The sequence below is a fragment of the Triticum aestivum genome, chromosome 6A (genome assembly GCF_018294505.1).
Source record: "Triticum aestivum cultivar Chinese Spring chromosome 6A, IWGSC CS RefSeq v2.1, whole genome shotgun sequence".
NCBI lineage: Eukaryota > Viridiplantae > Streptophyta > Magnoliopsida > Poales > Poaceae > Triticum > Triticum aestivum.
Window position 1 is genome coordinate 260,879,085 of NC_057809.1, and position 144,179 is coordinate 261,023,263.

Sequence of the window (144,179 nt, forward strand, 5' to 3'; positions counted from 1 at the left end):
GTTTCCAAACTGCCATGGGAACCCATCTTTCCTTCAGTACCGCTTTCCACCCTCAGTCGAGTGGTCAGGTGGAACGGGTCAATCAAATTCTCGAAGACATGCTCAGAGCTTGCGTTATCTCATTCGGTATGGATTGGGAGAAATGTCTTCCTTTCGCCGAGTTTGCTTATAACAATAGCTACCAATCCAGCCTCAAGCAAGCTCCTTTTGAGGTTCTCTATGGACGAAGATGTCGAACACCTTTGAACTGGTCAGAAACCGGTGAAAGACAATTCTTTGGACCGGATATGATCCAGGAGGCAGAAGAGCAAGTTCGCATCATTCGTGAGAATTTGAAAACAGCCCAATCTCGTCAAAAGAGTCAGTATGATCGTCATCATAAGGATATGACTTATGAGATTGGCGACCAAGCTTACCTTCGGGTTACTCCTTTAAAGGGTACCCATCGTTTCGGTATCAAGGGCAAGTTGGCTCCTCGTTACATTGGTCCTTTTCGCATTCTCGCTAAACGAGGAGAGGTTGCCTACCAATTGGAACTACCCCCACATCTTTCTCGAGTTCATGATGTCTTCCACGTCTCTCAACTCAGGCGTTGCTTCTCGGATCCTATCCGCGGAGTGGACCACGAAACGCTTGATCTCCAAGATAACCTCACATACCGAGAGTACCCGGTTCGCATTCTTGATCAAGCAGAGCGTGTTACTCGACGTCAGAACATCAAGTTTCTCAAAGTTCAGTGGTCTCATCATTCCGAGAGAGAGGCTACTTGGGAGCGAGAAGATCGTCTTCGACTGGAGTACCCCGCTTTCTTTCCGTCGACCCCTGAATCTCGAGACGAGATTCTTTCAAGTGGGGGCGAGTTGTCACATCCCTAGTCTGGTATGACCTAGGCTAGCTAGCCATTTGTGCATCATATTTAAATTTCATTTAAATTTGAAATGAGGATTGGAGGAACCCTCAGAATCATTTTTGAAAATGACCCAAATAAAAAAACTTCTCCAAAAGGGTCCAAGAAAATGCTCATGATGCCCTCTAAAAATATTGGACAGAGATAAAAATCAAAACAATATTTTTAGGAGTTCATGGACATTTTATTTTGGCTATTTGGATTAATTCGATAAATATTTGCATTGGAATATATTTCTATATATATGAAATATGGCCCAAAAATTATGCCATTTATAAAAGAGCTCTGGAATAGTATATCCAGCTCCTGTAAAAAATTGGCATAATAAAATTAAATGATTTAATATATTTATTAAATCAAAACAAATGTCAGAAAAATTAGAAAAACAGAAATAAAAGGAAGGAGGGACTTACCTGGGCCTCCCCTCCCCTGCGCAGCCCAGCAGCAGCAGGCCGGCCCAGCCAGGAGGCGGCCCAGCCCGCCTGGCCCCTCCCCTGTCGCCTTCCTCCTCTGCCAGGAGGACGGGCGTGTGCCCGACGCTCGCCGGCACGCGCGCGCGCCACCTCCCCCCCTGCTGGCAACCTCCTGCTTCCTTCTCTCGCCCTCGATGCCCCGGACGTCGCCACGCAGCTGCCCCGCACCGCTCTCACTCTCCCTCGCCCTCCTCCTCTCCCCCTGCTCTCTCTCTCTCTCACCCGAGAATCACCGCCGCCGCCGACGAGAACCACCACGGCCACAGCCACCCCCTCGCCCCTCGGTTGTGCCCACGAGCTCCGCAACGTCGTCCTCGACCCCCTCACCGAACCACGCCCCGCCGGAAGCCCTGCAGCGTCGACTTCGAGCTCTTCTTCAACCTTCGGCCGCCGGCGACCTCGTCTCCGATTCGCGCCATCCAGGTCGTCCCCAGGCCCACTGAGCTGTGCTTCAACCTCGCCGTGAGTTTCTTCCCGTTTCCCCTCTCTTCTCCCCCTCGTTTCCGCGCCGTAGCCCCGATCCCCACCATGGCCGAAGCCATCGCCGCCGCAGCCCCTCGCCGTCGTGGCCAGAGCCACCGCAGCCTGTGCCTGCACCTGCCACCGCGCTCAGTAGCCTCCCAGAGGTCCAACGCCCCCGCCCGCAGCTCCTGCCATGCCCCGCAGCCCGTTCCCGCTCAAAGCCGAACTCCGGCCGCCGCCCTGAGCTCTGCTCCGGCGAGCTCCGCCGCCCCCGCAGCCTCCCGCGTGTTCCACTGGATGCGCGTGAGCGCGGGCTTCGCTCCCGTGGTCTCCGCCGCCCGAATGGTCGCCGGAACGGCGATCCCGAGCCCCTCCGCCGTCTCGGGCCTCGCCGGCGGCTAAACGCCGGCGGGATTGACGGGTCAACCGCGCTAACCCCCCCCCCCTGAGGCTGACCAGTGGGCCCGACACCCCCCCTAACCACTTAATTAAATAAAATAACCCCTGTTAGCCCCTGTCACTGACGTGTGGGTCCCACACGTCAGGTTTGACCTGGACAGCCGCGTTGACCGCTGATGCAATGATGACGTCATGCTGACGCAATTATACATTTTCTGGAATTAAAATAATTCAGAAAATCCAGAAACTGATTTAAACTTCAAAAATTCATATCAATTCAACCGTAGCTCAGATTTAAATAATTTATATATGAAAAATTATCAGAAAAATGCAACCTTTCCATCTGTACTAGTTTCATGCATGACAAACCAACCTATACCTGCTGAATATGGGAAAACACATTATGGCATATATAAGAGACCTAATTTAGAAATGCATTTGAACCTTTGGTTCAAATGGACTTTAAGCTAATTGAACACTAGTTGCATTAGCTCAACAGCATCACATCTACATGCCATGTTCATGCATCATATTGTTGCATATGATTGTGTTTTGATTGCCGGCACTGTTCCTTCTCGATAGGTCCTGCTCCGGAGACGTTCCAGAGTACCTGTCGGTGAAGCAGTGCCTCCTCTGTTGTTTTACCAGGCAAGCAAACCCCCTTGTTCATTTCGATAAAACCCTACTCTCTCGCTCCTGCTCTCAGTTATTGCATTAGGACAACAACGATTCATCTGCTACTTTGTGCTGCGGTAGTTGAACCCATTCCTCTGCATGACCTGTCATTGCCACAGTAAATAGTTGAAACCCACTAGCATGTGTAGGAGTTGATTGAAGCCACTGATGTGTTCCTACCATGATATGCCTGCTATTGCTTAGAGTGTGTCAGGTCTGGTTCATTGGGAATGAATTGGAGTGTCACGATATGTTCTGATGCTGAGAGTGAAGTGTGTGAACATGATTTGGTAAAGGTAGCGGTGAGAGGCCATGTAGGAGTACATGGTGGGTTGTCTCGCTGGAACCGTCCTTAAGCACTGAGTTCTGTGTATGTTGTCCCATGACCCGATACTACCACACATTGGGTTCCGGTAACTCGACCCCTCTCGACTTATTAACCAACTTGGTCTCTGTCCAGGAGTCGCAACTAGTTTCTGGTGTTTGTAGGTAGTGCTATTTTTCTACCAAGTGGCACCCGGCAGGGTGGGCTTGGGACAGACTAGGCACACGTGGCCCGGTGTACCGAGTGGCACCCGGTTGGTGGGCTCGGGAACCCTGTACACATCGTTTGGGGCCGTAAGCGACACCCCGGCCGGATCTCCTTGCGGATGGAACCCGAATAGGCGATAAACCTGGACTAGAGTCTTGTGTGGTTAGTCAGGTCGTGGCCGACACCCTCGCCAGGCTTCCGCTTGAAGGTTGCCGAGATACATGACGTGTACATGGCGGTAAGTGGCGAGAGCGTGTGTGAAGAAGTACACCCCTGCAGGGTTAACATGATCTATTCGAATAGCCGGGTCCGCGGTTATGGACTTCTTGGATGCTTACATGGTACATAGACAACTTGAAGTGGATACTCTAAAATGCTCAAGACATGTGTGAGTGCTATGGATGGCCTTCTCGTAGGGAGACGGGGATGAATCCATAGTAGTGTATTGTGTGGTGATTAGTGGACTCGTGTACGTTGTTTCACCTCCAAAGTTTCTGGTAGTCGTAGAACAGGATAGCCACAGAGTCAAAGCTGGCTTGCTGCAACTAAACCCCACGTTACCCTCTTGATACAAGTGCATGTATGATAGGATCTGATGTAAGTCTTGCTGAGTACCTTTGTACTCATGTTGCTTTATTTATGTTTTTGCAGCGGAGACTTCGGTCTTACTAGTGTTCTCGTGGACTTCGACTAGTAGCTAGTACCTCAGCTACGATCTTGATCGGATGTTGTAGATAGTCAGGCTCTTCAGCCTTTTTCATTTATAGATGTCTGTACCCAGACATGTAATGCTTCCGCTTGTTGCTTGTATGCTCTGTATGACGGGTCTTGTGACCCCTGTTTGCAATAAATGCTATGATGGCTCTCCTGAGCCTTTATCTATATAATTGTTGAGTTATGCTGTGATGCCATGTTGTACAGCACATACCTGCATGTTATGCGTACGTGTAATGTGTGGTGCTATGTGTGGGATCTGACTATCTAGTTGTTTATCTTTAGTAGCCTCTCTTACCGGGAAATGTCTCCTAGTGTTACCGCTGAGCCATGGTAGCTTGCTACTGCTCTGGAACACTTAGGCTGGCCGGCATGTGTCCTTCTTCGTTCCTGTGTCTGTCCCTTCGGGGAAATGTCACGCTTTGAGTACCGGAGTCCTGTTAGCCCGCTACAGCCCGGTTTACCGGAGTCCTGCTAGCCCAGTGCTACAGCCCGGACCCACTTGCTGATGACCGACACGTTCAAAGCTGGGTCATGGATGCCTATCCCTGTAAGTCTGTGCCACTTTGGGTTTACGACTAGTCATGTCAGCCCGGGCTCCTTATCATATGGATGCTAGCGACACTATCATATACGTGAGCCAAAAGGCGCAAACGGTCCCGGGAAAAGGTAAGACGACACCCGTGGGGATACCGTGCGTGAGGCCGCAAAGTGATATGAGGTGTTACCGGCTAGGTCGATGTGACATCGAGTCGGGGTCCTGACATGGTGCAAACACGGGCATCTCATACAACAAAGCATCTCATCGCGGTCGTCGTCTCGGGGTTATACCTTCGAAGCGTGCGTTTTCGGAGCGGTTCGAGTTTCGTAGAGGAAGTAGTCGTTCACGGGTCGACGGTAGTGGTACATCTCGTAGACGTTCACGGGTCGTCGTGGGAAGTAGTCGTACACGACGTAGTGGAAGTCGTGCTACACGTTCGGAGAGGAACTTGACGCCCACGGGGTCGACGGTAGAGGTACTTGACGCATCATGTAGTCGAACTTGGCATATCTGAAGGGGTACTTGACGAAATCCACATCGAATGTAGTCGTTCGGGCTCCCGTAGATGAACTTGACGGGTCCCATGAGTAGTCGTACTCGGCGAATCCACGTAGTCGAACTTGGTGGTCTTGGCATTTCGGGTCTCGCAGTGTAGTCAAACTTGGTGGCCTTGACGAACCGAAGTGGTAGTAGGCGAGATACACGATCACGGTAGTCCCCGGAGATGGAGTTTCGTGTCCAAAACTTGACGGGTGCAGGAGATCTCAGGGAGGAAGGGGCTCGGTTCATGCAAAGGTTGCGGAGGGGCTGGCCATGGCGTCGGGCAGGGCTTCCCGAGGTGGGTGATGGAGGAGAGCATGGCGGAGAAAGCCCAGAACAGGACGGAGACGGCAGGTTCAAGGCGAAGGTCGCTGAATCCGGCGAGGAACTTGACTGGAGCGGCGGCCTTGCTGTGGTCGGGGACGCGCGGGCGAGGAGGAGAAGCAAGAGGGCGACGTCGGGTTTGGCGGCAGCGACCGGTGCTAGGGCTCCGGCGAGCTCCGGCCAAGACGATGGGGAGGAGCGGCGCGGGTGCCAGCGCGCACGGGCGCTCGTGCAGAGGGGGAAGGGGACTCCGGGCTCCTGTTGGAGCTCGTCGTCAGCGGCGATCGCAGGCCGACGCGGCGGGATCGAGAGGCACGGGAGGAGGCCTCCAGGCGTTGGGGACGAGGCAGAGGAGGAAGGGGCGTGAGGGAGGAGATCGAGGGGAGATGGGGATCGAGCGAGGAGATGTGGCGGCGCTGGGAGGAGGGCGAAGGGAGACGAGATCGAGAGGAGTGGGGATCGATCAGAGGGGGTTTGAGCGATGGGTTCTGGCGCCGCGAGGGGAGAAGGCGCTCGGGGAGATGGGGATCGGGAGAGGGTTCGATCGGGCTAGGGTTAGAGAGGGGGTTAGGTGGGCTGGGCCTTAGAGGCAAATGGGCCGGCCTGGCCTAATGGCATGCTGCTGCTAGAAGGTGCAGCTGGGCTGGGCTCTCTCCTCTCTCTCTTTAAATTAACAGGGAATTAGAAGAAAGGAAAGAAGACAAGAGAAGGTTGGAAGAAGAATTAGGGCATGTGGTTAATTTCTCCGGACTCACAAAAATGCGCCCGGTCAAAGAAAAGTAGGATTGGACATGATTGCAAGAATTAAATTCAAAGTCATTTGAATTTAATTGAAAAGGTTTGAACAAGGGATAGGAATTAGAAATGTCCAAAAAAATGTTGAGAATTTAGGTGGAGCTCCGGAAAATGACGAAAGGATATATGGCAAAGTTAGAGGCCAAGAATTGAAATAATAAAAGGCATTGGGATTTTTGCAAGTGTGTTATGGTGACTCCAAAGAATGGATTATTTTATAATAGCTCCACTAATATCGGGAGGATATATTATAAAGAGAAGTCATCCTTCCCTCGATTTAAATGGATCGAAGATCCATAAAATTTATTTAGTTGAGTAAGAAAAGAAAAGACATGATGGCATGATGACATGATGCAATGCACATGATGCAATGATGAATGCAACACGCAAGAAAAAGACAACGCAACAACATCGAATAACTGCATGGCACCTGGCACATCGGTCTCGGGGCGTTACAACACTCCACCACTACGAGAGGATCTCGTCCCGAGATCTAGAATGGCACCGGAGGGACAACGGAAGAGAAAGAGAGGAGAGGTAAAACTAAGTTGCTCCTTTGACGAACGAGTGAAACCAAAGAACCTTGCGAGGTTGAACTAATTCGAGAAAAGAATAGAACGAAGGAGAACAAAGTCGAAAACACTCCGTTAGAAACTAGGGACAAAGAGCATTGCGAAAACCTTGAGGTTGAAGGGAAGATATACATAGAAAACACTCCGATTAAGGAAGGGGATCAAGGAAGACCAAATTCGGGCAGCACTCCGGTAGAAAAGGGAGGAATTGAATAAGAACTTGATAAGGTGATATAACTTGAAAAGAAGGCACGACAATCCGGTTAAATGAATAAGCAAGAAAGGAACAAGGTCCTGACAAAAACAAAAGGAAAGGTTGAAGTAGCAACATCACTATGACTCCGGAACAAAAGAATAGAAGATGGATAATTGAAATAGGAGAATTGAGGAGAAAATGCCAACTTCTGCCACAAAAGAGCTTGAGAAGGCATCCTTTGGAAACGGGTCGAACGGAGTTGTTGGAAAACCAACAACGAAAAGGATAAGCTTGATATGGACTTATAGAAGACGTCTCAAAACTATGAGGTGACAACTTGCCACTCACGGAATAAATTTGATTGGTAAGAACAAGGAGACGAGAAACTTATTTCACCGGGAAGGATAGATGAATAACTTGTGTCATTTATAACCAACATAGATAGCAACAAGCCATAGGGAAGGCTTTAGGTGAAATATAACCCGAGATAACTCCAACGAAGAGGTTGATGGATTTAAAATATCTCATACTTAACAACATGTGAATCATGGAACATGAACTCAAATTATCAAGAATGACATAATACCACCTCCAAAATATGGTAGAAAGAATTGCACTCCAGATTACCATATGAAGAAAGCTTGAGCTCCTTAGGAAAGAATCTCGATGAAAACTTTGAGAAGGGAATTAAATCCTTGATGAACCATCATGTAGAACCTCCATGAAGAACTCCGGTAAACAAAAGGAATGAAAAGAAAGAGAAATTGAAAACACAAGGTGAATCCTTGCAATGATTTAGATGGATCTCCGTGATAATTAGAGCTTGGAACTCCGGGAAAAAGAGAAGATGAAACAAATGAAACCGAGAATTTTAAGGGCCTCCGGAATAAAGAATTAATCACTTGGATGAACAAGAATAAGAATTATGTTATGCTTATCCTTCACCAATTAAATTGATGACAATCAACGGATTTGGCATACTACTTATTCTCGTAGAAAGGATTAAAAGAGATATATCAAAACTTGAGAAGGTCTTCAACGAACCACCGGTAGAATTGAAATAACAAATACATAGATATGATACACGAAGGAAGAAAACTCTTGAACGAACCACAGGAAGAATTGAAAGGAACGAATAAAAGATAACGAATCACCGGAAGAATTTGGAAATGAACGAGGATGCTTGAGAGTATTTAGATACATGAGAGCGCAGAGATCACGAGCTGATTAGAGATCACTTGATGCACCGGTAAAATTGGAGAGTGATAACTGAAAGCTGAGAATGAATAATCCCGAAATAATGGCCTTCAGAGAATCAAACTGAAAAGACTCCTGAATTTGCACCGGATGGATAAAAAGAATATCTCACAATCGCAAATAATTATGAGAGGATGGCAACAAGCTAGAATCACGAATCTCTGAGAGAGCGGATAGATATGGAGGAAAAGTCTTCATCGGTCTTCAATATCTGAGAATGACGATGAGAAACACCACCAAGAATTATTGAGGCACACCGGAAGAATCAAAAGCGAAGAGGTTGAGCCAACTATGAAAAGAATTTGAAAGATCTTGGAGAAAAAGCATTTGACTGATGATAACTCATTCTTACGTCAAACTTGGAGAAAAATTTAAGAGTAACGCCGGGAAAATAAGAAGAGTCAGGTAAGATCCTGGAAAAAGACCTGTGGGTTAGGGCCCGCTCAAAAGAAACACCGTTGAACAATTTGAAGAGAGATAATGCACCGGTTGAAATAAAAGACTTGAATGAGAGAACATCCTCGAAAGATCTTGAACGAATGCATAGTGGAAACACGAATCTTCGAGATATCTTGAGCATTCCGGAACAATTGAATAGCGAGAAATGAATGAATATGAGGAGCATCGTCAAGAGAAGGTATTTGAAACGAGAAAAGGGGATATAATCGACAAATCTTGACTTGAATCCACCGGAGAAGAAAAGAAAGAAGAATGACGAACTTGAAGCTCCGTTAGAAACTTCATGAGAATCACCGGATAAGAACATTGAAGGAAAAGAATGGAGAGACTTCACAAGAATAAAAGGATACTTGATTAAGATATCTGAGTCCTTGAACAAAAAGGGGTGGGAGGGCGGGAAAACAAAAACAACTTGGGACGGATGAAACAAACACCATTGAGAGAACTGAGAGGTGATCTTGCGAATGTTGAAATGATCGGATCCACTTGAAGAGAAAGATGCTGGTTGAAAAGGATTGACATGACAATCTCGATTGTCGAGAAGGATTGGTATTCACATCGGAGTATGAGAACACCATTTCGGAAAGGTATGGAATCAACACTTGACATTGAAGCAACTCGAATACCACAACTCAAAACAAAAACAAAAGACTGGCTTGCAGAATAAGCCGGAACAAACATATGATAGAGATTTCGTCCGAAGTTTTCGTGGTGGGGCCTACACGGGCTCGAGTGTACAGCACCATCATGTACAAGGCAGTGCACATGACATACGAAGTGTCCCCGAGTCGGCATAGCCAAGGACTCTTTAAGACACAACGAGACCACTGTAAAAACGACCGTGGAAAGGCGGACCACTAGACGTCGAACCCCAATTTCATATCATACATCTGTCGAAAAGATATCCTAAGAGCTACTTGAATTCCCACCTATGAGACTCCCGAAATTTTCCGGTTATGCAATCAGGTGTTGGGGATACAGGGGAAGCATAATATCTCACCCAAACTAGCAAATCCTACATCCAGCTGTATCCATCCTTCAACACATAACCAAGAAAACTTCGGAAACCATCTACCTCAACCTTCGAAAATCATCCATTATACAAGTTATGGCAATACTCCCGTACTCACCTCAGTACTGGGTTATCGGGGTTATCTCACCAACAACTGCATAAAAGAGATTTTCGATGTCGGCGTACTAAACTCAGGCATTCCAGAACTGCAACGATAAAATTATGATGACAACACCTCAGAGCTCAACTCCCCGGGACACTTCCACAAAACCCCTGACAGAAGGCACCAAGACAATGTTCTCATCATAAAACCATCGGAACGATTCCAAGATACCCGCGTGATCCTAAAAATTTTTAGTGAAATTTGAGAAGAGAAAAGTCAAAACTCTACGTCAGGATGCCTTACCAGAGTGACGAAGGGACTGAGGAGTAAAAAGAATTAGTAAACTCTCCGATATATAATTCCTAAATGACTCAAAACATTTTTCTAAACACAACTCGGCCGCTAAAAACGATCAAGCAATGGGGCTCCTAAGGTCGGGGAAGGCTCTGATTACCAACTTGTAACGCCCTCGATGCGGCTATATCTCCCACGTGTCGAAGCACGACTTAGAGGCATAACCGCATTGAAAGCAATGTCGCAAGTGAGGTAATCTTCACACAACCCATGTAATACATAAGGGAAAGAGATACATAGTTGGCTTACAATCGCCACTTCACACAAATACATGAATAAAGCATTACATCATCCAGATACACTCAAGGTCCGACTACGGAACCAAAATAAAAGAAGAACCCCAATTGCGACAAAGGTCCCCGATCGACCCCAACTGGGCTCCACTACTGATCAACTAGAACGGAAACAACACAAAGGACAAGATCTTCATCGAGCTCCTCCTGAGCTTGGTTGCGTCATCTGCACGGACTCAACGGCACCTGCAAGCTGGTTTTGGAAGTATCTGTGAGCCACGGGGACTCAGCAATCTCGCACCCGCGAGATCAAGACTATTTAAGCTTATGGGTAAGGTAAAGGTATGAGGTGGAGCTGCAGCAAGCGACTAGCATATATGGTGGCTAACATACGCAAATGAGAGCGAGAAGAGAAGGCAAAGCACGGTCGATAAAGGTATGATCAAGAAGTGATCCTGGACTACCTACGTCAAGCATAACTCCAACATCCGTGTTCACTTCCCGGGCTCCGCCGGAAAGAGACCATCACGGTTACACACACGGTTGATGTATTTTAATTAAGGTCAACTTTGGGTTTTCTACAACCGGACGTTAACAAATTCCCATCTGCCCATAACCGCGGGCACGGCTTTCGAAAGTTCAAATCCCTGCAGGGTGTCCCAACTTAGCCCATGACAAGCTCTCACGGTCAACGAAGGAATAGACCTCCACCCGAGACGTTCCGATCAGACTCGGTATCCCGGTACAACAAGACATTTCGACAGGGTAAAACTAAACCAGCAACACCGCCCGAATGTGCCGACAAATCCCGATAGGAGCTGCACATATCTCTTTCTCAGGGCACACTCAGATTGTCTTAGGTGCGGGTAGGCCAACCCAGAGTTGCCCCTGGTGGCCACCGGCAGCTGACAGGTTGGACCAACACTCAGAGGAGCACTGGCCCGGGGGGGGGGGGGTAAAATAATGATGACCCTTGAGTCCGCGAAACCCAAGGGAAAAAGAGGCTAGGTGGCGAATGGTAAAACCAATGTTGGGCATTGCTGGAAGAGCTTTACTTAAGGCGAACTGTCAAGGGGTTCCCATTATAGCCCAACCGCGTAAGGGACGCAAAATCCGGGAACATAACACCGATATGACGGAAACTAGGGCGGCAAGAGTGGAACAAAACACCAGGCATAAGGCCGAGCCTTCCACCCTTTACCAGTATATAGATGCATTAATTAAGTAAGATATATTGTGATATCCCAACAAGTAAACAAATGTTCCAACAAGGAACAACATCTCCATGTTCCAACAAGGAACAAACTTCGATCTTCACCTGCAACTAACAACGCTATAAGAGGGGCTGAGCAAAGCGGTAACATAGCCAATCAACAGTTTGCTAGGACATTGGTGGGTTAGAGGCTGAACATGGCAATTTGGGTGGCTGACAAGCAAGTGGTAGGCATCGTAGCATTGGCATGGCAAAAGAGCGAGCAAACTAGCATAGCAAAGATAGTAGTGATTTCGAGGGTATGATCATCTTGCCTGAAATCCCGCAAGGAAGAAGAACGAGTCCATGAAGAAGACAAACGGACGTAGTCGAACGGGTCCTCACAAAAGCGACGTAACCGGAACCAACCCGAAGAAGCAAACACCGGAAAAGAATCACACAACATAGTAAACAACCAACACATCATCATGGCACGATGCACAAACAAATATGATGCATGTCCGGATTAAAGGGGCATGGCATGGCAAAATGCACAATCAATCCTACAAATTAAATGGAGCTCAATATGCATCGGGATGCATATTGACAAAACACCACATCGATTATTTAGTTCTCTCTCGGTTATGTACCCAACAATATTAAATGTTGATTAACATGGCAAGAGAGTGAAGCAAAGAAAACTACCTATCTAGGCAAGTTTAAATGAGGCCGGAAACAACAAACAACAATTCCGGAAAATCCCCATGTTATTTAGCAATCTAAAGCAAACAACAATTTTAAACATTTTAATTGTTGTTATCATGATGCGGATGACATATGCAAGTTTTATGCAATTTTTATGAAAATGTTGACATGAGCATGATAAGAAGCATTAGTCGCCATGGCGGAAGGGAAAAGGTGCCACGGCGGCGAAACAAAAATGGTGCCACGGCAACATATCCGAAAATGATGCCACGGCAACATATCAGTTCCGGTAGCTCACGGAGATACCGGTGCAAAAGGAGGCGTGCGGATGCGTGCATGGATGGTGGGGTGATCCCGGATTCCGGGTGTCCCACATAATGGTGGCATGGCTTACGGCGAACGTGCAAGGAACAATTCGGACATGGTGCAAACACGGGCATCTCATACAACAAAGCATCTCATCGCGGTCGTCGTCTCGGGGTTATACCTTCGAAGCGTGCGTTTTCGGAGCGGTTCGAGTTTCGTAGAGGAAGTAGTCGTTCACGGGTCGACGGTAGTGGTACATCTCGTAGACGTTCACGGGTCGTCGTGGGAAGTAGTCGTACACGACGTAGTGGAAGTCGTGCTACACGTTCGGAGAGGAACTTGACGCCCACGGGGTCGACGGTAGAGGTACTTGACGCATCATGTAGTCGAACTTGGCATATCTGAAGGGGTACTTGACGAAATCCACATCGAATGTAGTCGTTCGGGCTCCCGTAGATGAACTTGACGGGTCCCATGAGTAGTCGTACTCGGCGAATCCACGTAGTCGAACTTGGTGGTCTTGGCGTTTCGGGTCTCGCAGTGTAGTCAAACTTGGTGGCCTTGACGAACCGAAGTGGTAGTAGGCGAGATACACGATCACGGTAGTCCCCGGAGATGGAGTTTCGTGTCCAAAACTTGACGGGTGCAGGAGATCTCAGGGAGGAAGGGGCTCGGTTCATGCAAAGGTTGCGGAGGGGCTGGCCATGGCGTCGGGCAGGGCTTCCCGAGGTGGGTGATGGAGGAGAGCATGGCGGAGAAAGCCCAGAACAGGACGGAGACGGCAGGTTCAAGGCGAAGGTCGCTGAATCCGGCGAGGAACTTGACCGGAGCGGCGGCCTTGCTGTGGTCGGGGACGCGCGGGCAAGGAGGAGAAGCAAGAGGGCGACGTCAGGTTTGGTGGCGGCGACCGGTGCTAGGGCTCCGGCGAGCTCCGGCCAAAACGATGGGGAGGAGCGGCACGGGTGCCAGCGCGCACGGGCGCTCGTGCAGAGGGGGAAGGGGACTCCGGGCTCCTGTTGGAGCTCGTCGTCAGCGGCGATCGCAGGCCGACGCGGCGGGATCGAGAGGCACGGGAGGAGGCCTCCAGGCGTTGGGGACGAGGCAGAGGAGGAAGGGGCGTGAGGGAGGAGATCGAGGGGAGATGGGGATCGAGCGAGGAGATGTGGCGGCGCTGGGAGGAGGGCGAAGGGAGACGAGATCGAGAGGAGTGGGGATCGATCAGAGGGGGTTCGAGCGATGGGTTCTGGCGCCGCGAGGGGAGAAGGTGCTCGGGGAGATGGGGATCGGGAGAGGGTTCGATCGGGCTAGGGTTAGAGAGGGGGTTAGGTGGGCTGGGCCTTAGAGGCAAATGGGCCGGCCTGGCCTAATGGCATGCTGCTGCTAGAAGGTGCAGCTGGGCTGGGCTCTCTCCTCTCTCTCTTTAAATTAACAGGGAATTAGAAGAAAGGAAAGAAGGCAAGAGAAGGTTGGAAGAAGAATTAGGGCATGTGGTTAATTTCTCCGGACTCACAAAAATGCGCCCGGTCAAAGAAAAGTAGGATTGGACATGATTGCAAGAATTAAATTCAAAGTCATTTGAATTTAATTGAAAAGGTTTGAACAAGGGATAGGAATTAGAAATGTCCAAAAAAATGTTGAGAATTTAGGTGGAGCTCCGGAAAATGACGAAAGGATATATGGCAAAGTTAGAGGCCAAGAATTGAAATAATAAAAGGCATTGGGATTTTTGCAAGTGTGTTATGGTGACTCCAAAGAATGGATTGTTTTATAATAGCTCCACTAATATCGGGAGGATATATTATAAAGAGAAGTCATCCTTCCCTCGATTTAAATGGATCGAAGATCCATAAAATTTATTTAGTTGAGTAAGAAAAGAAAAGACATGATGGCATGATGACATGATGCAATGCACATGATGCAATGATGAATGCAACACGCAAGAAAAAGACAACGCAACAACATCGAATAACTGCATGGCACCTGGCACATCGGTCTCGGGGCGTTACACACTCACACCCACTTCCTTTTGCACCGGTATCTCCGTGAGCTTCCGGAACCGATATGGCGCCGTGGCATCATTTTTGGATTCATCACCATGGCACCCTTTCTTTCCACCACGGTGACAAAATGCCCCATATCTTATAACATGCCAACGTTATCATAAAATTGCTTAAAACTTGCAATGGCATCCGCATCATGATAACAACTTCAAGAATGTTTAATTGTTGTTGCACCAAATTGCTAAATGCATATGGGGATTTACCGGAATTGTTGTTTGTTATTATCGGCCTCATTTAAACTTGCCTAAATGTTTAGTTTACTTATGCTTCACCTCTTGCCATGTTAATCAACATTTAATATTGTTGGGTACATAAACGAGATCGAACTAAATAACTTGAATGTGGTGTTCCGTCAATATGCAACTCGTTGCATATTGAGCTCCACTTAATTTGTAGTATTGTTTGTGCACTTTGCCATGCCATGCCTCATTAAACCGGACATGCATCATACTTGGTTGTGCATCATGCCATGTTTATGTGATGGTTGTTTAGTATGTTGTTTGCTTCTTTCCGGGTTGCTTCTCTCGTTAGCGTCGGTTTCGTTCCAGAGTTGTGAGGATTCATTCGACTCCGTCCGTTTGTCTTCTTCACGGACTCGTTCTTCTTCATTGCGGGATCTCAGGCAAGATGACCATACCCTCGAAATCACTTCTATCTTTGCTTGCTAGTTGCTCGCTCTTTTTCTATGCCACGATACCTACCAATTGCTATATCATGCCTCCCATATTGCCATGTCAAGCATCTAACCCACCTTTCCTAGCAAACCGTTGTTTGGCTATGTTACCGCTTTGCTCAGCCCTCTTATAGCGTTGCTAGTTGCAGGTGAAGATGGAGTTTGTTCCTTGTCGGAACATGTTTATTGTTGGGATATCTTTATTATATCTTGTTTACTTTAATGCACCTATATACTTGGTAAAGGGTGGAAGGCTCGGCCTTGTGCCTGGTGTTTTGTTCCACTCTTGTCGCCCTAGTTTCCGTCATACCGGTGTTATGTTCCTTGATTTTGCGTTCCTTACGCGGTTGGGTTATAATGGGAACCCCTCGACAGTTCACCTTGAATAAAACTCCCCCAGCAAGGCCCAACCTTGGTTTTACCATTTGCCACCTAAGCCTTTTTCCCTTGGGTTCTGCAGACTCAAGGGTCATCTTTATTTTAACCCCCTGGGCCAGTGCTCCTTTGAGTGTTGGTCCAAACTAGAGCCCCTTGCAGCGCCACCTCGGCGAAACTTGAGGGTTGGTTTTAGTTGTACGGACTGCTCATCCGGTGTGCCCTGAGAACGAGATATGTGCAGCTCCTATTGGGATTTGTCGGCACATTCGGGCGGCTTTGCTGGTCTTGTTTTACCATTGTCGAAATAAACCGGGATTCCGAGTCTGGTCGGGTCTTCCTGGGAGAAGGAATATCCTTCGTTGACCGTGAGAGCTTGTGATGGGCTAAGTTGGGACACCCCTGCAGGGTTTTAAACTTTTGAAAGCCGTGCCCGCGGTTATGGGCAGATGGGAATTTGTTAATATCAGGTTGTAGAGAACTTGAAACTTAACTTAATTAAAATGAATCGACATCGTGTGTAGCCATGATGGTCTCTTTTCGGCGGAGTCCAGGAAGAGAACACGGTCTCGTGTTATGCTTGAACGTAAGTAGTTTCAGGATCACTTGTTGATCACTTCTAGTTCCCGACCATGCTTTCCTCCTCTTCTCGCTCTCATTTGTGTAAGTTAGCCACCATATATGCTAGTGCTTGGTGCAGATCCACTTCACTACCTTTTCCTACCCATAAGCTTAAATAGTCTTGATCGCGAGGGTGTGAGATTGTGAGTCCCCGTGACTCACATATACTTCCCAAACAGTTGCAGGTGCCGATGTTACCAGTGTAGGTGACGCAGATGAGCTCAAGCGGGAGCTTGATGAAGATCGTGTCCGTTGTGTTGTTTTGTTTTCCTTTCGATCAGTAGTGGAGCCCAGTTGGGGCGATCGGGGATCTAGCATTAGGGGTTGTCTTTCTTTATTTGGTTCCGTAGTCAGACCTTGATTGTATCTGGATGATGTAATGCTATATTTATGTATTGTGTGAAGTGGCGATTGTAAGCCAACTCTTTATCCCTTTCTTATTCAGTACATGGGATGTGTAAAGATTACCCCTCTTGCGACATGCCTACTATGCGGTTATGCCTCTAAGTCGTGCTCCGACACGTGGGAGATATAGCCGCATCGTGGGTGTAACAATGTGGGATCTAAAGTTGACACTCTTCCAAACCCACTTTCAATATTATTGCAAACACTATTATCAATCTCATATTCATCATGAGGCATAAATAAATTTTCAAGATCATAAGAAGAATCACCCCAATCATGATCATTGCAACAAATAGTAGACATAGCAAAACTAGCATCCCTAAGCTTAGGGTTTTTGCATATTATTAACACAATTGGCATTAAGAGAATTTATGATAACATCATTGCAATCATGCTTTTCATCGAAGGAACTATCAAGTATGGGTGCAATAGCAACGATCTCATGTTTAATATAAGGAACTATAGCAAACTCATCTTCATAAATATTGGCATCATGGCCACAAGAACAGCAAGCATCATGTTCATCAAGGGATATTTCAATCAAATCACCAGAATCATAATTATCTATAGATTCATGCATATCATGATTTTCTTCAGAAGGAACGATCATTCTTTCAATAAATTCTTTGACATAGACATTATGAGCATAATTTTCATAGCAATATTTAAGTATGTCAAAATTTTCAGATTCGTAGAGAGTAACGTCATACTTTTCAATCAAAGAAGCAACTTCATAAGCACCCTTAAAAGCAACAAATTCTTCAATTTGTTCGATATTGTAGTAACTATAAACACCCTTTGCATAAGAAGATAAGATATCATTATCATTAAACTCACATAGGTAGGGGAGGTGTTTTTTAGGGTTCTTAGAGCAACAAGTAAGATCAAAAATTTCACAAAGATTCCAAGCATAACATAGCAATCTGTTTATTTGATCCCATAAGAGTCTCCCTTTTTCAGACAAACGATGATGCACAAAATGAGCATGCTCATCTAAAGATTTCCCATCAACTAGGCTAGTTGGGGTTTCAGCACGAGCGCATAAGGATCGAAGATGATCCAAGTAGAACAATTTAAGTGGAACCATATCAATAGATTTTTAGCAAGCAAAGATGCAAGCAAATAGAAGGCACATGGAAACACAAACAAAGATACATACGGGAAGAAGGGAAAACGGAAAAGAGGCAAATAAAATGGCAAGGGTGAAGAGGGGGAGAGGAAAACAAGAGGCAAATGGCAAATAATGTAATGTGAAGGATAAGAGTTGTGATGGGTACTTGGTATGTCTTGACTTGGCGTAGATCTCCCCGGCAACAGCGCTAGAAATCCTTCTTGCTACCTCTTGAGCACTGCATTGGTTTTCCCTTGAAGAGGAAAGGGTGATCCAGAAGAGCAGCGTAAGTATTTCCCTCAGTTTTTGAGAACCAAGGTATCAATCCAGTAGGATACCACGCGCGAGTCACCTCGTACCTACATAAACAAATAAGAACCTCGCAAGCAACACGATAAAGGGGTTGTCAATCCCTTCATGGCCACTTGCAAGAGTGAGATCTGATAGAGATGATAATAATAAGATAAATATTTTTGGTATTTTTATGATATAGATTGAAACTAAATATTTCAAAATAAAATAGATTGGAAACTTGTATGATGGAGAATAGACTCAGGGGCCATAGGTTTCACTAGTGGCTTCTCTCAAGAAAGCATAAGTATTACGATGGGTAAACAAATTACTGTCGAGCAATTGATAGAAAACCGAATAACTATGAGAATATCTAGGCATGATCATGTATATAGGCATCACATCCATGACAAGTAGACCGAAACAATTCTGCATCTACTACTATTACTCCACACATCGACCGCTATCCAGCATGCATCTAGAGTATTAAGTTCATAAGAACAGAGTAACGCCTTAAGCAAGATGACATGATGTAGAGGGATAAACTCATGCAATATGATGTAAACCCCATCTTTTTATCCTCGATGGCAACAATACAATACGTGTCGGTTCCCTTTCTATCACTGGGATCGAGCACTGCAAGATTGAACCCAAAGCTATGCACTTTTGCCATTGCGAGAAAGATCAATCTAGTTGGCCAAACCAAACTGATAATTCGAAGAGACTTGCAAAGATAAACCAATCATACATAAAATAATTCAGACAAGATTCAAATATTGTTCATAGATAGACTTGATCATAAACCCACAATTCATCGGATCTCACAAACACACCGCAAAAGAAGATTACATCGAATAGATCTCCAAGAGAATCGAGGAGAACTTTGTATTGAGATCCAAAGAGAGAGAAGAAGCCATCTAGCTACTAGCTATGGACCCGAAGGTCTGAAGTAAACTGCTCACACATCATCGGAGGGGCCATGGAGTTAATGTAGAGGCCCTCCGTGATCAATGCCCCCTCCGGCGGAGCTCCGAAAAAGGCCCCAAGATGGGATCTCTTGGTACAGAAGGTTGCGGTGCTGGAAATAGGGTTTATGGTGCTCCTGGATGTTTGCGGAGTATATGGATATATATAGGAGGAAGAAGTAGGTCGGTGGAGCAACGAGGGGCCCACGAGGGTGGAGGACGTGCCTAGGGGGTGGGCGTGCCACCCTGCCTCGTGGCCTCCTCGATTGCTTCTTGACGTCCACTCCAAGTCTCCTGGATCATGTTTGTTCCAAAAATAACGCTCCTGGAGGTTTCATTCCGTTTGGACTCCATTTGATATTCCTTTTTGGTGAAACACTAAAATAGGCAAAAAAACAACAATTTAAGCTGGGCCTCCAGTTAAGAGGTTAGTCCCAAAAATAATATAAAAGTGTAAAAATAAGGCCATTAACATCCAAAATAGATAATATAATAGCATGGAGCAATCAAAAATTATATATATGTTGGAGACGTATCACCATGCATCATAGAGTGAACGTTCGGTTACTATTGGGGCCTTCTTTTATCCTTATGTTGACATAAAATTATTAATTCAAACCTTATGTTTATAACACAAATTTTTAGCAACCCTATAAATTCGTTATTTTCAATTTTTAATTCAAACACAACATATGACCCAAATGAAGTAATCCAAATAAAACATGATGGAACTATTGCCCATGAAATTCTCATAAGTGTTCCACGATGCCATCTCGGAGTTGCTTATGAGCTTGCTGGTTCTTGATCTTCCGATGCAATTTGAGAAATATAGGTGTTTCATTGTAGTCATTAGTGAGTCATATTTTTTTTTGTTTGGCCTCTACGAAGGGGTCATGGATATGGTTTGAGGTTTTGGATTGGGGGTGGGGGCGGGGTAAACACATCAAATAAGTCAACTTGCATGAATGTAAAGGAGTTCAGCTGACGGTGCAAACATAGATTGACGTGATGATGTTTTTTTTCATGGTTTGGATAGTGACACTAATGCTTAGGCCCTTCTAAATATTACACCTGATGGTTTTGAGGATAAATATTTGGGCTTATCTGTGCCTGAGTGAAGAATGAAGGCGGGTAAGTTTGAGTCGACCAAAGACAAAGCCCTTAAAAGGCTATCTGGCTAGATGGAAAGTATGCTTCTTGTGGAGTGAAGGAGTCTCAAACCAAATGAGTTATTCAGCCGCTCCCTGTCTTTGCTATGGGAACTACTTAAATTTCGATTTCGTTATGTGAGGAATTATCCCAGATTATCTGAATTTTTTGGTGCAGAGATCAAGAGAATAAGAGGAGAACTCATTAGCTTGCCTAGCTAAATTGACTACACCTAAAGGTGAAGGAGGTAAGGGTTTTTGTGATCATGGATTATTTAATAAGGCGTTTTTGGCTAAATAGGCTTGGCATTTGTAAGTGCATCTAGTGCCATGTAACACCCCGGATGTAACTTTCCCTATTTGTACTCCAACTCTTGTCGTTTCCGGCGTTAAGTTATATTTATTTCCTCGGGTTCGGGTTTTGTCTCCGTGTGTTGTTGTCGTTGCCATGCATCTCATATCATGTCATCATGTGCATTGCATTTGCATACGTGTTCGTCTCATGCATTCGAGCATCTTCCCCGTTGTCCATTTTGCATTCCAGCGCTTCGTACTCCTCCGGTGGTCATTTCTAGCTTTCTTTCGTGTGTGGGGATTAAACATTTCCGGATTGGACCGAGACTTGCCAAGCGGCCTTGGTTTACTACCGGTAGACCGCCTGTCAAGTTTCGTATCATTTGGACTTCGTTTGATACTCCAACGGTTAACCGAGGGACCGAAAAGGCCTCGTGTGTGTTGCAGCCCAACACCCCTCCAATTTGGCCCAAAACCCACCTAACTCCGCTCCATCATCTAGAACGTTCGATCACGATCGCGTGGCCGAAAACCGCACCTCATTTGGACTCTCCTAGCTCCACTTATGCCTATAAATAGACCCCCCCCCCCCGAATTTCGGATCTCTCCCTCTCCCCGAAACCCTAATTTCATCTCCGCGCGCCGGACACGTCCGCCCGGCGCCGGACACGTTCGGATCTCACCGCCGCCACCCAGCGCCCGCCATGTGTCCATCCCGCTGCCCGCCGCCGCGCGGCCCGGGGAGCCCGGAGCCGGCCCCCGCGGCCCATCTCCTCCATCGCCGCGCCCCGCCGCCATCTCCTTCGAGCTGCCGCTGCCTTCTCCAACTCCGGCACGCCCCGCCGCCGCTCGCCGCCTCCTCCGCCTCGCCCGCCGACGCCGGTCGCCGCTCGCCGCCTCCTCCGCCTCGCCCGTCGTCGCCGGCCACCGCGGCGACCCGAGCCGCCGCCGCCCCGGCCGCTGCCCCTCGACGCCTCCTTCCTCACCGGCCCGGCCTCTCCTCTCCACTCCGGCGATGAAGAGGATTCCGGCGAACTTCGGGTCAATAGTGCGTGAACAGTACCGGGCGCCAGATCCAGATCTAAAAAACCCTAGGGTTGACTTTCCCCCTCTCCCATCATTTTTTATGTAAACTTTGACCTATGATATCTTCGCATCCGTAACTCCGTTTTGGACATATAGTATATCAAAATGTTCGCCTTGGTGAATACATCATTTCATTCCATTGCATCATTTTCATTTGAGTTCATCTTGATGCCCGAAATGCTGTTAGAAGAGGCCTTCGTGAGTTAATTGTCAGATCAGCTAGTTCATCTTAGACTTTTGTCATTTTTGCCATGATTGTTGTGTGCATGATATGCCTGTGAGTCCTTCATATGTTTTGTTAAGGATTTTGTTATCTTTCCAGAGGTGCAACCCATGCATTTTTAGGATGTGTGTGGTGACTTTTGCAAGCTTGCAAAGTGAGGCACCCGGTAAATCTGTTTTCAGGGACTTAGTAGTTTTCATTAAGTCTGGGATTGTTTAGTTCATGATGCCGTATGTTCATGTTGTTTCCTAGTGATCCGTGCCTCTTTTGAGGATGATCAGTAAGGGAGTTTTGTTAATGTTGTAGTGCTCTATCCATCCATGTCTTTGTTTGCTTTTATGGAGCAACCTAGCTTGAGTCAATCGAGCTCTACTTTTGCTTCGTTGTGAATCTGGGCAGATTGTCAACTTGTTTGCGATTTTGCCGATGTTATTGTAGTTGATCCGTGCATGCTATGCCATTGTTCTTGCCATGTCTAGATTGTATTTTGTGCCTTCTCTATGGGTGTATGCTTGTCTTGCCATGACTTGCACCGTGGTGAGTGCATCGAGCTCGTAAACATGCCTTCGTGAGTTATGTTTCAGCATGTCCCAGTTTTCACTAAGTCTGAAAACTGATTATGTTTTTGCTATGTTCGTGTGCTTGTTAGTATATTTTGTGATCTCTTTTAGCTCAAGGTCACTAAGGGACTTTTGTTAAGATTATTGAGTAGCTCCATGCCATGTCTTTCTTTGTCATGTTCAGGTCCTGTAGCATGTTGTTTTGTTGCTCCGAAGAGGGCTATATGATCTGAAATTCCAGACAAGTGTTAATTTCACTAAGTCTGAGATCTGTTTTACCATTTGCGGTTTTGCCATGCTTGTTTGAACCTCCTAATGGATGAATTGGACGTAGCTCAGTGCTAGATTTTTGTTAAGCATCTTGTGTGCATACCTGTCATGTATTTTGTTGTCATGTTTGGATGTTGTAGCATGTTAATTTCGTTGCATTTAGATGCCTACTTGTTGTAAATCGCAGACCGGTGTCAATTTTGAATCGCTTGCCATTTCCAAACCGTAACTCCGATTCCGGCGTTCTTTATATCGTTTTCAAGCGATTTCATCCCATCTTTCCAGTGGCACACTTGGATTTCCATGTTGAGGCCAGGTTCATGCATTTTCTGTCATATCTTGCATTTTGCATCCCGCATCGCATCCCGCATAACACATCATCATTGCATCGTATCGCTTGATCCTTGCACGTGGTTGATTGTGTCCTTGTTGCTTGTTTGTCTTGTTTGGGTAGAGCCGAGAGACGAGTTCTCTACCAAGGAGCCCGTTGAGTTTGCTTTTGAGGATCCAGTCAACTCTGACAATTGTGCAGGCAAGATGAGCATACCCTCAAAATCACTACTATCTTTGCTATGCTAGTTTGCTCGCTCTTTTGCTATGCCATTTCTACGATGCCTACCACTTGCTTGCAAGCCTCCCAAATTGTCATGTCAAACCTCTAACCCACCTTTGTCCTAGCAAACCATTGATTTGCTATGTTACCGCTTTGCTCAGCCCCTCTTATAGCGTTGCTAGTTGCAGGTGAAGTTTGGAGGCCGTTCCTTGTTGGAACATCATTTATTTACTTGTTGGGATATCACTATATTGCTATGTTATCTTAATGCATCTATATACCTGGTAAAGGGTGGAAGGCTTGGCCTCTCGCCTAGTGTTTTGTTCCACTCTTGTCGCCCTAGTTTTCCGTCATATCGGTGTTATGTTCCCGGATTTTGCGTTCCTCACGTGGTTGGGTTATAATGGGAACCCCTTGATAGTTCGCCTTGATTAAAGCTTTTCCAGCAATGCCCAACCTTGGTTTTACCATTTTCCACCTAGCCTTTTCTTTCCCTTGGGTTCTGCAGACTCAAGGGTCATCTTATTTTAACCCCCCCGGGCCAGTGCTCCTCTGAGTGTTGGTCCACCTGTCAGCTGCCGGTGGCCACCAGGGGAAACTCTGGGCTGGCCTACCTGTACCTAAGACAATCTGAGTGTGCCCTGAGAAAGAGATATGTGTAGCTCCTATCGGGATTTGTCGGCACATTCGGGCGGTGTTGCTGGTCTTGCTTTAACCTGTCGAAGTGTCTTGAGTTACCGAGATACCGAGTCTGATCAGAATGTCTTGGGAGGAGGTCTATTCCTTCGTTGACCGTGAGAGCTTGTCATGGGCTAAGTTGGAACTCCCCTGCAGGGTTTTAACTTTCGAAAGTCGTGCCCGCGGTTATGGGCAGATGGGAATTTGTTAATGTCCGGTTGTAGATGTTGGGTAACGTAGTAATTTCAAAAAAAAATCCTACGCACATGCAAGATCATGGTGATGCATAGCAACGAGGGGGGAGTATGATCTATGTACCTCGTAGATCGCAACGGAAGCGTTGACACAACGTAGAGGAAGTAGTCGCACGTCTTCTTCCTGATCTGACCGATCCAAGCACCGTTACTCTGGCACCTCCGAGTTCTTAGCACACGTACAGCTCGATGACGATCCCGGACTCCGATCTAGCAAAGTGTCGGGGAAGAGTTCCGTCAGCACGACGGCGTGGTGACGATCTTGATGCACTACTGCTGCAGGGCTTCGCCTAAGCACCGCTACAATATTATCAACGACTATGGTGGCAGGGGGCGCCGCACACGGCTAAGGAATAGATCACGTGGATCAACTTGTGTTCATGGGGTGCCCCTTGCCTCAGTATATAAAGGATGGAGGAGGAGGAGGCCGGCCAAGGCTAGGTGCGGCCAGGATGTGGAGTCCTACTAGGACTCCAAGTCCTAGTAGGAGTCCACCAAGAGGGGAGGATGGGAGAAGGAAGTGGAGGAGAAGGAGAGGTGGTCGGCCCCCTTTTCCCTAGTCCAATTCGGACTAGAGGGGAGGGGGGGCGCAGCAGCCCCTTGGCCCTTTCTCCTCTTCCTACTAAAGCCCATCAAGGCCCATTGCTTCTCCCGTAACTACCCGGTACTCCGAAAAATACCCGAATCACTCGGAACCTTTCCGATGTTCGAATATAGTCATCCAATATATCAATCTTTATGTCTCGACCATTTCGAGACTCCTCGTCATGTCCCCGATCTCATCCAGGACTCCGAACTCCTTCGGTACATCAAAACTCATAAACTCATAATATAACTGTCATCGAAACCTTAAGCGTGCGGACCCTACGGGTTCGAGAACAATGTAGACATGACCGAGACACGTCTCCGGTCAATAACCAATAGCGAGACCTGGATGCCCATATTGGCTCCTACATATTCTACGAAGATCTTTATCGGTCAGACCGCATAACAACATACGTTGTTCCCTTTGTCATCGGTATGTTACTTTCCCGAGATTCGATCATCGGTATCTTAATACCTAGTTCAATCTCGTTACCGGCAAGTCTCTTTACTCGTTCCGTAATACATCATCTCACAACTAACTCATTAGTTGCAATGCTTGCAAGGCTTATATGATGTGCATTACCGAGAGGGCCCAGAGATACCTCTCCGACAATCGGAGTGACAAATCCTAATCTCGAAATACGCCAACCCAACATGTACCTTCAGAGACACCTGTAGAGCTCCTTTATAATCACCCAGTTACGTTGTGACGTTTGGTAGCACACAAAGTGTTCCTCCGGCAAACGGGAGTTGCATAATCTCATAGTCATAGGAACATGTATAAGTCATGAAGAAAGCAATAGCAACATACTAAACGATCGGGTGCTAAGCTAATGGAATGGGTCATGTCAATCACATCATTCTCCTAATGATGTGATCCCGTTAATCAAATAACAACTCTTTTGTTTATGGTCAGGAAACATAACCATCTTCGATTAACGAGCTAGTCAAGTAGAGGCATACTAGTGACACTTTGTTTGTCTATGTATTCACACAAGTATTATTTTTCCGGTTAATACAATTCTAGCATGAATAATAAACATTTATCATGATATAAGGAAATAAATAATAATTTTATTATTGCCTCTAGGGCATATTTCCTTCAGTCTCCCACTTGCACTAGAGTCAATAATCTAGTTCACATCGCCATGTGATTTAACAGCAATAGTTCACATCACCATGTGATTAACACCCATAGTTCACATCGATATGTGATCAACACCCAAAAGGGTTTACTAGAGTCAGTAATCTAGTTCACATCGCTATGTGATTAACACCCAAAGAGTACTAAGGTGTGATCATGTTTTGCTTGTGAGATAATTTTAGTCAACGGGTCTGCCACATTCAGATCCGTAAGTATTTTGCGAATTTCTATGTCAATAATGCTCTGCACAGAGCTACTCTAGCTTATTGCTCCCACTTTCAATATGTATCTAGATCGAGACTTAGAGTCATCCAGATCTGTGTCAAAACTTGCATCGACGTAACTTTTTACGACGAACCTTTTTTGTCACCTCCATAATTGAGAAATATTTCCTTATTCCTATTGTACTCCCTTGCTTAACACAGTGTAGGGTATACAATAGATCTGGTACACATCATGGCATACTTTATAGAACCTATGGCTGAGGCATAGGGAATGACTTTCATTCTATTTCTATCTTCTGCTGTGGTCGGGCTTTGAGTCTTACTCAATTTCACACCTTGCTACACAGGCAAGAACTCTTTCTTTGATTGTTCCATTTTGAACTACTTCAAAATCTTGTCAAGGTATGTACTCATTGAAAAACTTATCAAGCGTCTTGATCTATCTCTATAGATCTTGATGCTCAATATGTAAGCAGCTTTACCGAGGTCTTCCTTTGAAAAACTCCTTTAAAATATTCCTTTATGATTTCTAGAAAATTATACATTATTTCCGATCAACAATATGTTGTTCACATATACTTATCAGAAATGTTGTAGTGCTCCCACTCACTTTGTTGTAAATACAGGCTTCACCGCAAGTCTGTATAAAACTATATGCTTTGATCAACTTATCAAAGCGCATATTCCAACTTCGAGATTCTTGCACCAGTCCATAGATGGATCGCTGGAGCTTGCATATTTAGTTAACACATTTAGGATCGACAAAACCTTCCAGTTGCATCGTATACAACTCTTCTTTAGTAAATCCATTAAGGAATGCAGTTTTGTTTATCCATTTGCCAGATTTCATAAAATGTGGCAATTGCTAACATGATTCGGACAGACTTAAGCATAGATACGAGTGAGAAAATCTCATCATAGTCAACACCTTGAACTTGTCGAAAACCTTTTGCGACAATTCTAGCTTTGTAGATAGTAACACTACTATTAGCGTCCGTCTTCCTCTTGAAGATCCATTTATTTTCTATGGCTTGCCGATCATCGGGCAAATCCATCAAAGTCCATACTTTGTTCTCATACATGGATCATATCTCAGATTTCATGGCCTCAAACCATTTGCGGAATCTGGGCTCATCATCGCTTCCTCATAGTTCGCAAGTTTGTCATGGTCTAGTAACATGACTTCCAGAACAGGATTACCGTACCACTCTGGTGCGGATCCCACTTTGGTTTACCTACGAGATTTGGTAGTAACTTGATCTGAAGTTACATGATCATCATCATTAGCTTCCTCACTAATTGGTGTAGTAGTCACAGGAACAGATTTCTGTGATGAACTACTTTCCAATAAGGGAGCAGGTACAGTTAGCTCATCAAGTTCTACTTTCCTCCCACTCACTTCTTTCGAGAGAAACTCCTTCTCTAGAAAAACTTTGAATTTAGCAACAAAAGTCTTGCCTTCGGATTTGTGATAAAAGGTGTACCCAACAGTCTCCTTTGGGTATCCTATGAAGACATATTTCTCCGATTTGGGTTTGAGCTTATTAGGATGAAACTTTTCCATATAAGCATCACAACCCCAAACTTTAAGAAACGACAACTTTGGTTTCTTGCCAAACCACAGTTCAGATTGTGTCGTCTCAACGGACTTAGATGGTGCCATATTTAACGTGAATGCAACTGTCTCTAATGCATAACCCCAAAACGATAGTGGTAGATCGGTAAGAGACATCATAGATCGTACTATATCTAATAAAGTACTGTTATGACGTTCGGACACACCATTACACAATGGTGTTCCAGGTGGCGTGAGTAGTGAAACTATTTCACATTGTTTTAATTGAAGACCAAACTCGTAACTCAAATATTTTACCTCAGCGATCATATCGTAGAAACTTTTATTTTCTTGTCACGATGATTTTCCACTTCACTCTGAAATTCTTTGAACTTTTCAAATTTCAGACTTATGTTTCATCAAGTAGATATACCCATATCTGCTCAAATCATCTGTGAAGTTCAGAAAATAATGATACTTGCCGTGAGCCTTAACACTCATCGGACCGCATACATCAATATGTATCATTTCCAATAAGTCAGTTGCTCGCTCCGGAGAATGGAGTCTTAGTCATCTTGCCCATGAGGCATGGTTCGCAAGCATCAAGTGATTCATAATCAAGTGATTCTAAAATCCCATCAGCATGGAGTTTCTTCATGCGCTTTACACCAATATGACCTAAACAGCAGTGCTACAAACAAGTTGCACTATCATTATTAACTTTGCATCTTTTGGTTTCAATATTATGATTATGTGTATCACTATGATCGAGATCCAATGAACTATTTTCATTGGGTGTGTAACCATATAAGGTTTTATTCATGTAAACAGAACAACAATTTATTCTCTTACTTAAATGAATAACCGTATTACAATAAACATGATCAAATCATATTCATGATTAACGCAAACACCAAATAACACTTATTCAGGTTCAACACTAATCCCGAAAGTATAGGGAGTGTGCGATGATGATCATATCAATCTTGGAACCACTTCCAACACACATCGCCACTTGACCCTTAACTAGTCTCTGTTTATTCTGCAACTCCTGTTTCGAGTTACTAATCTTAGCAACTGAACTAGTATCAAATACTGAGGGGTTTCTATAAACACTAGTAAAGTACACATCAATAACATGTATATCAAATATACTTATGTTCACTTTGCCATCCTTCTTATCTGCCAATCACTTGGGGTAGTTCCGCTTCCAGTGACCAATCCCTTTGCAGTAGAAACACTTAGTCTCAGGCTTAGGACCATACTTGGGCTTCTTCACTTGAGCAGCAACTTGCTTGCTGTTCTTCTTGAAGTTCCCCTTCTTCCCTCTGCCCTTTTCTTGAAACTAGTGGTCTTGTCTACCATCAACACTTGACGTTTTTCTCGATTTCTACCTTCGTCAATTTCCGCATTACGAAGAGCTTGGGAATCGTTTCCATTATCCCTTGCATATCATAGTTCATCATGAAGTTCTACTAACTTGGTGATGGTGACCAGAGAATTCTGTCAATCACTATCTTATCTGGAAGATTAACTCCCACTTGATTCAAGAGATTGTAGTACTCAGACAATCTGGGCACATGCTCACTAGTTGAGCGATTCTCCTCCATCTTTTAGTTATAGAACTTGTTGGAGACTTCATATCTCTCAACTCGGGTATTTGCTTGAAATATTAACTTCAACTCCTGGAACGTCTCATATGCTCCATGACGTTCAAAACGTCTTTGAAGTCCCGATTCTAAGCCATTAAGCATGGTGCACTAAACTATCAAGTAGTCATCATATTGAGCTAGCCAAACGTTCATAACGTCTACATCTGCTCCTGCAATAGGTCCATCACCTAGCGGTGCATCAAGGACATAATTCTTCTATGCAGCAATGAGGATAAACCTCAGATCATAGATCCAATCCGCATCATTGCTACTAACATCTTTCAACACAATTTTCTCTAGGAACATATAAACATATGAAAGCAATAACGTGAGCTATTGATCTAACACATAATTTGCAAAATACTACCAGGACTAAGTTCATGATAAATTTAAGTTCAATTAATCATATTACTTAAGAACTCCCACTTAGATAGACATCCTCTAATCCTCTAAGTGATCACGTGATCCAAATCAACTAAACCATGTCCGATCATCACATGAGATGGAGTAGTTTCATTGGTGAACATCGCTATGTTGATCATATCTACTATATGATTCACACTCGACCTTTCGGTCTCCATGTTTCGAGGCCATATCTGCATATGCTAGGCTCGTCAAGTTTAACCCGAGTATTCTGCGTGTGCAAAACTGGCTTGCACCCGTTGTAGATGGACGTAGAGCTTATCACACCCGATCATCACGTGGTGTCTGGGCACGACGAACTTTGGCAACGGTGCATACTCAGGGAGAACACTTCTTGATAATTTAGTGAGAGATCATCTTATAATGCTACCGTCAATCAAAGCAAGATAAGATGCATAAAAGATAAACATCACATGCAATCAATATAAGTGATATGATATGGCCATCATCATCTTGTGCCTGTGATCTCCATCTCCGAAGCACCGTCATGATCACCATCGTCACCGGCGTGACACCTTGATCTCCATTGTAGCATCATTGTCGTCTCGCCAATCTTATGCTTCCACGACTATCGCTACCGCTTAGTGATAAAGTAAAGCATTACATCAAGATTGCATTGCATACAATAAAGTGAGAACCATATGGCTCCTGTCAGTTGCCGATAACTCGGTTACAAAACATGATCATCTCATACAATAAAATTTAGCATCATGCCTTGACCATATCACATCACAACATGCCCTGCAAAAACAAGTTAGACGTCCTCTACTTTGTTGTTGCAAGTTTTACCTGGCTGCTACGGGCTTAAGTAAGAACCAATCTCACCTACGCATCAAAACCACAACAATAGTTTGTCAATTTGACTCCGTTTTAACCTTCGCAAGGACCGGGCGTAGCCACACTCGGTTCAACTAAAGTTGGAGAGACTGTCGCCCGCAAGCCACCTATGTGCAAAGCACGTCGGGAGAACCGGTCTCGCGTAAGCGTACACGTAATGTCGGTCCGGGTCGTCTCGTCCAACAATACCGCCGAACCAAAGTATGACATGCTGGTAGGCAGTATGACTTATATCGCCCACAACTCACTTGTGTTCTACTCGTGCATATAACATCAAACCATAAAACCTAGGCTCGGATGCCACTGTTGGATAACATAGTAATTTCAAAAAAAATTCCTACGCACACGCAAGATCATGGTGATGCATAGCAACGAGGGGGGGAGTATGATCTACATACCTCGTAGATCGCAACGGAAGTGTTGACACAACGTAGAGGAAGTAGTCGTACGTCTTCTTCCCGATCTGACCGATCCAAGCACCGTTACTCCGGCACCTCCGAGTTCTTAGCACACGTACAGCTCGATGATGATCCCCGGACTCCGATCCAGCAAAGTGTCGGGGAAGAGTTCCGTCAGCACGACGGCGTGGTGACGATCTTGATGCACTACTGCTGCAGGGCTTCGCCTAAGCACCGCTACAATATTATCGAGGACTATGGTGGCAGGGGGCGCCGCACACGGCTAAGGAATAGATCACGTGGATCAACTTGTGTTCATGGGGTGCCCCTTGCCTCAGTATATAAAGGATGGAGGAGGAGGCCGGCCAAGGCTAGGTGCGGCCAGGATGTGGAGTCCTACTAGGACTCCAAGTCCTAGTAGGAGTCCACCAAGAGGGGAGGAAGGGAGAAGGAAGTGGAGGAGAAGGAGAGGTGGTCGGCCACCTTTTCCCTAGTCCAATTCGGACTAGAGGGGAGGGGGGCGCAGCAGCCCCTTGGCCCTTTCTCCTCTTCCTACTAAAGCCCATCAAGGCCCATTGCTTCTCCCGTAACTACCCGGTACTCCGAAAAATACCCGAATCACTCAGAACCTTTCCGATGTCCGAATATAGTCGTCCAATATATCAATCTTTACGTCTCGACCATTTCGAGACTCCTCGTCATGTCCCCGATCTCATCCGGGACTCCTAACTCCTTCGGTACATCAAAAGTCATAAACTCATAATATAACTGTCATCGAAACCTTAAGCGTGCGGACCCTACGGGTTCGAGAACAATGTAGACATGACCGAGACACGTCTCCGGTCAATAACCAATAGCGGGACCTGGATACCCATATTGGCTCCTACATATTCTACGAAGATCTTTATCGGTCAGACCACATAACAACATACGTTGTTCCCTTTGTCATCGGTATGTTACTTGCCCGAGATTCGATCGTCGGTATCTTAATACCTAGTTCAATCTCGTTACCGGCAAGTCTCTTTACTCGTTCCGTAATACATCATCTCACAACTAACTCATTAGTTGCAATGCTTGCAAGGCTTATGTGATGTGCATTACCGAGAGGGCCCAGAGATACCTCTCCGACAATCGGAGTGACAAATCCTAATCTCGAAATACGCCAACCCAACATGTACCTTCAGAGACACCTGTAGAGCTCCTTTATAATCACCCAGTTACGTTGTGATGTTTGGTAGCACACAAAGTGTTCCTCCGGCAAACGGGAGTTGCATAATCTCATAGTCATAGGAACATGTATAAGTCATGAAGAAAGCAATAGCAACATACTAAACGATCGGGTGCTAAGCTAATGGAATGGGTCATGTCAATCACATCATTCTCCTAATGATGTGATCCTGTTAATCAAATAACAACTCTTTTGTTTATGGTCAGGAAACATAACCATCTTCGATTAACGAGCTAGTCAAGTAGAGGCATACTAGTGACACTTTGTTTGTCTATGTATTCACACAAGTATTATGTTTCTGGTTAATACAATTCAAGCATGAATAATAAACATTTATCATGATATAAGGAAATAAATAATAATTTTATTATTGCCTCTAGGGCATATTTCCTTCAGTAGATAACTTGAACCTTAATTAAATTAAAATGAATCAACCGAGTGTGTTACCGTGATGGCCTCTTCTCGGCGGAGTCCGGGAAGTCGACACGGTGTTGGAGTAATGTTTGCGCAGGTTGCACTCTAGTTTCTCGCTCGTGCTTTTCTTCCTCTTCTCGCTCTCTTTTGTGAATAAGTTAGCCACCATACTTGTTAGTCGCTTGCTGCAGCTCCACTCATATTTTACCATGCCTTACCTATAAGCTCAAATAGTCTTGATCGCGAGGGTGCGAGATTGCTGAGTCCCTGTGGCTCACAGATTACTATTACACCAGATGCAGGGCCTGATGATTCCGCTCCAGGTGACGCGTATGAGCTCAAGTGGGAGTTCGACAAAGACTCTCAACGATACTATGTTTCCTTTCCCGATGATCAGTAGTGGTGCCCAGTTGGGGGTGATTGGGGCCGTGTCGCATGTTGGCTTCTCTTTTATTTTGGCGCCGTAGTTGGGCCATGAGTGTTTGGATGATGTAATGTTACTTATGTTCTTGATTGATGTGGCGAGTGTAAGCCAACTATGTTCTCCCCTTTATTATTCATATTACATGGGATGTTGTGAAGATTGCCTAACTTGCGACATATGCCTTCAATGCGATTATGTCTCTAAGTCATGCCTCGACACGTGGGAGCTATAGTCGCATCGAGGGTGTTACAAGTTGGTATCAGAGCCTTCCCCGACCTTAGGAGCCCCATTGCTTGATCGTTTTTAGCGGCCGAGTTGTGTCTAGAAAAATGTTTTGAGTCATTTAGGAACTATATATCGGAGAGTTTAGGAATTCTTTTTACTTCCTAGTCTCCTCATCGCTCTGGTAAGGCATCCTGATGTAGAGTTTTGACTCTTCTCTTCTCAAATTTCACTAAAAAAAAATTTAGGATCACGCGAGTATCTTGGAATCGTTCCGATGGCTTAGGATGAGAACATTGTCTTGGTGCCTCCTGTCAGGGGTTTAGTGGAAGTGTCCCGGGGAGTTGAGCTCTGAGGTGTTGTCATCATAATTTTATCGTTGCAATTATGTAATACTTGAGATATTTTCGCCGACATCGAAAATCTCTTTTATGCAGTTCGTTGGTGAGATAACCTCGACGCCACCCAGTACTGGGGCGGGAGTTCGGGAGTATCGCCATAACTTGTATAACGGATGCTTTTCGAAGGTTGAGGTAGATGGTTTCCGAAGGTTTCTTGGTTATGTGTTGAAGGATGGATACAGCTGGATGTAGGATTTGCTAGTTTAGTGAGATATTATGCTTCCCCTGTATCCCCAACACCTGATTGCATAACCGGAAAGGTTCGGGAGTTTCATAGGTGGGAATTCTAGTAGCTCTAGTTCTTCTTCCACGGATATTGGTTTGAGATTGGGATTTCTTACCGATTATTCGTTCTTGATCCATACCTTGTTGATTTATTTCTCTACCTTAATTCTACGTGGCTTCTCAATTTATGGATATGTGACCATTTCAAGAGGAATGCATTCGTTCATTTTGTTCGGATGTGAAGACTATATGTTGCAATTTTCATTCCGTTGGATTCAGCTTCAATATTTATCTGTCAATGTGCTAATGGTGGTCAACCTCTTCAGGATGGCTCCTCCAACGCGCACGACTCTGAATCCTAATCTGCCACCACCTCCACCTCCTCCGGAGGCATGGCAAGCTGTGATGGCCGCAACCAATGCAAACACATAGCTGATCATGCAAATTCTTCAAGAGCGCAATCAAGGCAGTCAAGGGAATCAAGGCAGCAATCAGAGTCACTTTGCTACACTCAACCAGTTCCTTGCTAACGGGCCAAAGACTTTTAGCAATTGTGTTGAGGCAACCGATGCTGACGATTGGCTTGTGGATCTGTGCAAGCATTTCGAGTGCAGTAACGTCAGGCCTGAGGACTTTGTTAAGTTCGCTTCCTTCCAACTCAAAGATCAAGCTGTAGAATGGTTCCAGCAGTACAAGGATTGCAGAGGTGGATGTGTTATCACTTGGGATGATTTCCGTCGAGATTTCCGAGCTCATCATATTCCGCAGAGCGTGGTTGAAAGTAAGCGTGAGGAATTCCGCAATCTGAAGCAAGGCTCTTTGTCTATCTATGACTACAACAAGTTGTTCCAGAAGCTCGCCCACTTTGCCAAGCAGGACGTCCCTGATGAGAAGAGCATGATATATCAGTTCAGGGGTGGTCTCAGAGAAGAAATTCAGCTCGCTCTTGTCCTTTTCGAGCCCTTGAGGTACGATGAGTTCTACAACATGGCACTGAAGCAAGAGGCTGCTCAGTTGAGGTGTGATGCTTCCAAGAAGCGAGTCAGAGATGTTACTCCTTCTTCCTCTACTCAAGTGGCCAAGCAGCAGAAGTTTTGGCTTCCTCCTCCTCCGTTCCGTCAGCCGTATCAGCAAAAGAGCAAAGGTGGTAGTGGTTCTTCCCACCCACCCAACCCTGGCTTTCAGAACAAGACTTCGTCTCAAGCTCCAAGATCGTGTGCTCCGTATCACCATCCACTTTCAGAGGTCACGTGCAACAAGTGCCAACAGAAGGGTCACTATGCCAACAAGTGTCTCAACCAAAGGCGTCTTCCTCCTCCTCCTCCTCCTGTCAGATCGGCAAGTAAAGTTGTGGTCAAGCATAACCCTAAGCATGCCAAGGTCAATTTGATGAATGCAGCTCAGGAAGAGGACTCGTCAGATGTGATCATGGGTAACCTTCCTGTTAATGATATTCCAGCTAAAGTTCTTTTTGACACGGGTGCATCGCATTGTTTCATCTCGAGACCGTTTTCATCTAAGCATGGTTTTCCTTTGCAAATATTGCCTAGTCCTTTAGCAGTTGTCTCTCCCGGTAAGCGCATGCAGGCTAACTCCATTGTTCCGGATGTTTCTATCACTTTGGGTGACTACAAGTTTCTATCTTCTCCAACGGTTCTCGGTGACTCGGATATTGATCTTATTCTCGGAATGGATTGGCTTTCTAAGCACAAGTCTCAGCTTGATTGTGCAGCCAGGCAGATTCAATTGACTCATTCGTCTGAGGATGTAATTGTCTTTGCCGCTCGGGATAATACCATCCATCTGTTTTCTCTCAATGAGAAGGGTGAATTGGATGCCATCTCTCAAATTCCAGTCGTTTGAGAATATCAAGACGTCTTTCCAGAAGAGCTTCCAGGAATGCCTCCGCACCGGCCAGTTGAATTCGTTATTGATCTTAAGCCTGGTACAGAACCTGTGTGCAAACGTCCTTACAAGCTCGGACCTGAAGAGTTGAAGGAGCTGCAGAAGCAACTCGATATGCAAGAGAAAACGGGTCTCATCCGGCCTAGTTCTTCTCCGTGGGGTTGTGGTGTTCTTTTTGTGAAGAAGAAGGATGGAACGGACCGACTTTGTGTTGATTACCGTCCAGTGAACAGGAAGACCATCAAGAACAAATACCCACTTCCCAACATCAATGAGCTGTTTGAACAACTCAAAGGTGCCCAAGTATTCTCCAAGCTTTATCTCCGTATGGGTTATCACCAGATTCGCATTCGTGAAGAAGATATTCCCAAGACAGCATTCAGAACAAGCTTTGGTTCATATGAATACACTGTCATGTCTTTTGGCCTTGCCAACGCTCCTCCGACGTTCTCTCGCATGATGAACTTCATCTTCAATGCCTACGCCAATGACTTCGTTTTGGTCTATCTCGACGACATTCTGGTTTTCTCGAAGAACAAGGAAGATCATGCCAAGCACTTGCGTTTGGTTCTCGATAAGCTCAGAGAACATCAGTTCTACGCCAAGTTCTCCAAGTGTGAATTTTGGCTTGATGAGGTTCTTTATCTTGGTCATATCATCTCTGCCAAGGGCATTGCCGTGAATCTTGAGAAGATGTCTGCAATTGTGAATTGGGAACCTCCTCAGAATGTGAAGCAACTCCGCAGTTTTTTCGGTCTCGCAAGCTATTGCCAGAGATTCGTTGAAAACTTTTCTAAGATTGCGAAGCCTCTCTCAAATCTTGTTCAAAAGCACGTCAAGTACGTTTGGTCTCCGGAGTGTGATATTGCTTTCAACACTTTGAAAGAGAAATTGATCACTGCTCCAGTTCTGACTCCGCCTGATGAATCCAAGTCGTACGAGGTCTTTTGTGATGCCTCTCTCCAAGGTCTTGGCGCAGTATTGATGCAAGAGAAGAAAGTTGTTGCTTATACATCTCGCCAGTTGAAGCCTAATGAGAAGAACTACCCCACTCATGATCTCGAGTTGGTGGCAGTTGTGCATGCTCTTTTGACTTGGAGACATCTTCTATTGGGAAGAAAAGTGGACATTTTCACTGATCACAAGAGTCTCAAGTACATCTTCACTCAGCCTAATCTCAACCTCAGGCAAACTCAATGGGATGAAATGATTCAAGAGTATAATCCGAGTATCGAGTATACTCCAGGCAAGGCCAATGTGATTGTTGACGCTTTAGCAGGAAGGCTTACTGCAACAGTCTGATTCTCAAGCCTTATCAACCCGAGCTTTGTGAAGTTTTCCGCAAACTTAATCTGCAAGTTGTTCCGCAAGGTTTCCTCGCCAACCTTCAAGTCTCTCCTACCTTGGAAGACCAGATTCGCCAAGCCCAGCTTCTTGATGCTATGGTGAAAAAGGTGAAGATTGGGATTGCCAAGAGTCAGTCCAAGTACAAGTGCTACCGCCTTGATGACAAGGACACTCTCTTCTTCGAGGATCGTATTGTTGTACCCAAAGGTGACCTCCGTAAAGTGATCATGAACGAGGCTCACAATTCTCTCCTCTCCATCCACCCTGGGAGCACGAAGATGTACCAGGACCTTAAGCAAGCTTATTGGTGGACTCGAATGAAGCGCGAGATCGCTCAATTCGTGAATGAATGTGATGTCTGCAGAAGAGTGAAGGCAGAACACCAAAGGCCAGCAGGTCTCCTCCAACCTCTTGCCATTCTAGAATGGAAGTTTGACCACATTGAAATGGACTTTGTGACTGGGTTTCCTAAGTCCAAGCGTGGCAATGATGCTATATTCGTTGTCATCGACAAACTCACCAAAGTGGCTCACTTTCTGCCTATCAAAGAGTCGATCACTGCAGCTCAATTGGCGGAACTCTATACCTCTCGCATTGTCTCTCTACACGGTATTCCTCAAGTGATCTCTTCAGATCGTGGCAGCATCTTTACCTCGAAGTTTTGGGATTCTTTTCAGAAGGCCATGGGCACCAACATCCGCTTCAGCACAACTTTCCATCCTCAAACAAGCGGTCAAGTCGAGCGTGTCAACCAGATTCTTGAAGATATGCTCAGGGCTTGTGTGATCTCCTTCGGCATGAAGTGGGAGGATTGTCTTCCTTATGCTGAATTCTCCTACAACAACAGTTTTCAAGCAAGTTCGGGCAAGGCCCCATTTGAAATTCTGTATGGCAGAAAGTGTCGTACCCCTCTCAACTGGTCTGAAACCGGTGAACGTCAGCTTTTGGGTAATGACTTAATCACAGAAGCAGAAGAAATGTGCAAAGTCATTCGAGATAACCTCAAAGCAGCCCAATCCCGCCAGAAGAGCTACTATGATAGTAAGCACCGTGATTTGGCTTTCGAGATCGGAGATCATGTTTACCTCCGTGTCTCTCCTATGAAAGGTACTCGTCGCTTCGGTATCAAAGGGAAGCTTGCCCCTAGATACGTGGGACCTTTCAAGATTGTCAGCAAGAGAGGCGACCTCGCCTATCAACTCGAGCTTCCTTCAAACTTTGCAAATGTTCATGACGTGTTCCATGTCTCTCAGCTCCGAAAGTGCTTCAAGACTCCTGACCACACCGTCAACTTCGAGGACATTGAGCTCCAAGAAGATCTCTCTTATCGTGAGCACCCAGTTGCTATTCTTGAAGAGACTGAACGCAAGACTCGCAACAAGTCAATCAAATTTCTCAAAGTCAAGTGGTCACACCATTCTGACTGTGAAGCTACCTGGGAATGTGACGATCACCTCCGTTCTGAGTACCCGGCGTTCTTTCAGTCCTAGATCTCGGGACGAGATCCTTTCGTAGTGGTGGAGTGTTGTAACACCCCGGATGTAACTTTCCCTATTTGTACTCCAACTCTTGCCGTTTCCGGCGTTAAGTTATATTTATTTCCTCGGGTTCGGGTTTTGTCTCCGTGTGTTGTTGTCATTGTCATGCATCTCATATCATGTCATCATGTGCATTGCATTTGCATACGTGTTCGTCTCATGCATTCGAGCATTTTCCCCGTTGTCCGTTTTGCATTCCGGCGCTTCGTTCTCCTCCGGTGGTCATTTCTAGCTTTCTTTTGTGTGTGGGGATTAAACATTTCCGGATTGGACCGAGACTTGCCAAGCGGCCTTGGTTTACTACCGGTAGACCGCCTGTCAAGTTTCGTATCATTTGGACTTCGTTTGATACTCCAACGGTTAACCGAGGGACCGAAAAGGCCTCGTGTGTGTTGCAGCCCAACACCCCTCCAATTTGGCCCAAAACCCACCTAACTCTGCTCCATCATCTAGAGCGTTCGATCACGATCGTGTGGCAGAAAACCGCACCTCATTTGCACTCTCCTAGCTCCACTTATGCCTATAAATAGACCCCCCCCCCCGAATTTCAGATCTCTCCCTCTCCCCGAAACCCTAATTTCATCTCCACGCGCCGGACACGTCCGCCAGGCGCCGGACACGTCTGGATCTCACCGCCGCCACCCAGCGCCCGCCACGTGTCCATCCGGCAGCCCGCCGCCGCGCGGCCCGGGGAGCCCGGAGCCGGCCCCCGCGGCCCATCTCCTCCATCGCCGCGCCCCGCCGCCATCTCCTCCGAGCCGCCGCCGCCTTCTCCAACTCCGGCGCGCCCCGCTGCCGCTCGCCGCCTCCTCCGCCTCGCCCGTCGTCGCCGGCCACCGCGGCGACCCGAGCCGCCGCCGCCCCGGCCGCTGCCCCTCGCCGCCTCCTTCCTCACCGGCTCGGCCTCTCCTCTCCACTCCGGCGATGAAGAGGATTCCGGCGAACTTCGGGTGAACAGTGCGTGAACAGTACCGGGCGCCAGATCCAGATCTAAAAAACCCTAGGGTTGACTTTCCCCCTCTCCCATCATTTTTTTATGCAAACTTTGACCTATGATATCTCCGCATTCGTAGCTCCATTTTGGACATATAGTATATCAAAATGTTCGTCTCGATGAGTAAATCATTTCATTCCATTGCATCATTTTCATTTGAGTTCATCTTGATGCCCCAAATGCTGTTAGAAGAGGCCTTCGTGAGTTAATTGTCAGATCAGCTAGTTCATCTTAGACTTCTGTCATTTTTGCCATGATTGTTGTGTGCATGATATGCCTGTGAGTCCTTCATATGTTTTGTTAAGGATTTTGTTATCTTTCCAGAGGTGCAACCCATGCATTTTTAGTATGTGTGTGGTGACTTGTGCAAGCTTGCAAAATGAGGCACCCGGTAAATCTGTTTTCAGGGACTTAGTAGTTTTCACTAAGTCTGGGATTGTTTAGTTCATGATGCCGTATGTTCATGTTGTTTACTAGTGATTCGTGCCTCTTTTGAGGATGATCATTAAGGGAGTTTTGTTAATGTTGTAGTGCTCTATCCATCCATGTCTTTGTTTTCTTTTATGGAGCAACCTAGCTTGAGTCAATCGAGCTCTACTTTTGCTTCGTTGTGAATCTGGGCAGATCGTCAACTTGTTTGCGATTTTGCCGATGTTATTGTAGTTGATCCGTGCATGCTATGCCATTGTTCTTGCCATGTCTAGATTTTATTTTTTGCCTTCTCTATGGGTATATGCTTGTCTTGCCATGACTTGCACCGTGGTGAGTGCATCGAGCTCGTAAACATGCCTTCATGAGTTATGCTTCAGCATGTCCCAGTTTTCACTAAGTCTGAAAACTGATTATGTTTTTGCTATGTTCGTGTGCTTGTTAGTATATTTTGTGATCCCTTTTGGCTCAAGGTCACTAAGGGACTTTTGTTAATCTTGTTGGGTAGCTCCATGCCATGTCTTTCTTTGTTATGTTCAGGTCCTATAGCATGTTGTTTTGTTGCTCCGAAGAGGGCTATATGATCTGAAATTCCAGACAAGTGTTAATTTCACTAAGTCTGAGATCTGTTTTACCATTTGCGGTTTTTGCCATGCTTGTTTGAACCTCCTAATGGATGAATTGGACGTAGCTCAGTGCTAGACTTTTGTTAAGCATCTTGTGTGCGTCCCTGCCATGTATTTCGTTGTCATATTTGGATGCTGTAGCATGTTCATTTCGTTGCATTTAGATGCCTACTTGCTGTAAATCGCAGACCGGTGTCAATTTTGAATCGCTTGCCATTTCCAAACCGTAACTCCGATTCCGGCGTTCTTTATATCGTTTTCAAGCGATTTCATCCCATCTTTCCAGTGGCACACTTGGATTTCCAAGTTGAGGCCAGGTTCATGCATTTCCTGTCATATCTTGCATTTTGCATCCCGCATCGCATCCCGCATAGCACATCATCATTGCATCATATCGCTTGATCCTTGCACGTGGTTGATTGTGTCCTTGTTGCTTGTTTGTCTTGTTTGGGTAGAGCCGGGAGACAAGTTCACTACCGAGGAGCCCGTTGAGTTTGCTTTTGAGGATCCAGTCAACTCTGACAACTGTGCAGGCAAGATGATCATACCCTCGAAATCACTACTATCTTTGCTATGCTAGTTTGCTCGCTCTTTTGCTATGCCATTGCTACGATGCCTACCACTTGCTTGCAAGCCTCCCAAATTGTCATGTCAAACCTCTAACCCACCTTTGTCCTAGCAAACCGTTGATTGGCTATGTTACCGCTTTGCTCAGCCCCTCTTATAGCGTTGCTAGTTGCAGGTGAACTTTGGAGGCCGTTCCTTGTTGGAACATCATTTATTTACTTGTTGGGATATCACTATATTGCTATGTTATCTTAATGCATCTATATACCTGGTAAAGGGTGGAAGACTCGGCCTCTCGCCTAGTGTTTTGTTCCACTCTTGCCACCCTAGTTTTCCGTCATATCGGTGTTATGTTCCCGGATTTTGCGTTCCTCACGCGGTTGGGTTATAATGGGAACCCCTTGATAGTTCGCCTTGATTAAAGCTTTTCCAGCAATGCCCAACCTTGGTTTTACCATTTGCCACCTAGCCTTTTCTTTCCCTTGGGTTCTGCAGACTCAAGGGTCATCTTATTTCAACCCCCCCGGGCCAGTGCTCCTCTGAGTGTTGGTCCACCTGTCAGCTGCTGGTGGCCACCAGGGGCAACTCTGGGCTGGCCTACCCGTACCTAAGACAATCTAAGTGTGCCCTAAGAAAGAGATATGTGCAGCTCCTATCGGGATTTGTCGGCACATTCGGGCGGTATTGCTGGTCTTGCTTTAACCTGTCGAAGTGTCTTGAGTTACCGAGATACCGAGTCTGATCGGAACGTCTTGGGAGGAGGTCTATTCCTTCGTTGACCGTGAGAGCTTGTCATGGGCTAAGTTGAGACTCCCCTGCAGGGTTTGAACTTTCGAAAGCTGTGCCCGCGGTTATGGGCAGATGGGAATTTGTTAATGTCCGGTTGTAGATAACTTGAACCTTAATTAAATTAAAATGAATCAATCGAGTGTGTTACCGTGATGGCCTCTTCTCGGCGGAGTCCGGGAAGTGGACACGGTGTTGGAGTAATGTTTGCGTAGGTTGCACTCTAGTTTCTCGCTCGTGCTTTGCTTCCTCTTCTCGCTCTCTTTTGCGAATAAGTTAGCCACCATACTTGCTAGTCGCTTGCTGCAGCTCCACTCATATTTTACCTTGCCTTACCTATAAGCTCAAATAGTCTTGATCACGAGGGTGCGAGATTGCTGAGTCCCTGTGGCTCACAGATTACTGTTACACCAGATGCAGGGCCTGATGAGCTCCAGGTGACGCGTATGAGCTCAAGTGGGAGTTCGACGAAGACTCTCAACGATACTACGTTTCCTTTCCCGATGATCAGTAGTGGTGCCCAGTTGGGGGTGATTGGGGCTGTGTCGCATGTTGGGTTCTCTTTTATTTTGGCGCCGTAGTCGGGCCATGAGTGTTTGGATGATGTAATGTTATTTATGTTCTTGATTGACGTGGAGAGTGTAAGCCAACTATGTTTTCCCCTTTATTATTCATATTACATGGGATGTTGTGAAGATTGCCTAACTTGCGACATATGCCTTTAATGCGATTATGTCTCTAAGTCGTGCCTCGACACGTGGGAGCTATAGTCGCATCGAGGGTGTTACATGCCACTCCTTGTTGGTTTTGGAAGTCCACCTTGAATACTTACCTGAGTGATTGGGCAAGGTCTTCAGTGACCTTACCTCAAGGGGAATAAGGTGAAAACCAGGTCTTCAGAGTTCAATCTCAGTCTCCCCGACCAAATGTATAGTTGTCACAGCAACTGGAACTAGTCAAACAAATCACTTGTCTTCTTCGAGCATCTGGTACTATCACTTCACTACTTTACCTAATGTTCTGTATTGTGAAGTCTTTTCTTACTCATACTTGTGTGAAGACATTGCTTCAAGACATTTCCCCTGATTCTACTTTTGTCTTCAAGCTAGCTCTTCCCTATGTTTCATTGTATATCATGTACTTGTTGCGCTCACTATGCATGCTTAGGGCAGACTTGCTTTGAATGTGTTCTTTTTAATTCTTGTTTAGCTTCTGCTTCTTCGAATACATTGCATGTTTTTAAGACTTTCATAAAAATTGTCTATTTACCTCCCTCTAGTTTATAACTAGCACTTTCAACATTTATAGGTAAATCTGGAGTCGTTGTATGCCAAATTGATGAAGGCAAAATAACATCCTCAGAGGCATCTTCTGGACATGATTTTTTCACAGTCGACGTCGGTAGCTTGGCAAGGTATCATGCATGACCTGGAACTTCTCAAAAAGTGTGATTTGGAGGGGTGTGATGGCTCTAGCATTAATATTTGGAGAGATAATTGGGTCCCTAGGATTTTTGGTCTTAAAATTTCAACAAAGAAAGGATAGGACCTGGATCAATGTGCGAGTTATTCATGAGCAGATCGAATAGATGGGATGAAAGTTTGATCACACACTTGTTCTATCCCCATGATGCGGAAGAAATTCTAAAGTTGCGTACTCTTGATAACCCACAAGTATAGGGGATCGCAACAGTTTTCGAGGGTAGAGTACTCAACCCAAATTTATTGATTCAACACAAGGGGAGCCAAAGAATATTCTCAAGTATTAACAGTTGAGTTGTCAATTCAACCGAACCTGGAAGACTTAATATCTGCAGCAAAGTATTTAAGAGCAAAGTAATATGGAAGTAACGGTAACGGTGGCGAAAGTAACAATATTGGTTTTGTAGTGATTGTAACAGTGACAACGGAAAAGTAACTAAGCAAAGATCAATATGTGAAAGATCGTAGGCAATTGATCAGTGATGGATAATTATGTCGGATGCGATTCCTCATGGAACAGTCATAACATAGGGTGACACAGAACTAGCTCCACTTCATCAATCTAATGTAGGCATGTATTCCGAATATAGTAATACGTGCTTATGGAAAAGAACTTGCATCACATCTTTTGTCCTACCCTCCCGTGGCAGCAGGGTCCTATTGGAAACTAAGGGATATTAAGGCCTCCTTTTAATAGAGTACCATAACAAAGCATTAACACTTAGTCAATACATGAACTCCTCAAACTACGGTCATGACCGGGAGTGGTCCCGATTATTGTCACTTCGGGGTTACCGGATCATAACACATAGTAGGTGACTATTGACTTGCAAGATAGGATCAAGAACTCACATATATCCATGAAAACATAATAGGTTCAGATCTAAAATCATGGCACTCGGGCCCTAGTGACAAGAATTAAGCATAGCAAAGTCATAACAACATCATCTCAGAACATAATGGATACTAGGGATCAAACCCTAACAAAACTAACTCGATTACATGATAAATCTCATCCAACCCATCACCGTCCAGCAAGCCTATGATGGAATTACTCGCACACGGTGGTGAGCATCATGAATTGGTGATGGAGGAAGGTTGATGATGACGATGGCGATAGATTCCCCTCTCTGGAGCCCCGAATGGACTCCGGATCAGCCCTCCCGAGAGAGATTAGGGCTTGGCGGCGGCTCCGGATCGTAAAATGCGATGAATCCTTCTCTCTGATTTTTTTCTCCCTGAACGTGAATATATAGAGTCGGAGTTGAGGTCAGTGGAGCCTCAGGGGCCAACGAGATAGGGGGCGCGCCCCCACCCTCGTGGACAGGGTGTGAGCCCCCTGGTGTTGATTCTTTCGCCAGTATTTTTTTATAAACTCCAAAAATATTCTCCGTGAAGTTTCAGGTCATTCCGAGAACTTTTATCTCTACACAAAAATAACACAATGGCAATTCTGCTGAAAACAGCGTCAGTTCGGGTTAGTTCCATTCAAATCATGCAAGTTAGAGTCCAAAACAAGGTCAAAAGTGTTTGGAAAAGTAGATACAATGGAGACGCATCAACTCCCCCAAGCTTAAACCTTCGCTTGTCCTCAAGCAATTCAATTGACAAACTGAAAGTGATAAATAAAAACTTCTACAAACTCTCTTTGATCTTGTTGTAATAAATATGTAAAGCTAGCATTCAAGTTTTCAGCAAATATTATGAACTAACCATACTCACAATAACATTTAGGTCCCATGTTTACTCATATCAATGGCATAATCAACTAGCGAGCAATAATAGTAAATCTCGGATGACAACACTTTCTCAAAACAGTTATAATATGATATAACAAGATGGTATCTCGCTAGCCCTTTCTGAGACCGCAAAACATAAACACGGAGCACCTCTGAAGATCAAGGACTGACTAAACATAGTAATTCATGGTAAAAGAGATCTAGTCACAATCATACTCAATGTAAACTAATAGTAATACATGCAAATGACAACGGTGCTCTCCAACTAGTGCTTTTTAATAAGAGGATGATGACTCAACATAAAAGTAAATAGATAGGCCCTTCTTAGAGGGAAGCATGGATTTGTAGAGGTCCCAGAGCTCTATTTTTGAAACAGAGATGAATAATATTTTGGGTGGTATACTTTCATTGTCAACATAACAACTGAGAGATCTCGATATCTTCCATGCTACACAAATTATAGGCGGTTCCCAAGAAGAATGGTAAAGTTTATACTCCCCCTACCACCAACAAACATCAATCCATGGCTTGTCCAAAACAACGGGTGCCTCCAACTAACAACAATCCTGGGGAGTTTTGTTTGCAATTATTTTAATTTGAGCATGGGACTGGGCATCCCGGTTACCAGCCATTTTCTCGTGAATGAGGAGCGGAGTCCACTCCTCGTGAGAATAACCCACCTAGCATGGAAGATATAGAAAACCCTAGTTGATACATGAGCTATTCGAGCATACAAAACATAATTTCATTTGAAGGTTTAGAGTTTGGCACATACAAATTTACTTGGAACGGCAGGTAGAAACCGCATATAGGAAGGCATGGTGGACTCATATGTAATAACTTTTGGGGTTTATGGAAGTGGATGCACAAGCAGTATTCCCGCTTAGTACAAGTGAAGGCTAGAAAGAGACTAGGAAGCGACCAGCTAGAGAGGGACAACACTCATGAACATGCATTAAAATTAATCAACAATGAGTGCAAGCATGAGTAGGATATAATGCACCATGAACATAAATATTGTGGAGGCTATGTTGATTTTGTTTCAACTACATGCGTGAACATGTGCCAAGTCAAGCCACTCGAATCGTTCAAAGGAGGATACCACCCTATCATACCACATCACAACCATTTTAATAGCATGTTGGCATGCAAGGTAAACCATTATAAAGTCCTAGCTAATTAAGCATGACATGAGCAACTATAATCTCTAATTGTCACTACAAACATGTTTCATTCATAATAGGCTGAATCAGGAACGATGAACTAATCATATTTACAAAAACAAGATAGGTCGAGTTCATACCAGCTTTTCTCATCTCAACCAGTTCATCATATATCGTCATTATTGCCTTTCACTTGCACGACCGAACGGAGTGGATAACAATAATAGTGCACGTGCATTGGACTAAGCTGGAATCTGCAAGCATTCAATACAAGGGAGAAGACATGGTAATATGGGCTCTTTGTTAGATCAACAATAATGCATATGAGAGCCACTCAACATTTTCATCATGGTCTTCTCCTCTCGACCCCCAAAGAAAATAAAAGAAACAAAACTATTTACACGGGAAATCTCCCAACAACCAAAAGAAGAACGAGAAATCTTTTGAGTTTTCTTTTAATTACTACTACTACAGGCATGGTAAGTAAACTAGCTAAAAGTTACAACTATTTTTTTGTTTTTATTAAGGTTTTTCAAACACACAAGAGGAAGGCTTAAAAAGAAATTAAACTAGCATGGATAATACAATGAGAAAGTATGAGCACCGACAACTGGAATGAGCGTGTGAACATGAATGTAATGGTCGATGAGAAATACGTACTCCCCCAAGCTTAGGCTTTTGGCCTAAGTTGGGCTAGGGCCATGGCTGGCCTGGTGGATATCCAAAGTTGTAGTTGGGGTCGTACTGAGATGCAGCAGCTACTGCCTGACAAGCTGCAGCTTGGAGCAAGCTGCCTCCGTCCTCCTCTCATACTCGTTTGCCTCATCCCTGGTTATAACATATCTCCTTTTTTCCTGAAAGTCAAAGAAAGTAGGAGGGGGGAGGGCAACATGGATAGTACGTCGTCTGTCAAAGATTAGTCGGTACTGGAGGAACTGATCGTTCCTCTCAAGAAACTGATGGCGAACCATAACATCATAATCTAGATAAGCAGGAGGCAACTCCATATCATTTCCATGTATGGGTATATTAAGATAATTAGCTACACGAGTTGCACAAATTCCATCAAACAAATCTCCACTTACACTGTTGTGATGCAACCTTTGTGCAACAATGGCCCCCCAAGTTGTATTGTTTATCACCTAATACCGCACTCTTGAGGACACTAAGATCTGGAAGCACATGTGACAAGCGTCATCTTTACCGTTAATGCCTCTATCGATAAAGAGAGCAAAATAATGTATGGAAGGGAAATGAATGCTCCCTATGGTAGCTTGTGTGATTTCTCTAGATTCCCCCACAGTGATACTCGCAAGAAAGTCTTTATATTCAGATTTGCGAGGTTCACTAACATTGCCCCACTATGGAAGTTTACAAGCAGTATTAAAATCTTCTAGGTCCATGGTATATGATTTATTAAAGATCGAATAAAATAGTATGAGAATTGCGCGAGGATGTAAATTTAAACCTTCTCACAAAGGAATCAGTTAGATAGCGGTATTGCCGGCACTTATCTGACAGGAAGCCCTCAAGATCAGCATTACGCACATACGCGTCAAATTCATATTTGATGCCTGGCTGGACCATAAACCCCTCTGATGGCCATTCACAAGGCCGCACTTGAGCTTTCCTTGGTGGTTCATCGTCCTGCTCACGTATCGCGAGCCTTGGTCCTTGCTTCCTTGAGGAACCACCTTGGTACATTTTCCTAAACATTTTTCTTCCTCTGAATTTTTTTTGAAATTTTTAGTGACTCAAAATAAAAGTGAATCAAAGTCAACAAGATTGATAGCAACTACTCCCACAAGTGCCTAGAGGCCATATCATGCATTAAAACTACTTTTGACCACATAAATTTGACATGCAAGCTCAAGAACAGGGTCACCTAAGCAGCAAAAATTTGCAATAAATAAAGCACAAGAACAAAAACTAATTGGACCATTGGAGGAGTCACATACCGAAGAACAAGCCCCAAAGCAGTTTTGCGAATGGAGCTTTGAGCAAGGAGATCGAAAATGGCAGCAAGATGAGCTAGAAGTTGGGTTTGAGTTGTGGGATGATTTTTTCTGAAGGAAGACGAAGTGTGTGGGTGCAGGAATAAGTGGAGGGGGCCACATGGGGCCCATGAGGCAGGGCCATGCCCCAGGGGGTGGGCGCGCCCTGGACCATCGTGGCCAGGTGGTGTGCCCCCTAGTGTGTTCTCAGTGCCAATAATTCTTAAATATTTTATAAAAAATCATATTTCATTTTCAAGACAATTGGAGAGCTTTTATTTTCGGGGTACATTTTTATTGCAAGGATAATTTAGAAAACAGACAGAAAATGCTATTTTTGCTTTATTTAATCTAAATAACAGAAAGTAAAAGGAGGGTACAGAGAGTTGTGCTTTCTAACTTCATCCATCTCATGCTCATCAAAAGGAATCCACTAACAAGGTTTTTGACCCATGGTTCTCTTTCTTTACCGTGCTTCCTAGCAACAAAGTCTCTCTCATCATAACGTTGACTCTTTGATTGTGGGTTATCAAGATCAACAGCAGGTTCAATCTCTACATCATTGTTATTGCTAGGTTGAGCATCAACATGAACATCATCATTAATATTATCACTAGGTTCATGTTCATTACCAGATTGTGTTTCAGCATCAGAAATAGAAATATCATTAGGATTCTCAGGTGTGTCAGCAATAGGTTCGCTAGAAGCATGCAAAGTCCTATCATTTTTCTTTTTCTTCTTCTTAGAAGAACTAGGTGCATCAACATTAGTTCTCTGAGAATCTTGCTCAATTCTCTTAGGGTGGCCCTCGGGATACAAAGGTTCCTGAGTCATTTTACCCCCTCTAGTCACAACTCTAACAGCATTTTCATTTTTTTATTATCTAATTCATTGAGCAAATCATTCTGAGCTTTAAGTACTTGTTCTACTTGAGTGGTAACCATAGAAGCATGTTTACTAATAAGTTTAATTTCACCTTTAACTCTAGACATATAATCACTCAAGTGTTCAATCATATAAGCATTACGTTTCAATTGTCTACTAACATAAGCATTGAAGTTTTCTTGTTTAACAATAAAGTTATCAAACTCATCCAAGCATTGGCTAGCAGACTTATTACGAGGAATATCACCTTCATCAAATCTATAGAGAGAATTTACCTTTACTACCTGTGTAGAGTTATCAAGACCATGTATTTCTTCAATAGGTGGTAAATTCTTAACATCTCCATTCAAATCATGCAAGTTAGAGTCCAAAACAAGGTCAAAAGTGTTTGGAAAAGTAGATACAATGGAGACGCATCAACTCCCCCAAGCTTAAACCTTCGCTTGTCCTCAAGCAATTCAATTGACAAACTGAAAGTGATAAATAAAAACTTCTACAAACTCTCTTTGATCTTGTTGTAATAAATATGTAAAGCTAGCATTCAAGTTTTCAGCAAATATTATGAACTAACCATACTCACAATAACATTTAGGTCCCATGTTTACTCATATCAATGGCATAATCAACTAGCGAGCAATAATAGTAAATCTCGGATGACAACACTTTCTCAAAACAGTTATAATATGATATAACAAGATGGTATCTCGCTAGCCCTTTCTGAGACCGCAAAACATAAACACGGAGCACCTCTGAAGATCAAGGACTGACTAAACATAGTAATTCATGGTAAAAGAGATCTAGTCACAATCATACTCAATGTAAACTAATAGTAATACATGCAAATGACAACGGTGCTCTCCAACTAGTGCTTTTTAATAAGAGGATGATGACTCAACATAAAAGTAAATAGATAGGCCCTTCTTAGAGGGAAGCATGGATTTGTAGAGGTCCCAGAGCTCTATTTTTGAAACAGAGATGAATAATATTTTGGGTGGTATACTTTCATTGTCAACATAACAACTGAGAGATCTCGATATCTTCCATGCTACACAAATTATAGGCGGTTCCCAAGAAGAATGGTAAAGTTTATACTCCCCCTACCACCAACAAACATCAATCCATGGCTTGTCCAAAACAACGGGTGCCTCCAACTAACAACAATCCTGGGGAGTTTTGTTTGCAATTATTTTAATTTGAGCATGGGACTGGGCATCCCGGTTACCAGCCATTTTCTCGTGAATGAGGAGCGGAGTCCACTCCTCGTGAGAATAACCCACCTAGCATGGAAGATATAGAAAACCCTAGTTGATACATGAGCTATTCGAGCATACAAAACATAATTTCATTTGAAGGTTTAGAGTTTGGCACATACAAATTTACTTGGAACGGCAGGTAGAAACCGCATATAGGAAGGCATGGTGGACTCATATGTAATAACTTTTGGGGTTTATGGAAGTGGATGCACAAGCAGTATTCCCGCTTAGTACAAGTGAAGGCTAGAAAGAGACTAGGAAGCGACCAGCTAGAGAGGGACAACACTCATGAACATGCATTAAAATTAATCAACAATGAGTGCAAGCATGAGTAGGATATAATGCACCATGAACATAAATATTGTGGAGGCTATGTTGATTTTGTTTCAACTACATGCGTGAACATGTGCCAAGTCAAGCCACTCGAATCGTTCAAAGGAGGATACCACCCTATCATACCACATCACAACCATTTTAATAGCATGTTGGCATGCAAGGTAAACCATTATAAAGTCCTAGCTAATTAAGCATGACATGAGCAACTATAATCTCTAATTGTCACTACAAACATGTTTCATTCATAATAGGCTGAATCAGGAACGATGAACTAATCATATTTACAAAAACAAGATAGGTCGAGTTCATACCAGCTTTTCTCATCTCAACCAGTTCATCATATATCGTCATTATTGCCTTTCACTTGCACGACCGAACGGAGTGGATAACAATAATAGTGCACGTGCATTGGACTAAGCTGGAATCTGCAAGCATTCAATACAAGGGAGAAGACATGGTAATATGGGCTCTTTGTTAGATCAACAATAATGCATATGAGAGCCACTCAACATTTTCATCATGGTCTTCTCCTCTCGACCCCCAAAGAAAATAAAAGAAACAAAACTATTTACACGGGAAATCTCCCAACAACCAAAAGAAGAACGAGAAATCTTTTGAGTTTTCTTTTAATTACTACTACTACAGGCATGGTAAGTAAACTAGCTAAAAGTTACAACTATTTTTTTGTTTTTATTAAGGTTTTTCAAACACACAAGAGGAAGGCTTAAAAAGAAATTAAACTAGCATGGATAATACAATGAGAAAGTATGAGCACCGACAACTGGAATGAGCGTGTGAACATGAATGTAATGGTCGATGAGAAATACGTACTCCCCCAAGCTTAGGCTTTTGGCCTAAGTTGGGCTAGGGCCATGGCTGGCCTGGTGGATATCCAAAGTTGTAGTTGGGGTCGTACTGAGATGCAGCAGCTACTGCCTGACGAGGTGCAGCTTGGAGCAAGCTGCCTCCGTCCTCCTCTCATACTCGTTTGCCTCATCCCTGGTTATAACATATCTCCTTTTTTCCTGAAAGTCAAAGAAAGTAGGAGGGGGGAGGGCAACATGGATAGTACGTCGTCTGTCAAAGATTAGTCGGTACTGGAGGAACTGATCGTTCCTCTCAAGAAACTGATGGCGAACCATAACATCATAATCTAGATAAGCAGGAGGCAACTCCATATCATTTCCATGTATGGGTATATTAAGATAATTAGCTACACGGGTTGCACAAATTCCATCAAACAAATCTCCACTTACACTGTTGTGATGCAACCTTTGTGCAACAATGGCCCCCCAAGTTGTATTGTTTATCACCTAATACCGCACTCTTGAGGACACTAAGATCTGGAAGCACATGTGACAAGCGTCATCTTTACCGTTAATGCCTCTATCGATAAAGAGAGCAAAATAATGTATGGAAGGGAAATGAATGCTCCCTATGGTAGCTTGTGTGATTTCTCTAGATTCCCCCACAGTGATACTCGCAAGAAAGTCTTTATATTCAGATTTGCGAGGTTCACTAACATTGCCCCACTATGGAAGTTTACAAGCAGTATTAAAATCTTCTAGGTCCATGGTATATGATTTATTAAAGATCGAATAAAATAGTATGAGAATTGCGCGAGGATGTAAATTTAAACCTTCTCACAAAGGAATCAGTTAGATAGCGGTATTGCCGGCACTTATCTGACAGGAAGCCCTCAAGATCAGCATTACGCACATACGCGTCAAATTCATATTTGATGCCTGGCTGGACCATAAACCCCTCTGATGGCCATTCACAAGGCCGCACTTGAGCTTTCCTTGGTGGTTCATCGTCCTGCTCACGTATCGCGAGCCTTGGTCCTTGCTTCCTTGAGGAACCACCTTGGTACATTTTCCTAAACATTTTTCTTCCTCTGAAATTTTTTTGAAATTTTTAGTGACTCAAAATAAAAGTGAATCAAAGTCAACAAGATTGATAGCAACTACTCCCACAAGTGCCTAGAGGCCATATCATGCATTAAAACTACTTTTGACCACATAAATTTGACATGCAAGCTCAAGAACAGGGTCACCTAAGCAGCAAAAATTTGCAATAAATAAAGCACAAGAACAAAAACTAATTGGACCATTGGAGGAGTCACATACCGAAGAACAAGCCCCAAAGCAGTTTTGCGAATGGAGCTTTGAGCAAGGAGATCGAAAATGGCAGCAAGATGAGCTAGAAGTTGGGTTTGAGTTGTGGGATGATTTTTTCTGAAGGAAGACGAAGTGTGTGGGTGCAGGAATAAGTGGAGGGGGCCACATGGGGCCCATGAGGCAGGGCCATGCCCCAGGGGGTGGGCGCGCCCTGGACCATCGTGGCCAGGTGGTGTGCCCCCTAGTGTGTTCTCAGTGCCAATAATTCTTAAATATTTTATAAAAAATCATATTTCATTTTCAAGACAATTGGAGAGCTTTTATTTTCGGGGTACATTTTTATTGCAAGGATAATTTAGAAAACAGACAGAAAATGCTATTTTTGCTTTATTTAATCTAAATAACAGAAAGTAAAAGGAGGGTACAGAGAGTTGTGCTTTCTAACTTCATCCATCTCATGCTCATCAAAAGGAATCCACTAACAAGGTTTTTGACCCATGGTTCTCTTTCTTTACCGTGCTTCCTAGCAACAAAGTCTCTCTCATCATAACGTTGACTCTTTGATTGTGGGTTATCAAGATCAACAGCAGGTTCAATCTCTACATCATTGTTATTGCTAGGTTGAGCATCAACATGAACATCATCATTAATATTATCACTAGGTTCATGTTCATTACCAGATTGTGTTTCAGCATCAGAAATAGAAATATCATTAGGATTCTCAGGTGTGTCAGCAATAGGTTCGCTAGAAGCATGCAAAGTCCTATCATTTTTCTTTTTCTTCTTCTTAGAAGAACTAGGTGCATCAACATTAGTTCTCTGAGAATCTTGCTCAATTCTCTTAGGGTGGCCCTCGGGATACAAAGGTTCCTGAGTCATTTTACCCCCTCTAGTCACAACTCTAACAGCATTTTCATTTTTTTATTATCTAATTCATTGAGCAAATCATTCTGAGCTTTAAGTACTTGTTCTACTTGAGTGGTAACCATAGAAGCATGTTTACTAATAAGTTTAATTTCACCTTTAACTCTAGACATATAATCACTCAAGTGTTCAATCATATAAGCATTACGTTTCAATTGTCTACTAACATAAGCATTGAAGTTTTCTTGTTTAACAATAAAGTTATCAAACTCATCCAAGCATTGGCTAGCAGACTTATTACGAGGAATATCACCTTCATCAAATCTATAGAGAGAATTTACCTTTACTACCTGTGTAGAGTTATCAAGACCATGTATTTCTTCAATAGGTGGTAAATTCTTAACATCTTCAGCTTTAATACCCTTTTCTTCAGAGTTGGCTTAGGAATTGGTTCAGGAAGCGTCCAATCATTTTCATTACTCAACGCATTATTCAATAGCAATTAAGCTTGATCAACAGTTCTTTCCCTGAAAACACAACCAGCACAACTATCCAGGTGGTCTCTGGAAGCATCGGTTAGTCCATTATAAAAGATATCAAGTATTTCATTTTTCTTGAGAAGATGATCAGGCAAAGCATTAAGCAACCAGAGAAGCCTCCCCCAAGCTTGTGGGAGACTCTCTTCTTCAATTTGCACAAAGTTATATATTTCCCTTAAGGCAGCTTGTTTCTTATGAGCGGGGAAATATTTAGCAGAGAAGTAATAAATCATATCCCGGGGACTACGCACACAACCAGGATCAAGAGAATTAAACCATATTTTAGCATTATCCTTTAATGAGAACGGAAATAACTTAAGGATAAAGTAATAGCGAGTTTTCTCATCATGAGTAAAAAGGGTGGCTATATCATTCAACTTAGTAAGATGTGCCACAACAGTTTCAGTTTCATAACCATGGGAAGGATCAGATTCAACCAAAGTAATTTAACTCAAGATCGACAGAGAATTCATAATCCTTATCATTGATACAGATAGGTGAAGTAGCAAAAGCAGGGTCACATTTCATTCTAGCATTCAAGGATCTTTCTTTCAGCTTAGCTAACAATTTCTTAAGATCATATCTATCATTGCAAGCTAAAAAGTCTCTAGCAGTTTCTTCATCCATAACATAACCCTCGGGCACAATAGGCAATTCATATCTAGGGGGAATCTTCATCATCACTTTCATCAATATTATCAGTTTCAATAATTTCATTCTCTCCAACCCTAGCAAGTTCTTCATCAAGAAATTCACCTAATGGCACAGTATTATCAAGCATAGAAGTAGTTTCATCATAATCATCATGCATAGCAGAAGTGGCATCATCGATAGCATGTGACATATCAGAATGAATAACAGGAGTAGGTGTCACAAATTTACTCATAACAGAAGATGACTCAAGTGCAGAGCTAGATGGCAGTTACCTTTACCTTTACCTTCATAGTGATCAACAGATATAAATCCCAAGTGACTCTAAGAATAGAGCTATGCTCCCCGACAACGGCGCCAGAAAATAGTCTTGATAACCCACAAGTATAGGGGATCGCAACAGTTTTTGAGGGTAGAGTATTCAGCCCAAATTTATTGATTCGACACAAGGGGAGCCAAAGACTATTCTCAAGTATTAACAGTTGAATTGTCAATTCAACCGCACCTTAAAGACTTAATATCTGCAGCAAAGTATTTAGTAGAAAAGTAATATGGAAGTAACGGTAACGATGGCGAAAGTAACAATATTGGTTTTGTAGTGATTGTAACAGTGGCAACGGAAAAGTAACTAAGCAAAGATCAATATGTGAAAGCTCGTAGGCAATGGATCAGTGATGGATAATTATGTCGGATGTGATTCCTCATGCAACATTCATAACATAGGGTGACACAGAACTAGCTCCAGTTCATCAATGTAATGTAGGCATGTATTTCGAATATAGTCATACGTGCTTATGGAAAAGAACTTGCATGACATCTTTTGTCCTACCCTCCCGTGGCAGCGGGGTCTTATTGGAAACTAAGGGATATTAAGGCCTCCTTTTAATAGAGTACCGGAACAAAGCATTAACACTTAGTGAATACATGAACTCCTCAAACTACGGTCATCACCGTGAGTGGTCCTGATTATTGTCACTTCAGGGTTACCGGATCATAACACATAGTAGGTGACTATTGACTTACAGGATAGGATCAAGAACTCACATATATTCATGAAAACATAATAGGTTCAGATCTGAAATCATGGCACTTGGGCCCTAGTGACAAGCATTAAGCATAACAAAGTCATAGCAACATCATCTCAGAACATAATGGATACTAGGGATCAAACCCTAACAAAATTAACTTGATTACATGATAAATCTCATCCAACCCATCACCGTCCAGCAAGCCTACGATGGAATTACTCGCACACGGCGGTGATCATCATGAAATTGGTGATGGAGGAAGGTTGATGATGACGATGGCGATGGATTCCCCTCTCCGGAGCCCCGAACGGACTCCACATCAGCCCCCCCCCCCCCCCCCGACAGAGATTAGGGCTTGGCGGCAGCTCCATATCGTAAAACGCGATGAATCCTTCTCTCTGATTTTTTTCTCCCCGAACGTGAATATATAGAGTCGGAGTTGAGGTCGGTGGAGCCTCAGGGGGCCCACGAGACAGGGGCGCGCCCCAGGGGTGGGCACGCCCCCCACCCTCATGGACAGGGTGTGGGCCCCCTGATGTTGATTCTTTCGCCAGTAATTTTTATAAATTCCAAAAACATTCTCTGTGAAGTTTCAGGTCATTCCGAGAACTTTTATTTCTGCACAAAAATAACACCATGGCAATTCTACTGAAAACAACGTCAGTCCGGGTTAGTTCCATTCAAATCATGCAAGTTAGAGTCCAAACAAGGTCAAAAGTGTTTGGAAAAGTAGATACGATGGAGACGTATCAACTCTATCCTCGGTTATGGTGATTTTATCATGTGGCATTATAATAAGAAATGGTTTGTTTCTCATAGAAAGTGCGTACAATTTAGCGTGGAATATCAAGGAGCATACAGATGATTGTGGACAATCAAGTGGCAGAGGGAATTGGGTATGAGGCTTTTGAATGTCATTTGAAAGGCAAATGTCCCTCAGAAAATCATTTTTTGTGTGGTGTGTTGCATCTAATAGCCTAGCAGTACAAGTTAACAGAGCTAAACATCATCAGGCTACTTCTGGTATGTGCTTCATTTGCGGGGTAGAAGATAAAAATGTTTTCCATGCCCTAGTGAGTTGCCCTATGGTGATGGCTCTTCAGATGGCATTGAGAGATGTTTGGAATATTCAAGGGGAAGAGTTCTTCGGATTCCTGGGTCAGAATGGATCCTTATTTTGTTGGATTAGTTGAGCTCTCCGGTGCGTGAGCAAATCGTATCCATTTTTTTAAGAACTCGACACTTAAGAAATGATTTTGGGAAGGGGAAAGTATCAATCTCTGCCTCTGCTAATTTTATGGATAACTACTAGTCGTCGTTCTCGACATGCCTTCCCAATTTAGAGGTGATTCCGAACGTCAAGGGTAAGGGGGTGGCGGCTAGGTTATAACCCGTCACTACTCATGTGAGGACTTTTGAGGTGTGACAGTCTTGCCCATATTTTAAGAGAATATGAATCTAAACACACTCCATACTTTGTAACTATTATGCATATCACATGGTGAAGAGGGTTTAAAAATATCATTGTGTACATATCATTAGGGAGTTTTGAGATTGTCTCTGGGTGCATTTTCCACACAAAAAGGAAAACACCATTAATAAGGCATGAAAAAAGCTTAAGTTATACACGTTGTCATATATTGGGTATAGGTGATTGTTTAAAAATCTATCTGCATTTACATTTGTTTGCTTCTTCTTCGCTTTATGATGCGTTCATGTAGTAGCATATTCGTCAAATATTTTAGGTGCGTTCAAGAGGTTGCAATGCACAATCATTTTATTCGTGCTTGTAACTAAAAAACACATATATGATGTAACTAGCAAATATGCCCGTGCGTTGCAACGGGAGAAAGAATATATCGGCACGACGACACCCTTCTAGTAAAATACTACATCGTGCAAGGCTCGAGGATCAGGCTATAGAAATATGGTAGGCAGAAAGGAAAATTTTGAACATATGTGAGAACGAGATAAGTACTTTTAAAAGTCCATTCAGAAAATAATAATTTTGAAGGTCTAATTTCCTAAGAACATTCACGTTGTTGTCATTTTTAGTCTAAAGTTGCTTCTAAGCTACACGTTCTAACTCCTAAACAAATTGACACGAAAATTGATGTTGGAATGACATACCAATGACCGCGGCAAGGTGATATCGAAATTGCCAACATCTGTTTCACGTCCACGGGTGGCACAGATCATGTGACACAACCATCAACAACAATAGAAAATGAAACAATGTCTAGGAGATTGGCGACATCTAGGTGAATATATGGGTCCTAAAAAACATCACTGAGCGCGACGTAGTATTGTAGTACTGGATCTAGATTAAATCGCAAATTTGTCCTTCAAGATGCATTCTTCGAGATTTTCTTCATTTGAATAGATTTTCCTTGTGGATGCCATCCTGGTGGCGTGTGGATTCGACCAAGGAAGTTCTGATGCGTTGCTGGTGATAATAGCGGTTACATGCTCCGAGATGACGACGGTGGCATCAGGTTGTTGTGGCGGCTGAGGGCAATGGCTATATGCATGAGAAAGAAGTATAAGAGGGGCAAGGGGAAAGGCGTGGTTACTGTTGTATTGTATTTTAGGAGAAGGTTAGGGTGGCCTATTCGTGTTCATGTATTACATGACAAAAGATTGTAGCCCCATAATGTATATTGTAATGAAACTTTGCAACGTACCAGCGAGCGTCCAAGCAAACTATCAATTGATCACACATGGAGGCCCTAGTGCAACTGTGCAAATGATCGATTGATCACACATGGAAGCCCTAGTGCAATGGTGCAAGCGATCGATTGATCACACGTGAAGGCCCTAGTGCAACAGTGCACTCGGACAACTGTTGAGCCATTTGGTTGATTCTTCCCCAATAGTCACATCTGTTCCTATTCGGTGCTTAGGTCACTGTCTAGCAACCTAGCTAGCGCATGTTCACAGTATAAGCCGACCCAGTCTGGTTTTTTCTCACCCCGTTTTGTAAGGTTCTAGAATGCTTCCATGAACAGGTTTTCTTCTTATTTTTCTTTGTTATTTCTCCTGATTTATCATTATTTTTATATTTCTTGTTTTTTCCTTCCCGCCTTTTTTATTTTAAATTTTTGCGAACATCATTTCCAATTCAAGAACTTTTTTTCAGATCGTGAACATTTTTTAAACTCCTGAATTTTTTTAATTCACAAATATATTTTATGAAACCATGAACATTTTAAAATTCACGAACTGTTTTTCAATTATTGTGAATTGTTTTTGAAACTTATGAACATTGTTATGAACCTCCGAACATTTTTTGAGTCAATGAAGATTTTTCGAATGGATGCAACTGTTATAAAACTTGTGAAAATTTTATTTAAATCGGTGAATATTCTTAGAATTGATTAACCATTTTTGAAACGATTAACATTTTTTTTCAAATTCATTAATTTTTCTGTTTGATAATTTTTTGAAATGCATGAACCTTTTTTAATTCAAAATAATTTTTTTGAACTTTTTTAAAAAGTTCATGAACATGCTTCGAATTCACAAAAATATATGGTCAATTCACGTACATTTTTTCAATATCAGGAAAATTATTTTTAATGCACGAATATTTTTTTCTACAATAATTTCCAAAATTGATATTTTGTTTGGAAATTTTGATTTTTTTTTAATTATTTTAAAGATGAAAAACAAAAACAGAAAAAAGGTCGAGAAAGAAAAAAATAGGGGGGCGTCCCTTCCTGCTTATGGGCTGGCCCAATAGGGCGTGCGGGTGGGGTGGACTCAATAACAATGGTTCATTCCTTTGCACAACAATTACGTTGTAGGTCAGTGTTTGTTTTGTCGAGGCTCTGATGTAGGGTGGAACCCTATACGGCCAATCTTTCACAAAAGAAGCGGATCCCGCGAAGAACACGAAGAACACGAGGGGAATCACAAGGGGAAACACAAGAGAAACACTAAAACCAACAAGATGTGGCCACACATATGCTAGATCCTCGAAACACAAAGAGATACACGATCCAAATCCAACAAGGGACGATAGAAAGGGTGGCCGGTTCTTCTCCGTGAAGAGGTCTTGAATCCACAAGGGGATCTTCCCGTAAAGGGATCTTGAATCCAAGGTGGATCTTCTCCGAAGAGGGGCCGCGGTCTCTCTCAAGGATTAGATCCGATATGGATGAGCGAAGCTCTATCTCACAAATGAGCTAACACAACGCTAACCCTAACTAGAAGGAGGTGCGGGAGTATATATAGTCTAAGCCACGAAGGGGTAAGTGGGGAAGAGGGATACATGGGCCCTTGGCCCGTTCATTGTGTGCACACAGGCACCGGATGTCCGGGCTGGGGGCCGGATGTCCGGCCGTTCGCTGGTGGCCGGATGTCCGGGCTGGCGAGGTCGGCCTCGGTGCTCTCAGGATAGGGGGCGCCGGATTTCCGGGCAGGCGCCGGACGTCCGGCCCGTTGCGGGGCGCCGGATGTCCGGGGGTCGGTCGGATGTCCGGCCACTTTAGAGTCGCCTGGCGTCTGTCTCTCTCGGGTCTTCTTCTGGTTGGTGGCGCCGGATGTCCGGGCTCTTGCCGGATGTCCGGCCGCTGTAGCTCCGCGGCGACTCCACTTGAGGCACTTCTCGATCCGCCTCCGTGTGGACTTGTCCTGTGCTTCGAGCATCTCCATCGTCGTCTCCTCGGTTCCTGAGCACACATAGTGTCTTTACATTAGGTAGCAACCATGTCTCGCACGAGTGGGAAGGGGAAGCATTTAGGAACGGGTTCACCTTGTGTCAAATGGAGTATGCTTGAGTGTACATGGGGATGATCGTAGGATGCAACGCATCATCTCCCCTCCCTTGGGGAAGATCCGACCTCAGATCGAAAACCTCATCACCATGGAAACGGTTGTCGTGGACGGACTTGTAGTTGGACGAAGAGGAAGACATGTCGCAATCCAAGTACTCCAAAGTGTCGCCGAAGGAGTATACATGCAAAAAGAGCAAACACAAACAACACTCGGAAATACAATGGTTAGAGCACACAAAGGGTCCATCATGTAAGAATGAGTCCGTTCGGCAAGATTGTTCGTGACAAAGCGCATGGAGCTTATGAAGATGATATAGAATGATATGCAAAGCATTCATGGGAGCAAAAACATTCACTATGCACACAAATGTGTTATACCATAGCTCGATCTCGTGGCACTCCTCAACTTGAAGGTGCATAGGGTCCATCTCCAATGTAGATCCTCCATCCAATAGATGTATCATGTAGACAACAAGAAAGAGGCAACAATGAAAGAATGACCCATCCAATATGCGTATTTGAGAATGGCTCAAAGGGAATGAGTTCACCTTTAGGAGGATGTCAAAAATGTTGGTGTTGTGCATCATGTACACCTTCACATGACCAATGTGTTTCATGACGGTGCCACCTGTGAATCCTTCAAAATGGAAGAACATGACAAACCTCGGAAAAAAATAAGGTTAGTGCAAATGAAACACCTATCATTCGAATGGTAAGATACCCAATAAGTGTATGCATCATGCTCATCATAAGAAAGGACAAGGGAGAATATCATAGTATGGAGGAATATGATGCAAGAACAACCAAATACAATAGGCGCAATCAAGAAAGCATGCATCACAAATAAAGTGTCCAAGTCTCCAAGATCAATTGGAGGCAAGCAACAATGAACAAGATGTATCATGTGAGAGGCATGAACATATATGTCATCAACACAAGAAAGCAAGTAAGAATGGAACATGGGTGATGCGACAAAGCAAGCAATCATAGCAATCAAGTAGGGCAAGCTAGTAGTGCGAAGATGCAACATACTAGAAGGAATCATGGCAATCACATCGTGTGTGCAAATGGTGGGCATGAATAATGCACAAGACATATCACAAGCATGAAAGGAGGATATGAGCAAAATAGCATCAATAGCATGAGGCACATGATAAACATGGCAATAGCTACAAGGATCTCCACCAAGCATGCAGATACACATAGGAGTAGCATAATGGTGGATCATGGGTAGATGCAAGCAAGGGTCACAATTGCATGGCAAAGGCATAGAAGCAAGCATAGCATGCAAAGTGAACACGATAAAATGAGCATGAAGCGACAAGCGGTATATAGTCCATAGGCGTGTGAGAGCCAAGTGAGAGATATGCGCATAGTCGTTGTGCGAAGAGAGCGGTGTGAAGGATAATTCACGGGATCCCAAGTCATCTTTGCTCTCAAGAGCTCGTATCGTCAACTCTTGGGATTGACAGGTTGACGAATATACGTGAGTACCTACACAAAGCAAAGACAAAGGGAAAATTGTGTGTGCATGGTATATGTACACATCATCCATCATGATGCGCATGTGCTTGTGTCGGTTAGTACGAAATATCCAATGCTCAAATAAATGAGATGCGTGATATAGAAACATGTCATCCATCATGATAGGTTTGTTGTTATGTATGGCATATTGGGGACTCAAAGGATGTAATGCATCACTCATAACATCTAGAGCATTGTGAGGAATGGTATGCATATGGTGCACACAAGGGATGTAATCATGCGATACACAATAATTGTCATGGCATGGCATATGAGATGAATTGTGCAAATTTTGCAAAGGAAGCATGGCAATATCATCACATGAAAAGCAAAAGCCAATGACCATCATCTCATCATCTATGCCATAAGTGCAAATGGGATTTATGTGAATGGGGCATGCATAGCTACTATGTTGAGATTGAAATGATGCAATATGGGATATCTCACTCATAGCATATGACAAGGTTAATGGATTGTCAAACATGATGTGACCAAAAGAATTTTCACATGATATCCTATGGAGCATAACATCACAACTAGGCAACTCGACATGCTCGTCATCATATTCATCATAAATAGGTAAGTCATGACATGAAGAAGTCGCACTAGCATGAAGCATGGGTATAGGTCTGTCAACATCATGCAAGCAATCATTAGTAAAATAGTCCACTAGTGGGAAAAGAGAAGCACCATCACCTATGTTACCTTTGGAGCATCGCTCATGTTTTGTAGGTGAGGTGTCAAAGACCAAGTCGTGGTCATATTCATCATGATGGAACCATGTGGGGGTGCATCTTCTTCCACCATGGCCATCGTCGTCTCCATTGGAGGTATGGACTCGTCGAGGATAGGCGTGTCGTCATGTAGGAGACCTAGCACCAAAGAGGAAAACACACTCGGAGTAGAAATCATAGTGGCCTCACATGCCATCTCAACTACCTCACTCAGTAAGTGTTGTGGCTCACTCAATCCCTCTTGGATGCTCTCACTCATATGGTTGGTGGAGTTACTCAAATGGCTCTCAACCTCACATAGGATGTGTGGCATGCTCTCAAGTGTGGGGCTAGTGGTGGTCACACTCATCCTCTCATAGGAAATGCACTCAATGTCACATATGGTGGAGTCACTCATATCACTTGTGGTGTGGTGGCTCTCCTCACATGGCAATTGGGGCATCTCGTCACATGTCGGTGTTGGAGAGATGTAGGTGCAAATGTCTCCATGCTCAATCATGTCGTTGTCGTAGCCGTGGATGAAGCCCAAAGATGGCACATCATCACTCTCCTCCAAGACCAAAGATAAGGCCGCATGTGCGGTCTCATAGCTTGACTCGGAGTATGAGTCCAATATGGGCGTCGTCTTCATGTTGTTGAAGAGGTTCATGCTCATCACCATTGTCGAAGGGGATGGCCCTTGGTCGACCTTCTTGTTGCCGTCTTGTTGTTGGAGGCCCATATGATGTGGCACCTCGTAGCTTGTCTCCATGACCGAAGGGAAATTCCCATGTTCGGCCATCTTCCTTGAGGGGCTTCCGAAGATGGAAGTGTCGCCCTTGCTCGTAGGTGGTCGCCTTGGACTTGAAGAAGTCAATGTAGGCGTACTCATGGGAAGTAGGCGAAGATGTCGTACGTCCAAAGGCGAAGATGCCTTGATATCACTTGGCGAAGATGCCGAAGTGGTGGTGGTAGTAGCCGTAGCGTACTTGAGCTCGATGGCGTTCGTCGTCGTCATGCACATGATGCTTGGAGGTGACTTGCCCTTCATGACGATGTGGATCACGAACGTGATGGTGGTCGCCATGGAGATGTGGATGTGGACGACTTGCGCTTGCATCATTTTTGCGCTCCGAAGACTTGTGACTTGAACGTCGCCGCCTTCAGGATGATGAAGGGGAAGAATGGTTGATCAACAAGGTCCAAATCTCCTCCATCCTTGCATCTTGCTCCTCCTTTTGTGCAGAAAGCTTGTTCTCGATGTGGTCCCTTTTCCTTGCTTTGTAGTGACGAATGTCGATGGAGAGGTTCTCGATGCGCTCTCGCAATCTTGATTGTGCTCCTTGATACGTCTCCAATGTATCTATAATTTTTGATTGCTCCATGCTATGTTATCTACTGTTTTGGGCAATATTGGGCTTTATTATCCACTTTTATATTATTTTTTGGGACTAACCTATTAACCGGAGGCCCAGCCTAGATTTGCTTTTTTTGTCTATTTTAGTGTTTTGAAAAAAAGGAATATCAAACGGAGTCGAAACGGAACGAAATCAACTGGAGAAGTTATTTTTGGAAGGAAAGCTACCGAATGGACTTGGACCCCACGCCAGGAGCCAAGGGAGGTGCTCACAAGGGGGGCGCCCCCCCTAGGGCGCGCCCCCTGCCTCGTGGGGCCCCCGAAGCTCCACCGACGTACTTCCTGCACCCATATATACCCACGTACCCTAAAACTTCCAGAACACACAATAGATCAGGAGTTCCGCCACCAGAAGCCTCCGTAGCCACCGAAAACCAATCTAGACCCGTTCCGGCACCCTGCTGGAGGGGGCAATCCCTCTCCGATGGCCATCATCATCATCCCGGTGCTCTCCATGACGAGGAGGGAGTAGTTCTCCCTCGGGGCTGAGGGTATGTACCAGTAGCTATGTGTTTGATCTCTCTCTCTCTCGTGTTCTTGATTTGGCATGATCTTAATGTATCGCAAGCTTTGCTATTATAGTTGGATCCTATGATGTTTCTCCCCCTCTACTCTCTTGTAACGAATTGAGTTTCCCCTTTGAAGTAATCTTATCAGATTGAGTCTTTAAAGATTTGAGAACACTTGATGTATGTCTTGCCGTGTGTATCTGTGGTGACAATGGGATACCACGTGATTTACTTGATGTATGTTTTGGTGATCAACTTGCGGGTTCCGCCCATGAACCTATGCATAGGGGTTGGCACACGTTTTCATCGTGATTCTCCGGTAGAAACTTTGGGGCACTCTTTGAGGTCCTTTGTGTTGGTTGAATAGATGAATCTGAGATTGTGTGATGCATATCGTATAATCATACCCACGGATACTTGAGGTGACATTGGAGTATCTAGGTGACATTAGGGTTTTGGTTGATTTGTGTCTTAAGGTGTTATTCTAGTACGAACTCTAGGGCTGTTTGTGACACTTATAGGAATAGCCCAACGGATTGATTGGAAAGAATAACTTTGAGGTGGTTTCGTACCCTACCATAATCTCTTCATTCGTTCTCCGCTATTAGTGACTTTGGAGTGACTCTTTGTTGCATGTTGAGGGATAGTTATGTGATCCAATTATGTCATTATTGTTGAGAGGACTTGCACTAGTGAAAGTATGAACCCTAGGCCTTATTTCCTATCATTGCAATACCGTTTACGCTCACTTTTATCATTAGTTACCTTGCTGTTTTTTATAATTTCAGATTACAAATACCTTTATCTACTATCCATATACCACTTGTATCACCATCTCTTCGCCGAACTAGTGCACCTATACAATTTACCATTGTATTGGGTGTGTTGGGGACACAAGAGACTCTTTGTTATTTGGTTGTAGGGTTGCTTGAGAGAGACCGTCTTCTCCTACGCCTCCCACAGATTGATAAACCTTAGGTCATCCACTTGAGGTAAATTTTCTACTGTCCTACAAACCTCTGCACTTGGAGGCCCAACAATGTCTACAAGAAGAAGGTTGTGTAGTAGACATCAAGCTCTTTTCCGGCGCCCTTGCCGGTGAGGTGAGTGCTTGAAGGTATATCTTTAGATCTTGCAATCAAGTCTTTTATTTTCTTGTTTTATCACTAGTTTAGTTTATAAAAGAAAACTATAAAAAATGGAATTGAGTTTGTCTCATACGCTTCACCTTTTTAATATCTTTCGTGAGTATGATGGAAAGGAAAATTGTGCTCAAATGCTAGAAGAAGAATTACATAAAATGTTTGGCACTAAATATTTGAATGATGAGCATGATTGAAATGTTGTTAGTATGAATTACTTGAATATCCATGATGCTAATGATATGCAAAGCCACAATTTTGGGGAAGCTATTTTTGATGAAGATGATATTTTTAGTCTCCCAAGTTTTGATATGCAAATTTATAATGATGATAGCATGCCTCCTACTTATGATAATTATTGTGATGATACATATGCTATAAAAAGTATTGATTATATTTATAAAACTTGTCATTATTATGATTACCCCTTCTCTGAACATTACTCTTTTAATGTGGAAACAATTTATAGTATTCAAGTCTCGTATGATACTCCCACTATTCCGAATGAGAAGAATTTTGCTTATGTGGAGAGTAGTAAATTTTCTATGCTTGTAGATCATGAAAAGAATGATTTAGGTGCTGGTTATATTTTTGAATTCATTCATGATGCTACTGAAAATTATTATGAGGGGGGAACATATGCTTGTAGGAATTGCAATAATATCAAGTTTCCTCTCTATGTGCTTAAAGTTTTAAAGTTATGCTTGCTTTACCTTCCTATGCTAGTTGATTATTGTTCCCATAAGTTGTTTGCTCACAAAATCCCTATGCTTAGGAAGTGGGTTAGACTTAAATGTGCTAGTCATATTCTTCATGATGCTCTCTTTATGTTTCAATTCTTATCCTTTATGTGAGCATCATTGAAATCATCATGCCTAGCTAGGGGCGTTAAACGATAGCGCTTGTTGGGAGGCAACCCAATTTTATTTTTATTCCTTGCTTTTTGCTCCTGTTTAGTAATAAATAATTCATCTAGACTCTGTTTAGATGTGGTTTTATTGTTTTAATTAGTGTTTGTGCCAAGTAGAACCTTTGGGAAGACTCGGGGAAAGTCTTGTTGATCATGCTGTAAAAAACAGAAACTTTAGCGCTCAAGAGAATTGCTGCCATGTTTATTTGGAAAGTTCTATTTAGTTAATTATTTTTTCAGATGATTAATAGATAAATTTATCAGGTCCAGTAATTTATTTGAGAATTTTATGAGTTCCATAAGTATACGTTTGATTCAGATTACTACAGACTGTTCTGTTTTTGACAGATTCTGTTTTTCGTGTGTTGTTTGCTTATTTTGATGAATCTATGGCTAGTAAAATATTTTATAATCCATAGAAAAGTTGGAATAAAGTAGGTTTAACACCGATATAAATGAATAATGAGTTCATTACAGTACCTTGAAGTGGTCTTTTGTTTTCTTTCGCTAACGGAGCTCACGAGATTTTCTACTTTAAGTTTTGTGTTGTGAAGTTTTCAAGTTTTGGGTAAAGATTTGATGGATTATGGAACAAGGAGTGGCAAGAGCCTAAGCTTGGGGATGACCATGGCACCCCCAAGATAATCTAAGGACACCTAAAAGCCAAACCTTGGGGATGCCCCGGAAGGCATCCCCTCTTTCGTCTTCGTTCATCGGTAACTTTACTTGGAGCTATATTTTTATTCGCCACATGATATGTGTTTTGCTTGGAGCGTCAACTTATTTTGTTAGGATTTTCTTTCTGTTATTTAGAACAATGTTTTCCATCTTTTATTCCAATAAAAGTGGCATTGATAGTCTTTACTATGCCTATGTTACAAGTCTACATGTTGCTGTTTGAAAGCAGAAAGTTTACCGCTGTTGCAATAATTCCCTAGAAAAGTCAGAATGTGATAAAATGTTTAAACAATTTGAATATTAAGCTCTGATAAATTTACTACAGTGGGAATTTTCTTTCATAATTTTTGGAGTTAGGGAAGTATGGATGTTGCTGCATTCTTTACGGACTGTCCTGTTTAGGCAGATTGCTGTTATGTTTGCATTGTTCGCATATGATTGCTTCTTTCATGATTCTATTTGAGGATAGGACTATTAAATATGGAGAGACATTTAGTATGCAATGTTGAATAAGAATTTTAGTGATTTGCTACAGTAGAGTATGATAAGGTTTTTTGCAGTGGTTTATACTAACTTATCTCACGAGTCCTTGTTGAGTTTTGTGTGGATGAAGCTTTTGAGATTTAGGGAGACCGTGATATGAGAGGAATTAAGGAGACACAAAAGCTCAAGCTTGGGGATGCCCAAGGCACCCCAAGATAATATTTCAAGAAGTCTCAAACGTCTAAGCTTGGGGATGCCCCGGTTGGCATCCCACCTTTCTTCTTCAACAACTATCGGTTAGTATCGGTTGATCCTAAGTTTTTGCTTCTTCACATGATGTTTGCTATTCTTAGATGTAATTTTATATCCTTTTGTTTTGATTGCTGTTTGAATAAAATACCAAGATCTGAAATTATTAAATGTTAGAGAGTCTTCACATAGTTGCATAATTATTCGACTACTCATTGATCGTCACTTGTATCTTTCGGAGTAGTTTGTCATTTGCTCTAGTGCTTCACTTATATCTTTTAGAGCATGGTGGTAGTTTTATTTTGTAGAAATAGATGAACTCTCATGCTTCACTTATATTATTTTGAGAGTCTTAAATAGCATGGTAATTTTCTTAAAATCCTAATATGCTAGGTATTCAAGATTAGTAAAATTTTCTTATGAGTGTTTTGAATACTAAGAGAAGTTTGATGCTTGATGATTGTTTTGAGATATGGACGTTATAATATCAAAGTCGTGCTAGTTGAGTAGTTGTGAATTTGAGAAATGCTTGTGTTGAAGTTTGCAAGTCCCGTAGCATGCACGTATGGTAAACGTTATGTAACAAATTTGAAACATGAGGTGTTATTTGATTGTCTTCCTTATGAGTGGCGGTCGGGGACGAGCGATGGTCTTTTCCTACCAATCTATCCCCCTAGGAGCATGCGCGTAGTACCGAGGTTTTTGATGACTTGTATATTTTTGCAATAAGTATGTGAGTTCTTTATGACTAATGTTGAGTCCATTGATTATATGCACTCTCACCCTTCCATCCTTGCTAGCCTCTTCGGTACCATGCATTGCCTTTCTCACATTGAGAGTTGGTGCAAACTTCGCCGGTGCATCCAAACCCCGTGATATGATACGCTCTTTCACACATAAACCTCCTTATATCTTCCTCAAAACAGCCACCATACCTACCTATTATGGCATTTCCATAGCCATTCCGAGATATATTGCCATGCAACTTTCCATCATTCCATTCATCATGACACATTCATCATTGTCATATTGCTTAGCATGATCATGTAGTTGACATAGTATTTGTGGCAAAGCCACCGTTCATAATTCTTTCATACATGTCACTCTTGGTTCATTGCATATCCCGGTACACCGCTGGAGGCATTCATATAGAGTCATACTTTGTTCTAGTATCGAGTTGTAATCATTGAGTTGTAAATAAATAGAAGTGTGATGATCATCATTTTCTAGAGTATTGTCCCAAGTGAGGAATAAAAAAAGAGAAAGGCCATAAAAACAGAGAGAAGGCCCAAAAAAAGAGAAAGGCCATAAAAAAGAAAAGGCCCAAAAAAATGAGAGAAAAAGAGAGAAGGGACAATGTTACTATCCTTTTACCACACTTGTGCTTCAAAGTAGCACCATGATCTTCATAATAGAGAGTCTCTCATGTTATCACTTTCATATACTAGTGGGAATTTTTCATTATAGAACTTGGCTTGTATATTCCAACAATGGGCCTCGTCAAGTGCCCTAGGTCTTCGTGAGCAAGCAAGTTGGATGCACACCCACTAGTTTCTTTTGTTGAGCTTTCATACAGTTATAGCTCTAGTGCATCCGTTGCATGGCAATCCCTACTCCTTGCATTAACATCAATCGGTGGGCATCTCCATAGCTCATTGATTAGCCTCGTTGATGTGAGACTTTCTCCTTTTTGTCTTCTTCACATAACCCCCCTCATTATATTCTATTCCACCCATAGTGCTATGTCCATGGCTCGCGCTCATATATTGCATGAAAGTTTATAGGTCTGAGATTACTAAAGTATGAAACAATTGCTTGGCTTGTCATCGGGTTGTGCATGATGAGAGCATTCTTGTGTGACGAAAATGAAACATGACTAAACTATATGATTTTGTAGGTATGAACTTCCTTTGGCCATGTTATTTTGAGAAGACATAATTGCTTAGTTAGTATGCTTGGAGTATTATCATTTTTATGTCAATATGAACTTTTGTCTTGAATCTTTCAGATCTGAATATTCATGCCACAATTAAGAAGAATTACATTAAAATTATGCCAAGTAGCACTCTGGATCAAAAATTCTATTTTTTATCATTTACCTACTCGAGGACGAGCAGGAATTAAGCTTGGGGATGCTTGATACGTCTCCAACGTATCTATAATTTTTAATTGCTCCATGCTATGTTATCTACTGTTTTGGGCAATATTGGGCTTTATTATCCACTTTTATATTATTTTTGGGACTAACCTATTAACCGGAGGCCCAACCCAGATTTGCTGTTTTTGTCTATTTTAGTGTTTCGAAGAAAAGGAATATCAAACGGAGTCGAAACGGAACGAAATCAACTGGAGAAGTTATTTTTGGAAGGAAAGCTACCAGATGGACTTCGACCCCATGTCAGGAGCCAAGGGAGGTGCTCACGAGGGTGGGGGGCGCCCCCCTAGGGCGCGCCCCCCCTGCCTCGTGGGGCCCCCGAAGCTCCACCGACGTACTTCCTGCACCCATATATACTCACGTACCCTAAAACTTCTAGAACACATAATAGACCCGTTCCGGCACCCTGCCGGAGGGGGAAATCCCTCTCCGGTGGTCATCTTCATCATCCCGGTGCTCTCCATGACGAGGAGGGAGTAGTTCTCCCTCGGGGCTGAGGGTATGTACCAGTAGCTATGTGTTTGATCTCTCTCTCTCTCTCGTGTTCTTGATTTAGCATGATCTTGATGTATCGCGAGCTTTGCTATTATAGTTGGATCCTATGATGTTTCTCCCCCTCTACTCTCTTGTAATGAATTGAGTTTCCCCTTTGTAGTAATCTTATCGGATTGAGTCTTTAAAGATTTGAGAACACTTGATGTATGTCTTGCCGTGCGTATCTGTGGTGACAATGGGATACCACGTGATTCACTTGATGTATATTTTGGTGATTAACTTGCGGGTTCCGGCCATGAACCTATGCATAGGGGTTGGCACACATTTTCATCGTGATTCTCCGGTAGAAACTTTGGGGCACTCTTTGAGGTCCTTTGTGTTGGTTTAATAGATGAATCTGAGATTGTGTGATGCATATCGTATAATCATACCCACGGATACTTGAGGTGACATTGGAGTATCTAGGTGACATTAGGGTTTTGGTTGATTTGTGTCTTAAGGTGTTATTCTAGTACGAACTCTAGGGCTGTTTGTGGCACTTATAGGAATAGCCCAACGGATTGATTGGAAAGAATAACTTTAAGGTGGTTTCGTACCCTACCATAATCTCTTCATTCGTTCTCCGCTATTAGTGACTTTGGAGTGACTCTTTGTTGCATGTTGAGGGATAGTTATGTGATCCAATTATGTTATTATTGTTGAGAGGACTTGCACTAGTGAAAGTATGAACCCTAGGCCTTATTTCCTATCATTGCAATACCGTTTACGCTCACATTTATCATTAGTTACCTTGCTGTTTTTATAATTTCAGATTACAAATACCTTTATCTACTATCCATATACCACTTGTATCACCATCTCTTCGCCGAACTAGTGCACCTATACAATTTACCATTGTATTGGGTGTGTTGGGGACACAAGAGACTCTTTGTTATTTGGTTGCAGGGTTGCTTGAGAGAGACCATCTTCATCCTATGCCTCCCACGGATTGATAAACCTTAGGTCATCCACTTGAGGGAAATTTGCTACTGTCCTACAAACCTCTGCACTTGGAGGCTCAACAACGTCTACAAGAAGAAGGTTGTGTAGTAGACATCACGCCTTGCATTTGTCGTTGTAGATCGAAGATTGACGCTTTGGTGATGTAGTTGTTCATGCTGTCGTTGTTGTGGAAGACCGAAGATGAAATGCCTTACCTATCAATCACAATACTCGAGAAAATATGAGTGTAGAAAGGAGAAGAACTATACCAAATGTACCTTGACCGATGTTGAAGATGGATCAATGATCACTCAATGATGTAACCAGGAAATAGCACAATTGGTACCAATTCTTGTCGGATTCTCACACCTACACAAATAAGGCTTATGGTGGAGCTCGGTGAGGATAGTGGCACAAAAATTTCATGCAAAATGTTAGCAAGAGTCAATAATGTTGAAAGATATTCACAAATTCGCAAGTGTAACAAGTAGACCAATAGCAATATGTGGCACACGGAAACACATACACGGATAGATAAATGGGGTCGTGCAACCAAGGATGAGCACAAAATGTGGAATCCAGGGAAAACGCTTGTGTTGCACAACTCAAGAGAGACGCTAGCATGATTGCTCAATAGGCGGATACGACACTTGTGCACAACCTATAAGATGCAAAATGTATCAACTTTCTATCCCAAGTATGCTATGTATGATGTTCCGGTGGTATGATCCAAGATGATCGGATATGACAATCTTATATGCAATGGGGTATGATGCTATGGCACTTGCTTACAAGCTTCTTTGCTCTTTCTCTTTTGCTTAAAAGCTTTATTCTTTTTTGTATGTGTATGGCCACAATGCGGAATGCACAAACCAAGATAGCGATTGGGTATATGCAGGAACAAACTTGAGGCACAAGAGATGATATGATGATACCAATATGATATGGTATGTATGCAATGTATGGTGTAGATCACTAATGTGCACAAGTAACGTTGCCGGCAATACTCAAATCGCTAGTCTCGATAAGTAAGTGTCGGATTTCGGGTTCCGGCAGACCCTTGAGGTTCGAACACTGGGGTGCGCGTGGAGATTTCGCCTCCTACCTACCTGCACTCCTCCGCCTTGCTAGGATCTAAACTAAGGAAAGAACAACACAAGAGACACAGGGTTTATACTAGTTCGGGCCACCGTTGTGGTGTAATACCCTACTCCAGTGTGTGGTGTGGTGGATTGCCTCTTGGGCTGATGATGATGAACAATACAAGGAAGAACAGCCTCGCGAGGGTCTGTTCTTAGCTGGGGCGATGAACTACTGGGAGGAGCTCAATCACCTTTCTCTCTCTCTCTCTACCTGATCTTCTCTATCCTTCCAACCCCCCAGCTTAGCTCTCTTGGCTCTGTGGGTGGCCGGTCCTATTTATAGAGGCACTGGTCCTCTTCCCAAATATCGAGCGGGAAGGGAGCCAGCAATGGTGGGCTAATTTGAAGGGGGACAGCTAGTATCAGCTATCCTAACAAAAGTAGTCTTCGCCTGCGCAAAGCTCTGGTGATGACGCCGTCTTGGGCTCCACGGTGACCTCCGTCTCGTAGTCCTCCTGGTCTTGGTCTTGTTGCACCGAAATGGCAACCTTTGCCTGATGCCTCGGTACTCCGCGGCTGCGCTTGCCCCCTTTGCACCAAAGAGGAAGGGAGGACACTGCGCGGGCTGGCACCCGCCTGGCGCCCCCGGTCGTCATGGCTTGTGTCACGGGCACCTCGTGAGGTACCCCGCCTTGATCTCTCCGCCTCCTCGTGAGCCAGCCTGACGAGACCGCGCCTGAGGAAGCTCCGCATTGTCCGCCCCGCGAGGCTTGGCCCCTCGCGAGGGTCTTGGGTTTGTGTTGGTGAAGATGGGCCGCGCTGGGCCCCCCTTTGAGCCACGCCGCAGGCCGCAGACAGGCAAGTCTGGGGACCCCTGTTCCCAGAACGCCGACAGTAGCCCCCGGGCCCAAGGCGCGCCCAGACTTGGCCGTGCAGGGAGGCGGAAGGGCAAGAGCAAAGCGCCACGGGCCCTAACAGCCTGCGGCCTTGGACGCCGCGTGGCGGTTGGTTGGTCGTGGGCGTCTCCACTTCCCCATGGCGCCTCGGCAATTGCACGGATTGGACAAGTCCCTGCATGCAAAGTGGGTCGTGATTACCTTCAATCGTGGAGGCAGGCGGTTGGCCTTCGCCGGCCATAAGTACGGAACAGCGCGCACCCTTCCAGTCCATCCCTCCTTGCTTCTCCTTCTTCCCGATCCTTGCTCCGTCTTGCTGTGATGGCTCCAATCCGCCGATTCTCGACGACAGAGAAGGGAAAGGCTCCCCGAGGGGAACCAGACCCACTCCCGCCGAAGAAACGGCTCGCACCTCGTGGCCCGGACGAGGGGGCCCTTCAGGTGGTGTCGAGGCCTTGGTGCGAGCGGGTGCCGCCGGGGTTCCCGCTGCCATTGTACGCCCACGTCGAGGGCCCCGAAGGAGCTGATGATGACCGCCATGGGCGGCGCCGCCGTCGGCGCCGACGGGTCATGAAGGTGTGGGTCGTCCCTCCTGGGGTCCACACCGAGGGCTCCTCCCAAGAGTTCGTGCTCCACGTCGCCATTCCTCTTCAGTCTTGGATCTGCCTTCCTCCCTTCTTCGCCTCCATCAACCCGCAGGGGGAGCCCCTGGAGCTCTGGCTGCAGCACACCGGCTGCAGCACCCTCGCGATCGAGGCAGAGGTCGCGGTCGTTGCCCCGGGCGAGGTCTTCATGACTCGAGGTTGGAGAGAGATCGCCCGGGTTTGCAGGGTAAGGGACGTCTTCGCGGTCCACTTGGATTACGACGGTGCTTCGGTGATGCTCTTCAAGGTCTTCGATGCGAGCGGGCGCCGGCTGGAGTGCTGCCCTAGGGAAGGTGGCCAAGACCCTGCCGCAACGAGGACTGGGCCCGCCAACCGCTCCCTTGGCGGCTCCTCAGGCGGTGGAGGTGTCGGAGGTTCCAGCGACTCCGGCGAGCTCTTCACGACTCCGGAGACGAGCGACGACAGCTACGAGCCTCCGAGCCGGCGCCGCTCCTGGAGCAGGGCGGGCTCGTCAGGCCGCCACCGACTCTGATCTGGATGGGGTTGGCGTCGGTGCTTGACGGCCCACTGTTGATGATGGCGTCTTTTGCAGGGTCGTGCGTAGTTTGTGTCCCTTCAGGATCTGTTCCCTGAGAGGAATCAAAAACGCGTCCCGTGGGGGCTTGTAAGGTGCCTGTGATCCTGTTTTGTTAATATAACCCTTGTCGTAGAATTGCGCGAGTTACTCATTCCGTCTCAGCTCAGTCCTCCCTTTTGAACCTCACGAGGGCTTGGTGCTCTGCGCCGACAAGTCCCAGTCCCAAGGCGGCTTCAGCCGTCGCTGTTATGCCAGGTCGCGATGTCGTGGTCAAGGCCAGGAGGTGAGCGACCCGGAGTCCGGTAAGAGCCCTGAGTCGCGATGCTCAGGAGGTCCCCTTTGGCGCCCAAGCAGCCGTCATTTGGTGAGAAAGGAGAGCGGCGTCGCTAACACGGGATAGCATTAGGTGCGGGGATAGTGCCACGGCAGCTGGCGCTTCCGGGTGATGACTTATCTCGAGGACCAGGGGCCGCTCTCTAGTATGTCGCCGGGTCCGTGCATCGGCAGGCGCAAGGTTGCTCGGCGAGGTCCTCGCGTGTCTCTCCCCTCTCGCCTTTGCTCCCCTTTATGCTCTACGTCCTCGGGTCCCAGCCCTCGAGCAAGTCTCAGCCGTCGCTGGTATGCTAGGTCGCGATGCCGTGGTCAAGGCCAGAGGGTGAAGGCTGGAGATCCAGTAGGAGCCTTGAGTCGCGATGCTCAGGCACACCCCCCCCTTTAACGTGCAAGCGGTTCGCGCGGACGAGAGCGCAGGAGACACCGCAAGGGCCTCGCCTGACGCAGCTCCTTCAGGAGGTCCTGCAGTCCATCATAGGAAAAAACAAGGGGTTGCCATGACAATTGACAGTCAGCCGTTGGTTGCTTCCGAGGGGTAGTGAGGTACTGAAGGCTTGACGAGGTGACGCTATGTGGGGCTGCCGCAGCCAGAGCTCAGCCATCCAGGTTTGTCGGCGTTGTAGGGACGGACCCATGCGCAAGCGTCGTGCCGTTTGGGAGCAGCTCCGTTAGTTGGCGTCAGCTGAGCAGGCAACTAGGTAAAACACATTAGCCACGAAGGAGTGGATTCGTTCAAATAGATGCTGGGAATGCGGACATCACTGGGTCAGGCCCGAGCCACTTGGGGGGTCATGCAGCCTGAGGGGCGCCCCCAACAAGGTAAGCTAACAATATGGAATAAAAAAAGAGATACACGCCGCAGGGACGGACCCACGCGGCCTGGGAATAATGTAGCCCTGGGGGGGCGCTCCCAGCTGGAAATAAAACTCGAAAGATGTCACTTGATGATGTTGAGGACGAAGGAGCGTTGGTGTAGCAGGCTCGGTGGGCTGCGGGAGCCGATCCTCACGAGCCCCCAGGCCCAGGGACCTCGGGAGGCTCCGGAGGCGCTGGCGGCTCCTCACGGGCCATCTCCATCCCTGCTAGGGCTGCGGAATGCCTGGCCTCTCGTGCCCCCGTGATGCCCCTCATGAGGCGCTGGTACATGTCAGCCGCGTTCGACAAGCCGTAAGGCATGCGTACGTAGCTGTGGGGCGGGCCTCCGCAATGCCCCACTCGCGAGGGCCAGAGGCGCTCCAGAGAGGCGGCTCGGTTGAGCCCTGGTATATCGATGCAGACGCGCAGCTCACCATCCTCGCCTGGATGGGGAGCCACTGCGGGTAGGCGGCGGCCGCCTTTCATGACTCTTGACTCCTGTAGCTCCTGAATGGCCTTGCTGACGAACTCCTGAGGGTCTGGGTCTCCTTGCCTTGCTCCTTCTTAAGGGAAACGTGCTTCGAAACACGCTTCCATGTGGCGCCCAAGCGCCTCCCTCGTGACCCTAGCTAGGTCGGTGGCCCTCCAGGGGAGAGCCCCCGAGCCCTGCCTGAGGAGGGCGTCGGGCGCGCTTTCCTATGCAATGGAAGGAGGTTCCCCCTGGGCAGGCGCGGGACCAGAGGGGCCTGCCTCCTGAGTGGTCGGGCCGGACGATGTCTTCTTCTTCTTAGGGGCGGTCTCGGGAGGCCTCCTGCTTCCACGATCCGGGTCTTCCAGTGACGCGGCCTGAAAGGCTTGTTCCAGGGAACACACCGCGTCCTTCTCTTCACATGGCACCGTGATGACTCCGCCGCTTCCTGGCATCTTGAGGACGTTGTAGCCGTGGTGAGTTACGGCCATGAACTTGGCCAGCGCTGGGTACCCAAGGATGGCGTTGTACGGTAGGCGAATGTGAGCGACGTCGAAGTCGATAAGCTCGGTGCGGTAGTTGTCGCGTGCCCCGAAGGTGACAGGGAGGCAGACCTGCCCAATCGGGACCGTGGAGCCGTCGGTGATACCGGAGAAAGGCTTGGTTGGCTGAAGCTGGCTGTAGGGCACTTGGAGGTTGTTGAATGTTTCCACGGACAGGACGTTGAGCCCTGCCCCGCCATCGATGAGGGTCTTGGTGACCACCACGTTGCTGACGATCGGGGAGCAAAGCATCGGGAGAACTCTGGCTGTAGCCGCACACTTGAGATGATCTGTTGGGGAGGACTGTGTTCACTTCGCGGGCGAACTGCTTGAAGATGCGCTGAGAGGCTGGGGCTTGTGCCCCGCCCAGGATGCAGGCGATCGCACGCGGCTCCTGGAAGCCCCCAGCCCCCTCGTCCTGGTGGCGGTCCTCGTTTCTCCTTGGCTGCGGCGGCAGCGGTGGGAGGCCTGCGTTGCCTTGCGGGCGATCCTCGCGAGGCTGATCCCTCCAGTCTCCCTCGCGAGGCTGATCCCTCCAGCCTCCCTCGCGAGGCGGGTCTTGCCAGCGATCCTCGCGAGGTTGATCGCGCCACCCTTGGCGCGGGCCACGGTCTTCCCAGCGTCCTGCGTTCCTTCCTCCTCCTCGGCCGTAGCCCCGGTCACTGCGGTCAGGGCGACGGCCGATGCTTCCTTCTCGCACAGCTCGGAGCTCTTGACATTCGTTGGTGTTGTGGGTGTGGAGGTCGTGGTACACACAGCACCGGCTGCCCTTGGAAGGTTAGGGCTGATCTCTGCCCCGCTTGGTGTCTGGTTCTGCCGCGAGCACGGCAGCCCCCTTGAACTTCACATCCTTGGCCTTGGGCTTCTTCTCTTCTGGGTCTGCGGCAGGCAGCTCGAGGAGGGAGAGACGCCCTTCCTCGGCCCTGGCGCACTTGGTTGCCAGGTTGAACAGTTCCAAGGAAGTGCATAGGTCTTCATGCATCGCCAGCTCCTCCTTCATCTTGACGTCGCGCACGTCATCGGAGAAGGCCGAGATGATGGCCTCCTCAGTCACCTTGGGAATCTTGAGGCGCGCGTTGTTGAAGCGCTGGATGTACTTCTGCAGGGTCTCCCCGGGCTGTTGCTTGATGCGGCGCATGTCGCTCACGGCAGGTGGCCGATCGCGAGTGCCTTGGAAGTTGGCGATGAAGCGGGTGCGCATCTCGTCCCAGGAGGAGATTGTGCCTGGAGCCAGGTTCAGGAGCCAGGTGCGGGCCCCGTCCTTGAGTGCCATGGGGAACCAGTTCGCCATGACCTTCTCGTCTCCGTTGGCAGCTTCGATGCCCAGCTCGTAGAGCTGGAGGAACTCCGCAGGGTCAGCCGTGCCGTCGTAGCGAGGAGGCAAGTCTGGCTTGAACTTGCCGGGCCACGCGACGTTGCGTAGCTCGGTGGTGAAGGCGCGGCAGCCTGCAGTGGCCATGGGAGGCCTTGGATGACGGGGAACTTGGTCTTGCATGTCCCCACGCGCTGCAGCTGGGAGCAGCGCGGGGTCTTGACGCGCGGGAGCAGGAGCATGGTCGCGACGTGCTGGAGCAGGGAGCGCCCGGGCAGCTTCTTGTGGGCGAGGGACGTCTTGACAGCTCTGCTCTTGCTGCGCTGGCGCCTGACGGAGCGGGTTCCGCCCAGGGGCCACGCGCCTTGGAGCCATGGTGCCTTCCTGAGGAGGAGGCGGCCGGGGCGCCGCCGGAGCTTCATTGCCCGCGCGGGGCGGGGTGCGGTGCAGCGGAACGGATGGCGCAGGAGAGCCCCCTGCAGCGTGGACGATCTCGGCGACGCGGTCGAGCCATTCTTCGTAGACGTCGTCGACGGGATGGTAGCGCAGGAGCTCGTTCGCTGCGATGAGTGCAGCCCGAGCCTCCATGGGAGCGCGGAGCGCGCGGGACGAAGAACCAGCTGGGGTGAGCGAGGGAGTTGCGGTGCGGCCGTCTTGCCGCACGGACGGATGCTGGGACGATGCTTGTTGCTCGTCCCCCGTCGGGCCGGTGGCGGTGTTGACGGCAGGTGACGGGGAACGGCGAGGACGTCCGCCGACAGGGGCCGTCTGGGCGACGCGGGAAGCGAGCGCGGCCCGGCGCTCGGCGCGGGCCTGACGAGCGTCAGACATGGGCGTGATGGTCGGAGGAGAACGGGGTGGTGGAAGACGAATCCCGGCGCACCCCTACCTGGCGCGCCAAATGTCAGATTTCGGGTTCCGGCAGACCCTTGAGGTTCGAACACTGGGGTGCGCGCGGAGATTTCGCCTCCTACCTACCTGCACTCCTCCGCCTTGCTAGGATCTAAACTAAGGAAAGAACAACACAAGAGACACAGGGTTTATACTGGTTCGGGCCACCATTGTGGTGTAATACCCTACTCCAGTGTGTGGTGTGGTGGATTGCCTCTTGGGCTGATGATGATGAACAATACAAGGAAGAACAGCCTCGCGAGGGTCTGTTCTTAGCTGGGGCGATGAACTACTGGGAGGAGCTCAATCACCTTTCTCTCTCTCTCTCTCTACATGATCTTCTCTATCCTTCCAACCCCCCGGCTTAGCTCTCTTGGCTCTGTGGGTGGCCGGTCCTATTTATAGAGGCCCTGGTCCTCTTCCCAAATATCGAGCGGGAAGGGAGCCAACAATGGCGGGCTAATTTGAAGGGGGACAGCTAGTATCAGCTATCCTGACAAAAGTAGTCTTCGCCTGCGCAAAGCTCTGGTGATGACGCCGTCTTGGGCTCCACCGTGACCTCCGTCTCGTAGTCCTCCTGGTCTTGGTCTAGTTGCACCGAAATGGCAACCTTTGCCTGATGCCTCGATACTCCGCGGCTGCGCTTGCCCCCTTTGCACCAAAGAGGAAGGGAGGACACTGCGCGGGCTGGCACCCGCCTAGCGCCCCCGGTCGTCATGGCTTGCATCACGGGCACCTCGTGAGGTACCCCACCTTGATCTCTTCGCCTCCTCGAGAGCCAGCCTGACGAGGCCGCGCCTGAGGAAGCTCCACGTCGTCCGCCCCGCGAGGCTTGGCCCCTCCCGAGGGTCTTGGGTTTGTGTTGGTGAAGATGGGCCACGCTGGGCCCCCCTTTGAGCCACGCCGCAGGCCGCAGGCAGGCAAGTCTGGGGACCCCCGTTCCCAGAACGCCGACAGTAAGTAACACAAAATGCGCTAGGGGTTATCAATGTAATGGCACAGAGAATATACAATGGATGGATACCATGATACCTAGATGATATGGAGGTTACCGTCAAGGGTTTGTCATTTGTAAGCCACGAACGGGTGATGGTGAGTGGTCAATGTCGATGATGAACTCGAGGCGATGATGAGTGGCGATGATCTTGATGGAGATACCAAGATGATGGTGACTCGTCCCTAAGTAGCTAAAACACCTTAGGAAACAGAAAAACCGCGAACTCAAAATCTCAAACGTCAAATGTCAAATGGTGGTGCCGGGAAAGCGGTGGTGGTTTTGTGGAAGCTCAAAGTGATTGCAAAAATGCAATGATGGGTTTTGCGAGTAGGCAATGCGGAAATGGAGGGTAAGGTGGTGGACTATACACGGTGTCGGAGTTGAAAGCACGGTCCCTAAGTAGCCTAAACACCTTAGGAGACATAACTCACAACACAAACAAAATTGGGTTAAGTTGCGGTGGCGGAAGTGTATGGTTGTGGTTGATGAAGAAGCAATCGTCCCTAAGTATCCTAAACACCTTAGGAGACTCGAATCACAACTCAAACAACCACAAATTTTATGGGGAACAAAATTGGTTAGGTTACGGAGGTCTGTGGTGGTTATGTGGAGGTTGTGGTGGAAGCCCTAGGCAAAGATGCCAAAGTTTCAAAAGTTTGATGGGGTCAAATGACGATGGTAGTATTTTTGTGGTAAGGGGGATGCCAATAGTTTCAAAACGAGCTAAAGAACGTAAAAAATGGACACCGAATGTAACACCCCGGATATGACTTTCCCAATATGTACTCCAACTCTTGCCGTTTCCGGCCGTAAGTTATTTTATTTTCTCAGGTTCGGGTTTTTGTCTCCGTGTGTTGTTATCGTTGTCATGCATCTCTTATCATGTCATCATGTGCATTGCTTTTGCATACGTGTTTATCTCATGCATTCGAGCATTTTCCCCGTTGTCCGTTTTGCATTCCGGCGCTTCGTTCTCCTCCGGTGGTCATTTTTTACCTTTGTTTCGTGTGTGGGGATTAAACATTTCCGGATTGGACCGAGACTTGCCAAGCGGCCTTGGTTTACTACCGGTAGACCGCCTGTCAAGTTTCGTACCATTTGGACTTCGTTTGATACTCCAACGGTTAACCGAGGGACCGAAAAGGCCTCGTGTGTGTTGCAGCCCAACACCCCTCCAATTTGGCCCAAAACCCACCTAAACCCTCTCCATCATCTAGAGCGTTTGATCACGACCGCGTGGACGAAAGCCGCACCACATTTGGACTCTCCTAGCTCCCTCTACCTCTATATATAGACCCCCTCCTCGAAATTCCCGGATCTCCTCTCTCCCTAACCCTAAAAATCAGCTCCGCCGCCATCGGACACGTCCGGCCGCAACCAGACGCGTCCGCCCGCTCCGCCGGACCTATCAGCAAGCGCCACGTGGGCGCCGAGCCCCACTTCGCCGCCGAAGTCCGCCGGGCCCGTGGCCGGCCCGCTCGCGCCGCGCCCGGGCCAGAGGCACCCCGCGCCGTGCCGCCTTATCCGCTACCTCACACCTCCGCCCGCGCCCGGAGCGCCTCGCCGCGCCGCCGTCGCCGTCCGGTCGCCGGCGCCGCCTCCGCCACGACGTCCGGCGTCCTCCTCGCTGCCCCATCCCGCCGGCCGCCGCCACCGCCACCATCTCCGGCCTCTCCTCCTCCCCGCGGCCCCAAGAACCTCTCCGGCGAGCATCCCCAACTCCGGCCGGCAAACTCCGGCGAACTCACTCCGGCCATCCTCGGGAAACGTGCCAGATCCAGATCTGGATCTCGTCTGGGTTGACTTTTACCCCCGAAACCCTAGTTCATTTGCTCATGTTCATCACATTGTAACTTTGCATCCGTAGCTCCGCTTTGGGCATATAGCATATCAAAATGTTTGTCTCAGAGAGTACATCATTTCATTCCATTGCATCATTTTCATTTGAGTTCATCTTGATGCCCGAAATGCTGTTAGAAGAGTGCTACTTGAGATAATTGTCGGATCTGCTGCTCCATTTAGTTATTTGTCATTTTTGCCATGATTATTGTGTGCATGATATGCCCATGAGCTCTACATATGTTTTGTTAAGGGTTTTGCCATCTTTCCAGAGGTGCAACCCATGTATTTTTGTGATGTGTGTGGTGACTAGCACAAGCTTCCAAAGTGAGGCACTTGGTAATGCTGATTTCAGGGACTTAGCATTTCCACTAAGTCCTTGAGTTGTTTATCTCATATGGCCATATGTTCATGTTGTTTCCTAGTGATCCGTGCCTCTTTTGAGGATGATCAGTAAGGATATTTTGTTAATCTTGTAGTGCTCTATCCATCCATGTATTTGTTTGCAATTATGGAGCACCCTAGATTGAGTCAATCGAGCTCTACTTTTGCTACTTCGTGAATCTGGGCAGATTGTCTACTTGTTAGCGATTTTGCCGAGGATGTTGTAGTTGATCCGTGCATGCTATGCTATTGTTCTTGCCATGTCTAGCTTGCATTTTGTGTATTCTTGATGGATGTATGCTTAGTTTGTCATGACTTGCTCTGTGGTGAGTGCATCGAGCTCGTAAACATGCCTACTTGATATCTGTTTTCAGCATGCTCCAGTTTCCACCAAGTCTGAGAACTGATTATATTTTTGCCATGTTCACATGCTTGCAAATATATTTTCTGATCCCTTTTGGCTCAAGGTCACTAAGGGACTTTTGTTAAGCTCTTTGAGTAGCTCCATGCCATGCTTTACTTTGCCATGCTTTACTTTGCCATGTTCAGGTCCTGTAGCATACAGTTTTGTTGCTCCGAAGTGTGCTACCTGATCTGAAATTCCAGACAAGTGTTAATTTCACTAAGTCTTAGATCTGTTTACCATATGCATTTTTTCCATGCTTGTTTGAACCTGTTAATGGATGAATTGGCCGTAGCTCAGTGCTAGACTTTTGTTAAGCATCATGAATGCATCCCTGCCATGTATTTTGTTGCCATGTTTGGGTGCTGTAGCTTGTTCATCTCATTGCATTTAGATGGCTACTTGCTGTAAATCGCAGAACGTGATCATATTTGAATTGCTTGCCATTTCCAAACCGTAACTCCGATTCCGGCGTTCTTTATATCGTTTTCAAGCGATTTCATCTCATCTTTCTAGTGGCACACTTGGATTTCCAAGTTGAGGCCAGGTTCATGCATTCCTTGTCAAATCTTGCATATGCATCCCACATCGCATCCCGCATAGCATACCATCCTTGCATCATGTTGTTTGAGTTTTGCACGTGGTTGATTGTGTTCCGTTTGCTTGTTTGTCTTGTTTGGGTAGAGCCGGGAGACGAGTTTGCTAACGAGGAGCCCATTGAGTTTGCTTTCGAGGATCCAGTCAACTCTGACAACTTTGCAGGCAAGATGATCATACCCTCGAAATCACTACTATCTTTGCTTTGCTAGATGCTCGCTCTTTTGCTATGCCAATGCTACGATGCCTACCACTTGCTTTCAAGCCTCCCAAATTGCCATGTCAAACCTCTAACCCACCATGTCCTAGCAAACCGTTGATTGGCTATGTTACCGCTTTGCTCAGCCCCTCTTATAGTGTTGCTAGTTGTAGGTAAAGATTGGAGACCGTTCCTTGTTGGAACATTATTTACTTGTTGGGATATCAGTATATTGCCATGTTATCTTAATGCATCTATATACTTGGTAAAGGGTGGAAGGCTCGGCCTCTCGCCTAGTGTTTTGTTCCACTCTTGCCGCCCTAGTTTCCGTCATATCGGTGTTATGTTCCCGGATTTTGCGTTCCTTACGCGGTTGGGTTATAATGGGAACCCCTTGATAGTTTGCCTTGATTAAAGCTTTTCCAGCAATGCCCAACCTTGGTTTTACCATTTTCCACCTAGCCTATTTTTCCCTTGGGTTTTCGGAGCCTGAGGGTCATCTTATTTAACCCCCCCCCCCCGGGCCAGTGCTCCTCTGAGTGTTGGTCCGACCGAGTAGACTGCGGGGCCACCTCGGGGCAACTTGAGGGTTGGTTTTACTCGTAGGATGTCTCATCTGAGTGTGCCCTGAGAATGAGATATGTGCAGCTCCTATTGGGATTTGTCGGCACATTCGGGCGGTGTTGCTGCTCTTGTTTTAACCTGTCGAAGTGTCTTGAAGAACCGAGGTACCGAGTCTGATCGGAACGTCTCGGGAGGAGGTCTATTCCTTCGTTGACCGTGAGAGCTTGTCATGGGCTAAGTTGGGACTCTCCTGCAGGGATTTGAACTTTTGAAAGTCGTGCCCGCGGTTATGGGCAGATGGGAATTTGTTAATGTCCGGTTGTAGATAACTTGAACCTTAACTTAATTAAAACGAATCAACGGTGTGAGTTACCGTGATGGTCTCTTCTCGGCGGAGTTTGGGAAGTGAACACGGTGTTGGAGTAATGCTTGCGCAGGTTGTCCTCTAGTTTATCGATCGCGCCTTGCCTCCTCTTCTCGCTCTCTTTTATGAACAGGATAGCCACCATATATGCTAGTCGCATGCTGCAGCTCCACATTTTTTACCTTGCCTTACCTATAAGCTTAAATAGTCTTGATCGCGAGGGTGCGAGATTGCTGAGTCCCTGTGGCTCACAGATTACTATTACACCAGATGCAGGGTCTGATGATTCCGCTCTAGGTGACGCGCTTGAGCTCAAGTGGGAGTTCGACGAGGACTCTCAATGATACTATGTTTCTTTCCCTGATGATCAGTAGTGGTGCCCAGTTGGGGACGACCGGGACCGTGTCGCATGTTGGGTTATCTTTTATTTTGGCGCCGTAGTCGGGCCATGAGTGTTTGGATGATGTAATGTTATTTATGTACTTGATTGACGTGGCGAGTGTAAGCCAACTATGTTATCTCCCCTTTTATCATATATATATTACATGGGATGTTATGATGATTGCCTAACTTGCGACATATGCCTTCAATGCGATTATGTCTCTAAGTCGTGCCTCGACACGTGGGAGCTATAGTCGCATCTAGGGTGTTATACCGGATGAATTAGTTATGGACAAAACGGCGAAACGAGGAAGGCTGAAGTTACAGGGCCGGATATCCGGGGCTGTATGTCCAGAACCGTGCGGATTTTGTGCTCCAGGAGCCGGATGTCCGGCCCGATGGCCCGGATGTCCGGCCGGTGGCCCGGATGTCTGGCCCGATGATTCCAGATCTCGTTTGGGGTGGAAATTTTTGAATTGGGGGCGGAAATTGATGATTCCAAGCTCAAAATTGGAGAGATTTCATGGATGGAAGGTGGGGAAACTTGGGGATATGCTAGATCCACTCGAAACCAAGCAAATCCATGGATCAAAATCAACAAAACATCATCAAACCAACAAATCACAAAAAAAATTGGGGGCTATTTTTTGTGGGGATTTTCGAATTAGGAACAAAATCAACAAAACTAGGCTAGAAAACAAAGAGGGGGGCTCCGAAATCATGATCAACGTGGCTCTGATACCAAGATGATGTAGGGTAGAACGCTATACGGTCGATCTTTCACGAAAGGAGCGGATCCCGCGAAGAACACAAAGAACACGAGGGGAAAACAAGGGGAATCACGAGGGGAAACACGAGAGAAACACTAAAACCAACAAGATATGGTCACACATATGCTAGATCCTCGAAACACAAAGAGATATATGATCCAAATCCAACAAGGGACGATACAAAGGGTAGTCGGTTCTTCTCCGTGAGGAGGTCTTGAATCCACAAGGGGATCTTCCCATAAAGGGGTCTTGCATCTGATGAGGACATGAATACCTTGGATACGACCAAAAATATTGCATACATGCATATTTGTCAGGTGATTTCTAATGCAAACTATTCAATAATCTATTTATGTTATCCAGAACAAAAATACTTCACACACTTTTGTGTTTTGTCTAATTGCAGGTGTATGGGACATTTGTATAATCCACATATGAAGATAAGGGAAAATAAGAAATTTATGTTGTGTTCAAAAAGTCCTCTCACGTCACTTTTGGGCCAAGAGAAGATAGAGTCCAAGTCTTTCACGTTCTGGATTCAGATTCGGACTGCACAGACATACCTGACTCAAAACGCCAACAACTTTTTCATACGGACTCCGAATTGGGTGATTCTTTTTTTGTTGGGAACTAGATTTCGTGATCTTTCCAACCCAATTGGATTCACCTTCAAATTCGTCCGGAGCGTTAAGTTATGAACGAAACAATCTGACGTTGCAGCAGAATCCGAGTCAAACTACAAGCCCAAAGGTGTTGCATCACCTCCACTTGGGCCCATGAGCCTTGTACGACCTAGGGTTAGTTTTAGGCTGCCTTGGGACGTCCTCCCACCTCCTTGGCCGCCACCCCTTGCTCCTATATAAGTAAATCCATCTAGTAGCTTTTTCCTGGGGATTTGTTTAGTTAAAAGTTAGCCATTGCAACTTCGTGTACTTCGTTTGTGTCCAACGACCAGACCAAGACCGCTTCCGGATCCCCACCATTATCAATACCTCATATATATTTGCAATATTCAGATTGCTTTATCATATTCTTGCTCGTTCTTCGATTGCTTACAGGAATAGACCTTCGTGGTCAGGCTGATCGTGCTTCCGGCATCGTCAGTAACCTCAGGAGATTGGTTTAGCGATTGCTAAGGCGCAACGTCGTGCACGTTTGTAGTCGGATCGTCAAAGTCGTCTCCACCAAATCGATAGTTATCATCTCATCGAAAGATCAGGACACCCTCGCCTCTATCAAGTGGTATCAGTTTTCAGGTTGCTCGGTGAGAATTTCCAGTTTTCCTAGATTAGATTTATTTTCTTACCTATTGTCCAAGAAAAAGCCACAAAAAAGAGTTAGATCTATTCATCCTTGGTCCAAGCCAGTCTGAGCCTTTGCAATTTTCTTTTCATTGCTTGCATAGTTGAATTATCGGTTGCATCATCGTGTCGAGTTGCTGGTCTTAGTGTCTAGTTCGTTTAGAGTTTCGAGTTCTGTTCACATTAGTCACGCCACCACTGCATCATTATCTCTTTCGCTGTCCACCACCCATCCATCAATTTCCACCACATGCTACCCACCATTCATTGTCATAATAATAGTTGAGATCGTTCACATTTTCGCTTGATCCAATCTGCGTCTTATCTAGTTTGTTTTGGAAAGAGGGAGAGAAAAAGAGAGAGAAAAAGAGAAAAAAAGTCAGAGAAAAAAAGGAGAAAAAAATCAAAAAAATCGGCACAAACTTTTTCAGAGGAAAGTTGGAGACAAAGTTGTTGATATATCCTGATTGGCTGTTGTTTCACATCATTATCTTTACTGCCGTTGTGATCTTCACGTATATCTTACTGTCCAGAGCTACTTAGTATCCTTCATTGATGCTAGTTGTGCTACGACGTGACCTCATTAGTGTTCTAGGCTCACGTCTCTAGTTCGGTCTAGTCTAGGACCAGCACAGTACCGTCGTTGAGCGTTTATTCAACATTGCATCTCTGAATTGATTATTGCTAATCTTTTGCTACCATATATAGCCAACCCAGCTTCACATATTTCTACACCGTGTATACGTACGTTCCCCTGGCAATCGCTTTACACAATCTTCAGAGTTATTTGACACCGTTGGTTGCCTGTCACCACCTGTTGCTTGGTAAGAACTTGTAAGATATTGATATTTGCTTTACTGTGAGCGCTTTACCACCACACCCTAGTAGTTCATAGGAACATTATTCTTGAATTTTGTTTCTTGTTTCTACTAATCATGACAGGTTCCGAAGATAGAAGTTCTTGGACGACGGACACATCTTCACCATCACGAGAGTTGGGACAACACACACAAGCACATGGTCAGGTTATCTTTTTACCGTCATTTAAGGGTAGATTTAATCCTACTACATATCTAGCTTGGGAGCTTGAAGTAGAACAAGTTTTTAGTCACCATGACTTTTCTGAACTTGAGCGAGTGCGAGCAGCCACTAGAGCATTTACTGATTTTGCTTCTGTTTGGTGGAGTGTACATTGTAAGAAAAACATTGATAACCAACCCACAACTTGGAAAGTTTTGAAAGCTGTAATGAGATAACAATTTTTCCCTCCTTATTATCGTCGTGAATTGCTTCGCAAATTTGAACAATTTAAACAAGGCAACAACACTGTTCATGCTTACTACCAAGAGTTCAAATCTTATATGCATCATTGTGACATAGAAGAATCTGAGAATGATATAATGAATAGATTTTTTGGTGGTTTGAACCATAATATTCAGGCAAGATTTCAGTATATTCCTCGTTGCATTACTGGTATGTATGTCCGTGCCTGTACCTTTGAGAGACAGATACAGGAGGATGCATTAGGTGACTACGACAACTACTATTCCAGTTCATGCTCACCACCGCCAGTGGGTTCCTCCATCATTGCACCTCGGATTATGAGCGCGGCATCATCTCAAGGGTATGGTACATTGTCAATGTCCGTACCTACATCAGCTACATCTTTGCCACAAGGTAATAGTAAAGGTATTGATGATATAACTTCACATGAGAATGATGCATGCCTAGTTAACTTGAATGCGTCATGTATTGAGTTACCTGTTGATTTGAGCACACCACCTATTTTAGAGAATCTTGTTACTGTCATGAATGCGTCATGTGATCAAACAACTGAAATATCAATAATTTTGAGTGCACCCATTGAATTAACTGTTGATGCAAAAAAAACTAATGTTTAATCATTTTGATATGGCCTCCAATCTTGGTGATGATTCTGTGTCCAATGACTTATTGCATGTTTGCTTATTTAAGCATGTTGTAGCATGTAAATTTGATGCAAGTGAGGTTTATTCATCAAAGTTGGGATGGTTTAATGATGAACATTGCGAATCTTTTGAAATGAATAAGAGCTTCACTTATATGTGCAAACCGAGTTCTAATATTTTCATGCCTTCTACTTCTTGTGATAATTTTTTGGCTTTACTTTTTATGAACTATGAAAGTTACTCATGTATACATGTGTCATACGTGCAAAAATCAAAGGAAGTTAAACTGGATGACATATACATATACAACATGTACACCTTGTCTCTTTTGTTAGCCACATTTCAGATTAAGCAACGCCGAGGATGGCTTTGTTTTCAAAAAGGGGAGGATGATGAGGACATGACTACCTTGGATACGACCAAAAATATTGCATACATGCATATTTGTCAGGTGATTTCTAATGCAAACTATTCAATAATCTATTTATATTATCCAGAACAAAAATACTTCACACACTTTTGTGTTTTGTCTAATTGCAGGTGTATGGGACATTTGTATAATCCACATATGAAGATAAGGGAAAAGGAGAAATTTATGTTATGTTCAAAAAGTCCTCTCACGTCACTTTTGGGCCAAGAGAAGATAGAGTCCAAGTCTTTCACGTTCTGGATTCAGATTCGGACTGCACAGACATACCTGACTCAAAACGCCAACAACTTTTTCATACGGACTCCGAATTGGGTGATTCTTTTTTTGTTGGAAACTAGATTTCGTGCTCTTTCCAACCCAATTGGATTCACCTTCAAATTCGTCCGGAGCATTGAGTTACGGACGAAACAATCTGACGTTGCAGCAGAATCCGAGTCAAACTACAAGCCCAAAGGTGTTGCATCACCTCCACTTGGGCCCATGAGCCTTGTACGACCTAGGGTTAGTTTTAGGCTGCCTTGGGACGTCCTCCCACCTCCTTGGCCGCCACCCCTTGCTCCTATATAAGTAGATCCATCTAGTAGCTTTTTTCTGGGGATTTGTTTAGTTAAAAGTTAGCCATTGCAACTTCGTGTACTTTGTTTGTGTCCAACGACCAGACCAAGACCGCTTACGGATCCCCACCATTATCAATACCTCATATATATTTGCAATATTCAGATTGCTTTATCATATTCTTCCTCGTTCTTCGATTGCTTGCAGGAATAGACCTTCGTGGTCAGGCTGACCGTGCTTCCGGCATCGTCAGTAACCTCAGGAGATTGGTTTAGTGATTGCTAAGGCGCAACGTCGTGCACGTTTGTAGTCGGATCGTCAAAGTCGTCTCCACCAAATCGATAGTTATCATCTCATCGAAAGATCGGGACACCCTCGCCTCTATCAGCATCCAACGTGGATCTTCTCCGAAGAGGGGCCGCGGTCTCTCTCAAGGAGTAGATCCGATATGGATGAGCAAAGCTCTATCTCACAAATGAGCTAACACAACGCTAACCCTAACTAGAAGGATGTGGGGGAGTATATATAGTCTAAGCCACGAAGGGGTAAGTGGGGAAGAGGGATACATGGGCCCTTGGCCCGTTCACTGTGCGCAGACAGGCGCCGGATGTCCGGGCTGGGGGCCGGATGTCCGGGCTGGCGAGGTCGGCCTCGGTGCTCTCAGGATAGGGGGCGTTGGATTTCCGGGCAGGTACCGGATGTCCGGCCCGTTGCAGGGCGCCAGATGTTCGGGGGTTGTCCGGATGTCCGGCCGCTATAGAGTCGCCTGGCGTCTGTCTCTCTTTGGTCTTCTTCTGGTTGGTGGCGCCGGATGTCCGGGCTCTTGCCGGATGTCTGGCCGCTGTAGCTCCACGACGACTCCACTTGAGGCACTTCCCGATCCGCTTCCGTGTGGACTTGTCCTATGCTTCAAGCATCTCCATGGGCGTCTCCTCGGTTCCTGAGCAAACGTAGTGTCTTTACATTAGGTAGCAATCATGTCTCGCACGAGTGGGAAGGGGAAGCATTTAGGAACGGGTTCACCTTGAGTCCAATGGCGTATGCTTGAGTGTACATGGGGATGATCGTAGGATGCTCCACGTCAGGCTCTAACCAGCAGGCTAGGGTTCGATTCTTGGCTGCTACTTTAATATATTTTTGTCAGGCGAAAACGTACTAAAACTGATGAAGGGCGTACGAAAAAGACTAATTGAACCAAGAAAGATGGAGAAACAATCCGTCCTTTAATATTAGGTAAAGAAATGTCATTAGTGTTTACAAATACAAGTTTGTGGTCCCGGTTGTCACGTCCTACTTCGACATCCTACTTTGCAGATAGATGCCACCATCTGATGGACTTGAGAGAATATGAATCCAAATACACTCCATATTTTGTAATCATGATGCATACCACATGATGTGATAGAGGCGAGGGTGTCCCGATCTTTCGATGAGATGATAACTATCGATTTGGTGGAGACGACTTTGACGATCCGACTACAAACGTGCACGACGTTGCGCCTTAGCAATCGCTAAACCAATCTCCTGAGGTTACTGACGATGCCGGAAGCACGGTCAGCCTGACCACGAAGGTCTATTCCTGCAAGCAATCGAAGAACGAGCAAGAATATGATAAAGCAATCTGAATATTGCAAATATATATGAGGTATTGATAATGGTGGGGATCCGTAAGCGGTCTTGGTCTGGTCGTTGGACACAAACGAAGTATACGAAGTTGCAATGGCTAACTTTTAACTAAACAAATCCCCAGGAAAAAGCTACTAGATGGATCTACTTATATAGAAGCAAGGGGTGGCGGCCAAGAAGGTGGGAGGACGTCCCAAGGCAGCCTAAAACTAACCCTAGGTCGTACAAGGCTCATGGGCCCAAGTGGAGGTGATGCAACACCTTTGGGCTTGTAGTTTGACTCGGATTCTGCTGCAACGTCAGATTGTTTCGTCCGTAACTCAACGCTCCGGACGAATTTGAAGGTGAATCCAATTGGGTTGGAAAGAGCACGAAATCTAGTTTCCAACAAAAAAAAGAATCACCCAATTCGGAGTCCGTATGAAAAAGTTGTTGGCGTTTTGAGTCAGGTATGTCTGTGCAGTCCGAATCTGAATCCAGAACGTGAAAGACTTGGACTCTATCTTCTCTTGGCCCAAAAGTGACGTGAGAGGACTTTTTGAACACAACATAAATTTCTCCTTTTCCCTTATCTTCATATGTGAATTATACAAATGTCCCACACACCTGCAATTAGACAAAACACAAAAGTGTGTGAAGTATTTTTGTTCTGGATAACATAAATAGATTATTGAATAGTTTGCATTAGAAATCACCTGACAAATATGCATGTATGCAATATTTTTGGTCGTATCCAAGGTAGTCATGTCCTCATCATGATGAAAAATATATTTTTTTCATTAGGAAGTTTTAATGTTGTCTCTGAATTTATAGGCAATTCTATATGAAAAAAGAAAGCACCATTCATAAGGCATGGAAAAAGCTCAAGTTATGCATGGTATATGGTGTCATATATGTTCAAAAGAAATAGCTACATTTGAAATGTGTTTGGTTCTACTTTGCTTTATAATGAGTTTATGTAGTAGCATGTTCGTCACATATTTTAGGTGAGTCTTTGTTTAGGGTTATTTTAGGTGAGTCTAAGAGGTTTGCAATCCACAGTCATTTTATTCATGCATGTAACTTCAAAAAAGCACATATATCATATAAATTATCACGAGTATTTACAAATGCCAGTTAATGATGCTGGTTGTCACGCCATAATCAGATACCCTTTATTTATTTTGTTAAAAGTCAAAATAGGAAGAGCCGTGACTCATACCTCATCTAGTGGAACGTGCCATACCATGACCATGTGCACAGAGTCACATTGAACATACAATGTCTCCACGGTACGCATATATTGCGTCCAATGGCTAGCTCTAATTAATACCAAAACGATGCTACTTTACTTATAAATGAATAAGGGGGAAGAAGTTTATCGGAAAAAAACTCCCAAGGCATCTGATTGCCGTGACTTTTTTTTGCGGGGATTGCCGTGACTCTTGGAACCACCAGACGACGTTCCAACTGCTTTGATCGGTTGTATTTTTGCACGACAAAAAAATGACCGCATTCCTTCCTCCGCATTCATTTATCCTAAAATCTAAAAAGTGCTTACGCATTATTTGGGCAAAACGAGCGGCTGGCTCCTGTCCGCTCGATTTTGCCCGTATCCTCACGCGTGCCTGGCTGCTCGCCGCTCTGCGACAAGACCCACTGCGGCCCGAACGACCAACCCATCCCTGATTTCCCCTCTCTCGCGAGCAACCATGGCGCCATGGCAGTCGGCGTAGTCGCCGGCGCACCCTCTGCCTAGCCGTTCCTGCCGCTGGTCCACCGCATCCTCCGCTGCTGTAGATCAACCCGCGCCGCCACCCCTGGTCGAACGCCCCGCTGCCCCAAGTCGACGGGAAGGCCGCGGCGAACAGCGGGTCGCTGTGCTGGTGCACCGGGGTATAGCGCGGGAAGAAGCGCAACTAGACGGCCGGGCTGCTGTGGCGTTGTTGGCCATGGAGGACGGTATAATCCCAGACTGGGTTGCCCTCAATTTTTGACGCTCCCGACCACGGCGGCCACTGAGATGTGTGTGAGAGAAGGGCGTGCCGGCGAGCATGGCACAGGCTGAGAAGAGGGAGGCGAACCTCCCGACAACCACGACAGCAAGAGGAGTCACCAGCCGGCCGTGCAGAGTGTTGGACGCCATGGACGCCATTATATGCGTCAGTTTCATATATCGTGCTTTGGAGCTTTGCAAAGATACTAATACAGAGAGGGGGTTAGTGATGGAGGCAAAGGGATCTTCTATGCCTGATTTCTGGGTTTCTTGATTACACGAACCCGCTAACGGCTCAACGTGGTGATCATCGAAATGCCCAACTTCCAACACTAGGTAGTTTCAGTGGATTACAGTTCCTGCACAACCAAGAATTCAGATTATGAGGTGTTAAAAAAAAGAGAATTCAGACTATGAAGAGAATACTCTTGTACTAAAGCATGTTTCTTCCCTTGACGCAGTTCATGTTTTGTGGTTGTTGATATGGATCTGTGGGTATATCAAATATTCAGCTTAAGTTTTTGAACATTTTAATATTCTACGGTTGTCGGAAAACCGTGTAAAGTTGCACAACCATGCTTTTGGAGTTGCACATTGACTGCCGCGTAGTTGGGTAGGGCAGCTGCCGAAGTTGCACACTCTCGCGGCATAGTCGCACACACGCGGCTGCAGAGTTGTACACTTTCGTCAGCACAGTCGCACATGCACAACCACAGGGTTGCATACTCTCATCATCATAGTCGCACAGCGCGGCATGGAGCTGCATACTCTTGTCAGCATAGTAACTCACGCACGCCTGTGAGAGTTGCACACGCGCGGCGACATAGTCGCACACGTAGGACCACAGGGTTGCACACTCTCGTCGGGTAGTAGGTCAAGTACGATCGCAGAGTTGCACACTCTCGTCGGAGTTCGCATCATCGAGCGACCGGCTGGGGACCGTTGGATGACCTCGTGCGAGCACAGGTCATCCAAAAAGGAATCGAGCGCACCGGATGTGTGTAGTGTCTCCTTCGTCCTCTCTCGACGGTCTTCTCTCCCGATACGTCACCGCCCCATCTCCTACTATGCTGCCGCGCTGGTCATCCCCCATCTCCCTGCTCCCAACATCGTGCCTATCCTCTCCCCTCAGCTTCTTTCCCCTGCCGGTGGCATTTCTAGATTGAGCGATGCTCCCCTTCCTCTGCTCCCCTGCCTCCATGCCCAGCCCCATCGGAGCTATTTTCAATCACCTTGGAAACATGGTTGACGGGTTCCAATAGTTGTTTGTTATCAGCTGCTTTTGGCAAAAAACAATTGTATTAAGTTGATCTACTGTTTACTATTTTTTGTTGGCATCTACAGTAGTTGTTGTTGCACACATAATAGTCTTAATTGGCACATGCATGGCCATAGAGTTGCACAATCTAGTCCGTATAGTCGCATATGAATTGTTGTGGAAGGTTCTCAAGCCCCGCCGCGAAGTTGTACACTTTCATCGGCGCAGTCGCATATGCATGACAACAGAGTTGCACAATCTGGTTCACATAGTCGCACATGAATTATCGTGGGACGTTCTCACGCCCGGCCGCGGAGTTGCACACTCTCGCCGGCATAGTCGCACACGCATGGACACAGAGTTGCACAATCTCGTCCGCATAGTCGCACATGAATTGTCGTGGGACGTCTTCACGCATGGCCGCGGAGTTGCGCACTCACGTCGGCACGGTTGCACATGCATGGCCACAGAGTTGCACCATCTCGTGTGCATGGTCGCACATGAATTGTCCTGGGAGGCGTTCACGCATGGCCGCATAGTTGCACACTCTCTTCAACGTGGTCGCACGTGCATGGCCACAGAGTTGCACGATCTCGTCCGCATAGTCACACATGAAATGTCATGAGAGCTGGTCACGCTCGGCCGCGGAGTTGCACACTCTCGTCGGCATAGTCACACATGAAAAGTCATGAGAGCTGGTCACGCCCGGCCGCGGAGTTGCACACTCTCGTCGGTATAGTCGCACATGCATGGCCACAAAGTTGCACAATCTCGTGCACGTAGTCGCACATAAATTGACGTGAGGTGCTCACGCATGACCGCGGGGTTGCACACTCTCGTCGGCACAGTTGCACATGAATTGCACAATCTCGTCCGCATAGTCAGACATGAATTGTCATGGGAGGTGCTGATGCATGGCCACGGAGTTGCACACTCTCGTCAGCACGGTCGCATATGCATGGCCACACAGTTGCACAACTGACTACCAGGCAGTTGGCTAGGGTACCGGGGCAGCAAACGAAATTGCATATTTCACTGTTGGAGAGTAGTACCGGGTGGTGTCACTAGTGAAAATTGCATGGCCTGAGCAACAAACGTAGTTGCACATCTCACAGAAAGCAGGCAGTTTGGGATGGAGGTACCATAGAGGAAAACGGCACGTCTACAGTGTACGAGAAAAGTTGCACATCTATGTCAGGTAGTTGCACAACGACGACTAGTCAGCTGCATAAAACAGGGACAAAATTACACAAAAAAAGGTTTGTCAAAACATATCCATGCGGGATCTAGTTTCGAAAAGCACATCGCGAGAATTCCAGCGGTGAAAACAGATCTTAATTGCGACACGCGAATTGAAAGTTATGCTTTTTTTAGTTTTTGAAACCATGAATTAAATGCATCAAAGAATAAAACACACGCACCGAAGGGATGGTTGTACAAACATTTAAAGACCATGTGAAAAGCTTTCTTAATTAGGAAGAGGGACAAAACAATTCTTAAAATAGCCGACCGCCATGCAGCGCTAACGGGCAGCTATTTACCCGCTAGACGCGTTCTTCATTTATCTCTTTTTCTTGGCTCATTCCTTGTCTTCCGCCCATAACCCCAAGAGTGTGTAACTCCGCGGCCATGCGTGAACACCTCCCACGACAATTCATGGCGACGGAGTTGCACGATCTTGTCCACAGTCGCACATGAAATGTCATGGGAGCTGGTCACGCCCGGCCGCGGAGTTGCACTCTCGTCGGTATAGTCGCACATGCATGGCTATAGAGTTGCACAATCTCGTGCACGTAGTCGCACATAAATTGACGTGAGAGGTGCTCACGCATGCCGCAGGGTTGCACACTCTCGTCGGCACAGTTGCACATGAATTGCACAATCTCGTCCGCATAGTCAGACATGAATTGTCGTGGGAGGTGCTGATGCATGGCCACGGAATTGCACACTCTTGTTAGCACGGTCGCATATGCATGGCCACACAGTTGCACAACTGTCTACCAGGCAGTTGGCTAGGGTACCAGGGCAGCAGACGAAATTGCATATTTCACTGTCGGAGAGTAGTACCGGGTGGTGTCACTAATGAAAATTGCATGGCCTGAGCAACAAACGTAGTTGCACATCTCACAGAAAGCAGGCAGTTTGAGATGGAGGTACCATAGAGGAAAACGGCACGTCTATGGTGTACGAGGAAAGTTGCACATCTATGTCAGGTAGTTGCACATCGACGGCTAGTCAATTGCACAAAACAGAGACAAAATTACACAAAAAAAGGTTTGTCAAAACATATCCGTGCGGGATCTAGTTTCAAAAAGCACATCGCGAGAATTCCAGCGGTGAAAACGGATCTTAATTCCGACACGTGAATGGAAAGTTATGCTTTTTTTAGTTTTTGAAACCACAAATTAAATACACCAAAGAATAAAACGCATGCACCGAAGGGATGTTGTGCAAACATTTAAAGACCATGTGAAAAACTTTTTTAATTAGGATAGTTAATTAAGAAGAGGGACAAAATAATTCTTAAAATAGCCGACCGCCATGCAGCACTAACGGGCAGCTATTTGCCCGCTAGACGCGTCCTTCATTTAGGCTGGTCATAGTGGGAGTAACATAGGTAGTAACATAGATGCCACATAAGCAAAAATGGTGATGTGGCAAGTAGTTAATGAGGAGAGAGGCAAATAGAGTAACATAATATGTTACCATCACATAGCGGTTTCCAATGCATAATGAGTCTACAAAGTAATAAATGAAGGCAACTATGTTACCACACCTATGACACTACCCACTATGAAGGTAGTAACATAGACTAGTAACATATGTATGTTACTAGTCTAAATTACTCCCCACTATGACCAGCCTTATCTCTTCTTCTGGCTCGTTCCTTGTCTTCCGCCCATAAGGCTGGTCATAGTGGGAGTAACATAAGTAGTAACATAGATGCCACATAAGCAAAAATGATGATGTGGCAAGTAGTTAATGAGGAGAGAGGCAAATAGAGTAACATAATATGTTACCATCACATAGCGGTTTCCAATGCATAATGAGTCTACAAAGTAATAAATGAAGGCAACTATGTTACCACACCTATGACACTACCCACTATGAAGATAGTAACATAGACTAGTAACATATGTATGTTACTAGTCTAAGTTACTCCCCACTATGACCAGCCTAACCCCAACCCACCCCTCTTTGCAGCCATGGACGACGGGAAACAAACAACGAGGACCCAACAACGAGGACCCACCACATGACTGCTCATGGCACAACTGTGTTGGAGATGGTATACACCAACAAGCCAGGGACTGTGGAGCGAATCATCGCGAGCATTGGCTCCAGGAGAAGTACAAGTTTGTGGGTCCCGTAAGAGTAGTTACAGGTGAAGGGTCCGTCGCCGTGCAACTCACCATGAGCAAGCATGGCTCGTGTACCACTATAACAATGTCCTCATGTACCACTACAGCAGGTCGGAGCAGTGTCGAAGTTTCTAATTACTCTCGGACTTGTGGCTTTAGGTAGTGTGCTAGCACCATCAGGTTGGAAATGAAATCTGGGGTGTTATATTAGGTGTCTGCATTTAGACAGTCACCAAATTTTCTCTTCAGTGAAGTGGCCACCGCGACGGATTACTTGTGACCAAATCCAGTTTTCTGCAGCTTTACCCTGAGAGAAGTTTCAACTTGGCCTAGAGAAGTCTAAAGACTAGGACTACTCAAGTCAGAGCTGCCTAAAAGAATGTAATGACAGGTACTACAAAAAACGTGTCTAGGCCACGGGCATTGTTTGTCTCTCTCATGGACTTAAAAGTGGTAAGATTTCTGCAAAACCACAACCAGAAATAATACTATGACAATAAAGAGCTAAACAAATTCAGATTAGATTTAGGAAAACAGATAGTAATATTAGCAATGTTATGTAGGCCTAGTTCTTTTGCAGGTAGCAATGTTATGTAGGCCTAGTTCTTTTGCAGGATTCTCCCAGAATCTGCCCCTCTAGCTTCTCCTAGAATCTTTGACCCCCTTTTGTTTTACAATCCTACCTAATTAGACCCTAACTAGATAGGATTGTAAAACAAATGGGGCTCAAAGATTCTGGGAGAATCTGGGCAGGGGTTAGATTCTGGGAGAATCTGGCAAAAGAACTGGGCCGTAGTGCAGGCCTCAACAACTCTGAAATTGCACAATCCAAAGCTAACATGTCCACATTGTAATTAAATGCTTTCCCCTGTCTTTCTGCACAATCAAGATAATACAATTGGATTTCAAAGGAAGACAAGAGCTGGTGGAATAAACAAAAGGATGGAACCAACCACTCAACGAATGGCAGCATTTCGAGTACATTAACTTGGGGAAGAGCCTCACTTGGGGAACAGTGGGGAAAATGCTCTTGCACTCTAATGTAATACCAAGCATTTGTAACTAAACAACTTACAATTACACTTAAGCTGGAACTTGAAGTATTGGATCAGCAGGGAATTCCTCATATCCACTTATGCCGGTAATTCTTAACCTCGTATTTGGCTGTCGAAGAACAGAAAATTATAAGAACTCATATTGTTTTGGAGTTGGGAATGTCAAAACTAAGTCAGTTCTTATGACTATGCTAGTATATTTCCACCTTCAATGGGACACAAACTAGACATACTTACCTGTCTGTGACCAGCTTTCCTCTGGTACTTCTTCTTCTTCTTGAACTTGAAAACAATCACTTTATCGTCCAGTCCCTATTGAACAAATAATGGGGAGAAACCAGTGTAAGCTAATTTTGTATATTCATTATTAATCTCACATCATGCATAAGGCATACCTGTTCTTCAACAATTGCATGAACAGCAGCATTGGTCACCACTGGCATGCCAATATAAGCTTTGTCTCTAGTTGACACCAGTAGTACCTTGTTCAAAATGATCTGTGCATCAAACATTATATGGGAGTTATCTCAAAGATACAAAAGCATGCCAAGGATCCATATGAATGTGTGGGGTTGCATGCTAATTCCATATTTTCATGGACTAAGTAAACTAAATGAACAAACACGTAATGTATGAGTTACTTCCGTAACCATGTGTGCATAGCCACATCAAGACCAATGAGCAAACCAAAGAACAAGTACCAAAATGAGAGACCTTTTATAAGAACAACAACGCAGTAAGGTAATTCTCCAAAGGATTTTTTTTTCTCATCCAAACATGCTGGAGGAAACCATGCAACATGGCAAAAGCATTACCCGAAGTCTTACAAACAGTCAGACATCAACTTGGGAGTCCTAAAAAAAAATTATGTATAGAAGGACAAGCACTAAACCTGATCATTGACATTGGCGTCTTTCAGCCTCTGTGTGTATATGTACCGACCTGGCATCACAATGTATTGTCTGGACCCAATCTGCACAACAGAAAATTATAGTCAAAATAGTTTCCTCATTAATCACAATACCTATAAGAAGTAGAAAAAACATAAACTCTCCAACGACGCATCTTTGCAGGTTCAGCATTTTTTTAAAGTGCACCCAGATAATTCATTGTAATACTAATGTTAAATAGTTCCAATTTTCTTTCTAACACTGCGGCATGCACATCCTAGTGAGAAGTGTGCACATTTCTCTTACTCCATTGTTTCCGGTTTAAAATGCTTGCACGTATTTTCAGATCTTTTTGACCTGTGAAATACAACTTATATTATACTCCCTTCGTCTAGAAATACTTGTCAGAGAAATGGATAAAAATGGATGTATCCAAAACTAAAATACGTCTAGATACATCCATTCCTCCGACAAGTATCTCCGGACGTAGGGAGTATCATATATATGCCACTACAAGCATACCATTAGAAACTTCTCACAAATACGAATTCAATGTTATATCTTTTTGTGGCATATAACTCGCATTTCTTTGGTGAATTTGACAATCTAGAAAAAACTCGTGGGTCTTATAATCCCGAAAAGAGGGAGTAGTATTCATGAATCATGATACAGCCTAACCATCTCTGGTGCAGCACTGCAGTCCCAACGAAACCTGGAATCTTTAATTCACCACAAGACATATATAAAGCTCAAGTGGTATTTAAGTCACGGAGACTATTTACGAAACAGCAGCTAATGAAGCCCAAAGAAGGCCTTAGTAATTTCCAGTTTATTTTGACCAAACTGCAACTTTGGATGCTAGTGAGTGAACGTGCGAGCTAACCCACCATGACAACGGCGAAGATGTCGGCGTCCTTCCCCGCGCCAGCAGCAGCCAGCTGCACCTCAACAGGCTCCGGAACCGCGGCATCCTCTACCACCTCCTCTGCCTCGGCTTCCACCGGAGCGGGCGCCTCCTCGGCGGCGGCGAAGATGCGCCAGTTGCGGGGCGCGGACGCGGTGACCGAGAGAGAGGTGCTCGCAGGGAGGAAGGCGGCGGTGTAGAGGAGTGGGGTTCTCGAGGGGAGGAGGCGGAGAGGGAGCGTGGCGGTGGCCATGGACGGGGCGCGGGACGATGGCGAGGGGGAACGACGGATACTGGACTGGAGGGTTTCCGGACGAAGAGGGGAGGGATAATATTGTGGATAGGAAGAAATCGCGTGCTCGGATACCAACGGCTGGCAAAAAAAAAATTCTTTTACGCACACTCTCATACATCTACTACTACTATAAAAGAAAGAAAGGGGCAGATCCAAACAATCACACCCATTCATCATCAAAATCTAATGGCCCTTAATCATTCTGTGTTTAACGCTACCAACCACGCAACAAGCCACGATCGATCGCTAATCGCCCCGCACTCGCCCCGCAGTCAAAAAAAAAAGAAGAGAACCGCCCCCGCACGACCTCCTCCTCTGCAGACCGCCGCCCCCCGCACGACCTCCTCACCGCTGCCTCCGCCAGAGCCGCCCCGTCCCGCCAGAGCCGCCCCGCCGTCGCCGGGAGTCTCCCCGCCGCGGGTCGCCGCCTCCGCCCCCGTCCCGCCAGAGCCGCCCCGCCGTCGCCGGGAGCCTCCCCGCCGCGGGTCGCCGCCTCCGCCCCCTTCTTCGCCCGTCCGTCGTCACCCTCGGCGTCGATGAGGGGCTGTGTGCCTTTTGGTCTCGGATCTGGGCATCTGGGTCCTGCGAGTTGGGGTTCCGTTGATCTCCGCTGTACTCTTTGTTGATGTCGAGCCGGGCCTGTTTCTCTGGCCTTGGGCGTCCGCCACTTCGGTCTTCGACGGTGGCGACGGTGTCGGCTGCTCTTTTGGTCCTTTCATGGCTTGTTGCGTGGAGGGGAGTTGGATCCAGCTTCGTTCTTCACCGGACTCCTGGTTGGTGCTCTAACCCTTGCTCTCCGGTACTCCGGTCTCCGGCGACGTTCACCTACAACATCGTCTCCGGCTGGAACAGAGATGGCGACCTCTCCCCGACCTCCCTCTCCACCAGCAGCCCCTTGTACCTGAGCATTACCAACCCCCTGTATGGACATCGCCCTACCTCCATATAAGTTCCCTGAACTTCATATGCCTCCCAAGGCTAGGGATATTCCTCAGCTTGCGACCCTATTTTTTTCTCTTAAAGAGAGATTTTGCTACCCATTCTTGTGACAGTAGGAGCAGTCTCTATTGTGTTTCTCACTAATTGCGTCAATTTGTTTCTTTATTGCATCGTATTGTTAGCTTTGTTCTGACAGTAGGAGTACGCATTAATTTGATTCTTATAATGCTGGTCTTGTTAGGTTTCAAAGTTGTCTGCTTATACGTTTTTCACAACAAATACTCGTGGAGCTGATATATGGTAGTAATCTTTGTGTTCATAATATTGTAGCCTGCCGCATGGATTGAGCTCGAGCCTGACTCCAGCGAGCTTTCTTTAGTTGGTTGTGCTATAGCTTTGGATTTGGTTTCAGATTTTCAACTTGACATATGTATGTAGCCCTCCCCATTTCCTTATTCTCTGATACTTTGGGTCATTTAGAACTTCTGATAGGTTAATTTATTTGCAGTACAATGTCGATAATGCTCTATGACTAGCAGAAAAACTCTTTTAATGTGCATAGTGCACCTTCTCTTTGAATCTAATATATCTTTTATTTTCTTGCATAGTTTTGCCGCCAACCCTGTTAACGCCGTCGCCATCCTCCGTAACACCCATACAACAACACGCACAATAACCTAAGTCCCCGCCTTATCCGCCAGGTATATGTGCATTCCCCCCTCTCTCTATTTATCTTTCACTAAGGTATATGTGCACCCAACGTCCAACAACCTGCACTGTGTCTGAAATAGAAGCTAACAAAAAAGATTAAGCTATCTGTAAGGTTTTGAAATATCTGCCAAAAGAACTCCAAGATCTAATTCAAACACCATTCTTTATTGAGTTAACTATAAGTTCAAGAAAAAAACCTTCTACGCCCAGATTTTCTAAAACAGAGGATGTATTTCTAAAGGAAGGTGAAGATTTTCAACAAGATAAAAAAAGAGTTTTCCTTTTTATTTTAATTTGCATACAGAACAGTGCACAATATGTTTACCACTACATGTATTGCGTGAAGGAAACTAGGTTATTCTAATAAGGGTGGCCATGCTATTTAACTCTTGAACAATTTCATTTGTTGTCCACTATAGAAATAAATACTTTACCGATTTAGTCACATTTGCAGAGCTTATGTTGATACAGTTAACAAATTTTGATAGATAGGTTGATTGCCAAAACAGGACTTAACTAGGCATATACATCAATGATGTTCATTACGGAGTTGTTGTATATCTTGACCAGTGTGTCGTTATTGGAAGAAAACTTCCTAGGTGACGTTCACAAGATAAATGGTTTTAATGCTACACAACACGCCCCTCCCTGCACGTTGAATTGCCAAGTTGAGCAAACTCTGTTTTTTTTGCTTGTTACTGCATATTGCTTGTTACGACCACTGTACAAAATTGCATCTAAAAATGAGAATGAGACCTACTTTTCCATTTTTCAGAGATGAGAGATCCACTTTCGTTTGGAAACGAGAAGAGAGGACAGAGATAATCAAAACAAAGGAATGTAACCCTCGACTTATTACATTTTTTTTCAAGAACTAACACTGTTGCTGGAACGCACAAAACCTGTACCTTTTTAGTAGAACATCCATTATTATTCTCAGCATCTCACCTGCAGCAGTACATACAAATAAATTCCTAGCAGCAGGCAAAAAATTATATGAAGCCCCTTAAAATCTGACAAAATGGGTTCCTGATGTGGTTCAGGAAACCTGCTCTCTGCTCTCTCCATATGAAGATTATCCCTATCCTAGCAAGCTGAGATGTGAGTTGGAGACATCCAGATTATCGAAGTTAATGTTGATGTGGCGTTCTGAGGTGCTAATGCTCGTGTGACCACGGGAGTAATTGCAAGATATACTGGAGGTAAGTTCATGCTAGCCGCTGCTTAGAGGTATGAGTATTCTACTCTCTGTGTTTGCTGAAATACTTGCTCTCGAAGATGGGGTACAGCTTGCAAAGGGGGAAAAATGGCCCGATGTTGCCTTCAAATCTGATTGTCAAGCACGGGTAGAGATGTGGAACTCAAGAAAACAAAACAGATAAGAGATTATGGGCCTCCTGTGTGAAATTGAGGAGCTGGGCCCAGATTTTTGTTCAGTACTGTCTTTTATTTGCAGAGAGGCTAATTTCTATGCACCACTCTCTGCAAAGCTACCCTTGCAAGTTACTGACCTGAGGCTGTGCGTAATGCCGCTCCGGACGATCTTGCCTTTTTTTTTAAACTGAGTAATCTTGAGCGATATAGGTGAGCTCCTTTGACTGTAAAAAAAGGAACTCCCTAAAATCTGTTGGTGTTAAGATTTTACTTCAGAACACTGGTTCAATGCCATTGATATTTTTATCTAGGATATATCTTTTTCATTTTAGTAGTCATCAAGCTGAGTTCTGAGTATTCGCAACATGTAATCAAGTCCTGGAAATTTCATGCCATTTCCAGATTTATATAAACATTTGGTTAGTAATCTCATATCGATGGATCAAACTTTTATCTCTTGAACTTTTCTCATATTTTAGTTATCAATTGCTTACACCATGATATTAATATCTTTTTCTAAGATTAGGTATCAATTGCTCACACCATGATATTAAGACCAAAAGATTACATCTCCATGTACTAAACACAGTGCAAGGCTACTCTCCAATCGCAACTAGATTTTTTTATCTTTTACAACTTATTAAGCACTGGGTATTAAACAATATATTATTGTCTCCATGCAACAACATCATCAGATGTAGTCTCTCTTCTAAGAAACAACTTCAGTGAACTCAAGACATTGTGCATCCATTTAATTCATATATTTTAAAACTCCTTTTATTTTATTTTATACTTATGTGATTTCAGTTTCCAACGATTAAGACGTGCGTTGCACGTGCAAACTTACTAGTACTCCCGAAGATATCGAAGGGAGGGGTGCATTTTTCCTCTTCCCTGATATGAACAGACACACAGACCAATAATCCACATGCATTTTCCTGTGCACCAAACAAACCCCTTGGCCTCATTTGGTTGCACCGGACAGCAAATCCAAGGAAGCAAACTCTCATCAAGGGTATTTTTGGGGCTAGGTGGAATCATTTCCCAACACGAGAAAAGATTTCCCTAATCCATGTTGCCATTTGATAGCATGAAGATGAGCGGAAACTGGATAATTTCATTCTAAATAACCACCGGAAAACTAAATAATAACACCGGAAAACAAGGAGTCCCTTAAGTGCGATACATATCTGGTCTGCTTAAAATGGTTAAACTAATTTACATCATGGAGTAGGTAACTAGCTATGTGCCCCTTCTCATAGCCTCGTATGCAAGGGCATGTCGCTGGGGTTTCTCGTGCCCCCGTCGGCGCCACCACCGGTCTGCTTTGTCTCATGTGGCTTTAGGACCATGGAGGTGCGGTGGATCCCGACCCTTGTTGACGGCAGGGCTTCGTTTTTGCATGTTTTTTTAGTTTCATTAGGGTTTGTGTCCTGCTCCGAGAGGCAAGGCGGCGGTGGCTCTCTGAAGATGGAATGAGGTTCTTCCCACCTAGGCCAGTACCAACGGTGCTTCTATCATCGTCGGAGGGTATGTGAAAGTATGTCTCCGTCGGATCTCGCAAGATTCAGTTGACGTTTGTCTTCGGTGGATCAACATGGATTTGGTCTTCGTTCGTGTGTCTACAGGTTGGATCGTTCTGATCTATACTTCTCTTCATCGGCGGGGGTTGCTGATCTGGTGCGCTGGTCCTATCTGGCCTTAGCATGATGACATCCTTATTGTCTACTACAACAAGGTTTGCCCCGCTCGAGGGAGGGGCGATGATGGCGGTGTGCCTTCGGCTCGCTCTTGTGCTTGTAGTCATCGCTAGGAGTCTATGGACCTGGATGTATTTTTTACCTGTGTTCTTTGTACTACCTTGACAATTGATAATTAGATAGAAAGTTTTTCATGCAAAAAAAGAATAGTTAATATTTTATTCTTAAATAGTTCATCCCCACTATAGGTAATTCTCTCAACATGAAGCCTTCCACCTCACTGACGGTCACCTGGACTAAGGGGTACTGTCTTCACTGACTATGTACTACATCACATCAATACAATCAAAGCAGGACATAGGGTTTTACCGCTCCGAGAGGGTCCGAACCTGGGTAAACATTGTCTCCCTTCGTCCCCTGTTACCATTGTTCCTAGACCTACAACTCAAGACCCCCTACCAGAGATCCGTCGGTTTTAGCACCGACATTGGTGACCCATATAGGTCCCACTGTCTGGTAAAAAATGATCAATGACTCGTCTTCAGATCATCAGCGACATCGGTTGCGGCGACATCTTCACGCTGATCCAGCCAGACACCTCGGCCGGATCAAAAGCTTTGCCCAGATTAGATCATCAGATTTGGGAGTTTGGAATATACTGCCAACTCCCATGGTGATCTTGTCCTCTTTGGTCAGGTGCTAGATCGGCTGGAATACTCCACAGACGTTGTGGCCTTAACCTAGGACCCAACCTCAGATCCGAACTTCGAATTAGGTCTCACCTCAGAACCAACCTCAAGTTTGGATCTGATCTCTTCAGCATCAGACCATGCCCTCTCCCTGGCTGATCCACACCCCGAAGTCATGTCACATGCTTTGTTGAGCATACTAGAAGTTGGCCCCGCCTACTATCACGAGATGGGCCTGGAAGACCTCTCGCTTTTAAACGAGATGTTGGGCGGAATCCAGAATCTTGGGATTTCGGACGGTCAGTCTTGAGTCTATGACCAGATCGGATTTAAAGCCAGTGATAGGGAAATTTACATCCCACCCACCACCCACCTAGTCGCTACTGTCGATGATTTAACCGACATGCTGGACTATGCCTCCTAGGAGGCAACCGACATGGATGAGGATGTCGGCGATCTGCCTGGCGCTGCACCATCCAACACTGGCAACCTCCACCTATGATGCCTACATGGTGGATACCCCCAAGGACATCGAGGATGAGGAGAAAAAGGATCCTCCCAAGCGCCGATAGAGCGGGAAGCGCTCTAAACGTGCCAGTAAGGGGAACGCCAGCAACAAAAACATCGATAATGGTACCTCCGGTAACAACACTACCCGGACGGCGCCGAGGACAAGGACAATGACAATGACGCCGCATCTGGTCAGATCAACAGCGTCGTAGGGATGGAGGACCTCGATGATCCTGATGATAGTAACTACATGCTAGAATCAGAAGAGGACATAAGTCTTGGACCTGATGAATTCGACGTCCCTGAGGACTTCCTTGATCTGGAAACTTTTCGACGACGGCTCGTTAGTTCCGCTCGAAGTATTAAAAGGGGGTCGAAGAAGCTTAAAGCCGATCAAGACACGCTCAATGATAAATGGGTGGAGGTCCTCGCAGCTGAGCAAGACCTTGAGCAAAGGATCGCAGATGAAACCAAATCCTACCCACGACGACGTCTACTTCCGGCATTCGATGACGAAGTTGATGACAACCTGCTTTATAAGCATGATTGAACCGATCAGCCCGACTGCCCTCCTCAGGGGTGGGATAGACCAAAGGGAGGGCTTCGAGACCCCCCTGCAATCCCTCGTCGTGAAGGCAAAGATCTGATCCCGTCTGCTTAGCCGTATGATTTGCGAGGAAAGTTGACCGCATAGCCAACCCCATCACGATCCATATACAGATCCAGGGGCCGTGCGCCTGCCGGACAGGCCGGATATCAGGAATGGCTCAATAAGCATGATAGGGCTTGAGATAATACTCGTGCCTGGACAGCAATGGATGCCCGACAAGCCGTAGCTCGGGTTAGAGGAGCTGCACACCCAATGTGCTTTACAGATGGTCATGCAGCATCAGTTCCGAGAGGGGTTTAAACCCGTCAACATTGAACAATATGATGGAACGACTAACCCGGCAGTGTGGATCGAAGACTTCCTTCTCCGCATCCACATGGCCTGAGGAGATGACCTCCATGCCATCAAATACCTACCATTAAATCTTAAAGGACCAGCGAGGCATTGGCTTAATAGCTTGCCCGAGAAATCTATCGGAAGCTGGGAAGAGCTCAAATATGCCTTCCGAGCTAACTTCTAGGGCACCTATGTTCGGCCACCAGACGCCGATGACCTCAGTCACATCATCCAACAGCCTGTCAAGTCCCCTAGCAAATTTTGGAATCGGTTTTTGACCAAGAAGAACCAAACCGTCGACTGTCCTGATGCAGAAGCGATTGCTGCCTTCAGGCACATCATTCCTGATGAATGGATGGCACGACAACTCAGATATGAAAAGCCCAAGACCATGGTAGCCCTCACCTCTCTCATGACCCGGTTCTTCACAGGGGAAGATAGCTGGTTGGCCTGCAACACTAGCCACATCAGCGACCCTGGTACCTCAGAAGTATGCGACAAAAATGGGAAACCTCAAGGCAATAAAAACAAACCTCGCGATAAAGGCAATGGCAGTGACATCGACAAGGTAACTATCAATGCCGGATTTAGCAATAAGTGGACCGGCCAGAGGAAGAAGCCCTTGAAAGGGAACAGAGACGACCCGTCCACACTAGAGAAGATCTTAAAAAAGCCCTACCAAATTCACGACACTTTCGGCAAGCCTGCCAATCACTCCAACCTGAACTGATTGGTCATGAAGAAGGCCGACAAGATTGTGGCCAAGATCCAGGGCAAGGGTCAGCCTCGCGGCAAAGAGGGTGATGACCCCCCAAGGCCAAGCAGTGAAGACGATGATGATGAACCCCCAAGGCTAAGCAATTGTAACGCCCTCGATGCGGCTATAGCTCCCACGTGTCGAGGCACGACTTAGAGACATAACCACATTGAAAGCAATGTTGCAAGTGAGGCAATCTTCACACAACCCATGTAATACATAAGGGAAAGAGATACATAGTTGGCTTACACTTGCCATGTCAATCAAAGTACATAAATAGCATTACAACATTCAAACACTCATGGCCCGACTACGGCGCCAAAATAAAAGATAACCCAACATGCGACACGGTCCTTGGACTCGTTCTTCTTCCTTGCGGGATTTCAGGCAAGATGATCATACCCTCGAAATCACTTCTATCTTTGCTTGCTAGTTGCTCGCTCTTTTGCTATGCCTATGCTGCGATACCTACCACTTGCTTACCATGCCTCCTATATTGTTGAACCAAGCCTCTAACCCACCATGTCCTAGCACCGTTGATTGGCTATGTTACCGCTTTGCTCAGTCCCTCTTATAGCGTTGTTAGTTGCAGGTGAAGATTGAAGTTTTGTTCCTTGTTGGAACATGGAGATGTTGTTCCTTGTTGGGACATGTTTACTTGTTGGGATATCACAATATCTCTTATTTAATTAATGCATCTATATACTTGGTAAAGGGTGGAAGGCTCGGCCTTATGCCTGGTGTTTTGTTCCACTCTTGCCGCCCTAGTTTCCGTCATATCGGTGTTATGTTCCTAGATTTTGCGTTCCTTACGCGGTTGGGCTATAATGGGAACCCCTTGACAGTTCACCTTGAATAAAACTCTTCCAGCAATGCCCAACATTGGTTTTACCATTCGCCACCTAGCCTTTTTTCCCTTGGGTTCCGCGGACTCAAGGGTCATCTTTATTTAAACCCCCGGGCCAGTGCTCCTCTGAGTGTTGGTCCAAACTAGAGCACCGTGCAGGGCCATCCCTTGGCAACTTGGGTTACGTCGGCTCCTGTACGCTTAGCTTATCTGGTGTGCCCTGAGAACGAGATATGTGCAACTCCTATCGGGATTTGTCGGCACAGCGGGTGGTCTTGCTGGACTTGTTTTACCATTGTCGAAATGTCTTGTAACCGGGATTCCGAGTCTGATCGGGTCTTCCCGCTAGAAGGAATATCCTTCATTGATCGTGAGAGCTTGTTATGGGCTAAGTTGGGACACCCCTGCAGGGATTTGAACTTTCGAAAGCCGTGCCAACGGTTATGGGCAGATGGGAATTTGTTAACGTCCGGTTGTAGAAAACCTGAAGTCGACCTTAATTAAAATACATCAACCGCGTGTGTAACCGTGATGGTCTCTTTCCGGCGGAGTCCGGGAAGCGAACACGGTGTTGGAGTAATGCTTGACGTAGGTTGTTCTAGGATCACTTCTTGATCATAGTTTCTCGATCGTGCTTTGCCTTCTCTTCTCGCCCTCTTTTGCGAACAGGTTAGCCACCATATATGCTAGTCGCTTGCTGCAGCTCCACCTCATACCTTTACCTTACCTATAAGCTTAAATAGTCTTGATCGCGAGGGTGCGAGATTGCTGAGTCCCTGTGGCTCACAGATTACTTCCAAACCAGATGCAGGGCCTGATGATACCGTTCCAGATGACGCGCTTGAGCTCAAGTGGGAGTTCGACGAGGACTCACGCCGATACTACGTGTCTTTCCCTGATGATCAGTAGTGGTGCCCAGTTGGGGTGATCGGGACCGTGGCGCATGTTGGGTTATCTTTTATTTTGGCGCCGTAGTCGGGCCATGAGTGTTTGAATGTTGTAATGCTATTTATGTACTTTGATTGACGTGGCGAGTGTAAGCCAACTATGTATCTCCCCTTTTATTATCTATATTACATGGGATGTTGTGAAGATTGCCTAACTTGTGACATTGCTTTCAATGCGGTTATGTCTCTAAGTCGTGCCTCGACACGTGGGAGCTATAGCCGCATCGAGGGCGTTACAGCAATGGAGGCCAAAAATAGTTTTCTCTCGAAGTAAAGGACATGAACATGATTTATCTCACCCACATCCCCCCAAAAGGAGAAAAAGCGAGCACGATGATCATAACGACAACTTACATATTCATCGGTATGTTTGACAAGGGACTAGATAGCTCGGGAGTGGAATTCGCTCCTCTGATGATGGAGATATATTCCTAGGGCCCTCTCAGCGTGACGGGATCCGTCATCGTTTGGACAGACATAGATGACTATGTCACGGGGATGCTAGAACACTTCAACGAGAAAGAAGAACAAAGCCAGTAACAAGAATAATAGTATAGTGAGCATGTGTATGACTCAGGAGGATACTGATGCATCTCGGGTTTTGTAGAGTATCGCAAAGCAAAGGGAGCATCACATGATAACCAAAGGTTCACTTGAATGTCATTCGTGTAATCATAGGGATTGATATGGACGTGCACGGTTCCACTATCAGTCATTGAACGAAGAGGTTTCGTTCATGTCTATGTTTTACCGAACCTACAGGGTCACAAGCTTAAGGTATTCATGATCTACTGAGTGTTAGTAGGGCGAGAGTATCGAGGACTTATTTGTGAAATAGTTTTGTTAATACTCGAAATAGTGTCAAGAGGAACCGAAAGCATTCCGGAGTCACCGCAAGGGTTTCATAGTTTATCAGGCAATATCGGGTATTGCTTATAAATAATATATATAGGTGGAAAATGTTTTCATTGATGAGTAACTATTAGGAGGCTTTTGTATTTAAATGAATATCAACGGGCCTTAAAAGGCCAAGTTATGGAAGGAGAACTGGGTCACCATGGCCCATGTAGGGGAGGCGCCCCTATTCCCTTGTGGGGAGGCCGAATTGGAGTGGGGAAGTGTTGGGAGTCGTTGCATGGAAAACAAAAAAAATTCTATGCACACGCAATGATCTATCCATGGAGATGCATAGCAACGAGGGGGAGAGTGTGTCTACGTACCCTTGTAGACCGTTAGCAGAAGCGTTTAACAACGCAATTGATGTAGTCGAACTTCTTCGCGCTTCAATCGATCAAGTACCGAACGCACGACACCTCCGCGTTCAGCACACGTTCAGCTCGGTGAGGTCCCTCGCCTTCTTGATCCAGAAAGACGTCGATGTAGTAGATGAGTTCCGTCAGCACGACGGCGTGGTGACGGTGATGGTGAAGTGTGTAACACCCACGATGCGGCTATATCTCCCACGTGTCGGGGCACGACTTAGAGGCATAGCCGCATGGTAAGTTTGTCGCAAGCGGAGTAACCTTCACACAATCCCATGTACTGAATAAGAAAGGGATAAAGAGTTAGCTTACAATCGCCACTTCACGCAAATACAGGATAAACATACATCATCCAGAATACAATCAAGGTCCGACTACGAAACCAAAATAAAGAAAGACCACCCCAAATTCTAGATCCCCGATTGTCCCAACTGGGCTCCACTATTGATCAACCGGAAAAGACATAAAACATCGATCAAGATCTTCATCAAGCTCCCACTTGAGCTCGGTTGCGTCTCCTGCACTGGTATCATCGGCACCTGCAACTGTTTGGAAGTATCTGTGAGTCACGAGGACTTAGCAATCTCACACCCGCGAGATCAAGACTATTTAAGCTTATGGGTAGGAAAAGGTAGTGAGGTGGAGCTGCAGCAAGCATTAGCATATATGGTGGCTAACTTACGCAAAAGAGAGCGAGAAAAGAAGCAAAGCACGATCGAGAAGCTAAAGATGATCAAGAAGTGATCCTGAAACTACTTACGTTCAAGCATAACACAAGAACCATGTTCACTTCCCGGACCCCGCCGTGAAGAGACCATCACGGCTACACATGCGGTTGATTCATTTTAATTAAGTTAAGTGTCAAGTTTCCTACAACCGGATATTAACAAATTCCCATCTGCCCATAACCGCGGGCACGACTTTCGAAAGTTCAAAACCCTGCAGGGGTGTCCCAACTTAGCCCATCACAAGCTCTCATGGTCAACGAAGGATATTCCTTCTCCCGGGAAGACCCGATCAGTCTCGGAATCCCGGTTACAAGACATTTCGACAATGGTAAAACAAGACCAGCAAAGCCGCCCGGATGTGCCGACAAATCCCGATAGGAGCTGCACATATCTCGTTCTCAGGGCACACCGGATGAGCCAGACGTCGGGTTGGCATAGACCCTGGTTGCCCAGGGGGCGCCGGACATCGCTCAGGCTGGACCAACACTTAGAGAAGCACTGGCCCGGGGGGGGGGGGGTTAAAATAAAGATGACCCTCGGGCTACGGAAACCCAAGGGAAAGAGGCTTAGGTGAGGCAAATGTAAAACCAAGGTTGGGCCTTGCTGGAGGAGTTTTATTCAAAGCGAACTGTCAAGGGGTTCCCATAACACCCAACCGCGTAAGGAACGCAAAATCAAGGAACTTAACACCGGTATGACAGAAACTAGGGCGGCAAGAGTGGAACAAAACACCAGGCATAAGGCCGAGCCTTCCACCCTTTACCAAGTATATAGATGCATTAATTAAATAAGAGATATTGTGATATCCCAACAAATATCCATGTTCCAACAAGGAACAAACTCCATCTTCACCTGCAACTAACAACGCTATAAGAGGGGCTGAGCAAAGCGATAACATAGCCAAACAACGGTTTGCTAGGAGAAGGTGGGTTAGAGGCTGAACATGGCAATATGGGAGGCATGATATAGCAAGTGGTAGGTATCGCGACATAGGCATAGAGCGAACAACTAGCAAGCAAAGATAGAAGTGATTTCGAGGGTATGGTCATCTTGCCTGAAATCCCGCAAGGAAGAAGAACGAGACCATGAAGAAGACAAACGGACGTAGTCGAACGGATCCTCAAAACTCCGTAACGAAACCGAAGCTATTGAGAGATGCAACCCGGAAACAAGCAAACAACATAGTAAACAACCATCACATGAACATGGCATGATGCACAACCAAGTATGATGCATGTCCGGTTTAATGAGGCATGGCATGGCAAAGTGCACAAGCAAAACTACAAGTTAAGTGGAGCTCAATATGCAACGAGTTGCATATTGATGGAACACCACATGACTTATTTAGTTCGGTCTCGGTTATGTACTCAACACGGTTAAATGTTATTAAACATGGCAAGGGATGAAGCATAATAAAACTACCTAACTAGACAAGTTTAAATGAGGCCGGAAATAACAAACAACAAATCCGATAAATCCCCATGTGCATTAGCAATTTAATGCAACAATAACTTTAAACATTTTAAATGTTATTATCATGATGCGAATGACATGTGCAAGTTTTATGCAGTATTTATGAAAATGTTGTCATGATAAGATATGGGGCATTTGTCATCGTGGCAGAAATGAAAGGGGTGCCACGGCAACGAATCCGAAAATGATGCCACAACAACATTCCGATGATCTGATAGCTCACGGGGATACCGGTGCAAAAGGAAGTGGGTGTGAGTGTGTCATGCAAGATGATGGGGTGCTCCCATATACCAGGTTCCCACATGTCGACGACAACGCAACGAGAAACTCGCAAAGAACAACTCGGACACGGTGCGACCACGAGCATCTCATACATCAGTCAACATTGTTCACGGGCGTCGTCCCGGGTTATACCTTTGAAGCGCGCCTTTCCGGATGGTTCGGGTTCGGTGCAAAGTAGAGGAAGTAGACGTTCTTGGGACGTTCATAGTGGAAGTAGTCGTTCTCGCGACGGTAGTGGAAGTAGTGGTTCACGTTGACATAGTAGTCGTACACGTCAATGGTAGTGGTACATGGCGAGGAACTTGACGTCCACGGGGTCTTCGAGGGTCAACGGTAGTGGTACTTGGTCGTCTCGAAGAGGTACTTGTCGAATCCAATGACCTTGGGGCGACGATAGGCGTTCATGGGTCTTCGGCGACGGTAGATGTACACGGCAAAGGTAGTGGTATTATGCGTCGATCGTCGTGGTACTTGGGTCTTCGAACTTGCCAGTCTCGTCAACTCAAAGGGGTATTTGACGTTCTTAGCGATTCCGAAGACGGCGGTAGAGGTACACTTGTTGTAGGGGTACTTGTCGGATCCACGGCGACGGTAGTCGTTCACATTCGTTCGGAGAGGTAAATGGTGACTCCAAGCCCTTCGCGGTCGACGGTGGGAGGCGGGCAGCGAAGCAGCAGCAACGTGCGGGCACCGACGGGCACCATGGTCGTGAGGAGGAGGGGCTCTGCATGAAACCAGTAGCGAGGCATGCAGGCGTGCCGGTAGATGCAGAGGGAAGCAGCGGTGCTGAAGAACCATAGCGGTGGAGCTGGGACTTCGACGACGAGCAGGATGAGGCAGAGGTACTGCGGGCGTCAGGGAGACCGGATCCGGCCACGGCTCTCTGGTTCAGGTCGGTTCCAGGCGTCGGGAGCTTGGCCTGCTCCTGCTGGTAGGGTCGGCCGGCGACGAGGCTTGACTAGAGCGGCGGCCTGGTTCCACGGTGGCTGGAGCAAGGAATGAGAAGCCAACGCAAGAGGAAGGAGGCGCATGGAGGAGGAGCTGCGGCCAGCACGAAGAAGAAGCCGAGGCAGCGACTTCCATGGACAACCTCCTGTACGGGGAAAAACGTCGGCGACGCGGGAACAAGGACGAGGCAGGAGGAGGCGCGAGCGGGAGGAGGCGATGTAGAGGGAGGCGCGTGAGGAAGAGGGAGGTTGGCACTGTCCTCTCCCTGCATGACAACGCTCGGGAGGGAGAAGACGAACGAGGGGAGAGGAAGGTGGAGCGATGGAATAGAAGGACGAGGGGATCGGGCGCTGGCGGCGGAGGGAGAGAGATGGGATCGTGGGATGAGGGGGTCGCAACTCAGCCTCGGGTCGGCTAGGGTTAGAGCCGGTGCCGGCTGGGCCTTAGGCGCAGATGGCCCAGCGAAGGTTGGACCAAATTGGGCCGGTGCAGGAGGTTGGAGGCCCAGCTGGGGCTGGCTCCTCTCTCCTCTCTTTTCTAAAAAAATGGAAATCCCAGGTTCAGAGAAGGAAAAAGGCCAGCAAAATGAAAAGGAAAAAGAGGGATATAAACATACCCCTTGTGCTCCTGGATTTATCTAGTATTTGAAAAAAATGCCTTGGCAATTTTTAGAGGCTGCAATTTTTATGCAAGTTTGAAAATAACTCAAACTCACATAAATACTTAGCCCAACCAAACACTTCCAAAAGACCTGAAAATTGGAGGAGGTGGTCCTGGCACGGTCTAGTATTTTAAGGGAAAAGTTGAACATTTTAAAGAAAGAGGATAATGCCACTTGCAATAAATGGGTGTAAATTTGAAAGAAGGAAGAAGTGAAATGGTTTGCACTTGGAGGAAAGATCATGGATGCAAAAATAGTTTAGAAACGAGAGGGATTTATAATGCAAGTTTGTTGCGGTTGATTCCAAACTAATGGAATATTTTATATATAGCTCCCTAAAATATTGGGAGGATATATGTTATAAAGAGAAATCACCATTGTGAATATCCCTCGATTTAAATAGATCAAAAGATCTATGCAATTTACTAGTTGAGTTGAGATGCAAAGATTAATGACATGATGACATGATGCAATGCACATGATGCAATGAAGAATGCAACAAGCAAAAACAAAACACACAACGAAACTCGAAAAACATGGAAGGCATCTGGAGCTCCGGTCTTGGGGCATCACAACACTCCACCACTATGAGAGGATCTCGTCCCAAGATCTAGGATGGCATCGGAGAGAAATGAAAGAGGAAGAGAAAAGGTACAACGAAGTTGCTTCTTTGACAAATGAGTGAAACCACGAACCTTGAGAGGTTGAAAACTTGAAAGAAGAACACAACACTCCTGTTGAAACGAGATGTATAAGGAATGATAAAGATCAAATATGACGACACTCCGGTTGGAAATGGAAGGCATAGAATATGAACTTGACAAAATGAAAGCACTTGGATGAGACTTCGGTTAGAAGAGGAATGATAGACACAACACTCCGGTTAAAACAAGATAGAGAAGGAATAAGGATGATACAATTTGGGCAGCACTCCGACTGTAAATGGAAGGAATTGAACATGAACTTTACAAAACAACATGGTGGGTCGAAGAGAGCAACATCACAATGCCTCCGGAAGAAAACAATATAAGTTAGATCATTGTAATAAAAGAATGGAGTTGAAAATGCCAACTTCTGCCACAAATGAGCTTCAAAGGCACCCTTACAAGAAGGTTATAACGGAGTTGTTGGAAAACCAACAACAAAAATAGTAAGCTTGTTGTGGACTTATGGAAAACATCTCGAAATCTTGAGGTGAAATTCTGCCACTAACGAAAAACAATAGATTGGATTGCTATGAACAAGGAGACGAGAAACTTATTTCACCGGGAGGATAAATGAAGAACTTGGGTCATTTATAAGCACCATAAATAGCAACAATCCTTAGGGAAAGCTTTAGGTGAAATATAACCCAAGATAACTCCACAAAAGAGATTGATGGGTTGCAAAGGATCTCATGAACGAATTGAAAATGCTGGGTTTAAAATATGTCACTCTTGAAAACTTGTGAATCATGAAACACGAAGGGAAAGTATCAATAATGACATAACACCACCTCAAAAGATGATATATGAAAGAATTGCGCTTCGGTTGCAAATTAAAGAATACTTGAACTCCTCAAAATAAAACATGTGTTGAGCACCATGTTTATTTGAGAGTATAGCTTGGCGGATCTTAACTCCGAGAGAAATCTTGAGGACAATTGGAGAATGAAAGGAATCCTTGACGAACCACAATGTAGAGCCTCCATGAAGAACTCCGGTAATAAAAGGATGATAAAAAGAAAAATAAGTAGAAAACACAAGGTGAAGCCTTGCAATGATTTAGATGGATCTTTGTGATGATGATAGCTTGGAACTCCAGGAAAAGAAAAGATGAAACAATTGAAACCAAGAATTTTGGTGAAACTCCGGAATAAGGAATTGAATATAATCGATGAAACAAGAATAAGGATTACATTATGCTTATCCTTCATAAATTAAATTTATGGAACACAATGGATTTGGCCTACTACTCATTCTCATTGGAAAGGATTGCGGAAAGATATAGCGCAAACTTGAGAAGGTCTTCGACGAACCACCGGTAGGATTGAAACACCGAATAAATTGATATGATAACGAAGGAAGAGAAATCCTGAACGAACCACCATAAGAATTGAAAATGAAAGTATTTGAACGATGCACCGGTAAGATTTGGAGAACGGGAGTTGAAAGCTAAGAATGAGTAATATTTGAAAAGATGGCCTTCGAGGAAAGAAATGGAAACAACTCATGAAATGCTTCGGATGGGTGAAAAGAATTCTCACAATCGAAAATAATTATGAGAGGATGGCATCAAGCTAGAATCATGACTCTTTGAGAAAACGGATAAGATTTAGTTGAAATCCTTCTTCGGTCTTCAAAATCCGAGAATGATGACGAGAAACACCACAAGAATTGTTTAGACACTCCGGGAGAATCAAAAGCGAAGGGGTTGATCCAACAATGAAAATAATTTGAAAGATCTTGGAGGAAGACATATGATTGATGAAAATTCATACTTACGTCATACTTTGAAAGGAATTTGAAAATTACTCCGGAAAATTAGAAGAGTCGGGTAAGATCCTGGGAAAAGACCTGTGGGTTAGGGCCCACTCAAGAGAAAACACCGTTGGAATGATTTAAAACAGAGATTGCGTCGGTTGAATTAAATGGCTTGAATGAGATAACATCCTCGAAATAGCTTGAACGGATTAGGAGTGAAAACACGAATCTTCTGAGGTATCTTCGGCATTCCTGAACAAATGAATAGTGAGAGGTGAACGATTAAGAGGTGCACCGGCATGAGAAAGCATTTGAAGCGAGGAAAAGATGTGATCGACAAAGCTTGAATTGAACCCACCGGAGAAGAAAAGAATGAAGAATGATGAACTTGTAGAGCATCTTCATGAGAACCACTGGGTAAGAACATTGACGGAAAAGAATGGAGAGACTTACCATCAATAAAAGGATACTAGATTAAGAAATCTGAGTCCTTGAAGAAAGAAGGGGTGGGAGGGCGGGAAAACAAAGGCAACTTGGGGACGGATGAAACGAGCAATGTTCGGAAAACTGAGAGGTGATCTTGCGAATGTTGAAATGATCAGATCCACTTGAAGGAAAACGCACCGGTTGAAAAGGAGTGACATGACAATCTCGATTATCATGAAGGATTAGCATCCACATAGAAATATGAGAACACTGCTTAGAAAAAGTATGGAATCAACACTTGACATTGAAGCAACTCGAATGCCACAAACCAAAACAAAAAACAAAGGATTGGCTTGCAGAATAAGCCAGAACAAACATATGATAGACCCCATGTCGTATCATGTGTCTGTTGGAAAGATATCCTATGATATACTTGAATTCCCACTTATAAACTCCTGAAACTTTCGAGTTATGCAATCAAGTGTTGGGGATACAGGGGAAGCATAATATCTCACCCAAACTAACAATCCCTACATCCAGCTGTATCCATCCTTCGACACATAACCAAGAAAACTTCGGAAATTGATTACCTCAACCTTCAAAAAGCATCCGTTATACGAGTTATGGCAATACTCCCGAACTCCCACCCCAGTACTGGGTGGCATCGAGGTTATCTCACCAACAACTGCATAAAAGAGATTTTTGATGCCGGCGAACTCAGGTATTCCAGAACTGCAACTATAAAATTGTGATGACAACACCTTGGAGCTCAACTCCCCGGGACACTGCCACAACCCCTAAATGTTTGGAGGCACCAAGAACAATATTCTCATCACAAAACCATCAGAACGATTCCAAGATACCCATGAGATCCTAATTTTTTTCATGAAATTTGAGGAGAGAAGAGTCAAAACTCCACGTCAGGAGGCCTCACCAGAGCGACGAAGGGACCGAGGAGTAAAAATAATCCTACTCTCCGATATATATAATCCTAAGACTCAAAACATTTTGTTTCAGACTCAACAACATCAGCGATTTGATCAAGCAGGGGGCTCCTAAGTCGGGGAAGGCTCTGATACCAACTTGTAACACCTACCATGCGGCTATGCCTGTAAGTCGTGCCCCGACACATGGGAGATATAGCCGCATCGTGGGTGTTACAAAGTGATCTTTGCAGGGCTTCACCTAAGCACTACGAAAATATGACCGGGGTGTAAACTGTGGAGGGGGCGCCTGTAGCGCCCAAGATGTGATTCTATCCCAATCACGTGATGAATTCATGATCGGGGCACAATCTCATTCTGAGCGCATAGCAAGGTGGATATCATTACAACATACCATGTACTGAATATATGAGAATACAAGATAAAGGCTTACACTCGCCACAAGCTACAACATGAATAAAATAGTTCATCAATACATAGCAATCATCATACAGAAGAGCATGATCTGACTACGGATGAAACCAAACGAAAAAGAAGAATGACATCCACCCTGATAGTCCCTAGCACCCGACCCGAAACCTATTCCCTTGATCAAAGAAGAAGCGGAAGAAGAACTCCAAACAATTAAGCATCGCTCTCACGTCAGAGCATCGCTTTACCTGTACCTGCAACTGTTGTTGTAGTAATCTGTGAGCCATGAGGACTCAACAATCCCATTACCATGGGTACCAAGACTGGCAAAGCTTAATGGATATGGAATGGATAAGTGGTGAGGCTGTAGCAAACGGCTAAGCATTGTATGGTGGCTAAAGTACAAGAATAAGATGAGAAACTACGCAACGGTCGCAAACTAGTAATGATCAAGAAGTGATCCTAAACTACTTATGGTCAAACATAACCCAATCGTGTTCTCTTCTCGAACGCACCCGAAAAGAGACAGTCACGGTTACGCACGCGGTTGGTGTATTTTCATTGAGTTTAGTTCAAGTCCACTACAACCGGATATTAACAAATTCCCATCTGCCACATAACCGCGAGCACGGCTCTCGAAAGTTTAAACCCTGCAGGGGTGTCCCAACTTAGCCCATGACAAGCTCATGATCCGCGGAGATAATCCTCCATCGCGGGACATCCGATCAAACCCGGGATCCCGGTGCACAAGACATTTCGACAATGGTAAAACAAAACCAGCAAGACCTCCCGATGCAGCAACCTAGCCTGATAGGAGTCACACGTATCTCGTTGTCAGGGTACACCGGATGGGCCAGACGTCTGGTTGGCTGAGACCCTAGTTGCCCAGGGGGCGCCGGACATCGCCCGGTTTGGACCAACACTCATGAGGAGCATTGGCCCGGGGGGGTTGATTAAGAGATCTCGGGGCTAGCAGGTCACTATGCAAGTTTTTAGTTGTTATTAGGCAAATGGTAAAACCAATGTTGGGCCTTGCTGGAAGAGTTTTATTCAAAGCAAACTGTCAAGAGGGGCCCATAAACCCTCATCGTGTTAGGGACGCAAAATCAAGGAACATAACACCGGTATGACGGAAACTAAGGCGACAAGAGTGGAACAAAACACCAGGCAAAAGGCCGAGCCTTCCATCCTTTACCAAGTATATAGATGCATTAATTAAATAAGAGATATTGTGATATCCCATAATATCCATGTCCCAACATGGAATAACCTACAACTGCACCTGCAACTAGCAACACTATAAGAGGGGCTGAGCAAAGCGATAACATAGACAAACAACGATCTGCTAGGATGGTGAAAAGGTTATAGGCTTATCATTGCAATTTGGGAGGCTTGATAAACAAGTGGTAGGTAGTGCGACATAGAGATAGCATCAAGACAACCAGCATAGCAAAGATAATAGTGAGATCCGAGGTGACGGTCATCTTGCCTGAAATCCTGCTAGGAAGAAGACCGAATCCATGAAGTAGACGAACCAACGTAGTCAAACGGATCCTCACAATCGCAACATTACTGGAACTATCAAGATGAAGCATGACCAGAAAGAAGCAAACAACATGGTAAACTAACAAGCATAGTCATGGCATGATGCACAATCAAGTATGATGCATGAGGGAGTCTTGGATTAGGGGGTATCCGGACAGCCGGATTATATACTTTGGTCGGACTGTTGGACTATGAAGATACAAGATTGAAGACTTCGTCCCATGTCCGGATGGGACTCTCCTTGGCGGGGTGGCGGTTTGCCGATAGTCGGTTTGCTCAACTGTGGTCCCACTTGTAAGTGAAAATGCAACACTGCACGCATTCCCGGTTGAGCGGCATGCCGGACCAACCGTGTGGGGGTGCAACATGAACACGGCAGGCTTTTCCTTTTGAACTCGTAACTTGTAAAATTTGGTTCTGCTCCATGGCGCGACCGATAGATAGAAAATAACGATTTTGCCTAGAGTAATGAGAAGTTTGGTTCTGGCGCCGTTCATGCATGGAGTACGTATGAAAATTATGAAGTTGATGCAAAAGGTAAGATAATTATTGTACTATCATATACTACTACATGGATTTTACGGAAAGATAAAAATACATACGGATCCATCAACGTTCAACGACATCCTCACGCCCTAGTGCGCCAGGTCACCAACCGACGTGTGAGGAGCAGCGGCGTTGGCGGCGAGCTCAACGTGCTTCTGAATAGTGCCGTCCAAGGTTGCCCTGCGCTCCAAGAAGGCCAGCGTCCTATCGTCCTCCTCTTGCATGTAGTAGTCCTTGTGGACGATTTGCGCGTAGACGTGGGTGATTATGTCGATGGTGTCTTGCTGCGCCAGGCGCTGCGCAGCGAGCGCAACCTCGAGGTGGACATTCTCCAGTGTGACGACGGGCAGTCGCAGGGCCACCAGTGCGTCGAAGAGGTTGTTAGTGGCCGTTGAGGGTGGCGGGCATTGCAGAGCCTGGGCGCGTCGACTGGAGGCTTACGTCAAAGTCGTCCGCAAGGTTCTTGATGATGGTGAAATTGTCAAGGAAACCAACGAGTACCTCGTCGAACAAGGAGATGAAGCTGTCGTCCAAGCGGCCCCTCGCCCTGGCGGCCTCAAGCAATACTACCTGGAGACGCTCCTCGGTGCCGGTGGACGTGGTAGTACTCCTAAATCCAGATGGTGGTGCTACTAGTACTAGTAGTAGTACTACCAATGTAGTAGTAGGAGTACTAGCACTGTACTACCCGTTGGTCAAATTATTACGTGCTGCTCCTCACAGTGAAGTGACAAGACCCTGCACCGGAGATGACACCAGAGTATAGGCGTCGTGTTCGGCATACCATAGTCAGCCTCACCGTCTGCAGTCACTATCATCATGGCTGTAGAGCTAGCCTGCTTACAACTAGCCCTATTCGACATAATTTCCCATGCGTAGATGCCCGTGCATTGCATGGAACACCAAGATTGTGGGTGGACGGCTCCGGCAGCAGCCATCATGCCAGATTTTTCCACGGCCTTCTACTCCTAGATGTGTACACGTGTGCTGGTGTGTGTTGTGTGCTGGGTGTGCGCGAGTGCGTCCTTCTGTGCATGCCGCCGCATAGTGGTGAATTGTGCGCGAGTGCGTCCTTCGCGCACAAGAAGTTTGTCCTCAATGCGCCCTCAATTTACTAGCATGTGGGGTGCTACCCCGAGTGGTTTCAACTTTGTTTACTTCACCGCGTGTCAGATGGGCCTCTAGTTTACTTATTTTCACCCACTGCCACATGGGCCAGCACACGAAGATACAGAACACGAGCTGACAAGGCAGCATGTGGATTGGTTGACCGGTCAACTAAACAATATACGGAGCTATACACTGACACAGTGAGCGTATAATCCGTCGGTATAGAGAGTTCGAGTGAGAGGGGAGGCCCGTGAGAGATAGCAGAGAGAGAGAGAGAGAAAGAGCTACTCCCTCCGTTTGATAATGTAGTTCCAACATTTTTTAAGTCAAACTTTTGAAACTTTGACCAAGTTTATAAAGAAATTACTTATATCTACAATATCAAAGATAAATGATAGTATGAAGTAAGTACATGTTGTGATGAATCTAATGATCGTTCCAGATGTAAATGTTTTTCTCCACATATACCTAGTCAAACGTTTATGAGGTTTGACTTTTCAAAACATCCATATGCTTATGGACGTGACAGAGTCCCTAACAAGAGAGAGAGAGAGAGAGAGAGAGAGAGAGAGAGAGTGAGTGAAAAAGTGTGTGTGCGTGTGTGAAAGAGACATGGACAACACACGATAAAAGTAGAGAAAAAGCGTGTGTGTCTTATGCAAACATATCGCACATGCATCTTCGACAACGGAGGCAAGGTGAGGAGATAGTGTGTGGTTGTTTGGAACCGAGAGAGCAAGACCCCTAAGCTAGCACGTGCCCAAGAGGGGTCTGACAAACAAGGGAGAGAGGTCGAGAGAGACGTATGGAGAAAATGCAGACATGGGGAGGAGAGAATGTACGTTTTTCATAGAGAGATCCCCTGGAGATCGTGATGGGACTACATGGGTGGGAGATCGAGTGACAAGGTGTGTGCGCGATAGAAGATGCCCTGAGAGATATCGAGATAGACGTATGGATGGAAGGAGATAATACATGTGTTCATGTTCGCTAGTAAGAGATAATCATACTTAGGAGGGGGGGGGGGAGTGCTTGCGCCTATAATGGATTGAGGGATTATGGTACTTAGGGGGGTGCGTGTCACATGGAGAGAACAAGGGCGGAGAGTATTGGATGGGTCTATATGTATAGCGCGAGCGAGACATGTGTATGTGTGAACCAGGGAGATATAAGGCCAGTTTGGCTTGCGTCCTGAGCATCTTTTGCCTGGCCTGGGGTTGTGGCTGGATTTCATGCACGCTTGTTTGGTTGCTACCCTGTGAAAAAGAAAGCCCGCCTGGCCTGGGTTCCCTTGCACTTTAATTAGCCTGGCTGAACTCCAGACACTGCAAGTAGCCTGGCCCAGGCGACCGATTTCGAACGCCTGGTCATGCCTGGTCGTGTGGCCACGAGGCTAACAGCAACATGGATGGATATTAGCATTAAATAATTGATGCACGGATTGATTGATGGGACGTTAATGCTTTGCCTGGCCCAAGCATGAACCAAACGCTTCAGCACCACACAAGCCTGGCCAGGCAGAAATATTTTACATCTCACGTCCACACCAGGCAGTACCGACCATCAAGGCATGAGGGTCAGGTCATGAACCAAACTGACCAATAAAGTTTGAGAGAGATTGAGGAGCCCCGATAAGGCTGAGTAATGCGTCAGATAGCTGAGCGGGGGAAAGAGATATTCCATCCGCTCGATAATGCAGTGCATGTAAATTTTTTAGAAGTCAAACTTTGGAAACTTTGATCAGGTTTATGCAAATGTTATTTATATCTATAATACCAAAGATACATCATACAAAACTACATCTCATGGTGAATCTAATGGCATATGTTTGCCGTACTAGATGTAATTCTTTTTCTCCACGTACATGGTCAAACTTTGTGATGTTTGACTTTTCAATAAATCTATATGCTATGCACCGAGGAGAGTGCCTCAGTCGAGACAGATCAAGTGCATGTGAAGGAGAATGAGTAAGTGTGCAAAAAGAGTATGTGTGTGAAAGAGAAAGTGACAACAAACAATAAATTAGAGAGAGAGTGTGTGTTTTTTCGTTTCTTATGCGAACATATCATGCATGCATCTCCGAGATGGAAAAGCGAGGCGAGGAGATACATGAAGATAGCTAGTGTGTGATTGTTTGCAACGAAGAGAGACACCCCTGTAGCACATGTCCAATAGAGGTGTGGCCAACAAGGAACAAAGGTCGAGAGGGACACATGGATGGCATGGACGCATGAGGAGGGAGAGAGGGTGTGTTTGTGATAGAGAGATCCCGCCGAGATCGTGAGGGGACTATATGGGTGGGAGATCGAGGGAGTGCGTGCGCGATAGAAAGATGCCCCGAGAGAAACCGAGATAGACCATGCACATGTTTGTGATGGAGACTAAGATTAGCTAGTCATATACATATAGGGGGGACTGCGTGTGCCTACAATTGAGTGAAAGACCATCATACTTGGCTAGCTGGGCATGAGATTGTGTGTGTGCGCGTGTGAGATGGAGAGAGAACGAGGGGGAGAGATAGAGTTTTAGATGGGCCTATCGAGTGCGAGTGAGATATGCATGTGTATGTGTGACCCAGGTGGATGGAGAGTTTGAGAGAGGGGGGGGGAAGAGCTCTGAGACTACATAGTGGTGTGTGAGAGAGTTACATGCAAAGAGCCAAGGAATCTGTGTGCGTACGATGAGTGCACCCAAGATATCTAGCTTGGAATAGCTAGAGTATCATACATAGTGTGCGAGAGAGACCTATAGATGGTGTATATATGCATGCGAACTAGAAAGACCCCCCCCCACACACAAAGAGAGAGAGATGGAGAGAAAGGGAGAGGGACGAACAAGGTTTTTGTGTCGGATGCGTGCGACAGAATTGAAGATTGTCGGCGAGAGAGAGAGAGAGAGAGATAACAGGAGTCCGGGAGAGGGGGAGGTCACGTTTTATGCATCAAAGACTGATATAAACCATGTTTCGATATAAACTTGCATTCAAATATTTAAATTGGAGAACATGTTGTCTGCAATCCACACTTGAACGGATATATGCGTATATCAAACAAGTTCATTAATTTGACTTTCAACATGTTCATGGAGTACTATAATACTGTACAACATGCTACTCAATTGAGGTCTTCAATTTTGGATTTAGTTCACTATTTTGACCTATTGAACGAGCTATTTCATTGAATCGAGATATTTCATTTTGGGTTTGATTCGCGTTTTTGAGTGGGTCAACTATTTGTCATATAGTAAATCGCTAGCAACGAGCATGTAAAAACACCTTACTCCCGAGCATCATCTCTCCATCTAAAAAAGAAGTGGCAATCTAATATTTCAAAATTTGATCCGAATCGACTTGGTAAGGTAAACGTGGATGCTCGTTCTCCCAAAATTTGAACGAACCGTTAAACATCCTCTCTGCTCGATGGAATTCGCCCGAGCAAATAAATGGGATACACAAAATTACCGTCCTATGTGGGACACACATCAATTGGCCTGTTGTACATCGAGGGTAGGTTCGTAACTTCATCCAAGCACGCCTTCTCCTCGGCCGAAATGACATGTGCCGAATAATTCATAAACCATGGTCGGCAAAACACGCTCTCCTCACCCGAAATAGCTCGCGCCCACTATTTCAAAACACGCTCTCCTCGCCCGTAATCGCTCGCGCCCACTATAGTTCAAAACACGCCCTCCTCGCCCGAAATCGCTCCCGCCCAGAGAAGCAAAATTACTCTACTATCCCCGACCCTCAGTACACAGACCCAAGCCGAGAAGCCTATAGGCAAGGTTAGAACTGTAACTCCCCTCACATTTCAGACAAATGCGTCTGTAAGACATGGTTCCACTCCCCTCCCAATTTCCCCCCGCCCGCCCCCATTCATACCTCGTGGGTGCCAAATCACTTTCTCCCCGGGAAGCTCCCTTCTCCCGATCCGCGAAACCTCAGCCCCACCTCCATGGCGCCCCCAACGCACCAATTTCACAGCCGCCCTCCTCCCTAATGCCGGAGACGCTGTCCATTTGCCGTCGTGCACTGGGCCATGCGCCTCTTACTCCGTGCTGCTGGTGCTGCCTCAACGACGGCCGCGTGAACCGTACCGGAGCCGATTCACCCCTGCCGTTGTTCATGGCGCCGGAGCGGCTCCAACTTTGGATCCGTCCAGAGTCCTGGCGCTGCTTTGGCATAGCCGTCGACCATCGCAATATCGCTCTTTCCCTGCCGCCGGTCGCCACCGCAACCGCGCCGGCCTCACCGACTCGGCAGCTGGACCTGCCTACTTCACCATGCCGCCAGATAGGTCACACCCTCATCTCAAATCACTTTATTTAGGCATCAGTTGTCTGAATTTTTATTCTAGGCCAATCGATTTGCAATGGGAAGCAGCACCCCTCGAGGCGGCAGAGCTCCTAGGCTGCCGGTTGGCTGGTGTCTAACGTAAGGGTGCGGGGCCGCAAAGTTCGCCGTGGAAGCAGCGCTTAGATGGCTATCTTTTAGAGTTGCGTGGGTTGAAGGTACTGCCGCTGCCGGATCTGGATGACGGGGCGTCTTTGTGGATTGGCCCGGGGCGGCGCAACCACGACAGTGCGGTGGGGCGGGGAGCGGGGTTTTGGCCGGGGCCACAGACGGTGGAGGCGGGCTGCTCTGCCGTTGGTCGCTGGCTCTTCGGGGAAGATTCTGAACAGTGTCAGTCGGGAGGCACAAGACGGCTAGCCATCCGGCTTAGATCGGACAGTACCAAAATAAAATAAAATTGTGTGACCCCAATTTAGTCTTCAATCAACAGACATGTGACCACTCTCGTACCTTGCTGTTGATCTCTTAGTGTATTTCTTCAGATCAAAGAGATATGTCATTCTTAACATTATGCGTTATCTGCATCTTCAAGCACACCGTCTTCCGACTCACCGCAGCTGCTCCAACAAGGGAAGCATACACCAGAAGGGAGCTATAGTCCCCACTCAACAGTTCCCTGCATCGAATGCGCATGCCCGACATGCACAGCCACAACAACTACAGGGCCATCCACAAGTCAGCACATGATGCTCACTCCTATGGATGGCAGCCAGATAGGTTGTACCCTCATCTTACTTGTGTGCAACATTTATGGCTTTGTTATTCATCTAAGCATGGAAAATAGATCGTCACATTTCACTGTATATTCATGCTGATCTCTTACGGGTCTTGTTCAGGAGTTAACGCTGTTCCATAGTTCAGCTAAGATACTTGTTCTTTAGGTAACACTATTCCATAGTTATCATCCATCAGCCAATGCTATCCCACAGGCTGGTGATTATAGTATTATACCATTTCTAGTATTTCCTATGTTGTTCTTTAATACTTTTGTGTGCCATCTAGTTAATCTCGAGTACAAACGATACATATTCTGTAGCTTTCATCTGTGTTCTCCCTTTAGTTTATGAGACCTGTTGCTGCTAGTTAACCCCAGTCCTACTATTTATGTCGTCTCCTACAGGCACTCATTACATAAATCTAACTACTAGTTGTCTTCCATGCATGTCAGATATAATTGCACACACTGATATATCCACAAAAACCTCACGGAGCAATGTAAAGGCCAATAAACTTGATGTCAATGATACCCAATATGATGGAACATGTAAAGGCCGTTCTTCAGAATACTTGCAGAAAGATGATGAATCCTCTTCACCCCACAAGGTCCTTGCTCTAACTTGGCCTGTGATATGGGTACAACATGCATATAATGTCCCGGAGTGTATCTACTCTGTTACAATGCCATGTGCTTAGCATGCTGATCATGCATGTAAATATGTCATGCCTTCCTGTTTTTCAGTACCTATTCCATTCATGATAACATGTTTTCAAATTTAAGTACTGTCATTCTACTCTATCGCAATGCCATTTGCTTAATTTGGACATCATGCTTCTGAATATCTTATGCATTGTTATTCATCAGTATGTACTTCATCTGTCTACCATACCATATTTTTTTACATTGAAGTGCTGTTCTAGTGCTCTATTGCAATGCCATCTTATTTTCCCAATCATACACGTGTATGTTGCCTTAGTTATTTCTGTATGTATTCCACTAGCATACAGTTTTACATTCAACTAGTGTTTTTTTTCTGTGTTGTCCTGTCGTATCCCTAGCTCTTACACCATACTCCCTCCGTCCGGATTACATGTTGCCGAAATGGATAAAAACAGATGTATCTAGAACTGAAATACGCCTAGACCCATCCATTTTTTCCGGATGGAGGGAATACATGTCAATATGTCATGCCTTTCTATTCTTCAGTACGTATTCCATCTCTCTGCTGCCGCATGTTTTATAATTAAAGCACCATTCTTCTATACAAGGCATGCAAGGGGAAGACGACTATGTTAGAATCTAAAGGGTTACAAACAAGGCCTTTGCAAAAGATCCAAACGCCAGGAGATAATAAACCAACTCCAGTTTTTAAAGATACTGCTCCAGCACAGAGAAACCCAACTCCTACTGATAATAAGCAGATTCTAGTGGCCAAAGAACTAGTCCGCTCCAGTCCAGCAAAAATATGTCAACTCAACTCTAAGAAGCGTGTGCGTATCCTTGCATCATGAAATTTTATAGCATGCTGATCATATTTTCTACATGTTTCTTATCCATCTCTCTTTTAGAAAATAAGCTTAACAGATAGAAGAATTTCTACACTGGTATCGTCTGTGAGGAAAGATTCCTGCAGGAATTCTCTGTACTCCAATGCATATGTAAGTACCTGTTGTATATCACTATATTTTTACATCAGCATGTATTTTGTTAATCGGCGTGAATCCAACCTTTATCTGATCTAAATTTAGTTGTAGCAAAATGTATGATTAAAGGCCACAATGTTGATTTTTGTAAGGAAAACTGCCTGGTAGTTTTGCATCCTGAGCAGCATGAGTGTACTATCTCATATCAGTGGGTTTGATTACTTTGGTTCTGCAGTGGGCTTTCAGTGTTTTTACTGTGTTGTCCTGTCGTATCCCTAGCTCTTACGTCATAATCCCTCTGCCCGGATTACATGTCGCAGAAATGGATCAAACTGGATGTATCTAGAACTGAAATACGCCTAGACCCATCCATTTATTTCCAGATGCAGGGAATACATGTCAATATGTCATGCCTTTCTATTCTTCAGTACCTATTCCATCTCTGCTATAGCATGTTTTATAATTGAAGCACCATTCTTCTATATAAGGCATGCAAGGGGAAGATGACTATGTTAGAATCTGAAGGGTTACAAACCAGGTCTTTGCAAAAGATCCAAACGCCAGGAGATAATAAACCAACTCCATTTTTCATAGATACTGCTCCAGCACAGAGAAACCCAACTCCCACTGATAATAAGCAGATTCCAGTGGCCAAAGAACTAGTCCGCTCCAGTCCAGCAAAAGAATGTCAACTCCATTCTAAGAAGCGTGTGCGTATCCTCGCATCATGAAATTTTATAGCATTCTGATCATATTTTCTACATGTTTCTTACCCGTCTCTCTTTTAGAAAATAAGGTTAAACGATACAAGACTTCCTCCATTGGGATCGTATTCGAGGAAAATATCTTGCGGGAATTCTCCGTGCTCCAGTGCTGATGTAAGTACCTGTTGTATATCACTATATTTTTACATCAGCATGTATTTTGTTAATCGGCCTGAATCTAACCTTTAACTGATCTAAAATTAGTTGTAGCAAAATGTTAAAGGCGCCAATGTTGATTTTTGTAAGGAAAACTGCCTGGTAGTTTTGCGTACTGAGCTGCATGAATGTGCTATCTCATATCACGCACATTACTGAATTGTAGTGCTTCTCTGATTGCCCATTCATTCATTGTGTCAATGTTGCTTTCGTATTACCTTACCTGGCTGATGATAGCTGTGCCATATTGTGTTAATTTGGTGTAGGCTAGTTGCCCAAATGTTCATTGTGTCAATGTTGCTTTCCTATTATCTGACTTGGCCAATGATAGCAATGCTAGTGTGTTAATTTTGTGCAGGATGCTGAAGATAAGAAGACAAACTCTGAAAACAGCAAGGCAACCCCATTGTTTCTTTCCAGTAAATCTAGGCCAGGTAATATGGCAATAACTCATGATTAATCTGTTTGGTTCCCGTCCTAATTTATGTTACGATGCAGTGCTCAAGACACTCTCCACTATCAATAATACAAGCCTGCCAAAATCACCATCTGAATCTGTTCAGTATCCTCTGTCTCGAATGCAACGGAATAAATGTATATTTGTGAACCAATTAATGGCTGAAGCAATGATGGAAATGGTGGATGAATCAGAGGTGCAGAGTTGTGCGACACAACAACTGATCAATGTTTTCAAAGATAGTGTGGAAAAGCAGTAAGAACTTGCCCACATGCTTATGGGCGTCATCTGTGCTGAGGTTGCAGATTGTGACGTTCTAGATGGTTGGTTCTGCTCATTTATTTGCACTGACATCAATCTTTGATTGCCCAGTGGATGTAATTTCCTGTAATATATTCTGGATGTGCAACGTTATTCCCTGTATGCCGTAACTTTGCTCGTCGTAATGGGCTCAAATTATCTAATTTGGCCTAAATACATGAACGAACTTTAGTGGGCCCATTAAGTTAATGGGCCATTAATAGGCCGAAAGTTAATGGTCGGCCCTCTTACCTCCCAGGTCGTTAACAGGCCGACATCGAAGCGGGCAACAGGTGGCCCCAATTTATTTCACGGGCCGTTAACAGGCCATTACTAAGTTTGGGCTACATATGGCCCAACTATACTGTAGGCCTTTAGCAGGCCGAAAGAGACAACGGGCTTGTATTGGACCATGAAGAGCATGGGCCGCTAAGAGGCCGAAAGTTAGGTCATATTGTAAACGGCCCAACTGTGTTGTGGGCCTTTAGCAGGCCGAAAGAGAAACCAGGCTGATATTGGACCATGAAGGGCATGGGCCGTTAAGAGGCCAAAACTAAGGTCCAACTACAAATGGTCCAACTCATTTTTGGTCCGTTAACAGGCCGAAAGGCACACAGGGCCGGGAATTGGCCCAAGACTTAAATGGGTCGCTAAAAGGCCAAAACTCAGGTCCAACTACAATTGGCCCAACTGATTTATGGGCCGTCAACAGGCTGAAAGTGACACCGGGCTAGAAATTGGCCCAACACTTAAATGGGCCGCTAAAAGGCCGAAACTCAGGTCCGACTACAAATGGCCCATCAGATTTATGGGCCGTGAACAGGCTGAAAGACACACCGGGCCAGAAATTAGCCCAACATTTAAATGGGTCGCTAAAAGGCCGAAAGATGTACATCCTGAAAATTGGCCCATCCATTAAATGGGCTGTTAACAGGCCGAAATCTCATCGGGCCGATATTGAGCCCAAATATATAGCGGGCTTTTAACGGGCTCGAACTGACGATGGGCTGCAATGGTGTCAAATCTTTAACGGGCCGAATTGGCACATCTCGTATGGGCAGTGGGCTTAAATGGACCAGACACAAGTAGGCCTTATATGGGCCGGCCTGCTAATTTTTACTGGGCCGACCTTTTTCACCAGAATGGGCCATTGTTGGGTCATGCCATGTGTCGACCTATCATAGGCGCCTCCTGTCCAATGAGTGGATGACATCTGTCCCAACGATGAGCCGACACGTGTTTCCTCTAGCCAATGATGATTTTACACGTGGAAAATCCCCATTGGTCGGGGCTGTTAATGGGTTATCGGATCCAAAACCCGACTCGATAGCTTAACGGCGTTCCGTTATGGTGGATGCCACGTGTCGGTCACCCTTGACGAAAGCACTTCTGTGACACGCGATTTATCATCATGGAAGTGGACACTTCCGTGATGATAATTTTGGTAATGCCATGGAACACTTCTACGACAGCACAGGTATGACTATCTTGATTCTGTCATAAATTTGTCATGGATGTACATGCATGACAAAAAAGCGACCTACTGTGACAAACACGTATCATCACGGAAGTGTATTTTTTTGTAGTGTATATATATAAACAAGGTATTACTTACCTTTGTTCTCCTCGAGCTGCCTCTTGGCAAGGCCGAGTTCTTTCTCGGACTGCTCGAGGTTCTGCTTCAGTGCGGCGACCTCCGCAGTCAGTGCGACAGAGGTCAGCAGTGAAGCCTGCATACGCATATAGACATAGTTGTATTAGACTCCTGCAGATATTATTTGATCCTCTATTTGGCTTTTCTTTGTGAACACCAAATAGAGCATCAGGGGCTACTGTCTATGCGATAATGTTTTCCTATATTTTAAATACTTACCTCAAAGCCTGTTAGAAGGCTGGCACAGGCTTTAGTCAGTCTGCTCTTGGCGGACTGAACCTTCTTGATCACCGCACTCATAATAGTGCGGTGCTCTTCGTCGATGGAAGCGCTGCGAAGCACTCCCAGCAGGTTGTCCGGTGCCTCTAGATAGACAGAGGTCACCGGCACGGGCGGCTTGCCCCTCTTGGCAGGGGGCCGCCTGTCGGAGTCCAGAACCATTGGAGGTTCTGGCGGGGTGTTCGGCTGAGGGCCGAACTTGGAGCCCTTGGGAGTCTTGCTCCCTTTGCACCCGGAGTCCGGAAGGTCGCCTTGAGGCGCCTCCAGGACTACCTCCCCTCAGTTCGGTGCCCCTTGAGACAATACCTCGACATTGTCCGTAGGGCGAGGAGAGGAGGCGGTTGGAAGTGACTCGCTATTCATGTCCGACGAGTCCAAAGAACCGTCCGACGAGGATACGTCGATGCGGGCTCGGGGCGGACTGCATGATCATATTCGACGTTAGGAGAAGCAGTGCAATAAAAGTATGCTATCAGTTACTCTGGTATCTGAATACTTATGACTTCGCCAGGGGCTTGGCCCTGAGTAATCACTCGTCTTCGCTGTCGGCGGCGATGGTGGAACAGTCCGGAAGGAGAGTCCTTCCCTTATTGGACCCTCCGGCCTCCCCGGTTGGGGCGGCCTTCCTTTTCCTGTCTCCCCCGGCTGGAGGGGGAGAATGGTCATCTTCCTCCTCCTCGTTTCCACAGGAGGAGTGCGTCTCGGGGTTATCAGACAACGAGTCTGATACCACCTGGCGCCGGGAACTCTTTCGGGTTCCCATGGCCTTCTTCGTGATCTTCTTCTCCGGCACCTCATAAGGAGCCGTAGTCCGCATCTCCGTCAGGAGAGCGTCTGCAGGGTCTTCGGGCAGAGGGGCCAGACAGTCAATCTGCTCCGATGTCTCCACCCAGTCCTGCCAAAGGCATGGGAGCTAAGACCCGGCACATGGTTAAACTATGGAAAATAAATACCCTACGAGGTGTACAGAACTTACCGGATTCGCAGGGCTCGTCGCGCTTAGCCCGCGGTCCTCGGTAAGGGGGGACCTCGACGCCCTTGAACAACACCTTCCAGACGTCCTTATGCGTCGTGTCGAAGAGCTCGCGTAGAGTCTGGTGCTGGGCCGGGTCGAACTCCCATAAGTTGAAAGCCTGTCGTTGACACGGGAGGATCCGGTGGAAGAGCATGACCTGGACTATGTTGACAAGCTTGATTTCTTGCCTATCATGTTCCGGATACACTTCTAGAGTCCGTCCAGCTCCACCAATGAGCCCCAGGACAGGCCCTTCTCCTTCCAGGAAGTGAGCCGTGTGGGGATTCCGGATCGAAACTCGGGGGCCGCCACCCAGTTGGTGTCGCGCGACTCGGTGATGTAGAACCACCCCGATTGCCACCCCTTTATGGTCTCCACGTAGGAGCCCTCGAGCCATGTAACGTTGGGCATTTTGCCCACCATGGCTCCGCTGCATTTCGCTTGTTGGCCGCCTACTACCTTCGGTTTGACATTGAAGGTCTTTAGCCACAGGCCGAAGTGGGGCCGGATGCGGAGGAAAGCCTCGCACACAATGATGAACGCCGAGATGATGAGGATAAAATTCGGAGCTAGATCATGGAAGTCCAGCCCATAATAGAACATAAGGCCGCGGACGAATGGATGGAGGGGAAACCCCAGTTCGCGGATGAAGTGGGTGAGGAAAACCACCCTTTCGTAAGGTTCCGGGGTAGGGACGATCTACCCCGCGGCTGGCAGCCGATGCGCAATATCCACGACTAAGTATCCGGCCCCGCGCAGCTTTTTGATGTCGCCCTCCATAACGGAGGAGACCATCCACTTGCCTCCCGCTCCGGACATGTTTGGAGAGGGTTGAGGAGAAGGATGTGGACTTGGGCGCTGGAGCTCGAGTGCGCGAGAATGGATGAGCAAGGAGGAAGAAGGCGTGGGTAGAAAAAGGTGAACCCTTATCCCTTTAAAAGGGCGGACGAAACTATGCGCCCCCACCAGCCTGGTAAAACTCGCTTACCCCCCAAGCGTCGTAATTGATGGCGTGGTTGGGTTACCCACGTCCGTATTGATGGGAATCCCGTAATAAGGGGACACGATCTCTGCTTCGACAAGACGTGCCAAGGAAACCGCCTCGCGAAACACGCTGAGATTGGTTGTGAAAAACGATTCGAATGGTGACCTGGTTGTGGTGTGATGTCACACTGCAGAATGCGTCGGCAGATTAGATTTGTGAAAGTATTATTCTCTCTACGGTTGTATGTGGAACTTGTTTTGCAGAGCCGGACACGATCCTCGTGTTCAAAATCTTCTATGAAGTATTCGGAAGAGGAACCCGCCTTGCAATGCCAAAGACAATCTGCGCGCCGGACTCATCGTCATTGAAGCCTGGTGTCGGTGTCAAAACCGGTGGATCTCGGGTAGGGGGTCCCGAACTGTGCGTCTAGGCCAAATGGTAACAGGAGGCAGGGGGCACAATGCTTTACCCAGGTTCGTGCCCTCTTGATGGAGGTAAAACCCTACGTCCTGCTTGATTGATATTGATGATATGGGTAGTACAAGAGTAGATCTACCACGAGATCAGAGAGGCTAAACCCTAGAAGCTAGCCTATGGTATGATTGTATGTTATGGTTGTTGTCGTCCTACGGACTAAAACCCTTCGGTTTATATAGACACTGGAGAGGGTTATGGTTACACAAGGTCGATTACAAAGGAGGAGGTATCCATATCCGTATTGCCTAGCTTGCCTTCCACGCCAAGTAGAGTCCCATCCGGACACGAGATGAAGTCTTCAACCTTATATCTTCATAGTCTAACAGTCCGGCCAATGGAGATAGTCCGGCTGTCCGGAGACCCCCTAATCCAGGACTCCCGCAGTAGCCCCCAAACCAGGCTTCATTGACGATGTGTTCAGCGCGCAGTATTGTCTTTGGCATTGCAAGGCGGGTTCCTTCTCCGAATACATCACAGAAGAATTTGAATACGAGGATAGTGCCTGAACCTGCAAAATAACTTCCACATACTGCCGTAGAGAGAATAATATTTTCGCAGATCTAATTTGCTGGCTTGTTTTGGCAGCATGACGTTATGTCATGGCCCGATGATTATTCGAACCGTTTCCTTTAACCAGCCCCGCACATAACGCGAGGCAGTTTTTCGACACGTCTTGTCAAAGCAGAGATTGTGTCCCCTTATTACGGGATTCTCATCAATACGGGCGTGGGTAACCCAACCGCGCCATCAATTACGGCGCTTGGGGGATAAGCGAGTTTTACCAGACAAGTGGGGACGCTTAGCTTCGTACGCCCATATAAAGGGACAAGGATTCACCTTTCTATCCATGCCTTCTTCCTCCTTTGCTCATCCGTTCCTGCACACTCGAGCTCTAGCACCCAAGTCCACACTTCCCACCTCAACCTTCTCCAACCATGTCCGGAGCGGGAGGCAAGTGGATGGTCTCCTCCGTCATGGAGGGAGACATCAAGAAACTGAGGAGAGCCGGATACCTGCCCGACGACATCGCGCACCGGCTCCCGGATGAGGGGCAGCTCGTCCCCACACCAGGCCCCATGAGAGGGTAGTATTCCTCACCCATTTCCTCCACAGACTGGGATTCCCTCTCCATCCATTCGTCCGGGGGCTCATATTCTATTACGACCTGGATTTCCATGATCTGGCCCCGAACTTCATCCTCAACATCTCGGCGTTTATCGTCGTGTGCGAGGCTTTCCTCCGCATCAAGCCCCACTTCGGCTTATGGTTGAAGACCTTCAATGTCAAGCCGAAGGTGGTGAGCGACCGCCAAGCGGAGTGCGGAGGCGCCATGGTGGGCAAGATGCCCAACGTAACATGGCTCGAGGGCTCCTTTGTGGAAACCATAAAGGGGTGGCAATCAGGGTGGTTCTACATCACCGAGCCGCACGACCCTGTATGGGCGGCGGCCCCCGAGTTCCGATCTGGCATCCCCACGCGGCTCACCTCCTGGAAAGAGAAGGGCCTGTCCTGGGGTAGTTTGGAAGAGCTGACCGGACTCTAAACATGTATTCAAAACATGGTGAACAAGAAGCTCAAACTTGTCAACGTGGTCCAGGTCATGCTCCACCGCCGGATTCTCCCATGCCAACAACGGGAGTTCGATCCGGCGCGGCACTGAACTCTGAACAGGCTTTTCGACACAACTCACGAAGATGCCTGGAGGGTGCTGTTCAAAAGTGCCGAGGTCCCCCCTCCCATTACTGAGGATCGTGGATTCAGCGTGAAGCGCCAAGCCAAAGCGGTAAGCTGCTTTACCTCTCGCAGGATACTTATTTTTTATAGGTTGACTCCATGCGGGATCTAAACTCTCGTACCTTTGACAGGACTGGCAGGAGACGGTCGGATAGATCGATTGTCCGGCTCCTTTGCCCGAAGGCCCAGCAGACGCTCTTCTGGCGAAGATGCTGACTCCGGCTCCTTATACGGTGCCGGAGAAGACCAAGAAGGCCAAGGGAACCCGAAAGAGTTCCCGACGCCAGGCGTCGTCGGACTCACCGTCCAATGACTTTGTGGCGCACTCCTCCCCCGAAGACGAGGAAGAAGAAGAAGATGCTCCCCCTCCTGCAGGGGGAGATAAGAAAAGGAAGGCCGCCCTAACTAGCGGGCCAAAGGGTCCAAGAAGGGAAGGACTCTCCTTCCGGACAGCTCCACCGCCGCCGACGAAGACGAAGACGAGTGGTTGCCCAGGGCCAAGCCCCTGGGGAGATCGTAAATATTCGGATACCAGAGTAACTCGTAGCATTCCTTTGTCGCACTGCTTTCCCTAACGCCGAACATGGTTATGCAGGCCGCCGCGAACCAGCATCGATGTATCATCGGACGGCTCCCTGGGCTCGTCGGACATGGATAGTGATCCAGTCCCGACCGCCACTTCCCCTCATCCTGCCGATGACGCCGAGGTGCTATCTCAAGGGGCACCGGATCGAGGGGAGACAGTCCCGGAGGTGCCTCAAGGCGACCTTCCGGACTCCGGGAGCCGAGGGGACGGGGCCCCTGAGAGCTCTGAGTTTGGCCCTCAGCCGAACACCGCGCCGGAACCTCCAGCGGTTCCAGGCTCGGGCAGGCGGCCTCCTCCTAAGGGGGGCAAGACACCTGTGCCGGTGACCTCTGTCCATCCAGAGGCGCCGAACAATCTGTTGGAAGCGCTTCGCAGCGCTTCCATCGACGAGGAGCACCACACTATCATGAGTGCGGTGATCCAGAAGGTTCAGTCCGCTAAGAGCGGATTGACTGAAGCCTGTGCCAGCCTTCTAACAGGCTTGGAGGTAAGTGTTTTAGAATGTAGTAGAAATATTACCGCATAGACAGTAGCCCCTGATGCTTTGTTCGGTGTTTCACAAAGAAAAGCCGAACAGAGGATCAAATAATATCGCAGGAGTCTAATATAAGTGTGTCAATATGCATATGCAGGCTTCGCTGCTGGCGTCCGCCGCATTGACTGCGGAGTTTGCCGTACTGAAGCAGGACCTCGAGGGGTCCAGGAAAGAGCTCGGCCTTGCCAAGAGGCAGCTCGAGGAGAACAAGGGTAAGTAGTACCCTGTCTATAGATATGTATATATAAAGAAGACGCGATTGCAAAATGACAGGATCAACATATATTTGCCAGGGGCCACGACCGAGGTGGTGACCCTGAAGCAAGCGCTAACCAAGGCCGAGGATGTAGCGGCCAAGGAGCGTACCGAGCGAGAGAAGCACGAGGCTCGGGTGGGCGAGGTGCAGGAAGAGCTCCAGGCTCTCGTGGCGAAGCACGAGGCATTGGAGCTTGACTCAAAGACGCGGGAGTCTGAGCTTGCCGCGGCCCTCGAGAGCGCAAGAAGTGCCAAGGCCAAAGCCCAAAAGGCCCTCCAGGAGATCGACACGATGATGAAGATAGCGGCGAGTAAGGCTTTCTATATGCAAAGCAAGCATGTAAAAGTAAATTACCGATTACTTACCCGAATCCGGAGCTCTCCAGGAGCATTCGTAGATTTGCCCCGCAGCGTGTTCGACGCCGCACAATTTTACCAGGACGAGGATGGAAGCTCAACGGAGAAGCTGTTCTGGTCTCAGTATGCTGAGGCCGAACACCCGGTGCCAATGAGCGACCAACTGAAGTAGATGGTCGAGCTACATAAGGCGGCCGATCGTGCCATGAAGAGCTTTATAGTCCGGCTGTGGCCTGACGACGCCCTTCCGAATAGCTTCTTCGGCCTGGTGAGGCGGCTTGTGGATGCCTGCCCACGGCTGGAGGTCGTCAAGTGATCTATCTGCATTGAAGGTGCACACCGGGCTTTCGCCCGTGTGAAATTGCAGTGGGTCAAGCTAGACACCGTGAAGCTGATCAAGGAGGGGCCGCCGGAGGGCAAGGAGCACCGCCACCCCGAGATGTACTACGAGGGTGTTCTGCCGGGTGCCCGTCTCATCGTGGATGAGTGTTCAAAAGATGTAATATTTGAATGAGACTTGCTCATTTTATCCTGTATTTATGAAAACTTGTTTCATATGCGCTATGCAACGCTTGTTTGAATTAAAAATATTACCTTCTGTTTGGCTGTTTATCCAATCTGAGAGATGGCTAGTCCTTGGCTTCTGCCCCCATGCCACGAGTGCTGGGGTGTTCGCGATAAACCTGAGCACTCTTGTTCCCATGTTTGGGTCCTTCGAGGGAGGTGCTCAGCACAACGAACAAGGCAACCAGAATAATAATGCTTTATCACTCTCACTTAGCCATAGAATTCTATAATTTTAAATTTCAGCGAAGCCCCTGGTATTCGGAAGGCTGAATTTGGGGCGCGATACATGCCTTTAAGCCAGACAGGGCTGGCCCCTCGCTCTAAGCGGCATAAGTCTTTAGGGACTCGAAAACCTCGCCGAACAGCGACCAGTCTCTCGCCTTATCATGATAGTCTATTTTAGCTTTCCCTACTGAGGTGCTGAACCCAGCAGAACTGGGGCACAATCGCAGTAGTTCTCCTAGCGCTACCTTAGCCGATAGAGCGGAACGTAAGGTACCAAAACATAGGAGCCGGGCAAACCCAACATTTGACCAAAGACATGATTCGGAGCTGATGCATATAATGCTATAAGTTCGGGGTGCCGCACTTGTGAAAGTGTTCGGACTTGTCACACCGTATTGTGAGGTACGTAAGCCCCTGGTATATTAGCCATACCAAGGTGTACGGTTGCAAGGCGTCATTAATGAACACACACACACACACATATATATAACACGAATGCAATAATAGTCGTAATGTCATGCATTGCTTATTAAAAAATTGCGTTAAAGCAGAGTGATATAGATAGTGCGATAAGCAAAGAGTAGGACTATGTCCCCTCCAAGGGCAAGCTGAGGAATGATATGAAATCGAATATTTCGCTCGTTACTGTAATCAACCTGGGAATTCCGTGGTATGACTTAGCTGTCTGCCTCCTTGGTTGCTGCATCATGTGTTCGGCAATAGTGTTGCCGGACAGTGTTTCCAGAGATTAAGGTCCTGAAAAGAAAAGAAAAAAATAACCAAACGGGAAGCCCCTAGTGCGGTTTAAGCTGCGTCTTGGGGCGTGCCGCAGTTGTGCCCCCTCCCCACCTGTGCCCATGGTATTTTTAATGCGTAATTATGTACGCGCGGCACGAGTTTCACCATTGGGATGGGATTGGGGTGGCCGCCGTATTGCTACGCGAGCTCAGATCGCGCCAGGTGGTCTATTTGCCGATTGCTTCGAGCGCGCTTGAAGGTGTCCGGGCTTTGAAGCGCCGAACTGGTTGATTGCCTTGAGAGGCTGCTTTGTGCTTCTGCTGCAAGGGCCGTGGTGTGCTCCTCTGTTTGGAGGGAGCGCTCTGTGTTTCCATTTACTGTAATAACTCCGTGAGGTCCTGGCATCTTGAGCTTGAGGTATGCATAATGCGGTACCGCATTGAATCTAGAAAATGCGGTTCGCCCGAGCAGTGCATGATAACCACTGTGGAACATGACTATATCGAAGATTAACTCTTCGCTTTGGAAGTTATCTGGGGATCCGAAGACCACTTCCAGTGTAATTGAGCCTGTGCAATGGGCCTCCACACCTGGAATGACGCCTTTAAAGGTCGTTTTTGTGGGTTTGATCCTTGAGGGGTCTATACCCATTTTGCGCACTGTGTCCTGATAAAGCAGGTTCAGGCTGCTGCCGCCGTCCATAAGGACTCGAGTGAGGTGGAATCCGTCAATGATTGGGTCTAGGACCAGTGGGGCAAATCCGCCATGACGGATACTAGTGGGGTGGTCCCTGCGATCGAAGGTGATCGGACAGGAGGACCAAGGGTTGAACTATGGGGCGACTGGCTCCAACGCATATACGTCCCTGAGCGCACGCTTCCGCTCCCTCTTGGGGATGTGGGTCGCGTATATCATGTTCACTGTCCGCACTTGCGGGGGAAACCTCTTCTGCCCTCCGGTGTGCGGCTACCGGGGCTCCTCCTCGTCATCGCTATGCGGCCCCTTGTCCTTGTTTTCGGCAATTAACTTGCCGACCTGCTTGAACACCCAACAATCCCTGTTGGTGTGATTGGCTGGCTTGTATGGGGTGCCGTGTATTTGACACGAGTGATCGAGTATACGGTCCAAGCTGGACGGACCCAGCGTACTTTGTTTGAATGTCTTTTTCCGCTGACCAGGTTTAGAGCCTTTGAATCCGGCATTGACTACCGCATCCTCAGTATTTTTGCTGTTAATGCGGCGCTTATGTTTGTTGCGACATGACCTGCTATTGCCGTCTTTGGTATCTGAGGTACCATGGTTCTTTGATATGTTATTACTGCGAGCCAGCCAGCTGTCTTCTCCTGCACAAAAGCGGGTCATGAGCGTCGTGAGAGCTGCCATAGATTTCGGCTTTTCCTGACCAAGGTGCCGGCCTAGCCACTCGTCTCGGATGTTGTGTTTGAAAGCCGCTAAGGCCTCTGCATCCGAACAATCGACGATTTGATTTTTCTTTGTAAGAAACTGAGTCTAGAATTGCCTGGCCGACTCTTCTGGCTGTTGAATTATGTGGCTCAAGTCGTCGGCGTCTGGTGGTTGCACATAAGTGCCCTAAAAGTTATCGAGGAATGCGGCTTCGAGATCTTCCCAACAGCTAATGGAGTCCGCTGGCAAGCTGTTAAGCCAATGCCGCGCTGGTCCTTTGAGCTTTAGTGGGAGGTATTTGATGGCGTGTAAGTCATCACCGCGGGCCATGTGGATGTGGAGGAGGAAATCCTCAATCCATACTGCGGGATCTGTTGTGCTGTCGTATGATTCAATATTTACAGGTTTGAAACCTTTTGGGAATTGATGTTCCATTATTTCGTCTGTGAAGCATAAGGGGTGTGCGGCGCCTCTGTATTGGGCTATATTGCAACGCAACTCGAATGGGTCTTGCTCGCTGTGTTCGGCCCGGCCGGATTTGCTTTTACTGTATCTGGCATGACGTTTATTGTCTCACAGAGTGGTGCACCGTCGTGATCCGTAGATCGATCTTGCATGCTTTGCTTTGTCCTCCAATATGTCTCGCAGGTCTGGCGTATCTCCCCATGCCTTTTTATTTGAATGGCGTCGGGGTGGAGGCTGAGCTTTTGGCTGGAATGCCTCTCTATCGCGGCCACGAGGTGGCCGATCAGCCGTATCATACGCTTCTTCCTCCAGTCGGGGTAGTAACCTG

General features: G+C 46.0%; 1 protein-coding gene across 1 annotated transcript; it reads right to left on the minus strand.

The window, feature by feature from the left end:
* Positions 1-99,643: 99,643 nt before the first annotated feature.
* On the minus strand, positions 99,644-101,986 carry LOC123127406 (50S ribosomal protein L21, chloroplastic). Its single transcript, XM_044547103.1, has 5 exons — positions 101,657-101,986; positions 100,772-100,852; positions 100,275-100,376; positions 100,117-100,191; positions 99,644-99,988 (listed from the first exon to the last, which is right to left on the minus strand). The coding sequence occupies exons 1-5, from the start codon at positions 101,924-101,926 to the stop codon at positions 99,908-99,910; spliced, it is 609 nt and encodes a 202-aa protein (XP_044403038.1). The 5' UTR covers positions 101,927-101,986; the 3' UTR covers positions 99,644-99,907.
* Between the last annotated feature and the right edge of the window lie 42,193 nt (positions 101,987-144,179).

Coding starts and splice junctions, on each gene's coding strand:
- LOC123127406 (XM_044547103.1), bottom strand. CDS start 101,926: ATGGCCACCGCCACGCTCCCTCTCCGCCTCCTCCCCTCGAGAACCCCA. Junction 100,853..101,656: donor ACATCTTCGCCGTTGTCATG/GTGGGTTAGCTC, acceptor TCTGTTGTGCAG/ATTGGGTCCAGACAATACAT. Junction 99,989..100,116: donor GGAAAGCTGGTCACAGACAG/GTAAGTATGTCT, acceptor GTTCTTCGACAG/CCAAATACGAGGTTAAGAAT.